Source organism: Ambystoma mexicanum, chromosome 5q (genome assembly GCF_040938575.1).
Source record: "Ambystoma mexicanum isolate Mex_15411 chromosome 5q, UKY_AmexF1_1, whole genome shotgun sequence".
NCBI lineage: Eukaryota > Metazoa > Chordata > Amphibia > Caudata > Ambystomatidae > Ambystoma > Ambystoma mexicanum.
The window spans coordinates 405022801-405166979 of NC_090933.1; the positions used below are offsets into that span (position 1 = coordinate 405022801).

Below are 144179 nucleotides of genomic sequence, written 5' to 3' on the forward strand. Positions count from 1 at the left end.
GGGTGCATGTATTTCAGGGGTGCGTGAGAAGTTCCACACGCGATTGGCCTGGGCGCGTGTATTTCAGGGGCTCGCGGGTGGTTTCACACGCGATCGGGCCTGGGGGAGCGTGTGCGTGTATTTCAGGGGTGCGCGAGAAGTTCCACACGTGATTGGCCTGGGCGCGTGTATTTCAGGGGCTCGAGGGTGGTTTCACACGCGATCGGGCCTGGGGGAGCGTGTGCGTGTATTTCAGGGATGCGCGAGAAGTTCCACTCGTGATTGGCCTGCGCGTGTGTATTTCAGGGGCTCGCGGGTGGTTTCACACGCGATCGGGCCTGGGGGAGCGTGTGCGTGTATTTCAGGGGTGCGCGAGAAGTTCCACACGCGATTGCCCTGGGCGCGTGTATTGCAGGGGTGCGCGGGAAGTTTCACACACGAATGGGCTGGGTGCGTGTATTTCAGGGGTGCGCGGGAAGTTTCACACACAATTTCATCAGGGTACGTGTATTACAGGGGTGCGCGGGGAGCACCACACGTGAATTGCACGTGTGGGTCCTCCCAGGTGTTCCCTCTACACCCTCCACGGCCCCTGCAGGTGGCTCACACCACAGGGGACTAGCCTGCATCCCTGGTCATGTCCCGCAGACAGCCCACCCAACATGGGCATGCCCCCCAGCAAAGGCACATATCTCCTTGCACTAATGATCACCAACTCATGTCCCCTTGAACCCCCACCCCCAGAATTGCGGGGCATCTGCCAGCAGGCCCTCACCCATGTCCCACTCATGTCCCCTTGCACCCCCACCCCACAGCAGTGCAGGGGCACCCTCCACCAGGCCCCCACCCATGTCTCCCACCACCCCCACCCCCAGCATTGCGGGGCACCTGCCAGCATGCCCCCACCCATGTCCAACTCATGTTCCCCACCACCCCCACCCCCCAGCATTGCGGGGCACCTGCCAGCAGGCCCCCACACATGTCCCCCAGCCAACATGTCATCACAATCTAGATCCCTGGCCCTTATGGTCAGCCTCCAAATGCAAAACACCCACTCGAGTATTGCATCCACCCACTTAGAAATGGCAATGACATGATAGAAACCCAATAGCAAGTCTGGAAATGAACACATGGCCCTCACATACACCCAATGGGTGTCAGTGAATCTCAAAACCCATATCATGATATGCATGATACCAATGGGATGATACTACACATTGAAGTTTGATGAAAAAAATGTATTAAAAACAGCATAAATGGAATTAAAAATAAACAAATGACAATGGGAATCAAAAACCAAAAGCAGCATGTCCGTAAAATAATGAAAAACGACAAATCATAATCCAAAGGAAAGGTGTCCAAAGTCACAGTTCAAGAAAGTAAATTCAAGGTAAAAACAAAACCGAAAACCATTGCTCCATGGGTAAATCCAAAAAAAAATAAAAAAAATCCAACAGTCAACTATATACAGATAAACAAACCAGGGTCCATGATCCCAACTGAAGAAATGAAACCTACATAAAAATACTACCTAATAAAATAAAACTATATACATAAATGTGGCCCATTGTCCAAAAGGTCCAAAATAAATAAAAAAGCAAAGGAAACCTACACTAACTACATAACTATTTACAAGGGCAGCGGGCTAGTCCGACGGCTCACTGGTTGTTATCATGGGCCAGGGCATCATCGAACTCCTGTTCAATGGCTTGGAGGCGGGCATGTTCCCTGGCCCCGAGGTCCCGCAGGGATAATGCAGTGTCCAGCTCCAACTCCCTGCGAAGACCCTCGAGGCACTCAGCCCGCCTCAGCGCCCTCCGCATGGAGTCCTCCGCCCTGACCATTGTGAGCCGTTCCTCCTATGCCCGCTGCCGCTCTGCACCTATCTGCTGGCCCAACCTCTCCCACGCGGAAGCCACTCCCATTCCAGGGTTCTCCTGCCCTCCGGCCGATGCCTGCACCCCTGATGTTGATGGCCCCGAGCCATGATGCCTCCCACGTCGAGCCTGCCGCTGCCTCCGACGCAACTGCCTGTGCCAGCACGACGGCATCCAGGCTGATGGAAACCACCGACGCCGTCGTGCACGTGCCCTGCCCGATGATGCCGTCACATCCTCCATCTGCTGGGGTCCAGTTGCTGGTGTGTCCACCCCTGCTGGACCTCCGACTCCCGACTGTGGCAGGGATGGGATCCCCACCGAGGTGGCTGCATTGGTCGGGGCAGGTCCACAGGGGGCCCTGGTGGCATCTGGGCCGGAAGACGGCATGGAGTACGACTGGCGCATAGCCTCCACAGAGGAGTAGAGGGTCGCCAGAGTGCCCGACACATGTACGAGACCCCCGACCATGACCGCTCCCAACTGGGCCACGTTGGCACAGTGCTCTTCGTGATGACGTGCGTGCTCCCCCCAGGAAGCACGCACCTCATCACGAATGACAGCCTTGCGCAACGCGACACCAATCAGGACCTTCTCCATACGGCCAGGGGTCCCCTCGTCCACAGGTGGAGGGGAGTCAGATGACATGGACATCCCCCCTACCTGCAGACGGGCCTGGGACGGGGCATCCCTGCTGGTGCATGGTGGTGCAGTCACAGTGTCAGGGACAGCGACATGCACAGGCACCTCCACGGCGACCTGTGCTGCCTCCTGCCCCTGCCCCTGGACTGCACCACTTGCACCAGCAGGGATGCCCCCACCAGGCCCCATGTGCGGCTCAGTAGCGGCCTCCTCCTCCTCTGTGGAAACCACCAACCTGGATGGCTCCACACCGTCTTCCGCCGTTGCAAGCCCCTGTGGGGGCTCACCCACCCCTTCCGCTGCAGCCGTGGGGGCATCCCCGGCACTTAGCTCCACAGCGCCGTCTCCGCCCTCTTCTTCACTTTGCGCTGTGTAGAGGGAGATATAGAACACAAGCATCAGGGTACTGTACAATGGTCCCCTAGACAGGAAGCAACAGCAGATGAGTGGCACTGTCAAAGATCACTTCCATCATGTCCCTCCACAACACATGGGTCAGTGCAGACAAAACACATGCAGTAACAGGCATGGCGCATGCTATGGACATAAGCAAACATGTCCAAGGGACTCTTGAAGCATACAATGTTGTTTTTGGACTCACATGCATCATGGGTCATGCCTATCACATGCACACACTTCACCTCAGTCACATCCATCTGGCCCCGTACACTCCAATCACAGTGGATACAAGGATGACTAGGCTGCATCAATGGATCTGTAAATTGTCACAGACATGTGTCATGCATCCATGGCATTCACAAGTCACAGACACGCAGGTCAGGCACACAGACATGGATACCATATATGTACCTGGCATCAGCACCCATCCCTCACCCCCACCCATGTCCAGGAACAGAGACTGCCATGCTCTCATGTGTGCAATCTGCATGGGGCTCCCCATGTCGCATTTAAACACATGCAACAACCGTGCAGTTCACACATTACTGGTCGCACATGCATTACCATGATGTCCCTGCACACATACATGCGTACATGGCCTATGTCACACATACAGGCAAGTATCAGACAACCAGCACACTGCAACATGCCCTGTCTCACACAGCAATGCTTGGCCACTTACCGCTCAACTCCAGACGGGTCTCCCTCTCAAGGACCTGGGCGTGGAGCGCTGGGTGTACGCGTTCCAGGACCCTCATCTGGATGGAACTCATGCGGCCCCGGCCCCCTTCCATGAGGCGCCGGGCCTTTATGAGGGTCCTGGACCTCAAGTCCTCCCAGCGCTTCTTGACCTTCTGGATGGTGCGGGTTGCCACCCCCTCCGCGTTGATCGCAACCACACAGTCGGCCCAGATCCTCTCCCGTCCTTCCTTGTTGGCACGGGACGATCCGAAGAGGGCATCATACTGCCCCAGGACTTGCTCCACCAGGACACCAACTTCGGTGGCAGTGAAGCTGGTGCCCCTCTGCCCCTCTGGCCGGGGGTTGCCACTGGTGCCAGATGTTGATGTGCCCGACATGGCAACCCCAGGGGCAGGAGTGGGTGGGCAACTGGGTCCTGGGGCTGGGCTGTGGAGCGATGTTATCCGAGTCGGGAGTCTTCTGTTCCAGCAGGGGTGGACACAGCAACTGGACCCCTGCGGATGGCTGATGTGCAGGCACCAAATGGCAGGGCACGGTGGCAGCAGGCAGGCAGGCAGCAGCAGATGGCACGTGGGATACTGCTCGGGGCATTGGGGGGGCAGTAATTCGGCCTTCTGGGCAGGAGCGTGGTCTTCCGTGTGTTTTCGCGTGGCCAGCTTGATACGGAGTGATTTTGCACGTGAAAATCCTGCACGTCAGCGTGAAATTCGAGGAAAGGGCCTTAGCGCGTAAGCGCGTCAGCACGCGTACGCGATTTCATTGGACCAAAGGCCCTTACAGCGTAAGCGCGTCTGTGGCGTTTCGCGCACGGGCGTTGCCCTGGCAGGGCTTGGAGATCTTGCGTGCCTTTACACTGCTCTGTACGTGCTTTTCGTGCGGTGCGTGTGTTTTCCATCCGTTGGGGTTCACACGCTATTACTTCACAGCAGGTGTTGGCTACGCGTTCTTCTACACGCAAGGCAGGCGGTGAGTGGTACCCCGCTCCCCCCCCAGGCCCGATCACGTGAAAAACTTCACGCGAACCCCTGGAATACACGTAGCACGCTCCCCCAGGCCCGATCGCGTGTGAAAACACCCGCAAGCCCCTGGAATACACGCACACGCTCCCCCAGGCCAGATCGCGTGTAAAACTTTGCGCGCACCTCTGAAATACCCGCACGCAGCCCAATCGCGTTTGAAATTTCACGCGCACCCCTGAAATGCCCGCGCGCAGCCCAATCGCGTGTGGAACTTCTCGCGCACCCCTAAAATGCCCGCACGCAGCCCAATCGCGTGTGGAACTTCTCGCGCACCTCTGAAATACACGCACACGCTCCCCCAGGCCAGATTGCGTGTAAAACTTCGCGCGCACCCCTGAAATACACGCGCCCAGGCCAATCGCGTGTGGAACTTCACGCGCACCCCTGTAATACACGCACACGCTCCCCCAGGCCAGATCGCGTGTAAAACTTTGCGCGCACCCCTGTAATACACGCGCCCAGGCCAATCGCGTGTGAGAAACTTCTCGCGCACCCTTGAAATACACGCGCCCAGGCCAATCGCGTGTGGAACTTCACGCGCACCCCTGTAATACACGCACACGCTCCCCCAGGCCAGATCGCGTGTAAAACTTCACGCACACCCCTGTGATACACGCGCCCAGGACAATCGCGTGTGAGAAACTTCTCGCGCACCACTGAAATACACGCGCCCAGGCCAATCGCGTGTGGAACTTCATGCGCACCCTTGTAATACATGCACACGCTCCCCCAGGCCCGATCGCGTGTGGGCCTTCTCACGCGTGTAGGACTTTGGCGCACATTTTTTTCCTGCGCAGGGACGCTACCGCCTGCTTTCATGTGGCGGACATGTATGGGCCTGTGCGCGTCTTTGGCCGTGCTCTGTTTTTCCCTATTCGATTCCATGAATATGTGTTGTAGGCGAGCGTGTGGGCGTGGCAACCCCAGGGGCAGGAGTGGGTGGGCAACTGGGTCCTGGGGCTGGGCTGTGGAGCGATGTTATCCGAGTCGGGAGTCTTCTGTTCCAGCAGGGGTGGACACAGCAACTGGACCCCTGCAGATGGCTGATGTGCAGGCACCAAATGGCAGGGCACGGTGGCAGCAGGCAGGCAGGCAAGCAGCAGCAGATGGCACGTGGGATACTGCTCGGGGTATTGGGGGGGCAGTAATTCGGCCTTCTGGGCAGGAGCGTGGTCTTCCGTGTGTTTTCGCGTGGCCAGCTTGATACGGAGTGATTTTGCACGTGAAAATCCTGCACGTCAACGTGAAATCCGAGGAAAGGGCCTTAGCGCGTAAGCGCGTCAGCACGCGTACGCGATTTCACTGGACCAAAGGTCCTTACAGCGTAAGCGCGTCTGTGGCGTTTCGCGCACGGGCGTTGCCCTGGCAGGGCTTGGAGATCCCGCGTGCCTTTACACTGCTCTGTACGTGCTTTTCGTGCGGTGCGTGTGTTTTCCATCCGTTGGGGTTCACACGCTATTACTTCACAGCAGGTGTTGGCTACGCGTTCTTCTACACGCAAGGCAGACGGTGAATGGTACCCTGCTCCCCACCAGGCCCGATCACGTGAAAAACTTTACGCGAACCCCTGGAATACACATAGCACGCTCCCCCAGGCCCGATCGCGTGTGAAAACACCCGCGAGCCCCTGGAATACACGCACACGCTCCCCCAGGCCAGATCGCGTGTAAAACTTTGCGCGCACCTCTGAAATACCCGCACGCAGCCCAATCGCGTGTGAAACTTCACGCGCACCCCTGAAATGCCCGCACGCAGCCCAATCGCGTGTGGAACTTCTCGCGCACCCCTAAAATGCCCGCACGCAGCCCAATCGCGTGTGGAACTTCTCGCGCACCTCTGAAATACACGCACACGCTCCCCCAGGCCAGATCGCGTGTAAAACTTCGCGTGCACCCCTGAAATACACGCGCCCAGGCCAATTGCGTGTGGAACTTCACGCGCATCCCTGTAATACACGCACACGCTCCCCCAGGCCAGATCGCGTGTAAAACTTCACGCGCACCCCTGTAATGCACGCGCCCAGGCCAATCGCGTGTGAGAAACTTCTCGCGCACCCTTGAAATACACGCGCCCAGGCCAATCGCGTGTGGAACTTCATGCGCACCCCTGTAATACACGCACATGCTCCCCCAGGCCAGATCGCGTGTAAATTTTCACGCGCACCCCTGTAATACACGCGCCCAGGCCAATCGCGTGTGAGAAACTTCTCGCGCACCCCTGAAATACACGCGCCCAGGCCAATTGCGTGTGGAACTTCACGCGCACCCTTGTAATACACGCACACGCTCCCCCAGGCCCGATCGCGTGTGGGCCTTCTCGCGCGTGTAGGACTTTGGCGCACATTTTTTTCCTGCGCAGGGACGCTACCGCCTGCTTTCATGTGGCGGACATGTATGGGCCTGTGCGCGTCTTTGGCCGTGCTCTGTTTTTCCCTATTCAATTCCATGAATATGTGTTGTAGGCGAGCGTGTGGGCGTTCTGCGCACTTGCCTCCTGTACTTCCTCCGTGACGCCCACATTTTCACGAGTTGTTCCCCATTCTGCGTGTGACGCCCCGTGTTACGCCTACTTTTGTTATGTGCGCCGCGCTATGTGCTGTGGCCTTATCGCACGGCGTTCGATGACCTGTGCGCCAGCGTGCGCCAGCGTGCCCCGTGCACTTTCTCAGCGCACATCCCACATTTCGCGCATGCACGGACTTCCATGAATTGATGTGCGATGTTTTCTGTGCAATAATCGCACTTGCACTGTGATTTTCGCTGTTTCTCTGCGAATCGCACATTTTCGCACGCGTGCACCGTTTTTTCGGCGCACGTTGATTCCATGAATCGGCCTGTATGTTTGTATATAGTTGCATGAAATAATGTATAACATCACAGAATTTTGAGTATTGGTCATACAGACAAAAAACACAAGAACATAGACAATAGGTCAATACAATTGCTTGTGCATTGAATGAAGCATGAATCATCTACTGTCAGTATATGCAGGGCATACTTATGTTGTCGCAGCCAGGTATTATATTTATTTGTCATCTTATGTTTAAGTATTACACTGCTATTACGGGGTAATCAAGCAAGTGAGCAGAGTTCCTTTCTCATTGCCCTCAAACTTATGAAGGGGCTACATTTCTTAGATTTAGGATTATATAGGGATTCAATCCATATAATACTTTCATATGTTTGACATGCCAGTCCTTCCTTCGGGTCAGTATCCTGGATTGCACAAGCAAGGGGATTATTAAACTTCCACACAGTTGTAATATTCAAGAATATACAATTTCTTACTTTATTAGAGTTCACTTCTTGCTTGAAGTATTCTTTATGGCGCACCTGGGTTTTGAGTTTCAAGTCTAGCCACAATCGCGAATGGTCGCTAGCTACTGTGTCTTGGACCAAGAGAGTTTTACAGTCGCAGAATACAAATTCAGAATATATAGTTCATAGTAGAGGAAATAGGCCCATTATTCCATGTGGGTTTAGGCGGAATATCACCTTTTAAGTTGCCATTAACCTCAATTAGGCCCCACTCAGTCAGCATATAAACCCATTCACGTTCCATGGCAGCCTTCATGCCAGTAGAAACAGACCCCACCAGACCTATATCTTCCAAACAGCAGCTTTAAAATCTCCACACACAATAATTCCTGTCACTCATGCAACTGTTCTCTTCCATAACCCTTTTAACTGTAGCTAACATTTCCCTGAGAGGGGTAACCAAGGGGTTCCAGTAAATGTTAATTAACAGTTTTAAATACTATTATCCCATTCCAATTCCAATTCTAATTTAATCACTTGAATGAAAGCATTTGGAGGTTTCAACTCCGTGGCACACATCCCCATCCCACAACGAACCCCCGCCAACAACCCAGCTGAGGGGCGTCCCCTATTATTGTTGTGAGCGGGATTAAGAAAAACAGAGAAGCCATCTAGGAGAGGATTCTGAAGCAGCCACATTTCTTGCAAAGCCAAACTACTGGCCACGGCTAAGACGACATTCGGTGGCTCAAACAGATTAGAATGGCCTTTTGCATTCCAAACTAGAATACAAATAGTATGTGTGGTAGAAGAAGATATCAGCTATTTATTAGTAATGGATTTTGTATTTAGGGTCTTTGCAAGCCATGACCAGTTATCCGCTTTCATCGATCTGGGGTAACTATCCTCATCACTCATTACTTTCCTTGGAGTGGGGTTGATCATAAAACAAGTCATTCTCAAATTTACCTTTGGGGTAGGACCTCATTACCACCTGCCAGAGGCTTGAAATCTTCTTTCCCTGCCTGCTTTTTGTTATAGGATAAATGATACCCCTGTCGTAGGAGTTACTCAGCAGTGGAATGGAATCTCTTTATCCATTAATATCGCACACATCCACTTGGGCCTGAATAGATATACCCTTGGCTCATTTCCAGTATATCATATCACAGATGTCATCATATCAATAGATGTGATATGACATAAACACATTTGTATTCAGACATTGTGTTTTTATATACATGACCTGCTTTGCCATAATGGGCAACACATATATCACGAGATGTAATATTGTCTATTATCTAGGCATGCATTACACATCTAGGTGCATCTCTGTTATTATTAATTCAACCCAGAGAAATCAAACAGTGTTGAATACGACATTCCGTATGCTGTACACAGACGGTCAGAGCTACTTCACATACCCAAACCTAAGTCTGTTCGCAGACATGATGAAAGATTAACATGGCAGATTTCGCTACACGCATAGTAGGTGCCTGACATCACGTTCCAACACAATGGGCACGACATAGACATGCTGCCTTGCTGTTCGGGGTCGGACCTATACACATGGATAATACAGATTTTCCACACATTCGTTACAGAAAGTCATGATTCTATTAAAGACTCGGAGGCGAAAGATTATGCTCTCACTTCTCTTTACTAACTCGAGCAGCAACAAATAAATAAACATGGAAAACCAAAAAACTACAAAGTCCAACGAAACCCAGTAATTTTGTAGTTCGTTTTCCATAGGATGAGTAAAACCATGTGATCCATTCTTCCAATCAGTGTCACTTCTCCCTTATAAGATCCCACAACTCTGAAGTCCTTCCTCTTTCTTTCGCTGCACCGACAAACTCGCGCCCCAACCGGTAGGCGACTTGCTTCAGCCAAACTTTTCAAGTTGTCGTTTTCTGTTCCGTTCCTGAAACAAACATAATTGTTAGAAATTCCTTCATAGACGGGTGGGCAATCGCATAGCAATATCATCAAAGACCAAGACAAATTTGCATATTTCCAACAAATTGCATTATTACAGCATGATAACATTACATATAACGTAGCGATTGAAATTGGGTGGAATAATCTTTCGCCTCCGAGTCTTTAATAGAATCATGACTTTCTGTAACGAATGTGTGGAAAATCTGTATTCTATGTCAAGACTCAGAGGCTCAGATTATGCTCGTTTAAAGCTTACCTACCACCAACGATGCTACTCGGTCCACTGGTCTAAAATAGAAACTCTTAAAGGTCTCCTCATTAGACCAGTCTGCCGCCTTTAGAACATCTTCCAAACGAGCTCCTGCCAAAAAGGCGGACGATGCCATTGCACCCCGTGTAGAGTGTGCCCCCGAACTGTTGTACGTCTATTCCTGCCTCGGCCATGCACCACTTGACCCATCTGGCCAAGGTGGCTGATGCTACTGCTCTAAAAGGTTTCCTAATTGCTATTAGTAGCTGGTTCACACCCGCGGGCCTTACTTCGTTTGCTTTCCGCTCGTACACTTTCAAACACCTAACTGGGCACAGCTTAGGCTTGTCTGGGAAGGCCATGTATTCTACAGACTTAATATTCGTCTTAGTTCTCCTTGTTATAAAAAATATTACCCCTGAGGGGGAAAAAGACTTTCTGTTTGTTTCTAACGCTCTCACGTCCGAGACTCTCTTACAGGAAATAAGACACAGAAGGGTAGTCAACTTAGCCCATAGTGCCTTCCGGGACAAGAATTCATTGTCCGGCCAACTCTGAAACATTCTTAAAACTATACTCACATCCCACAAACGAGTGTACTTGGGAGCTGGAGGTTTCATACACCTAATGCCTTTCAGAAGCCTACATACCAATGGATGCTCCCCTACCGGCTTGTTGTCTATATGCGTATGGCCTGCTGAAATCGCAGACCTATAATTATTAATGGTCCTGTAGGCCTTTGCCTGCGCTGCCTGTGCTGCTAAAAAATTCACTATGTGTATCACATGTGTATATACGGGATCAACTTGTCTCTCCAGACACCAATTACTCCATCTATGCCATGCCACTCTATATGCCTTGCCTGTCGATGGAGCCCCAGATTCTCTGATGAATTCCTGAGCTGTGCCTGAAAGTCCTGGCTTAGACCAGTTCTCCCTGAAATCGCCCAAGCCAGAAGACTTAGATTCCCTGACCTGACTAACGGATGGATCTCCCCTGCCGGATTCAGCAGGATATCCTCCCTGTCCGGCAGCCGAATAGGGGCTTCGAACGACAGTTCTAGAAGGTCCGGGAACCAAGCTTGGCCTCTCCAGTCTGGCGTTATCAGAATCACTGTTGCTAATTGACGTCTGACCTGTGCCACTGTGCGTGCTATCAAGGAGAAAGGGGGAAACCCGTATATCCTTGCTGGTCCCCAGACCTGGAGAAAAGCGTCCGTTGCTGTCGCTTCCGGGTCTGGTCTCCAACTGTAAAATCTGGGAAGCTTCCTGTTCAACCTGGAAGCAAAGAGATCCGTCTGACAAGGACCTCTGTGGCGCATTAATTCCTGGAAGACTGAGTCGTCCAGCTGCCAGTCGCTGGAGTCCTTCAGGTATCTTGAGTTCCAATCTGCTATCAGATTGAGTTCCCCCGGTAGATGTTCTGCTCTCACGCTTATCCCCTTTTGGAGACAGGTCTGCCAAAACTCCTTGGCCATCTCTGTCAGCTTCTGTGACCTTGTTCCGCCCAGTCGATTGATGTATCTGACTGCCGAAACGTTGTCCATTTTCAAAAGAATGGACGATTTTGTCGCTTTCTGTGTCCAGCACCGAATCGCGAAGGAACCCGCTAGAAGTTCCAGGCAATTGATGTGGAGACCCAGCTCCTCTCTCGACCATCTCCCCCCTGTCGACTGGTCTCCGCATCTGGCTCCCCATCCCCAGCGGCTGGCGTCGGACTCTATCACTAGGTCCGGGGATGAGCCAAATATCGCCCTGCCATTCCAGGCTTCCATGTGGCAGAACCACCATTCTAGTTCCAGTCTCGCTTCTTGTGATAGTTTCACTTTCTGTTTGTAAGAAAACCCTTTCCTGAGATGGTTGATCTTCAACCTCTGTAAGGCCCTGTAATGCAGAGGGCCTGGAAATATCGCCTGTATCGAAGATGACAGACGTCCTATAAGTCTCGCTATTTCCCTTAAAGAAACTTCCTGTTTCGCCAACATAGCCTTGATTTCCCTTTTGACTGAATTCACTTTGGTTAGGAGTAATTTGAGAGTGCCCTGGGATGTCTCTAAGTTGAACCCCAGGAATTCCAGATCCTGAGTCGGCTCTAGCTGTGACTTCTCCCAATTTATCAGGAACCCCAGCTGTTGTAATAACCCCGTGGTTAACAGGACCTGTCGAACTAAAACTCCTCTGTCCTGGCACATTAGACATATGTCGTCCAGGTAAATAATTAACCTGATCCCCTGCTCTCTCAGGTGTGTCACTATAGGTTTCAAGAGTTTGGTGAAACACCATGGCGCCGACGCTAGCCCGAAGGGGAGACATTTGAATTCCCACTTCTGTCCCTTCCAAAGGAACTGAAGAAGTTTTGTCTGCTCTGGCCAGATAGGAATCGTTAGATACGCATCCCTGAGGTCTATTCTCGCTAGCCAGTCTCCCTGTTGGAGAACATCCCTTAGAAGGTGGATGCCTTCCATTTTGAAATGCCTGTACACTAGAAAAAAATTCAAACCCCTCAGGTTTATCACTGGTCTGACCTTGTGTCTTTTCTTGACTAAAAACAGATTGCTTATGAACCCCCCTGGTTCTTCTGAGGCTGGACTGATTGCATTCTTTGCCCTTAGTAGATCCACCTCCCTGTCTAGCAGGACCTCGTCTTCTCTGCTGAAATTTATCTGTCTTGGCCGTACTATTTGATATGGCTCCCGCCAGAATTCTAACTGAAAACCTCTTACGGTCTGTCTTATCCAGGCGTCTGAAGACAACTCTTCCCATATTTCTACATATTGTTTCACTCTCCCCCCTACTGGAGGAATATTTGCATTTGAGCTTGCTAGCACTTTCACGTCTCTCACCTGGGGGACTCTGGTGGTGTTGCCTTCCGTTGTTCCTCCAACCCCTGCCTCTGCCTCTTCCCCTAGAAGGGAAGAAGGGGTTGGACCTTCGGTCGTCTTGTCTCCAATTTCTGTCCTTGTAGGAGCCTCTGTACTGGCCACGGCTGGACGAGCGACCCCTACCTCCTCCAGCCTTGTCGAAAACTCTTCGACCGAAAATTTTCTTCAGGGAAGATTGGGCCCTGTCCATTGAAACGTAGGTACTGGCGAATTTCGCCATGTCCTTGATAAACAAGTCTCCGAAGAGCTTGCCCTTCGCCGCTGTGGCCTGCTCGGAAGTCGCCATTTCCCCTAGTCTGGAGTCCAGTTTCATTAGGATCGACCTTCTCCTTTCGGTCGCCAACGCTGTATTTGCGTTGCCGAGCAGGCAGATAATTCTCTGAGCCCAGCCAGCTATAATGTCTGGATCCATCGGCTCCTTCTTGGCCTTCGCCTCCTCGGCCAGCTGCCAGATCTTGGTGACCGGCCCTAGCATGTCCAGCACCTTGTCTTGGCAGGACCGCCAGGATCTGTCGATGCCCCTCTTTACGTCCCTGCCGTACCGGCCCAGGAACGTCAGAATTCTTTCGTCAATTTCCGGGGTCTCTGCTACCCCGTCCGGGACTCTCGGCCTTGGACACTCGGCCTTCAATTTAGATCTGGCCTGTCTACTTAAAGGTGTCCGCAGGCGCCGTCTAAGGTATTCAGCGATCTTCTCCGGGGGGTCCCATTCATTGGACCTAGGGTGAATAAGCTCGTCGGGGTCGAACTCCTCTCTGAGAAGGTCTTCCTGTTCCCTCCTGCCTTTCTTCTTGGGTTGGCCTTCCTCCTCTCCCGGGGAGGACTGGTCTTCCGAGGAGGTGTAAAACTCAGATCTAGAGCTGCTCTTGCAGTAGTCGTCGTCCGACTCACTCGAGCTAGTGCTCCGTCTGTCGCGGGATCTCGCCTTCCTCTTCCCCGATCTGTGGGGAGAACCCGGGGGGGTCTGGGCGCTACGGGCCCTGCGGGTTTTGTGTTTACTTCCCCCTCTCTGTTTGCGAGCTTTGCCCTGGGACAAGGCCGCCAAGCTTCGCAAAATGCCCCTCTCTTCCCGGGGCCTTTCGGCACTCTGCAGCATCTGCACTGCTTCGCTCATACGGCGGCCGCTGACATGCGGGCCGTCAGAATCGTCGGTGTAATCGCTCATATCTTTACCGACTCTGTAATTACCAAGGTGCCTTGTGCAGTTTGCTTGGGCTGCCCCCGTCAATGTATGTATTGGTAACTAGGCGAGTCCTCGTTTAATATCAGTCTTACCTGGGACTGAGCCCGTCAAGCAGAGGCTGAAGCCTCTTGCACCTCCTCCCCAGTGGCAATATGGGGATTAATATGCCTGTGCTGGCTTTGCAGCGTACCTTCTCTGAGCAGGTTCCCTGCCTGCGATACCAGGTTTTAGCCACTAGGTGGCGTTCCCCACAGAGCCCACGAGTCGGTGTTTTCGTTACACGGCCGTACGCTCCACTCGACGGAGCTTATGAAGGCCAGAATATAGAGGGATCGTTAGATCTGAGGGCCAGCTGATGCAGAGGCGCTTTACTGTGTCCTGTCACGCAAGTTCGCAACGGCGCCGGAACTCCGAGGTCCCGTCGCGCCGTGCGAACTTCCGTGCCTGTAGTGCCTCCTAACGAGGAAAAAGAACGACGCCGGAACGAAGTCCCGTCGCGTCTCTTCTGCGGATATACTCCGCCAACGCCTGCGCGCTCGCCGTTAACCGCGCGGTCTACATTATAGTAAACATCCTTAAGCACATAGTCACACGCAATCATAAGAAGAATAAAAAAGTACTTAGCTCGGCTGCTCGAGCAGCAAAGAAAGAGGAAGGACTTCAGAGTTGTGGGATCTTATAAGGGAAAAGTGACACTGATTGGAAGAATGGATCACATGGTTTTACTCATCCTATGGAAAACGAACTACAAAATTACTGGGTTTCGTTGGACTTTGTAGTTTTTTGGTTTTCCATGTTTATTTGTTTATTTGTTGCTGCTCGAGTTAGTAAAGAGAAGTGAGAGCATAATCTGAGCCTCCGAGTCTTGACATAGAATCCACCATGGATAACAATGAGTTGAGGCGCTTCATTGCCCTGCCCCTTCAACCCCCTTGTGAGTTTGACATGTCTGTCTCTGCATACTTCAGTTTATTTATCCATTACAAGATGGCACACTGCCTAACTGTATGCTGATAGTCCCTTGTCGGTTTTTTATGGCACAAACGCTGGCAGTCCGTTGTTGATATCCAGGGTTGATTCCTGAATACACAGGTACCGCACGGACGGGGTTTTTGTAGCAGTGGAACGCTTCACCTCGAGCATTCTTTCAAGAGGTAAGCTAAAATGATCACGGACTACGAATAAACTGGAACAACAAAGCATACACACACGTGTCGTGTTTTGACCCGCTCTCCTTAACCCCATACAGGGTGAGCGACTTGGAGTGTAATACGCGAGTCCACAATTCATAACGACACAGGAGAGACTAGCTAAGATAGAATTCGGGAGATACACGGCAAGTAAGTGTTGGATACTTGACCCCACCAGTTTTTCAGATACATTAATAAGATAAGCAATACGGCATTCACTGATATTTTTCCATCACTTATAGACTTCATGATGCATCGTGGGAAATGTAGTGCTTAAAACATCCATGCAACAGATTTCCATTGTCTACAAGCCACCTGGGAATCTCCTATCTAGATCCATACAAGACGGCAAATATCTACCACTAATATAGAAAACTCTGACAAGAACTGAGTTAATGTCATACCATTATTTGATTCCAAACATGTATTAAATTACAGCCTGAACTACCCTGATGGACTGAACCGCCGCCATAATTAGATTGACTAGTGCAATCGCTTCGCCCTTCACACCCCAAGATATGCACATAAGTTTAGCAAGTTGGCTACTTCTTCCTTTATATATGACTATGATACGTATTGAGTAAATCTTATACTCGCTTCCCCCTTTTTATTCCCTCTGTAGGTGACAACACTGACACATAGGCGCCATGTTGACAGTGACACCTTATTCTAAACCAATTGCGTCCTGAAGACGGGTCCTGGGACACTATTGATGAGCTGTAAACTGCAACAGTGCTGTCCTCGGCCCCAGAAACACATCAAATTGTTGACGCCATTATACTATGTTTGTGTATAATTTTAACGTGATCACCACACACTATTACTAACATCACTTGAACCAGCGAATGCCGGTCAATTGTGAATGCATTTTTGTTGACAACAGCACAGAATGCGAATTGGTGTTCTCCTTTTCTTTCCGTTGTGGCAATGTACAATTGATGAACGCTGTTAATGTGTTTTTTTATGCATTTTAATGTTTTTGAAAATATGATTAAAATATGATGAAAGTACTACCTTGACTGTGGAGATAGATATAATCTAATGAAATTTCCGCTGTGAGGAAAATTTTCGAAAAGTAGCCCCTATGGTGTGATTGAGGTGGGTAGCTAGTGGTTAGTGTACTCTTTTGACACGGTTACTCAGCAGCAGAAAGCAGCATGTTAATCACACTTTTCAACCTAATATGAAGCATTACCCTGTATAGGGCATAATCATCCCAGAAGGTAGATTAGATCTGACTGCTATTGCTTGTTGACGTTGTTCCATAGTCACAAGGACCTCAGTCTCTTCAAGATGGTGCAGTTGAACTAAAAAAGGGGATTCAGAGTCAGGTTACTCACTAATCTAGGTGGCCTTCAGAACGACGTAGAACTCCTGTACCTTATAAATGCTTTAGATGTAGAGGTAGCCTTTACTGAATATACCGAAACTTTTTGTAGCAGTCTCTCAATTGATGAGTCGGTACTCGAGTTTACTTCCTCAACTTTGGCAACTGCTTTATTATTAGTCAGCTGAGGGTCACGTTAAATCTCTGCTCCACTAGCAGCTTCAATCGAAACTTGCTGAGACTTCTTTTTCTTCTTTTTCTTTTGTGGTTTAACAGTGGTACAAGGAAGATCAGTCTGTAATTCAGGAAGCGCTATTTGGCTCAAACATTTTCAAGAGCTTCTGTTGAAGTTGAGGCTTCTCAGCTTTTGGTTTTTAGATTTCTTGGGAGAGCCATCCCTTAAAGCTCTAGGTGCTTGCCTTTTCTTACGCTTATAAAAAATTGAATAATTCTCTTTTGAGTCTTCTGTGAGGTTTATAATCTTGTCTTGCGGTGCAGGATTTTTAGAAGGTTGAAGTTTTCTACATTGTTTCTCCTCTACCCGAGCATCATTGACAATTGCTTCTTCCAAGTGATTAGATGTTGCATGCAACTTGGGGGAGGACAGCTTATCCGCACACGTCCCACATTTAGGACTTTCGATGATAGCTGGACAACCATTTTTAGAACCCACCAAAAAGCCTTCAACAAATGGGATTTTTGAGTTTATTTGTATTAATAGATTCCTCTGATCTGTTATATTCTCATTGGTATTTAAATGCAATGTAACTAATGACTTTAGAACAAAGTCGAGAGCGGCAATAGACATCGCTCCAATTGGAGGTACAGCAGGGGCTCCATTCAATGCAGGCCAGAAACGGGACAGAAGATAGTCTGCAAAATCAGACGAGCTACCTTCATCCGAGGTTGGGAGATTTCCCCAGATGTTGTGAGTCTATGGGAGCTGGCATCTCTGACACTGCTTTGATCATTGGATTCGCCGTCATTCCTGTATCTCCTTGGCCTATATTCAGTAAAACTGAATCCAGAATGTTCACGTTAGTCTAATTGTTATACAAGCTCCCGGCAAGCTCGTATTGTGGCGGCAAGCAACCCACCAAAGTGGAACACGGGGTGCATAACACTTTTATTTGGAAAAAGGGAGCAATTTTGGCAAACAAAACTCCCTCCTGGACCACCGCAACCATATGCTTACTTCTTTCGTTGATTCTCTCATTGCCATTAGAGCCCGCTGGTAACGGTGTTGAAGAGAATCCTATAGCTTGCATGGTAGACTGATTGTTCATTTTATGACTGTAATACCGCAGAGCACATATGCGGGCTTCATTTATTCGGGGCAGTTACAACAAGCCAATATCGTAAAGCACTCACTGACCTATTGTTAGAATCAACTGAGGCAGTTCTTCGGCTACCTCAGCGGCTGCAGCAGACTGCACACTCCACGTGCCACGCTCTGCGCAGAGGCTCTCGACTTAAAGTGGTGCAGTCCAGTTCAATGTCCTCTGGGAAACACACGCCACAAGCATAAAATCGCCTTGTGCAGCAGACTGTACACTACACCCAGACTCCACACTAGATATTCTATCATAAATGGACTTGCTTATAGAATATATGCCAAACCCTCAGCCTCACACGCATTTGTTTTATGTAACAAACACGCAAACGTGGTACACCAAATCGTTTCGGCCTCTTGAGAGCTATTACATTATCACTCCCAAATGCATCATCAATGGCCTTCATCAGCACAAAAGATTTCACATAAATCAATTCCTTAATTAATGTTCTAATACATTCTTCTGTAACTTATTCCATGTGGTCTGTAGTCTGAGATTGAACTTCCCCCTTTGTAAATCTCCCAAAGCGATCCACTCAAACCACCATACGTCACCTCTCCTCAGTGCACTTTTCAAAAAATCCAAAAGCTGATTCCATTTGTTCATACTGTTTTGCTCACTCAACTAGTACACCTCTCTTGAGTACTGTAAATATAGGAGACACACGTACACAACACCAACAAAATAATTATAAGCAGGCACCTCACTGCACTCGCCATGCGCACATTGCACAGCACTGACTGCCCTCGTGCAGTACAGTAAGCAATGATGACTCAGTCAGCAAGAACAAAGGGGCAAAGCCTTAGCCTTGAACCCAGCTTGAGCTCCATGGCATTGCACCCAGAACCCTGCGCCCTGAGGGTCTGTGTTTTACAGCCCGAGCTACTGGATCTACTCCTGCCAATCTGACAGCACCGGGGAAGGCCATGAAGGCGCATCGTTCACATAGCTATACACACACATGGGCTGACACCATGTTCCGACGTGTCCTTTCATTTTGTGAAACGAACCACAACAGCCCGGCCACACAAAAACACTTGCAGGAAGTATAACATAAACAATAAAGAGTAGAATGTTCAGAAAGGGGCCAGCTTCACACAGCTTGTGGGTAATTGTCACTTCCCGAGCAGGGTGGTGACCGAATTCCCGCGTGGCAGCTTTCTGAGGAAAAGGAGGTGCGCGTGCTCTGTCAGAACGCAGCAGCAGCCATGAGGTACGTGATCTTAATTAACTGAAAGGAATTGCAGTCCATTTGAATGTCTTCCCTGGTGACGCCTTTCGTCCAGGAGCACTGTATGCACAACCTGCTGCAGACAGTAGCTATCACGCAGTGCTCTCCCATGGTGTGTTTGTCTGTATTCTATTTTAGATTAAGAGGGCCTAGGCTGTTGTTCTGGATATTATTTGCTGCCATAATTAATTTGGGCATGACGGTGTGTTTTAACATTATTGGTGACGTCACGCTGGAGGATGCGTAGATCGAGAGGGTTTTAAGCCTCGCAAGCAGGCTGTGTAAACTCCATGGGGTGTGTCATTCCCCGATTTAAAATGTTAGAAGTATTTAATCAGTGGACTGGGGCTAACAGCTCACGTAATAACACTCAAGTGATGATGGGCCCTTCAACTTGCATGTTCTTTCAGCTGGGATCAAGCTTTATGAGGGCCAGCCGAAATATATGTCTATAAATATAAAATGCAATAAATAGCTGCAAAAGCCAAAACTGTTGGCTTTGCCAATGCTTGTTGCGGATGGGTGTGGATTCCATATGCTCCGCCCATGATTCTGGTAACCAGTGTCTTATTTCTGCCTGGGGTATTTTTCCTGTGAGAATGTGTGTGTCTTTGATAATGTGTGATGTCAACCTACCCATCACGCACGTGCCATATTTACCGATTTTTTTTCAGTGATCATTGTTTCCGCGTGCAGTTTTACCTTTTTTTTACGGAATTTTGCATGAATTCTTACATCGTCGTCGTTGCTCACATTGCAGTCGGGTTTGGTGGATTTGCACGTGATAAAACTGCATAGGCACGGTTTCCAGGATTCGGTCAAACAGTGAATAAGTGCCTCTGTGTGGCTAGAACGAGCATCTGCTTCTACCTATATTTGCATTAATACGTTGCGACACGAGAAGCACATAGCCCCCAAGCTTTGGAATCACCGAGGCGGGTGAAAACACACGATTTTCTTTTTGGCGGGTGGGAGCCCATAGAAGGAAACGGGCAAATGAGGGACTTGGCTGGTGATTCAGCTGCTTTCAAGGCGGATGACACCCTCCAAAAGCGGGTGAGTTGAGAGCTATGGAAGCAGTTTGAAGACAACCAGCATCGGGGAAGGAATTGTGCGGAACACACGACGGAGCTGCGCTCAAGCACAAATTGTCTTGCAGTGCGCCTTCCATGTAGACTTGAGGGAGGCCCAACCCACCTCAAGTTGAGGAGCCTCTCTGCCCCTGACTGGCACTGTGCACTTGGAGTCACAATGCGAGCGGTGATATTCAACTTCACAACCTGCATCTGAAAGTCATCCTTCCCTAGGGTGACCAGTTTTAAAAAGTAAAACCCCGGGGCAGGACAACTAACTTAAAAGTAGGACTAACTCCCAAAAAGTGGCTGTCAAAGCACTACACTTCAGTAGTGCTTGGGGGAGAACTAGAAGGGAGTTTAATTCCGGCACAAATGAATCCTGGCAAAACCGGGACGTCTGGTCACCCTATCCTTCCCTCACCAGTACAGCCGAAACTCAATGCAGCAGTCCAAAGCTGTACTTGAGTCTCAGGCTTTCCACACATTTTACTGCCAAGGTGACTACTCTGACAGGAAATGAGCACCATAGCCAGTGTGCATTGCATGCTCAGAAGGAATGCGTGTTTCAATTACTACCACAGACATGTTTGATAAACGGGTGCTTATGTTTCCAAAATGCTCTTTGTTTATATGCAAAGCAGACAGCATTCTATAGTCTGGGCACCCACATTATTTGACACCTAGCTCCGCCCCCTCGGTCCTGTCTATGATAATCCTCTATCCCCCGCACCCCCCCCCACCTGTGCGTGAAGGGGGAGGGAGTTCCCCCAGTAAATGTTGTCCATTTCCAAAACTGACCAGCATAAATCTGGTTTTCGCATCTCCAGATTATTCTGTGAAGCAGGCACCCTGGGCACAACCAGTGAGGCCGGAGTAAGGCGCCCACTTTTCTCTTCACCCTTTGCCACGCACCTAGCCCATTAAGATTGCTGGAAAAGCCTGCAGAGCCGCAGAGAGACATCTGGGTTGGCTTTCTTCAGAGAATGCTTTTTAATTGAGTTTTTCACAGCTCTGCCTACAATGCCCTCGCTATCAGCTCTGCTTTACAAGATTTCTGTATTTCTACTTGTACAACATTAGTCACGGCAAACATAGGAAGTTAACAAAACAGAAAATATACATCCTTGGTTAATGCGTAACCTTGGCAAATATTTTCACTGCGTGTCAGTGCCAACCACAGATTTGTGCTCCAGAGATCCTGAGCGAGTTGCTTGGGATACACAATGGCAGGAGAATTTGAAAACATGCTTTTAACTGCCACTTACAGCGAGACAATGGGAGTGGCTTGAAACAGAGAACAATCCCTCAACTGCCGACTCCATAGAATGGGCAACATTGACCTCCCAGTCTGTGTGCACGAGGCAAAGAGGGTGGTCGCAGCTCGCGTCTCAGTTGGGGAACCGTGGGCAGTCATCCCTGAAGCGGGTCATTCGAAAACTAGTTGAGCGTTTGGCCACGTAGGCCAGCCGGAGGGAGCTAGTATTGAAAAGGAATGACCTTACAACTCGAATAGGGGCAGTGGTCCCACCAAAAGGCGTGCCTAGTGAACCTACCGCCCAGTGTCAGTAGTCTTACACAGTGCAGATATGCCGGTGCTTTGGAAAAGTGAAAGACAGGGTGGCTTCATGTTTGGCTTTCCCTGCCTAGTGAACCTACCGCCCAGTGTTAGTAGTCTTACACAGTGCAGATATGCCGGTGCTTTGGAAAAGTGAAAGACAGGGTGGCTTCATGTTTGGCTTTCCCTGTCAGGACAGAATGCTGACTCCAACACAAAACGTATGTGTAAGCACATCATTGTGCAAGGGTCTTCCATGCCACCATTTGTGCTATGTGTCTTATACATAGAAAGAGGTTGTCCGCCTTATGCTCTACCAGAAGCTTAGGTGTCCCTTTAAAATGAAGCGTTATTAAAAATAGCAAGGTTGTGTTGTGTTTACGCTGCCAAAAGTTTGTGAGCTGAGAGGTACGGTGAGGTACCAACCAGCAACAGCGCCAGCCGCTGCCACGTGCTGATAGGGTACAGCCATAAGCAGAAGACATCAACGCTGTGGAATGGAGTGTGTGGTCATAAGAAGGGTGTTGTTGCTGTTGAACATGGTAGAGGAACAGGTTCCAAAAGTATATGGTTTGCACAGCTCAACCGTGATGTCTCTACTGGACACCTTAAAGGGGACTTGGGAGTCCATTTGGGGCCTGAGAACATCTGTTCCCCAACAGGTGAAACTGATGTTTCGCATCCAAGCCAAAGCCTGACCGACCGTTGCCCAAACGGTGGGATAGGCCCTAAATACATTTCAGCCCTCCACGCGCCTTACCATCCCAAAACTTATATCCGCAGAGGATAACCGACTGATTACACCAGAATTCAAAAGGACCCATCATGGCGGCAGGACCTTCCAGGCAAAGGCCACCAAATACTGGAAGGAGCAGAGCCCGAGCAGGGGGATGTTCTTTCTCGGTCCTGGCCCCCACTCTGTGGAATTCTCTTCCAGCTTATCTCCAAGGTACTGTAGATCATGTCCGATTTCGTAAGCTTTTGAAAACCCATCTTCTTTAATTCGGGTTGTCTCTTAACGGCCTCCAAACTTGCCTGCACGCCTAGTGCCTTGATGCTTTTTGGCCTTAGATCACGCTCTATAAATTTTCTACCACACCAACACCCTAATCACACCTGTGAGAAGGGAAAAATGTGACATCAGATTCATAGCACTCTAAAAAGTCATTTGTTTAAAAGGCCTTGCCGACTAGGCTTTGTTTCCATGCTGGACCTTCCTACAATGTCATCCACACTTTAGCGATGCCATAACCAACCTCAGATAGACAGTCTGTTACCAACTACCTGACTGGCACTTCACTGTCAACCACTATCTACATCAAGCAGCACTAACCTAGTCCATGCCATGGCCGATCTACATCAAGCAGCACTTAACTAGTCATTGCCATGGCCGATCTACATCAAGCAGCACTTACCTAGTCCATTACCTAGTCCATGCCATGGGCAATCTACATCAAGCAGCACTTACCTAGTCCATGCCATGGGCAATCTACATCAAGCAGCACTTACCTAGTCATTGCTATGGCCGATCTACATCAAGCAGCACTTACATAGTCCATTACCTAGTCCATGCCATGGCCGATCTACATCAAGCAGCACTTAACTAGTCATTGCCATGGCCGATCTACATCAAGCAGCATTTACCTAGTCCATGCCATGGGCAATCTACATCAAGCAGCACTTACCTAGTCATTGCCATGGCCGATCTACATCAAGCAGCACTTACCTAGTCCATTACCTAGTCCATGCCATGGCCGATCTAAATCAAGCAGCACTTACCTAGTCATTGCCATGGCCGATCTACATTAAGCAGCACTTACCTAGTCCATGCCATGGCCGATCTACATCAAGCAGCACTTACCTAATCATTGCCATGGCCGATCTACATCAAGCAGCACTTCCATAGTCCATTACCTAGTCCATGCCATGGCCGATCTACATGAAGCGGCACTAACCTAGTCCATGCCATGGGCAATCTACATGAAGCGGTACTAACCTAGTCCATGCCATGGGCAATCTACATCAAGCAGCACTTACCTAGTCCATGACATGGCTGATCGACATCAAGCAGCACTAACCTAGTTCATGCCATGGCCTTCGTACATCGAGCAGCACTTATCTAGTCCATTCCATGGCCGATCTACATCAAGCAGCACTTACTTAATCCATGCCATGGCCGATCTACATCAAGCAGCACTTACCTAGTCCATTCCAAGGCCGATATACATCAAGTGGCACTAACCTACTCCATGCCATGGCCGATCTACATCAAGCAGCACTTCCCTAGTCCATGCCATGGCCGATCTATATCAAGCAGCACTTACTTAACCCATGCCATGGCCGATCTACATCAAGCAGCACTTACCTAGTCCATTCCAAGGCCGATATACATCAAGTGGCACTAACCTACTCCATGCCATGGCCGATCTACATCAAGCAGCACTTCCCTAGTCCATGCCATGGCCGATCTACATCAAGCAGCACTTACTTAATCCATGCCATGGCCGATCTACATCAAGCAGTACTTACCTAGTCCATTCCAAGGCCGATATACATCAAGTGGCATTAACCTACTCCATGCCATGGCTGATCTACATCAAGCTGCACCTACCTAGTCCATGCCATGGCCGATCTACATCAAGCAGCACTTTCTTAGTCCATGCCATGGCCGATCTACATCAAGCAGCACTTTCTTAGTCCATGCCATGGCCAATCTACATCAAACAGCAAAAAGTGGCATGTACTACACTGAAACAACTATTAGCCATCCACACCTCGTTCCATATGGAAGAAGGCCTCATGTGTCTATGCACAGACATTGCTGCTCATCCATGTCCACTGGCAGCCAGTGCAGGGAATGGATGACAGACACCATGCACACATTGCTGTGAGCCTGCGCGAGCCATGATTATCACCACCAATAGATGTACAGGCACCGCAGTGAAAGCCAGCAGACAGTGACGAGTACTGTGACACCAACATGTACAGCGCATGTAAACCACACAACCTCCTCCCCGAATGCAGATCATATGACACAAGTGTATACAGTAGCAATAATGCAGTGCCCATGGATGTAATACAACACATATATGAGCATGTCATGCAAAATTGTCAGCACATATGATATGCAAAAATGTCACTCACAAGTTGTGTCCACATAGGCATCCATGCGCCCCGCGCCTTATTTATTTATTTATTTATTTAGGCATATGGCGCCAAAACCTGCAGGCATAAACACAGAGGCCTTGCACCTGCGCACTGCTGATCAGTTCACTTGCAGCCTCTTCGAATTTAGTCAGCTCCTCCTCCTCTGGTGGCCCCCCTCCAGTGATCTGGGCCCAGGCCAGGTTGGCACTGAGCTTTTCCTCGGTCCTTCCAAGGAGGTCATCCATCTGCTTGTGAACCTCTTTAGCAGTGCGCCTCTCCAAACAACAGGCATTTATGCAGTCCGTGACCTCCTGCCACATCCTCATACTCTGTGCGGGAGTACGGGTGCTGGCAGCCGAGTGGTAGAGTCCCCATGGTGTTCCTGCGCATACGCTGTGAGGAATTCAAGCTCCTCATCGGTGAATCGCTTCTTCCTTGGTGGCCCCTTCTCCTTCACCTGTGCCTTATCATGTGTGGGAGTCTCTTCCTGCTCTGCAGGGCATTACCTCTTGGTCCTAGTGGCCCTTGGTGGTGTTGGGCCACCTGGAGGCCTAAGGACATGTCCTTGTTCAGGTTCCGGGTCACCGGTGGGCTGAGGCTCACCACGTCCTCCTCATGGGGCTGGGGCACGTGTGTCCTCACCACGTCCCCGTCCCCATTCTCTCCCTTTCCGAGCCTTCCCACTCATGGTACAGACAAAGTGAAAAGCACCCCCAAAGATAGATCACACCAAAATAAAAACAGGCTATGTGATGGACTACAAAGATGAATGGTGCTGCTACGGTCCAAGTCACCTAAAAAAAAAAAGCAGTACGCAATACGCAGAAAGCCTCCCAAAACCAAACAATGCCTATGCGATACTGTACAGGCAGCCCAAACACAAAAAATGTGGTACGCAATGTGTAGAAGGCCTCCAAAAGCAATAAAATGCATCCGTGATACTTTACGGGCACCCCAAATCCCAAAAGTGTGGTACGCAATATGTAGAAGGCCTCCAGAAGCAAAAGAAATGCATGCACAATATCTTACAGGCACCCCAAAAATGAAAAGAAATCAGTACACAATGTTCACAGGCACACCCAAAAGGAAATATGTGGTAGCATCACGTAAAGGCAACTGCTTGCAAAGCACCCCATAATATGTGTAAGTGATAGAAAATCCTCCATCTCCCCTTCTAGCGCACAACTGGTAATGCTCGTCGCACCTCTTAAATATCACTGTCATTGCTGTGTGTTGCGTAGGCATGCTGCGTGCAGTGCATACCACCTAACTTATGCGCTAAGGCCCCTTACTCTAATATCTGTTGCCTCCAATCCGACATACCATGACATGACCCTCCTCCTCCCTCTGTGCCGTTCCATTTTCCTCCTCCTGCCCTATACTGCCTCCCACCTCCCACCTCGCCATCTGCTGCTGCCTGTTCGGCTCCATAGCCCAGTTCCAGGACCCAGTTAGTCCGCCCACACCTGCCTCAGGGGTTGCCATGTGTGCACAATCATCCACCTCACCACGAACGGCACCCCTATGGCAGCGATGCAGAGGGCTGGCATATCTGGTGGATCGGGCCAGTGGAGTAACTTTGCTGAAAATGTTGGGGGGTGGGACATGACATCTGATGAAAAGATGCCCCAGCCAAATGAATGGAGACAAAATGGTGTGCCATGAAAGTTGGGGGGGACAAACACCCCCACTCCCCCTAAAATTACGTCCATGGATCGGGCCCTGGATAATTATGGTGCCCTCTTCAACTCAGTGACGCAGCTGGGACACAAAGGATATCACCAGATATGGGCGCACATCATGGCTGCCATCAACGCAGAGCGGGTGGCAGCCTGTTCGAAGAAGAACATGCAGAAGTGCTGGGAGGACTTCAAGACCCGGAACCATTCCAAGGTAGTAGCAGCCGTCGGGGTGGAGGTGCACCATGCGGGCTGCTACAAGATGCCATCTGTCCAGCTGCAGATCCTCGAGAGGTTCTACCCGGCCTTCCATGCCCAGATCGGTGAGTGGCAACGATGTCTGGAAGCTGCTGGTGAGTACCCATGTGGTGCACTGCTCTCCAGTGTATGTGTGTTGTGCATGGGCATGCATGAGTGCAGGCATGCACTTCTGTATGCAGCATGTGAGTTGCAGTGATCCACAGTGGAATGCAGCCTCCTGACAATGCTAGACATGTGTGATGGTAGACATATTGATTGGACATGCATTGGTATGGTCACTGTTGGTTCTTGGTGACTTGGGGCACTCGTGTACATGCAATGTGAGTTGATGGACAGTATGGATGCCAGATTATGATGTTGTAGGCATTTGAGGGGCATGCATGCAGGACAACTCTATGTGTTGTACATTTTCAAGTGAAGACATCCACACTCATCATCTGGAAGTGACTCACATGTATGGATATCGATAAATGTCATGTTGGTGTATTAACTTCTCAGGGACTGTGTTGTGATCTGTCGTCACACTGCATGTGAAGCCAGAGTTGACGTGTGATCATGCCATATGTTTGTGCTAGGGGCAACAGCATACACGCTTGTATCTCTGCAATGTATGCCTGCACGTGTTGCATGCATATAGGTCAAGCTGTCAGGGAGGCCTGTTGCTACATGTAATTGTGTGGACAGATGCTCAAGCAGGTGTCGTGAGACCTCTCCACCCGCTCTCATGGCCATGCTGTGCATAGTGAAGTCATGACTGACTTGTGCAATCCAGCATACAATTGGGTGTCTTGACACCAATATGTTTTCCCAGCAGTACCCTAGACCAACTATGCTTACATGCATTCAGTGTTTGGCCCCCTACCAAGGGAATCACTGCCCACCCCAGTGCCCTGAGTTCTGTCTCCCAGCGCCACACTGCAGGGGTGGTGGGCTTTGCCAGGGTGCCTGGTTCATGGTCCGTATGTGCCCATAGTGATCCTTTGAAATGCATGGTCAAGTGATGGTTTACATTAGGTATGCATGGTAGTCTCAGTGGGCTGGCCGTCTACAGAGGTCCAGATGTACTACATTCTGGTATGTACTCCAGTTGTGTACATGAGGAGGTATACAGGGTCGGACTGGGACAAGAAATAGGCCCGGACAACCAAAAAAAGAGTGTCCCACCTCGCACCTCAAAAAAAGTGGCCCTCAACCATCATCCGTGAATCGCGTCAATTCATGACTTTACAGAAAATGCTACTTATGGCGTGTTCATGTGCCTGTTACATTACAACACAACTCATAAAATAACATAACTTTGCATGCAGTTCTGTGACAGGGTCCACAGCTCCAAGGCCCACAGCTCCAAGGCCCAGGAGTGGCATGAACACGACCTTTCATCCCTTGACAAAACAGGAAGTGGCATCAGATATCATTGTTCCTAAGTACACTACTAAAAATATGGTTATGATCTCACTAATGTGATATACATTTCATACAAGAATGGATCACCATACCTACCATTAATATATGTGTATAGATCCATATTGAAAAATTACTGTGAATGCAAGGAGACGTTCAAGGCCAAATGATATGTTATTGTATAGCACTTACGCTTTAGTTCTTTTTTATAGAACAAATATGCATACAGTATCACCCAACCTGTGTTGGTACTCATTTATCAACCTCAGAAGGATGAAAGGCGGAGATGGTTTGAACCTGCAACCTGCAGATCACACACACATTGCAGCAGCGAGCGCTCAACCCACTGAGAAAACAAACTATTACTACAACTTGCGAAAAACAAAATACATTGGGCCTCATTACGACCCAGGCGGTAAGTTACCGCCTGGGTCGTACCTTTACCACCATGGCGTAAACTACGTTTACGCCATGGTGGTTGGCGGACTTACCGCCCCATTCCGAGGTAGGCGGGGCGGTAAGTCCCCAATCCCCATTTACCCTTCCCCATTTTTGCCCCATAGGGCATAATGGGAGTGGGGAAGGCGTTAATTACGCCACCGTAAATTACGGTGGCGTAATTAACAACAAGGTCCCTTAGCGCCATGGATTTTAACACCTGCTAAAAGCAGGTGTTAAATCCTCCATGGCGCTAAGGGACCTCGGAATCAGGCGGTAAGGGTCGGCGCTGTTTACGCTGCCGTAAACCCCTTACCGCCTGGGTTATAATGAGGCCCATAGTTACGGTTGCGGAGGGAGATCCCGCCTACCGTACCGTTGGGATCGCTTAGGGGTCTTCCCCGTGGGGTCCCAGGCAGTCACTCTATGCCTCCTGAGTGGAGCCTCAGAAGCGGACACAGAAATCATTCCTGGCCCAAGCTGCCTTGCAGGTGCGTGTCTGGGCCCACACGAGGGCGAGTCCCTGCCTACTAAAGACACTCGGATGTCCTCCCTCTAAACTGATCAGAAACCCTACTATGTTTGTGTGGCATTCTGGTACTCCTCCTAGCCCCTCGTTTACACACAGTAGGAACATGAAATGCCACGTTCCAGAATGTAAACAAACTTAACAGATGTTGGGGATCTATATGGACATCTTAGGGTCTGCATATGTCGCAATGTGATGCTGAGTTGCTAGATGAACCCATGTGACGGAGGTGAAGCCCACCCAGTCCTGTATTTTCCATTATATTCTATGACTTGCAGACTTGCAATTTTGATGAAAAAAAAGACGCACAATATGAAAATGCTAAAACAAGCACGTGGTTCTTCACTCGCCTGACATGGAGACAGGCAATTGAGAGCTCTGGCACAGTGTCCCTTAAATGCCACCCACTGCCTGGAACCAACGATTTGCCCTTTAACACCGGACGGGTTTCCGACTCCCCTGCGCCCGCAGGAGGAGGCACAGCATCCGGACGCACTGATGGATTGGGTCGCTTTTGGAATACGGTGCAGGTTAAAACCCGCTCGTTTTATGTCCCACATAACCTTTGCTCGCCTTCATTGGTGGCCTCTGCTACAACCTGCACTTATCATCGAGTCACAAAATGTACTTTCTTCCCTCTGAAGGTAGTGCTTTCTCACTATCTCAAAACAACTGTTCATGTTGTGAAGGTGATGACGGAAACAGCACGACAAAATGGAGGAGGCACCCCGATAACCGGGGCAGGGGCCTCCCCCCTCCTCTCTCCCCCGAGCAAGGGGGAGGGATAGGCTCAAAGTGTGCCAAGCGCTCAGAAAGCCAGCAAAGGGCCACAAAAGAAAGGGGTGGGCTAAGCCCCATATAAGCGGCGGGCGTCTGCTTATATGGGGCTTCAGCAGCTTCAGCAGAAGGGCGACTGCCGCTACTGCAAAAGACGATTTCGTTTTGGGATTTCGTTTCGAAGTGCTGCCGGATTTCGTGAAAAAGTAGCTAAGTGGGGAGCAGCCATCGCAAGGAACAAGGAAGAGCCGTGGTGCTGGTGCTCGGGACGCCGCACACAGCTTTGGAGAGGAAGAAGCTGTGAGGCGAGGAGCAGGAGCAGCGCGTTCTAGAAGGAAGCCACGCAGCCAGAATCAGCCATTGCCGCCAGAAGTCCGGAGGAAACAGGAAGCACGAGCAGCCCATTGGAGCCGGCGAGAAGATCAACAGGAGCCAGGGTACCGGAGTAAGGCTATGCTGAATCCGGGGAGGAGCTGGAAAGAACGGTACTGCGGCTGGCACAGTCGGCGGTTGGCAAGGAGCTCAGAGCAGTCCCGGAAAGGCTTCATTTTTATCGCGTAAGGCAAACATCTAAAACAAGTATTGAGCTGTGGGTGCCTGCCTGACCATACATCCAGGCCGCTCAGGAGTGAAACTTTAAAGAAAGGCGACATTATTAAGGGAGCGGACACGCCCGGGCCGCATTTGGGGGTGAAAAAGTAAAAGTGAAGCAACGGATCACATTGCAGATCACATTCACCAGGCAACGAAAAGCATTGCATAATTGAGTCGGACACGGGGGCAGGAAATTAGGAATAAGGAATAACACAACAGCATTCGGATCACAGATTACGCAGGGCCTGAAGGATACCGTGAGCTGTGCTAAGCGGGCTCCGGGGTGAAGAGCGCCTTAAGGCCATAAAACTGTGATCTGCCCTGAGGACCAAGGCGCCTGGGTGAAAACGTGCTGAAGGAGGAACAGTAGGCGAGGTGCTGGGGCGTAGGGGGAGCTGCGCAATGCGGGCTTGCCTGGGTAAAAAGCACCAAAGGACAGGTGATAAAACTTTGTCTACTTTTGGACTGTGCTGCGAGACCCCCAACCGGCCCATAGAGTCAGGGTTTGCTCAGAAGCACTTTAAGACAAGATAGCAGCACCTGTGAGATGGATGGGGGTGCAGATATATACTTCAACAACAATCAATAAGGACAACTCAACGGTTTGGCAAAGGGAGTCAGTTTAATGACAAGTACAAAAAACGGGGAGTCTCATGAATATCAGCGGATGCGTGATCCTCCTTCTTACTTCACAACTCCAATGAACTTCATAAAAATCATGACATTTATACTGAAAACTTGTCACCATTGACGTGTAACGCTCAAAAGTTGAAATGCAATTCTATTGGTTAGGGAAAGGTAACTTTAATATAGGTACTATATCTGTATATGGTAACGGAGTGAGGTGATTGGGTAAACACTGTCAGATGGGCATCTAAGCCCTTCCTTCAAAAATGACTACTGCAGATGTCACTAAAAGTACAACGTCCCATTGGTTCTACTAAATATAGGACCCTAGATTATTTGGTCCATTGTGATTGGGTTGGCACCAACCCCATGCACACTTTTCCACTTTGCTTAGCAGCACGCAGAATGGTCAGCCAGGTGCTGGGTGCCCCTTAGTTACCCGACCTTCCTCCAGTTATTGTTGCAATCAATCATCACTTTAGTAGCCATGTGTCAATTATTTCACTGTGGTTGGCCTTGAGACTGCATCTCCTGTCTGGAAAAAGTTCTGATATCGTCGTCTGGCCTGGTGCCATGCGTAGGTGTGAGCTCTGGCTTCTTCTTGCTCTGATTCGGACACCAGGGATTTGCCTCTTATCCACATAATTTGTGTATTTGATTTTCATTTTACCCACGACCTGTCTTTGTATTCTTATCTTGACCTTTCAGAAGCAGGATATTCTGTTAGTCTCTTCCACTGATATGACCTTGGATTTCCTGGCACGAGTTGCCTCTGCTGAGTTTTGTTTCAGCCGTCTCTTCTCGATTTTGCTAAATATGAAGCTTTTTCTCATGTGGCCTTTAGTAACCTGGGTTGATTTTGCTTCTTGTGTAAAGTGGAATTACACTTATATGACATACTTCCTTTGAGGTAGATTATGTATAGTGGCGCTTGGCGCACTATCCTTCTACCAAGCATAGCGAGCCACACGGTTTTCCAAGCATATGTACATGCGTAAACTGGTCGACTATCTTCATCTTGCTTACAGCTTAAGATATCTTACATTTTGACATTGTCCTTTCACTTTAGGTTCACAATATCCTTGTTCATTGCGTTTTCTTCTCTTTACGTCATTCTCTGGTCATCATTTCTTCTATATAGGAGTCAGTCCGGGTTCTCGTGACGTCACCATTCATCTTCCATTAAGACCTTTTTAGTTTCCTCAGGGACTGTACTCAGACGTTTGTTTTATTTGTTGATATGGTTTTCTTAATGGATACCTTACTGTCCATGGTTTTCTGGGTATTGGTACTTCAATAGGTGCTGTTCTTATGATAGGTACTGTAAAGAGCCCTACTGTGGCTCTCTGCTGGTTTATTTGCTCATCATACGTCACATATTTCGGTGTGAACGTTCCTGGTACTTCAAAATGGATGGTTGGAGTGCAGGCTTATTTGGGACCTCCTCTACACTCCCCCCTCTGGGCGATTCATCGACCACTTTCACCTCCTTCTTTGGATCCATCTTCTTTGGTTCCTCTGTATTCACCTTCACTTCATCGCCTGGGTCCATTCTTTCTTCATCTTCTGGGTCTATACATGATGGTCTGAAGAAATGTCTCTTTGGGGTCCATATCTTTATTACGCCTTTTAAAATTCCTGCTGTTCTTACATGTTCGTCTTTGTTCCACGTCATTAGTTGACACTGTCCATTTGGGCTGCAGTAAACCCATCTCCCTACATCATTTCTGTGCTTCCTGGGATAGAGAAACTTTGTTCCTTCTGGTGCGTGAATGCTGGCCTTCACAAAGTCTCTTATTTCTTCGTCAGTCAGGTCTTTGTGTTTCCATCCTGGCTTGACCTCAATCATGATCTTCATCCCTATGGTTTTCTTCGCAGTTTTCTGGCACTGATAGATTATTATCTTGATAAAACAGAATCGTAGTAATATCATCACTAGCAGGGCTCCTAGGAACTTGAATGCATCTGGCATCCATTGTGGAACCCATGAGAACAGTGATCCAAACCAACTGTCGTCGTCTACTTCGTCAGTTTCATCAATCATCTGATTCTGTAGTTTCGTCAGCATTCCTATGGCTTCCGTTAGAGTTCCATTCTCTTCATCGTGTGATGGTATGAAGGTGCAACATGATTCTCCAATTTTTGCACAAACTCCTCCATCTATAGCTGTGATCAAGTCAAGTACATATCTGTTCTGGAGAGTCATCAATTGGATTGCCCTTAACTCCTCCTTGATTGCGTTGAATGCCTTTTTGGTTGTGTTGATGGTCTGCTATAACTCCCATCAGGTTATCTGCAACTATTTAGTATTTGCTCCAACTTGAAATCTTGGCATGAAGATTGTTGCGAACACTGATGAGGTTAGGCTAAACAGCCTATGTTCATATGGGATTGCATGAAAAGCTTCTTCTGATTTGGCAGAAAAGTAATTCTCTCTCTTCATTCGATTCAGTAGTTCCACAGATCTCTTCTTTCTCAGGTGTGCATCTGCTTTTGGGAAACTGTCAATATTCAAGTCACTTTTCGGGATTACCAACGCTGGAACGTGGACATTCACTATGGTGCATATACCTCCCCAGTTTCTCGGCAGTCTGATGTATGCTTTGGATCCACATGCCCAATAATGATCCATAATTACTGCAGTTCCATGCACCATTCCTGGAGCATAAAAAACTTGTCCACAGTTCTGATTCTCTCCTATTTTTCGTGTGCCATTATTCCTGAAGCAGAATTCTGGGCTTTCCAGTGGCACAATCTGCAAGGGTCCTCCTCTGTCTTTGACCCATGTCAGCAGTTTTGCAAGCTTTGGCCATAATGGCTTGCATCGATTTCGCACTATGTTGATGGTATGCTCGTATTGACCTATGACCATCCATGCTCTGCATATCACTACTCCTTTCTCCCATCAGTCTGGTGAAAGCACTGTTCCCCAAATCTGCATTTGGCCTCTGTTCTTCCAACTTCGAGCCTCTTTTGGGGATTTTCCTTGGACATTTCGTTTCTGATTCAATTCTCTTCTGATTTCTGCTCCTTTAACTCCAGGCTTCTCGTATCTCATCACAATGTGTTTTGTTTTTCCATTGTTTCTTGTCTTTATGTCCTGGACATAATTGTCTTCATTTGGATCGGTTGCTTCAGTTTCCCATTTCATTGTGGCATCACTACCCATGAACTGGCCTCTGGTCTTGCACATTGCTACATACAAAAGACAGTGTGCTGTCTGGACATCAATGTTACACTCACCTGGTATCCACAGGGACGCCACCCAGCCGGGTTACTCGCTGGTATGCTTCTCAGCTTTGCCCTGATGTGGTCTGCGGGGAAGGTTCTGCCTTGTGGTAGAATTAGACGTGCTCTCCGTCCTGCCTTCTTTGCAGGGGCGCGTTGTCTTTCATGGGCGAGTGTGGTCCAGTTACTTCACTGACGCCGGCCCGTTTGATATTGTTCAGGTAGGTCTTATTGCTGTTCTTTAGATTTGTTGCTATCCTGCATGCCTTTCTTTGTTTAAAATGTCTCTTTTTTATCCCTTAGGTATGCAGAGCTTCAGCGCGGCGAACTGGCTTGGTTGAGCCCTACTTGTAAATGATGGCGCATTAAGAGCGCTATGATGCGGTAAGTAAGCGCATTGCGCAGCGCTGCGAAGTCTTGCCTTTGCTAACCTGTGTTTTCCTTCCTTGTAGGTTGCAGTGTTCTTCAGCATGAGTGGAATGTCCGGAGTGGTGCCAGCCATGAAGCGACCAGCCAGGTAAGCCTTTTGAGCAGTTCGTAATTTGTAAATGTCTCTACTGCTTTCTTTAATGTTGCCTCTATCTTCCTCTTTCAGGTCGTTCTGTCCGGGAGGCATGCAGATTCGAGGAAGCTGTTCTCAGTAGCTGCGAGTGTTTAAAGATGAAGACTGCAGGTAAGATGCTGCTGCTAATGATGTTCCTTTTGTCTCCTTGCATGTTCTGCTTCTCCGAGGTTCGAGGGAATAGCTGGACACGGCGAGCGTCACGTTGCAAGCTGCAAAGTAACGCGCAGCGTGTTGTCTTGCTCGGGTGTGGTTTAAATAGCCCCAACAAAATAGTCCAGGTAAAGTAGTCCCTAGGCTACCACACCCAAAACACTAGACTGCATAGCTTGGTTCTTAGGAACCAAGCTATGTGGATGACTCCATGTTGGCTGACGATACAATAAAGTAGTTCCCAAGCACATTGTTTTTCATGGTGCATGAGCCTGGCGCCATAGGCGTCAGGACTGGCCCCATGAGGGCTTTTGAAGAGGATGCCAGGCTCTAGAGGCCAGAGTCCTGACTCCACCTGGCCAATGGGTTTGCCAGAGGGGGTTTTGGGCGAGGGTCGTGACAATCAATTTCTACAGCTACGAAGATCTTAGACTTCCCCATGCTGTACGGTAGGAGTGCACAAACAAAGCATTTCCCTTCTGAACTTCGTCTTCCAACTTCTTTCATATGCTTCGTATCCCGGTCCATGGTGCAGGCCTCCTCATTTGTGCCATTTGAGTATAAAAAAGTCTGGCAGTTCTTTCCTTGTCCTCATGTATCCTTTTCTTTCTGGTTAGAAATGTCTGTATTCGCTCTGACATTGGTTCAGTATGTGGCTGTACTGCAGAACTTATACTTGTCCCTTCCACTGGAACATATATGCTTGACAATGTTGTCTCTGTGGATCGATTCTCTAACTTCTCTTGTCTCTTCAGGAGTTCAACTTCTTCCATTTCTCTTTTCACTTCGCTTGTAGTGGAATTTCTCATAGCTGGCAGTCTCTTCTTCTTCCATGCTTTAGTTTGTGGTCCTGCAGTTATTGACACTAGGCCTGGTGTGTGTGCATTCCATGTTTTCATGTGGTTGTCAGTACTCCTTTTCCATTCAGACTCTGTCGATCCTGTCTCCAGCTTTTCACTTTGCTTGTTACCACAAGTGTGTGTGTGTGTGTATCATTGCTAATCACATCCATCTCAAGTTCATTCATTCCACCATCAGATCTTCTAGGGACTGGAATGACTATGTAAGGTCTGGGTGCCTTCGTAGGCTTCATTCAGGCATCATTAGGTTGGTGTACTGGAATTGGAACGCTTTGTGCATCAATACAAAATGCAGTTCTGATCGTTAGTGATAGTAGGACAATGATAAAAATTATGCATAGATACATTATTCCCCTGTATGTCAATCGGCAGCATTTACTTCCAGAGAAATGTGAACGTATTTCCTCCTGCGGGAGGACGAGATTGCTACTCTGGATCCTCATCTTGATCATCCGTGAAATTGTGCTAACTTTTAATACAAATTCTAAACAATATTATCTCTGGATTCTTTTGGTTTCTGTTTGCGGGCTGTAGGGACTAAACAATTGTCTCTCTTTGAACACTGGATTGTCTATTATTTCTGGATACAGTTCTCTTTTTCTATGTGCATGTCAAAAACAGGAAAAAAACAGGAAATAATCCAGCAAGTCTTTCTATTGTGCATGTTCAAAATATACGAACTCCCAGTCTGTGCCTCTGATTTGCTTAAAATCTTCTCAAATAGTTCTGTTGATGGTTAGAAAGTTCCACTTGCATCACAATGCCTTGTAAGAGCATGCCCATCTGTGTAGAATTAGCTGGATCTCTGATGAATGTGAGGACGTCAACATCTACAGGTCTCCCCACAAGCTCTGGGAAATCCGTGATTAGGCAAAAGAAAATGTTACTTGCCAATCTGCTGTCTTCTGGTGACAGGGACATTTGTCCTGTCTTGCTGAGTTTCAGGACCATAGTCTTTCACTTCACTGCGAACAGTGTCTGCCACTTTCCGTGTGCGTGGAGAGCTATTTGCATAACAATACTGTTTAGGATTATGCTCAGACATTCTGTATTTGTTGGATCTCAAAGAAAAGTTAATACATCTGTGGTTCTCCCGACAAGATCTGGACAGTCTTCAATTAGGCGAAAGAACAATACGTTGATAAGCTCATTCGATTCCTTCTCCGCTTGGGACATTTGGTTTTTCCTCGCTGTGCTCAGGAAGTAGGAGGAACTGTTCGGCAATTACAGTAAGCAATCACCTTATAGTCTTTTCGTTTTCAGAATCTTGAAGAAAGTCAGTGACACTGGTGAGCCTCCCCACCAATGACGGGTACGATCTTAGCACTAGATCAAAGTATGTCACCACATCTTTGTTGATGTCGCTACTGTGGGACACCATAAGTGATTCTAAACAAGGTCTCTGTGTGGAAGGCATCTGGATACTGTATTTTCCTCCAATTTATGTGTCCTCAATCAAAATTTGACATGTTCTTTTCTAGTCAAAGCTTCAGTGTACCTCAGTCCACAGTTCAAAGTCAAACGACTATATTGTGGTTTATAAATGCAATTTTCTTCTTCACCATCCAACTAGGATGCACAGAGTGTCTGTTTTTATGTCCTTATCCTCTTTTCTGCTCAGGGGAAAGTCCAAAGTGAAACCACCATTTTTTGCACAAAAGTTTGTTGTCTTTACTTTGCTGCTGATCATGCGTCCTTCTTCCTCGTCATGGATCTCGTATGCACGTGCTGTGGTTCTTCCCCGTCGTCTGGAGTCTCTTCGCGTTGGGGTGCAGGCAGGGGGCCTTCTCCGATGTATGGTTTTATGTTACCCAAAAAGATCCAAGCTCTCCTTCCTTGTAGCTTTACAGCAGAAGGAGGGCAGTCTTCCACTGTGAAGGGACTGTTAAACTTTAGCTCGTCCCACTTTTTCCGTGTATGGTTCTTTACCAGGACGGTGTCTCCAGGGAACATGGATGGAACACAAAGTCCTTGAGCTGTGCCTGTAGTAATATCTCCTTCTGTGTTCCGTGCTGTCCTGCACCATTTTTGTCGTGCTGCAGCTGGCCTGAAATTACTGTAAGGCAAGATGTCATGCAATTCAAGTAATTTTGCATTTCACACCCTAAGATTTCTCCTGTTGGCTGTGCATCACATCTAGCTCTGTCTCGGGGTGTCAGTGGAGTGTGCATTCTTCTTCCTGTGGTTATTTTGTGCGGCGTAAGATGATGGTCTGAACCGGGTTGATTCCGGAGTGCATACAGTGCCAAAGGAAGGCAGTGCAACCATCCCTTTCTCAGAGTAAGCTTCAACTTGGCTATCCTCTCCTTTAAAAGGCCATTGAGCTTCTCACTTATCCCGTTATCTTATGGGTGAAATGCCGACGAGAACTTGTGCTTTATACCAAGCAACAAGCTAATCTGTTCAAAAACTTCATTTACAAAATGGGTCCCGTTATCTGATCTCATGACTTTACATACCCCCACCTGGAAAACACCTCCCTCACTAAAAATGTGGCCGCACAGGTAGAGTCCGGGTCTGTACATGGACCTGCCTCTATCCATCTAGAGAATGGACACACCACAACAATTAGGTATCTGTACCCGTTACATACTTGGATCATGTCGATGTAATCGACATGCAAGTACTGAAAAAGTCCATTTGGCCTTGGGATGACACCTCTCATTACTTTTAATTTGTGCCCAGATGTGAACTGTTGGCAGATTATACAGTTCACTATATAAAATGCAACATGCTTGGTTAAGTTCGGTGTAAACCAGTCTTCCGCGAGTGTTGCCGCTAGATTCTCTTTTGTCATGTGTGCTGGATAGTGTAACTGGTCCAGCACTAATTGTAACAGGGCTATAGGTATTACTGGTTTACCAGTGCTGTCTTGTCGCCACAAGCTTTCAGAGGAAGAACACCCTTGCCGTTTCCATAAGTATTTTTCCTCCTGTGGTGCCTCCCCTTGGAGTTCCATTAACTGTGTTTGTCCCAGATTGTTGTAGCTTTCAGGTGCACTCCGTGCAATGATCACTTTCTCATTTGTGTGAGTGACTTCCACCTCCATGATCGTCTCACTCCTGGATGCCATACGCTTGGCTTCTGTGTCTGCTGCTTGATTTCCACCTGAGATAAAATCTTTCCCCCTCGCGTGGGCGGCGCATTTCACGACCGCTATGCCACCTAGGATCTGTAGTGCTTTAATCAGCCTGTCCAATAAGGCTGCGTGCTATACTGGCGTGCCGTCCGCTTGGAGGGAGCCCCTCCTTTTCCAGCGTGCTATGCCTGTGTGCACTGTTGACGTCACATAGGCGGAGTCACTGTACACTGTTACTTCCTGACTGCATGATTCTCAATCGCGAGTATCAACACCAATAATTCTGCAGCCTGTGCTGAATAATGAGATGGTACTAAGTAGTACTCGAAATTCTCCATTTGCTGTGTGTTTCATCACAGCAACGCCTGTATATCTTTTCCCATCGTTTTGATCGATCCTAGAAGAGCCATCAATGAAGACAATTTCTCCTTCTGCCAATGCATTCTCTTTCACTCTGGGGATTTCATCATAGAATTCTTCATAATTCGCACAGTCATGTATTGGCTCTCCTTCAGTGACTCGCTCTGCTGTGAACATAGCTGGGTTCACTATTTTGCATCGGACTATCTTGATTGAGGGATTTGATATGATCACTTCATAAGCAGAAGCTCTCTGAGATGTCAGTGTGCCCATCGGTTTCTCTAGAATAGCAAATAGTGAGTGTTCAACGTACAATGTCATTGAGCATCCCATTACAATGGTTGTAGCTTTCTCTATGGCGAACACCGAGGCAGCTAAACTTTGTTCACAAGGGAAATGGCCTCTCATCACTGGGTACAAATTTCCACTATAATATGCCAGGAGCTTGTACCCCAATGTGGTTCTCTGTGTGAGCACTGCCGTCATAACGCTGCCATTCGTGTGTGAGAACAGGTAAAATCCCTCTGCATAATTGGGGATTCCTAAAACTGGTGCTGTGCAAATTGCTCTTTTGAGTTCAGCAAATCCTTCCTCCATGGTCTCATACCATTCAATCTTTTCCTTCGTCACTTCTGCCTTCTTTAGGGCCTGAAGCAAAGGCTTGGTGTAAGAGCTATAGTCGAAGACTCATGCCCTGACATAATTGCACAGGCCTAAGAAACTCTGCATCTGCTTTACTGTGTGTAGCTTGGCTGTGTTTAGTATGGCTTCAGCCCTTTCTGGGGTAACTCTTTTCCCTTCATGAGAGATCATCTGACCTATTTAGAGTACTTCTCATTGACAATATTGTAACTTCTCTTTGTCAACCTTATATCCTTTTTCAGCCTATATAGTCAATAGCTGAACAGAATCGTGTCTGCATTGCTCCTCTGCCGTGCTGCAAATTAAGATGTCATCCACATACTGCAAGACAACACTTTCTAATGCAATATTGCTTAGGTCCATCTGCAGGACTCTGTTAAAGATGGAAGGAGACACACAGTACCCCTGGGGTAGCCTCGTGCTTTTCAGACGCATCTGTCTGAACGTGAATGACATCAGATCTTGTGAGTCACAGTGCAACGGGATTGAGAAAAATGCATTTTTCAAGTCAATCACCGTAAAATATTTTGCATCAACAGGTATATAACATAGGATTGTAGCCGGGTTAGGGACTAAAGGGAACTCAGCTTCAACAGTATTGTTTATCGGCCTCAGATCTTGAATTAGCCTCCAAGACCCTCCCTTTGATAGGGTAAACTACAGTATTGCATGATGACTCTGACATCACTAAGATGCCCTGCTCCATCATAGCTGAAATTGTCTTTAAAATTCCTTCATCTGCCTCCCTGGACATGGGGCATTGTCATGCTTTTGGAAGAAATGCTCCTGGCTTCAGTTTAATTTTCACTTCTCTGATTCCTTTCAATAAACCTACGTCATAGGGGCCTGTGGTCCACACTGAGACAGGCACCTGGGCCATGTCATCCTCAAAATATTCGGGACGGTTCTGTGCTAACATCATTCTCTGAGGTACCTCTCTTCTGATCATTTTCACCCAAAAGGTGAGGTTCACCTCCACTGTTGTTTCTCCTCCGTCTGTTTGTTCATCAAACAGATCATCATCAGTGACGTCAGTCAATCGGTACCCTTCTTCAATGGTGATTACTTTGCACCATTGTCGGCCTTCATCATCATAACCATCGATTAAAACCACTTTTCCTCGCATCGCGGCTGTGTGTATTATTAAGGGAAATACTCATCCCCTTTCCTCGTGCATAGGTATTCTTGGCCTGAACAAAAATTCGTCTGGGGTCCTCATAGTTTTTTCAGCAAGGCCTGGCAGCCCTGCCATTAACACGCGTATTCCATATGCGAATATTTCTGGTTCTAATGGTATAGCCCTCATAGCTGTATGCCCTGCGTATGCTCTAATCTTTCCGCATAGGTTTGACTAGTGCATTCCTGGAGTTGAATATACTATGCCCTCTTCTGTGAACAAGATTGTCATATTTAACTTCGTCATTAGATCTGGACCCAAAATGTTTACTGGGGTTTGTCGTGAATATAATAGAGGCACATTCATTTCACATTCTCCTATAGAGACTGGAAGTGCGTTTGTAAAGGGAACACGGATTGTAGCTCCTGTGAACTCCGAGTATTTATAGCATCACCGGACAAGGAAAACTTGCCTTCACGTATACATGAACGTGTTGCAGCCGTGTCAACGAGGAAGGAATATTCTTTATCCCCTATAACGACATCCACCCTTGGTTCCCGGTGAGGGTCTGGTGTCACTGATAGGATAGAACACATCAGGGTTCCCAGTGAGCTGTCCTAGTCCATATATAATTTTGTCCCACCTTGTGCGAATGGACTGCCCCCATCACCATTGTCACTCCTCATTCCAGGGTTCGCAGTCTGTCCTGTGCTTACTGTCTGTGACAGTTGCATCAGTGACTGTTGGGACTGTCCTTGTGGAAAACTCACCGAATTCTGAGGTTGCAAGCCTTGTTGCGCTCCTGACGTTTGTTGTTGCGCTGTGTGATTTTGTGCAACTCCCTGCTGTTAAAACGCAGGTGGATTCACCGTACCTGCTCCTATTGGATCTATGTGATCACTGAGACCAGACATAATTGCGACGGCCGAAAATGCTGACGTTTTTTTAATTAAACCCTCTTCGCACCACATAGATATGCGGGGGTGGATGGAGCTCTGTCATGTGCAGTATTAACTGTGGCCACACCAGGGTAACCCGCCCACGTCCACACATCATCTGCTCTATCACCAAGTATGGTAATTAAGAGACCTTTGATATCCCCCAATAGCTAATGTGTTCCCTCCCGTTATTTTTTGTAGCTCATGTATCCATTTTTTCTGGCTCCCGATGTCAACATTAGAAGCTTATTTTTGAAGTTTTCTCGGTCCATGTGTGGCCATGGAATATACTGTGGTCTTGCTCCACCTTTCTCAAGCAATGGAAATTGGGACGCATAGTCCTCTCGTTCCTCTCTCATTGTTCTTCTGTCTATTGCAGGAGTAATATTCCTGCATCGCCGCCTACCAGGCAATGTCCTTAGCTGGCCCACATAGGGTGTTGGAGACACCCCCCATTGACCATGAGATACTTCTTAATGTCAGTCTGACTGTGTGGCTGACTCTGATGCCCTTGGTGCAGACTCACTAGAATCTAGCCATTTTATTCCTTTCCCTCCTGGGAATCGTTTTCATGTCTCCTCGCTTCCTCCTTTTCCTCATGTCCCTCTCTTTCGGTGTCAGACATTGTCTGCGCCCAACTTGTGCAATGTCTTGCATCATCTTTATTCCTACTTATTTCTAACCTGTCTAGGGACAGTTCTCTATCTCTGTCTATTTCCACTCCTTCAGGAGATGTCCTCAGCATCGTAAAGCTGAGTGCTCTCTAGGCGCTTGTCTTCCTCTTCCCCTTGGGGTACTTGTTCTAGCCCCATTTCGTCATATATCCTATCGATCGTTTCTCTGATGCTTTTGGTGTCGAAGTCATCCTCAATACTTGCCTTAGACGTGCCTGGTACCAAATCGCACTCAGGAAAGAATTCTTCTATGTCATCCCAGTCTACCACTGGATCAGGTTTTTTAACCTCCCTTTCCAGATATTCAAGATCGCGTGCTCTCTGTCTTCGCTTTCGTTCTACATCGTCATTGAATTCTCAGCGCTTCCTCGCTTCTTCTCTGACCCTATCTTCTTCCTCTTTTCTTTGTGTCTCTACGTTCATTTGCCCTTTGGATCTCTTCATCTCTTTATTATTTTCTCTCGTACCCTTTGTTCTTCTTCTATTCTTTGCTGCTCTTGTCTGTTTTGATCACTGGCTACTCTCTGTTTACGATCATGTTGCCTTTCTTGTTCTTCGCGATATAACTGTTCTCGTCTCTGCCTATTTTTCTTCTTTATTCTTTCGTCTCTCAATCCTTTTTCCTTTTCCTTCTCCCTTCTCTGTACATCGTCTAACTTCTCCTTTTGTTCCGAGTCATCAATGCCTTTGCCATCGAGTTTCAATAAAATCTGCCCTCCAATCCATTCGTTCTTTGCAAATGTTATCTCATCAGTTCTATCCTCGCTTCCTTTCCATCTTTTGCCTTCTCTCTCTGCCTCGAGAGATGTGCTTGCCTGTGTCTGGTCTCTTCTCTCGTCATCGTGTCTCTCCTTGTCCCTCGAGACTTTGGAGGTAATATCTCTATCTTTATCTTGATTTTCGTCACTACTGTGCATAGGTGACTCATATGCTGGGTTGCTATACCCCGTGGCTGCATTAAGTTCTTTGAGCGGGTATAAACCTCGCTCCTTATCATTTTCAATTTTCGTTTCAGATGGGGTCGGGTGGTGCTGAGGGCGTCTCACCCCCCTCTGTGCATACCTTAAGTATCCAGTCTAATGGCGGTTCCTCTTCCTTGTCTTGTTGATACATTTTCCACAACTCTAGACTAGCTAGGTGTTAGTCTAACTTTTTGACTGTGTCGTCATGTGTTGCAAAACAGCTTTAGATAATGACCTGCAGGGTGGCCAATTCATAAACATTTTGTGGGCGGTTCCTTTAACCCATTCCGCACTGTACTTTTTCAGTTTAGGTGAATGTTTCAGCAACTGTTTGCACAGGTGTGCTAATGGAGTTATGTCTCCCATGCTTAAATCTGTTCCCTTTCTCTTTATATAACACTTGTTAATGCTTTACGTGATTTAAACAATTCTAACAATATGAGCGAGCACCAATCACTGCAAGCTCCAATCCCGTTTTATTTCCAGAAAATTTTGTATCTTCTATTTTACTCAATAAACATCAATTCATATACTACAATATCTCAGTTATTTAATCGCGTAAATCTTATATCAGTTCCTCTAAGAATTTTTTTTGACTTATGATGTCACAACAAACAACATATAAAACAGACGTTGACAGACTAGACGAACTCCAGCTGGCCACATATACCCCTAACTCTAATATTTTTTACCTCGACATGGAGTTTAAACCCATCCCTTTCACAAAAAGCATCTTTAACCGCTGTGGTGACCTATTTGTTCCCCTTTATTTGGGACTCTGGATGCAGGTTTCTTCTAGCCGCTTATATTAAAAGCATAGGAATTAGGAGAATCCTATCACTTCTCGGGTATCTTCCCCGGTATCCTCTCTTTGTCTACTTAATTATTCTTCTCGGGTGTCTTCCCCGGTATCTTCTCTCTGTCTACTAAAATTATTCTTGAGTCATTATTTCCTTCCCCATGTATATATACATGTATCTCTACTTCTGACTATATTTTGTTTTCCCGCCTCCCTCTGTTACCTTTTCCCTTACTTGTTCTAAGGTATATGCTTTTTGCCAAAGCATTAGTCTTTTTTGCTCACTGTTCGCATGTTTACTCTCTGGATGCTCGGGATAACCGCCTCTGTCACCGCCTTCTCCGTCTTTTCTCCTGTTCAGCTGCCCACAGGAGTGGGAAGGGGTTATATGGGGAAGCACAGGTCCCTTCAGACCATTCTGCAGATTTAATTTTTACTCTACCACTGTCTACGGGGAGCTTCAGGGTCTACTCAGCCGAATGGCAAAGGACTTGTGATATTACTGAGGACCTAGAGTTACTTTATGTTGACGTTCAATGGGTGTCTTGTCTAATCGATAATCGATAACCAAATGATCTCTACTACCAAGTGTGCTCCGAGACCCCCAACCGGCCCATAGAGACAGGGTTTGCTCAGAAGCACTTTAAGACAAGATAGCAGCACCCGTGAGATGGATGGGGGTGCAGATATATACTGCAACACCAATCAATAATAACAACTCAACGGTTTGGCAAAGGGAGTCCATTTAATGACAAGTACAAAAAACGGGGAGTCTCATGAATATCAGCGGATGCGTGATCTTCCTTCTCGCTTCACAACTCACAACTCCAATGAATAAAGATCATGACATTTATAATGAAAACTCGTCATCACTGACGTGTAACGCTCAAAAGTTGACATACAATTCTGTTGGTTCTGGAAAGGTAAGTTTAATATAGGTACTATTTCTGTATATGGTAACAGAGTGAGGGGATTTGGTAAATACTTTCAGGTGGGCATCTTAGCCCTTCCTTCAAAAATGACTACTGCAGACGTCACTAAAAGAACGACGTCCCATTGGTTCTACTAACTATAGGACCCTAGATAATTTGGTCCATTGTGATTGGGTTGGCACCAATACTTTTCCACTTTGCTTAACAGCACGCAGATTGGTCCGCCAGGTGCTGGGTGCCCCTTAGTTACCCGCCAATCCTCCAGTTATTGTTATAATCAACCATTACTTTAGTAGCCATGTGTCAAATATTTCACTGTGGTTGGCCTCGAGACTGCATCTTGTGTCTGGAAAAGTTCTGATATCGTCATCTGGCCTGGTGCCATGCGTAGGTGTGAGCTCTTGCTTCTTCTTGCTCTGCTGGTCACGTGATTCGGGCACCATGAATTTGCCTTTTTTTCCACATAATTTGTGTATTTGATTTTTGTTTTACCCACCACCTGTCTTCGTCTTCTTATCTTGACCTTTCAGAAGCAGGATATTCTGTTCTTAGTTTTAATTAAATGTAGCTACTGTTCGTCTCTTCCACTGATACGACCACGGCTTTCCTGGCACGATTTGCCTTTGCTGAGTTTCGTTTCAGCCGTCTCGTCTCGATTTTGCTAAATATGAAGCTTTTTCTTGTGTGGCCTTTAGTAACCTGGGTTGATTCTGCTTCTTGTGCAAAGTGGAATTACACTTACATAACGTACTTCCTTTGAGGTAGATTATGTATAGTGGCACTTGCCGCACTATCCTTCAACTAAGCATAGCAAGCCGCACCGTTTTCTTAGCTTTCTTGCGATTCCAAGCATATGTACATGTGTAAATTGGTCGACTATCTTCATCTTGCTTGCAGCTTAAGATATCTTACATTTTGACATTGTCCTTTCACTTTAGGCTCACGATATCCTTGTTCATGGCGTTTTCGTCTCTTTATGTCATTCTCTGGTTGTCATTTCTTCTATATGAGTCAGTCCAGTTTCTCGTGACGTCACCATTCGTCTTCCATTAAGACCTTTTTAGTTTCCTCAGGGACTGTACTCAGACGATCTTCATTTCGTTTCATTTGTTGATACGGTTTCCTTAATGGATACCTTACTTTCCATGGTTTTCTTGGTATTGGTACTTCAATAGGTGCTGTTCTTCTGATAGGTACTGGACAGAGCCCTACTGTGGCTCTCTGCTGGTATATTTGCTCATTATACATCACATATTTTGGTGTGAATGTTCCTGGTACTTCAAAATGGACGGTTGGAGTGCAGGCTTATTTGGGACCTCCTCTACAGGACCTTTTGGCTGCCAGTTGGGCCCAGTTTGAGACTTTAAAGCCCAAGGGATTGAGCGGTGCTTGTGGTCACAGCTGCGAGCAGAGGGCATGGAGGCACAGGGTCAAGGTGGTAAAGGTTTTGTTTGCTCTAAAAAGGACCTGGAGGCCTTCCTAGCCATGGCGAGGATGGCTGCTGACAAACATGGCACAAGCTGGATGGAGATGATGGCCTCTCACCTGGGGGCGGAGGTGGCCGGACGCAGCCAAAGGCCGAATCACCTTTGATATTCCCATCCACATCCAACGACAGTGTTTTGCTGGAATTCCAGGCCCTGGAAGAGGGTGAAGAGGAAGAGGAAGAACAAAGCGAAGATGAAGAGCCAGTGGTAAAGAGGAAAAGGGTCATGACGGAGAAATCCAGGGCCAGCAAACTGCAGACTGAAGCTGCCAGGAGACACAAACCGGCTGGCGCTAAAGGAAAGGAGAGGGCGCAGGAGGTTGTAGCCGCACCGGCACCTGTACCTGCCGAGGCTCTGAGGAACCGTGACGGCACTCCCAATGCTCCTGTAGCCAACTTGGCGGTAGCAGCATAGGCCCCCACAACCTTGGAGATGGTAAAAGGTATGTTCATGCAGTGTATGCAAGCATGGGGAAATGGGGGGAGTGCTCAAATGGTATGCGTTAATATTAATGCATTTAACCAGTTGGGTAGGAATGCTGAAGCAGTTCATCACCAAGGGGACAACCCAGGGGCGAGGGACATGGGCGCCGGGGTTGGGCAAGGCTTTGTCGTGCCCAGGGCAGGGCAAGTTATAGGTCTGGGGCAGGTGGCACAGGTGGGGGCACCACCAGCAGGCCCACAGCTCGCAGGGCCAACTTGGTGGGGAGAAGGGGCAGCAGTGGCATGGGTAGGCCCGGGGGTGGATGACGGCCAGGGATGGCCAAAGGGGTTGGCGCCAACAGTCAACCCAGTTCAGGCGGGCTAGCGAGCAATGTTACGCTGAATGGGAGGCCTATGTCCGGCTTTGCCCCGGCGAGAGTTGCAGTGAATATGGCATGGGCATACAAGTAGAGAGTATGGCGAACATGTTTTGGGAAATCCTGGATCTGGTGGGAATGGAACCCGAAGGGGAAGGGTTAAGGGAGTTAACTGAGAGAGAGAGGGAGAAGAAAGAAAGAAAAAGGCCAAAGGTGGAGGCTACTATTCACAACTAGCTGAGGGCCTTTAGGATGTATACTACCATCATGCTAGAGAAATTCCCACAGGATGGGGTGGCAATGATTGCGTATGAGCAATACATTCACAATCTGTATCTAAAACATGGAGCCGATGCGTGGCTTAACTACGATAGGGGCTTTAGACGTAAGATGCAGGTGTGGCCAGCTATGACCTGGGATGAAGTGGATGTAGGCGGGTACATAGAAAAGATGGTACCTGCCAAGGAATCGAGGGAGAAGGTACAAGGAGAGAAGCTGCAATACGGGAAGAACAGAGGGTCTTATCCACACAGGGGCAGGGTGTCCTTTCGTGGGAATTCCTCCTGGAACAACCGTGCCAGCTTCCAGGGGGAGCAGCCTGAATGCTGGTTATTTGCTGAGGGGAACTGTAGCTACGGCAAGGCGGGTAGATTCAAGCACGCAAAGGGCAAAAGCTCAGGGGGCCGCAGCTCCTCATTTGGGGAAGGTAAGCAGCGAAGCAGTGCCAAACCTAAGGAGAAAACATAGCGTGATTAAAAGCCAGTTATCCACACCAGTACGACTGCGGGCCATGATTCCTTTTCTAAATGGGTATCATAACATTGGCGATGCAAAACTTCTCTGGGAAGGTTTTAGGTGGGGGTTTAGGATTCCTTTCACTGGGGCGAAGATGGCCAAAGAGGCCAACAATTTAAAGTCAGCATTGGTGATGCCGGAGGTATTGGCGCAAAAAAGTAGGTAAAGAAGTCAAACTGGGTAGGGTTGCGGGCCCTTTCGCCTTCCCTCCGTTGGAGAATTTTGTGGTATCACCTTTGGGAAAAAGGAGGAAGGGCAGTACAGGTTGATACAGCACCTTTCCTTCCCGGAAGGTGATTCCATGAAAGATGGCATAGCTGAGGAGCAGTGTAGGGTTCACTATGCATCATTTGAGGAGGCGGTGGAGTTGGTGAAAGCAACAGGGAGAGGTGCTCTGTTGGCAAAGGCTGACATACAGTCTGCATTCCGGTTGTTGCCAATCCACAAGGAGAGCTATCATTTACTGGGCTTCAAGGTGCAAGATGATTACTTCTTTGACAAATGTTTGCCAATGGGTTGTGCTATTTCGTGTGCATACTTTGAAAAATTCAGCAGCTTTCTGGAGTTTGCATTAAAGGAAAGGACCTCAGTGGGGGGGGATATTGCATTACCTTGATGATTTCTTGTTTATCAGTAAGGAGGGAACAGGTGAGTGTCAGGTGCTCATGAGATCATTTCAAAGTCTGATGGAGGAAAAGGGGGTACCACTGGCCGGGGGAAAGACGGTGGGCCCAGTTACAACACTGACTTTTCTGGGGATTGAGATCGATTCAGTCGCAGGGGAGTGCAGACTGCCCAGAGACAAAGTACTGAAATTGAAAGAAACGATCAGGGTGCTGAGGGATAAGGGTAAGGCCACCCTGAGGGAACTTCAATCACTACCGGGCAACCTTAATTTTGCGGGTAAAGTAATCCCGGCTGGGAAGGTGTTTGCAAGGAGCATTGAGCTTAAAACAGTGGGGCTACAGCACGCAGGACAACATGTCCACCTGGGGGCGGAGGTTAAGGAGGATCTCAAAATGTGGGATTCATTTCTGGATGACTTTAATGGAGTGTTATTATGGAGAGAGGAGCTGGACAGCGTCAAGGGGCTTAAGCTCTTCACTTATTCCTCAGGTTCACATGGTTTCGCTGCCATATTGGGGAGGGAGTGGTGCAGTCAGGCCTACTACAATAGGCAACAACTCCAGCAGCGTGATATCCCTCGTAATCTCTTTGCGCTGCCATACTGAAGGGATTACGAGGGATATCACGCTGCTGGAGTTGTTCCCTATTGTAGTGGCTTTTAAAATGTGGGCTCGACAATTGAAGGACAAGAAGGTTGTGATCTGGTCAAACAACTTGGCAGTGGTTCAGATTATCAATCAAGGGACGTCCAGTAATCACAGGGTGCTTAAGCTGCTTAGAGAGCTCACAAGGAGGCTGCTGAGGCTGAACACAGAGGTCAGGGCACGGCATATTCCTGGGGTACAAAACGTGGCTGCTGACTCTTTCTCTCGTTTGCAGTGGGCGAAGTTTTGGGGGAGCTGTCCGGAAGCAAGCATGATGATGACCTCTTTCAAAGCACAGTGGTGGGGCATAATTGGGGGGATCCGAGTTCCCTGATCTATACCGCTCAAGCACCTGGCAAAGCGAGGAGATACAAAGGGTGCTGGGAGCGGTTCTTGGCCTTTCAGAACGAGGCGCTGACAGAGACACATAGGGATTTGCCGGTACGGGCCTTTGTGGGATGGTGTTGGCGGTCTGGGAGGACCAGATCCTGGATGGCATATCACTTGGTGGCAATAGCGCACTACTACAAGTTGGGGGGCAAGCCAGATCCCACGAAAGGGCACTATGTAGCGATGGCAATGAAAGGTTGGGCCAAGCAGGCCGAGAGGAAGCCAGATGAAAGGTGGCCCATTGAAATGGTGAAACTCCACAGTATGATCGAATGCCTGGGAGGCGTTTGCCGGAATGGGTTCGAGAGAGTTCTGTTTACGGCGGCTTTCACATTAGCTTTCTTTGGGGCTTTCAGAGTGAGTGAGTTGGTACCGGAGAATAAGGACAGTAGGGGTTCTGGGTTCCTGAGGAGGTATGAGGTGCACTTAGAAGGAGGGAGGATGCGCTTCTTAATTAGGAAATCCAAGACAGATCAGAAGGGGAAAGGTAGGATGATTCCACTCGGCAGCACGCAGGGCAGCCGTGCCCAGTAGGGTGCGTTGCGGCTTATCTCCAGCAGAGACGGCCTACAGGCGAGGGGTCTCCTTTTTTCATGCCCAACGATGGGTCGGCCTTGAGCCGTTTCCAATTCAAGAGGGTCATGGACATGGTACTGGTGAAAATGGGGGTTACAGAGGGAGTGTTCGGGACTCATTCCTTTAGGATAGGGGCAGCCACCTCGGCAGCAGGGATGGGCCTGAGTGCGGCAGCTATCCAGCACATAAGGGGATGGAAATCGGGGTGTTTCATGAGGTACATCAGGCCTGAAAAAATGTAGTGCTAACAAACTTCCCTCTCATCTCCTCCCTGGTGGCTGCAGCACGAAGACGGAGGTGGTCCATCTGGGTGGTGGGGCATTCCTTTGTGTCGAGGGCTGGGGTGAGCTGGACGGCTGAGCAGGAGGAGTTGACCGCTGGCGAGTACCCTATATGGTGGCATGGGGTGCCAGGGAATAGATGGGCACAGCTGCAAGGGCACATGCGCAATTGCTGGGTAAGCAGCAAAAACCTAATGTGTTGATCATACATCTTGGGGGCAACGACTTAACAAGTTTGGAGATAGGGAGACTGATGAGGGAGATGATGATTTCCTTACAGGAGTTGGCAGCGCAGCTGGGAGAGACAGAGATTATATGGTCTGAAATCATTCCGAGGCAAGAATGGAGGGGTGCCGAGACTCACGCAGCAGTGGAAAAATCAAGGAGGAAACTGAATTGTGCAATGGCAAAATTCTGCAAGGGCAGAGGCTTTCATCAGGCACGGCTTGATTAACCTGAAGTCCCCGGAATACTATTGGAAGGATGGAGTGCATTTGTCTGCATCAGGGATGGATCTGTTTTTTTGCAATGTTTGCACTAAACTCTTAGAACTGTGAAGGAGGAAAGGGAGGAGCCGCGGTGGGCGGTAACCCACTTTCGCCGTGGCAGTGTCTTGGTGACCAACGACAAGAGACAGACTCCGAATGAGCCATTGCAAAGCCAGAAGGGTCTTCGCTCTTTCGGACCAGCGCCCCTTGGAAGCATAAGCTGCGGGGGCGTCTAGGGGTAGCAATGAGGGCTCAGTTTCCCCAAACAAACGTCGCTCTCTCAGCCCAGGAACACCTGCAGGGGCAGGCGGAGAGCAGACGCAAATGGTTGGGAGAGTTGTGCCTATTATGGACTGTGCTGGAAAAGGGGGAAGCAGGTTTTGGACACGGAGCAGTCGCCGCACCTTTAGAGATATTTTCACTATTGTTTGCTGTGTGTTATTATGTGTGAAAAATAAATCTGCTGCCTTTTTATGCCAAAAAGAAGACATGTCTCATTCTGCACCTTACTGATGGGGAAGGGAAGGGGCGAGAGAATGAGCAAAGGGGATGTATGTGGCATAATAATGGACAAATGCCCACGTTATGCTTCTGGCGCTTTCCCTTCTGTGGCTTCACCGAGAGGAATGAGCCCAGTGAAAAACGCCATGATCAGAGCAAGCCCCCTTACCCCCTTGCATCTGCAGTCGAGTAAAAAAGCTAGTGCCAGTCAGTGAGTGCTTAAAAGACTCCTAGGCGCTTTGAAAACTGGCTGACCCCGAGTTCCTCTAGCTAGAGATATACAACCGCTGTGATGAGGCTACATAATCCATACACTCCCAGAGTCCCAGCCATGCGAATAACCTGCTGAGGCTAACGTTTCCCTCACAATAAACCCTATGTCACTTGCGCCACGCTAACGTGTGTGCATGTGTGTGTGTGTGTGTGTGTGTGTAGTGTACACACACACCTCGGACCGCCATGCGAGAGAAGCCCCTAGATATGTCACCCAGAAATAACATTTCTGTTTATTTTAAAAGTGGGGCGGCTGTTCTATTTGAGATGACATTGCAGGGTAAACATCTGTTCTTTCTACAGTGTGCTTTTTTCCCCCACTGCAGGTGGCCCAAGATCACCTTGAGTTTCCCTTTTTCATCGAGTAAGTGCTAGTGCGTCCACAATTGCCATGGTGACAGTCGGTCTGGATTCCGGTTTGAACGGGGAGTCGAGGGGACCTTCCTTGGGTGGAGTGTATCAGGGATGATGCGAACTGTTTTTACTTCCCAAACAGAACAGCCCCCCTTCCCCTCATGACATGCAAGTATTATTATCAAGTTTACTTTCTCACCACTACAGGACTGTTTATAGCGTCCATGGTGAAAATGAAAAAATGCCATCCCGAAATAAATACGGGCCCCTCTGGTCATGGTTCTACAAGGAAAAAGAGCTGTATTCAGGAAGCCAGTCCAAATTAAATAAATAAATAGCTGGAATGCGGACGTGCACTTAATTATTAAAAAGTTGTTGGTCTAAAAACTTAGTGGCACAAATGAAGCAGTGACTTACTGTGGGCTCCGGGAGCGTGTAAGAGCGAGGCGCTGTCCCTCATGCAGGCCCAGGGACGGGTTCACACTAGGCCTCACCGGTAACCAGGTGGTCGTAGTGGCCTTGGCTGGATTCACTCCGTCGCACCTCTGCTGTGAAGAGCATGCTGTCCATGGCAAACCCTAACTATATCCGAGGCAAGCAAACGTGACCCAAAACCCCAGTGGGTACCGATGATGAAAGCAGCTAGTCACTGAAGCAACTTGTGGCACTGGAGGCGTGCAGCGGGGAGGCGAGCAGACTGAGAGTCTGTTATAAATCACTGGGAGGGAGGAACAGGCTGGGCTGAGGCAACCCAGGCCCCGCCCTGCCCTGCCGCTCACTCCCAGTGTTTTGCAACATTCTGCTGGCGCCATGGTGTCGCGGGCCACCGTCGGCCTGCTGCATTCATCAGAGAAAGGTAAAATTTGTTACCTTTCTCTGCATCCGCGGCGGGCTGGTGGAGCCGCAAAGGAACTGTACGTTTCTTACAGATCCTTTGCAACTTGAGGCCCTGGGGGCCGGTTCCTGAAGCACACGACTGGATCGTCCCGGGCATGAGCTTCAGGAACCGGCCCCCAGGGCCTTGTCATGATTTCGGCCTGGCCACGGGCCGATTGGCCACGGGGCCAATCCAACCCTGGAGGTATAACACTTTTGGACAGTCCTCCTCCTCTGCCACCCAGGGCACGCAGTCATATGTCAGCCTAGTCGCCTTACTGTGGCCTACTGTTGACAGTGTGTATCAGTCCTGTCTTCCCTCCACTTGTTTCCTGCTGACACACCCAGGCTCTGCACATCCCCAAGACGGATAGTGGCCATTCACCACGCAATGTGCCAACAGAGCTTTGCCTGCTGGGGACGATCTTCTGAGTGGGCAAGTACGTTTGTAACCCAGTAGGGTGCATGGCTTTCAGATGACCTTCAATGACTTACACTGTGACAGCAGGTGAGTCTGTCCATTTGGCTCCCTGCCATCCACCCGACCTGCTTTGCCAGCCATGGCCATTGAGACAGACATCTACGTACCACCTGCATTTGGACAGTGCAGAATAGAGGGTATGCCCCCGCAAGGAGTGCCACCTTGCAGGGTTTCTCTCCCCTCCAGGCCGTGTTGCGGTAGAGTAGTCCAGTAGTTCCCCAGTGGTCATGTGAGAGTACAGGGATGGTGGCATGGACTCAGGGCCTGGACTACACACAGTGGGTGTGTGCCCACATGGTTCATGCCCTTGCACAAAATAGCTGAGTTTGTCTGTCAACTCCAGTCCGGGGCGATGACAGTTCCATAGGGTGGAAGACAAGCCTTTACCACACGGGTGGTGTGGGCATGTGCAGCAGCTGCCCCCTTCTGACAATATTTATGCTTGGACCCAGGCTCCCTCTCCCACCCAAAATAATGGTAGCCCAGAGCATATCTTATGTAATTCAATTTAAAGTAACATTTTTAGATGAAATAATGGGGACAATTATTCAAATTCAAGGTGCGAGGGAGAAGAATTTGGTCCTGGCACATGGACCAAACGACGACTGAAAATAATCAAAGTTCCCAATATCAGGGAACTCCCGTCCCCTGCACACTATCACAGGCCTATCAAAAGCCAAGTACTTAGAAGTCAAGGATTATATATGTTTGTCAAATAACTTTGGTATAAATTGTATGTATGTGACCACTGCGACCCCCATAATTGCGACGGCCGAAAACGCTGACTTTAAAAAAAAATATATTTAACCCTCTTTACACCACATAGATATGCGGGGGAGACCCCTGCAATCCCCCGCCCCATATTACTATAATATCACATACCCCCCACACATATATATGTAGTGTAATGGGGGTATTAAAAAAAAAGTCAGATATTTCGGCCGTCGCAATTATGAGGGCGACATTTTGGCCCATTACCGTATAAATTCAAAGTAAAGCAGCATTTCCTCATGTATTCATTCAATATCAATTTATATATCACAGTGGACAATAGTATTTTAGTAAAACGTAACCTTTATTCTTATTGTGGCCCAACACGTTTTGAGAAATCTTCTCTTCATCAGGGGTCTTGATGCAATTTTTTAATCTACAAGTGATCAGAAACAAAATGATTCTTCTATGAGTATCGTTGTAAGCATTATCATACAATACACACCAAAGTAATCATAGATATAGCTAACTGTTGAAAAAATCCCAGTTACATGAGGTTAATATTTCTCACAATAAGAGTCTAAATGAAATTCTAACTCTCACTTCAAAAGAACACACATCGTTATACAGTCAGCCCCCTATATTTATGTAATTCTTCAAATTAATATGAATAAATATGTACCTTTAAGATGTCCATGATCCTGATGGACTCAATGTTCTACATAGTACAAAGTAAAATGTGTTTTTAGCGTACCATTCTGGCAACCTAAAGAAATTCTGTTAATATGATAAGGTGTAAGGACACTAAATTAATCGTGTATGCTCCCTAACTAATGAGTTATGAAAACCAATACATCTGTACTCACCTCACATCATGGAGGTGAGAATGTGAATTCCAAAATGAAAAGTTGAATCAATTGACGGTCTCTAGGGGACTCTGGGTAGACCAAGGGTCTATCTGTAAAATAAGACTTTCGCCATTGAGGTGTTCCGCTATGGGTCAAGTCAAAGTATTCACATACTTATTAAATAACACTCACCCCAACTGAGGTATATCTGGTATTCAGATAAAGATGTTCAGGGAATATCCCTCAGGGATGGCCCTTATGTTACAACTGAGGAGTGAAATACAGATATTCAAGGTAAAGTGTGTCCCAAGAGTCCTAACAAAGGGAAAAAAGAAAATGACAGGACACACCTGTGATTCCCACGAGGTCAAATGGTCTTGTATCAAGCTAAAGGCTTACCAATTATGTTTAGTAGTAGGTTCTAAAAACTGCTGCAATTGGCAGTAGTGTCAATCCTCGGCCGTCAGTATTCGATGTGCGACCAAAATGCCCACTTAAAGTATCAGCATATCTTATGAACGTAATGATGTCCTGCCGTGGTGACGGCCATGATGTCATAAATGTAAACAAAATGCCGGCTGCAAAAAGCGATCCAGCGAATCCTGGTAATTGTGGCCAAATGTCGCCAATGCATGGGGGGCATAGCCTGAGCTCACGCAGCGAGGACCCGTCTCATTTGAGCTCCTGCTTCAATGCTTTTGCGAGATCCTGTATTGAGCACTGTACTTCAAATTAGAGGAACCTACATATAAGCCAGGAGGGCTAATGAAGGAGAGTGTTGCCTGAGCATCTCTGTGGAAGAAAACAGACCCCGAAAAGTTGTGTACAGAGGCGCAAGGATACACAACTGCAGAGGCAACCCAAAAATGGCGGCTGTGAGGAAGCAGTGAAACCAGACCGCCGACACACGGCCACTGAGACCAAGACCTGGCATACTAGACCCTGTAGCGATGAGAGACGTAGCTGCTCGGCGGCCACTGCGACCTGACTGCCTGGCAGGAGCTCCGACTTGCAGCGCCACCCCCTGACTCGAAAAGTAGAAGAGGGACAAAACAAATAAATCCCCCAAGGAAAGTCGGTGAGCCCTGAAATAGCATCACGCCGTAGAGTACCAGCAGAAGGAGTGTACGCTCCTACGGGGAGCCTGAGAAGAGCCGGGAAGCTGTCGGAACGGGAGGGAGAGATCCCTAAACAGCAACACCAGCACGGCTCTGGGTACGGTGAGTGCATGCCCCCCCCCATCTTTGCATCAGGGGCTATACACACCACATTAAATGCTGGGGGTGGATCTAGAGGCAACCCCCTCCCACATTTAGCTGTGAAGCTGAAAGCACACCTCATGGGGGAAGACACTGAAACTGTAATGCCTCCAGCCCACCACTAGATGCAAGAGACAACAGGTGTTTTTGAAGCAGGCACTAAGGATGAACAGATAGCGAGGAGCGGGGCACCCTTAGAACACCAGCGACAGGGAAGGGCCAGTGGGGTGAACCTGCACACTTCCCCCGCACTCCTTAACACACTTGTGCTGCATACCAAAACACCATAAAGCTGGAGCAGATGTAGTAGAAAGGAGGCAACCACAGTAGCGCCCTGACGCCCTAGCAGCTGAGGGGGAAAAATCACTGTAAGAACTGTGGGCAGGAAGAGGACAAAGATCTGCAACTGAACTGAGGCCTGACACAAAGCGAAGGGAGGCGAAAGACGGGTCAGTAGACACAACTGAAATTATCACAGACCAAGGGCCACGTAGTCCCGGAGCTGTACCTGGGCATGTTGAGGAGGAGGAACTACATCACTACATCGCTGACAAAGCTGAACATGACTGGTGTAGATGTCGCCTTCGGATCCTGGACAGAAGCAAACAAAGGGAAAGCCAGACGAATCGTCATGGAGGCCTACGCCCCAGATGGAGGGAAACAGTCCAATACAGCAGGAGGTGAGGGAAACTGCTGCTGCAATACCACAAGTGACAGTATCCATGTCGGAAGCAGTTAGTTCTCAGCTCTGTTTTGGATTGTGAGCTTCGAACGTGGTGCGGCTTGACGTGCTCGTTCGTTTAGTTTTGGTGAGACCTGTGAGGTCCTTTCCTCTACAGCGTGGAGCGTGACGAAGAGAGTGCAGAGGAACTACGAGCAGCGTCGCAGCGTTGGAGAGATGCAGGAAGCGAAGCGAGTCAGCGCCTGCGTTTGATCTCGACCCGCCGCTCCTACTACCTGCTCGCCACCGATGCTGGCCGCGCTGCTGCCAGTTTCCCGCTGCCACCGCGACCCCCTGACTGGCCCTTCCAGTAACGGACTCCATTTGTTGCATGGAGGTAAAGCGCGGTAAAGAGCAGTAAAGTGCAGCCGTAAGAGGATTGGTACCCTCCTGAACTTGCCTTGCCTGATTTTGCCTGATATATTAATCAGTGGGGTGTCTGAATACTGGCACTGAGCGTGGAGGGTTAAAATTGCTGGTGTAAAGATACTGGCCGGGTCTACTTATCCTCAAATTATAGTTTAATGTGGGGCATTATCAGTTACTCATAAAGTCTTACATCACAACTGCTGTGGGGGGTCTAGTCTGCTTGTGCTGCAATTACATAATATATGTACAAGCTAGGGGAGACTGCGGGGGAATAAATTCTCCTTTGATCCCACTAGCTAACTCTAGAGCCCACTCTTTTTGAGTTATTATGCCGCCAAAAGTGAGCAGTGCTAAAACGTCTTACAATTTGAGGAAAGGTAAGACAAATAATCCAAAGATGCCCGTTAATAATCTGCCTGGAGGGGACAGTTCGAACTCCCCAGCCAAGACTAGAGGCACTATCCCGGCATTGTTTGAAAAAATTCCACAAGTACGTCCTACAGATCATACGGAGGAGACTCACCCTATAATCCACAATGGTAGCCGTCCCCTGGATCTGACGAATTTTGATGATATAGATAATTATTAATTACTCGATTTGTGTCTGTCCATACAGAAATCAATGGCCCCCCAACAATCTCTGAGGTGCTGGGAAACCCCAAGAAGGTGCCCACTCCGAGGGCAGCAAGTATGACAATCGAGGCTCAGGTACTGCAACCAGAAAATACCGCTCTGGGGTCTCTCTGCTCGGGCCGATTGTCGGAATCACCTAATCTTTTGATTGATATAGATCAGCCTGGAAAACATGACGCTGATCGATTTAACGAATGATCACTGTTGAATTCTGACGCGATTGCCGATCTGCAGGCGTCCTTAACTTCCTTGCAATTTGCGTTAAAAATCCTCCTAAAACTATGTGGGAAAATACATGTACATACAGTCTTGCAGCTAAATTTACCTGGTTCAGGTCCATCCCACAGAGTGGAGTCTGAAGGAATTAAGGAGCCTGATATATTGATAATTCCAACTAATACAGAGGGGGGAGAGCCCCCTCCAAAAGAAGATCATATTCACTTGACTAAAAAACAGCGCAGAATGGCTAAGCGAGCGGCTTTAAGAAACATTCCAGTGGAGATGGCCTCTCCACTTCCCAATACAGCGAATCCCCAGCAGAAATCTAAAAAAGCAAAAAAAAGGGCTCTGAAAAGAAAGAAACACCAAGGTAAGGGCCCGGGAACACTCACGAGCTGGATATTGCCGGAGAAGTCCAAAGAAATATCCGCAGTGAGTAATGACAGTCAAGACTCTATTCTTATAGACAGCCCGATTGCTATGGACAACCAATTTTCCACCCCGCAAAGGAATAGTCTAAACAGTACCTATGAAAGCATGAACTCGGAGAAGGCATGTCCAATCCCAGCCAGAGATGAAATTAAAGATGAAAATAGGATCTGCATCGTGAAGAACTTGAATCAAAAATGTGGAGGCAAGTGGTTACCACGAGAGGCTATGCTGGAAAAACTTCACCTAATACCTCAATTAAGAGTTATTAGGTCAGAGGACTTCTCATTTGTGGAACCACTGTGTAGCACCAATCCAAATGTAACAACACTCCATTGCACGGTTTTGGCTTCCGCACAGCTGATCCGTAAATATAGAGGCAACCTGGCACAGGTGGGGATGGGGGTGGATGTTAATCCTAACGATGAAGACCCATTGATTAAGGACAAATCTAAATCTACTAAAATTAATGACAAAATCAAACCCCCCCTTATTACCGGTAAGCAAATACAAATGAGTGATATTCAGAATACACTTAAGTGGTTAGCAGAAGCTTTGCCCATGGCTATAAACAAACCATGAACTTGCTCATTGTTGTCTTGGAACACGAGGGGTTTTAAACATTTTATTGCAACTAATGGGTCACTACCTTTCATTATGAACCATTCTTTTTTTATGTTACAAGAAACTTGGTTGATTGCTCCGATTGTGATAGACGGTTTTAAACTATACCACACTCCTGTTAAAAAAGGGCAAATGGGAAGACCATTTGGTGGATTGATGACTGGGGTGGCCAAGTTTATAACATCAAGAGAAATACCCACCGAACTAGAGGATAACATTAATGCGGTGGAGGTGGTCACATAAGGACCTCTGGGCTAAGCTATTGCTGGTTAACCTTTATAATCCCCATGATGCATCTGTGAGTGACCAAATTCAAGATAGATTACATGATTTGCTGAGTTATTGGAAGAGTGAATGTAAAAGCAATCTCATTGTCATTGCAGGAGATTTTAATTGCCTTATCAAGGGAGAAGGAGGTACGACCAATAATAAATTACTATACCCATACCCTCTTATGCAACATAACAGCGATGAGGAAGGAAAGAAATGGTTATGTTTCATGAAGAGTTGGGAGCTGGAATGTCTAAATGGAAGAACTATGAGCGACCGTCCAGGTCACTTCACATGGGGAGCGGGTATGGCGCATCGTACCCTGGACTACTGTTTTACTATTCCAGAGGTGGCACCCCTGGTTAATGATATGACAGTGATTGAGAATGATTGGAGTGATCACAAAGGTCTCAGTTTAACCCTGAATAGTTATATCAAATCACCCCCTAAAATGATGACGGGAAGCCTTCTTGTTAATCACTCAATTTCTCGACTAATTTGGTCAGAGAAAAACATTTCTAGAGCTTGCCGGGATTGTGGTGATTGGGATAATAATCATTATAATAGGTTTGTTAAATTATCTATGGAGGACCTGGAAGGGTGGATTTATAACTTCACTGGTCAATATAAAACCAAACAATCATTATTGGTTATTAGAAAACAGGGATCGACCGAGACCTTTGATAAGACAATAAGAGATGCTAAACGCACACTTAGAAGGAAGATACTGTCACGCTCACCTGATTCCCATGGAGGCGCTGGTCTGGCTTCGAGTGCTGATGCTTCTTCTATGGTGAAGCGCAGGACTCTGAAGATGGACTCACTGGCTCGCAGGAATATTCCCCTGTGCGTGAAAAGGGAGTATTACCTACTGACGGAATAATGCTCAAGCCTCCCACTCCCTTCCAACCCTCCACGATACCCTTCCTTGATTCCCCGTGAAGTCTCACCTTAGGGTTTGGAAGGATGAGTTCTCCATCCTACTTCTGATGCAGGGGCGCGTTGAAACCCAGTTACTTCACTGGATTGAGGTTTGATGGGAGTTCAATTAAGCTTGACTATTCATATAAGGCGCTGTAAGAGTTCTGTAGCAAGTTCAAAAGTTCAAGCTTAATAATAATGTTCATTGTCTTATTGCAGCAAACGCTAACGCTTATGTCTTTTTCCCCTTAGGGGCCGGGGTTCGGAATGCCCGAGATATGGCGCTGACCCGAAATGAAACGTGCAGTTCCAGTAAATGACAGGTAAGTTCTGGATGAGCGTTCGGGTAATGTCTTTGCATTCGCTCATTCAATGTCTTTGTCTTTTTTCCCCATAGGGGCCGGGGTCCGGAATGCCAGGAAGCGGCAGGACCCGAAATTAAATGGGAATGACCCAACAGGTAAGTCTTAGAAGGAAACTGAGCTTTTCCTATTCTCTTCCTTCTCTCGCCTTGTGTTCTTGTCTTTTTCTCTCTAGGCTCTGGGAAGTGGCTGCGGATCCGGACGATCGCTACTGAAGATGAGGTGCCCAGGAAAGGTGAGTGAAATGCAGCGCTGCAGCGATCGAAGCGAAATGCTTTTAAAATGATGTCTTCCCTTTCAGGATCGTCGGTGTGAATTCTCGTGATGCAGCTTTAGCAGGTAAGGTCTTCTTTCTCTCCCAATTCTCTCTTAGCAGGTGACCCAGGATGCTGACAGGCGTGGCTGAAGTCCAGATGCAGGAGCTGACACGGTGAGCGTCCAGCTGCGAGGAGCAGAACAACGCGAAGCGTGAGTTGCTGATCGGGCGTGGTTTAAATAGCCTTGGAAGAAGTTCCAGGTATCCTTCCACCGATCAGGTATGTATCCTTCCCCGACTACACCCAGGGGAAAGTAGTTCCACAGGTAAAGTAGTTCCATTCAGGCCTCAAGAGGGCCTGTATGTAGCAGCATGGTCTGCATCAGGTAAGTGCACCTTAAAACACTTGAACACATGTCTAGCTTTATTAGCCTGGCGCCTAAGGCGCCAGGACAAGGGTCCAACATGAGCCTGGCGCCTAAGGCGCCAGGACTGTGTCCAAAGGGCCCCAGCTTGGGCCCGCTGGCACTTCCCTGGGGGAAATGATGCCTGCCTCTGGGGTTGCTGGGTCGGACCTGGCTCCTTGGAGGTAGGCATCATGACAGATACGTAAAATCAGAGCTACCACAAAATCCATTATTACTATTCATGCCAGGATTAAAGAGATAGAAAATAGGTATAGATCATGGCTGAAACAATGGAAAAGTGTGAAAAAACTGGCATGTTGGCAAAATACTGTGAGGATTATTTGCTCAAGAAATTCCCGTAATATTTGGGCACTTCTGGGGGATGCGAGGGGAAACAGGGAAACTCTGCAAATAAACCCGATTGATGCAGAGGAATGGGTGAATTTCCTTGAGAAACGTAATGGGACTAGGGTTGCTAATTCCGAAATAACCGGAGTACCTATAATTGCTCCGATGCCCCTCCAGGTGAACTTGGAAGAGCTCATAGATAAGATCTCTAAACTCAAAGCCTCAAGGGCTCCTGGCCCGAATGGGCTTTCTAATCTGCTTATGAAGAAAAACCCAGTGTTCTGGGCTAACCTCTTAAAAATACTCTTTGAAAAAGTGCTTCAAGAGGGGAGAATACCAGAGACTTGGCAAAAAGCAATTCTGGTACCCGTATTTAAAAAAGGAAATAGATCCGATCCGGGAAACTACCGTCTGCTCTCGATGCTAGACTGTTCAGGTAAATTATTTGCATCTTTACTTTTACAGAGATTGCAGACCTGGGCAGAAAATTCTGGTATCCTAGACCGCTTTCAGAGTGGATTTAGAACGGGATATTCAACTACGCACAATTTATTAATTATGAATAGTCTAAGAAATAAAGCCCTATCCGCTAATAACCCTCCTTTGTATGCCTTATATATTGATTTTAAGGCGGCTTTTGACACAGTTAATAGAGAAAAATTGTGGATGAAGCTGAGGGGAATGGCATGCCCGGAAGGATTGATCCATTACCTACAACTCCTGCACCAGAATACTTCTGTTCAGTTGAGGCTTGATGGAGGTGGATCAATCACCAGGTCGATCAAACAAATCAGAGGGGTGAAGCAGGGATGGGTAACTGCACCCACACTGTATAATCTGTTTGTCTCTGATATCCCTGAACATTTACGCAACTGTCCCCCGAAAGTTGGTAGCCAACATTGTTTAGTTATGGCCTACGCGGACGACATGGTTCTTTTTGACCACACGTTCAGTGGAATCCTCTGCTCGGCTGAGAGGCTCTGGGAATATGCAAATGAGAATGAACTCACTATTAACCACACGAAAACAGACTTGATACTGTATAGTCATGGTAAGGTGAGCCGCCCGAGAATGACGTTGAGAGGAACTGAAATTCAATACACACAGTGCTACAAATACCTGGGAGTGGAATTTGATGCTAGTGGGAATTTTCAATCTTGTGTGCAAAACCGTAAAATAAAAGCGGCCCAATTAACCGCTCTGATCTCGCAACCAGAGTGGTTTTTCTATTTGGGCGGCTCGCCAACTCTACATCCAAAGTTGGGTCCCTATGGTGATATATGGACTGGAAGCCCTGGTCGATCTTAACCTTGATTGGCTCCAAATTCTGGAGGGTAAATTCTGGCGTAAGCTTTTAGGTTTACCACAGGGAATACAGATGGCGATACTGAGATTAGAATTAGGCCTACTCTCATTAAAAGCATTGGTCTTAAGGAAAAGAGCCGACCTTTTCATTAAGATGCATATGAACAATACCAATCAACTCTTGATGACCATGAAAGAGGACATAACTGGGAATAAACAGGTTAAGCTTGTGAGAGAAATGACCACTCTATTTGAGATGATCGAGTGGACACCCAACTGGGGTGATAACTTTGAATACTCGAAAGCTCAAATGGGGGAAAGACTAAACATTTGGGACTGGCAAAACAATTTTAAACATCTGGAAAACCTACACAGCTATGGGTTTATATCCCATTTACTTTACACCTATAGAAGGGCACAAAGATATTTGAACTTATGCCCTTCGGATCATTTAAGACGCTTTATACTACTCTTGCGTATTAATCACCTACCTGTCTTAACTGTGATAGGACCCGAACAGGCCATTCCCAAACACGAGCGATTCTGTAGGATGTGTAAAAATTAAATCTCACCCGAAACTGCGAGACACGTCCTTATGCTATGCCCCGGACTGAGTCTAACTTACATAAAACACTATAGTAGTTATGTCCATAATTTAGATCACATTAAGTCGAAAGACTTTTGGTATATGTGTATTAATACTTTGAATGCAAGTTTACATCTGGCTCTATATAGAGTATGGCATATGGTTAAAGGAAAACTTGAAGAATAGTTACTCCCCCACTTAAAGTTCGCTTAAGAATTACAGGTGATTGGTGATTGATGCTTAGTATCCGTTGCTTATGGGGACGGAGACTTTATGGCTTTGGGGGATAGCCAGTCTACAATAACAATTAAGGGAGGGACTGATTAGTGATCAATGGATTATGGATGGATTGATAAATTACATTCTCCTTGCACGGTTAAAAACATTTTCTTTTCTACTTATGGATTTTATTCAACACTGGTTTATGTAAAATTGAAGGTAGTGTACTCTTTTATATTGTATCTAATTGTATGAAAGTTGAACTGAGTATTTGATGAAGTTATATGAAAGAATAGATGAAGATGAAATGTGTGTTACTTGATAAATGCATATGATGAAGATATTTATTTTTATTTACTGTATTGTGTAATTTGATAACAATTTTATGAAATCATGTGTAAAGTTTTTGTTTAAAAAACTATATCACATTAAAAAATAAATAAATAAATAAATAAAATAAAATAAACAAGCGGCAGTACAGGATGGAGGCCCAATACTGGCGGCCATAGCCGAACTGAAACCAGCTCTTGAATACAAAATTGACCCAGTGATTGTGGATGGTGGGCTGCTCCGCCAGGATGTCCACGCAATGGCCGACTGCCTGGGCACGGCGGAACAACAAGTGCGAGACAACACAGGAAACATCGCCAGTGCTCCGGCCCAGGTGGCGGAACTGCGGGACAGGGTGAAGATCCTTGAACATCAGGCAAAAGATGCAGAAGGAATGGCCTGACGGAATAACATCAGGATAATGGTCTCCCCAAAGGGGCAGAGGGCCAAGACCCCACAAAATACGTCGAGAAAACGTCGAGGTTGGTCCAAGCACATTATACCAGGGATTCACAGTCGAAACAGCACATAGATCACTGGCGAAGAAACCACCACCAGATGCCCTCAACACCACTTATAGCGAAAGTCCCAAATTACAAAGATAGAGAACGGATTCTAAGTTTCTCAAGGGAAGGAGGGACCATCATGCGAGGATCCTCGAGGCTGGCTATTTACCCCAGCTACACCGCTCTGGTCCAGAGGCGAAGGCACTATTTGGACCAACCAAGGAAATACTGCATAGAGTGAACATACGCTACTTGCTGATTTATCCCGCTAAACTGAAGATTTTACATAAGGGGAGATCTCACTTCTTTGCGACTCCAATGGTGGAATAATCCTTGATGGCGACAGAAGGACTATCGCAACTCACGAATAGGAACAATAATGACTCATAGTAGGAGGGCTTCAATACGACTTGAAGGCGAAGCTACCTGGGCTCTCGTCTTCATGAGGGACTTACCCACATAAGCACCAGAGACATTTGGCGAACAAAAGCGGGAGCTCACGAGAATGGAATACAGAGCCGAAGGGGAAGCTTAGGCGACGGAGATACGGAGCAGGTACCACAGACAACGGTTGAAGTTCCAGATGCCAGTTCGAAGGCATCAAGCTGCTGCATGTGATCTGGGAGGGGGGGTGGGTGCGAGAGAAGCAGCTAGGCCTTAGTGGAGAATTTAACGCTGGCCCATTGTTTTGGTGTGTGGTGTGCTATCAAGTCGTCTTGTTGAGGATCATGGGAGGGGAGGTGGGCGAAATGAGTCAACAAGGGGTGGAGGTTATAGTGTGTCACTAGACAGGTTAGACCATGGAAAATGGAAAGCTGGTGGGCAATGCGCACAAATGGGCGAGGGGCACATCCTGTGCGTGAGGCGTGAGAAAATAGGGATGGGGAGAGAGACCGACAAAGAAGGTCGAGTAACAATGGGGTCTGGCCAGATGCGAGGCACACATCCAGAAACAGGGGTGAACATAATGACCTGGAACGTAAGGGGGTATAATAACTAAGTGAAAAGGCTACATATACACATATACCTAGTGAGAAAATGCATGCAGGTAGCAATACTGCAAGAAACACATTTAATGGCCCACAAACAAACTGCTATAGCTAGGAAATGGGGAGGAAAATTATAAGGGTCGCTTTTCTCCACGTACGCCAGGGAGTGCTCAGTTGGATCGCTCTGACGGCTCCCTTTCAACTGCTTAAAGTTCAATAGGATGACAAAGGCAGAATGTGGTGGTGCATGGATTGTGGAACGGCAGGGAGGTTTGTTTTGTTAACACATACACCCCAAACCATGACACCACGGCGTACTTCAAATCACTGTACCCGAGAATGTCTACATACAGAGAGGCTACAAGGGTATGGGGTGGAGACTTTAATTGTACTCTGAATCCCAAATTAGATAGGTCAGACACAAAATGTACTAAACCCGCACCACCAGCTCGAGCTCTAGGCTCCCTCTGGAGGGATTTGAGATTTGCAAACATGTGGAGGGAAACAAAAGGGGATACCCAAGATTACTCTTTCTTCTCAGCCCGACACGCAGTACACACAAGAATCCACTATCCTTTCACGGGAAAAGAAACCCAGGGAGAATTTACAAACATAGAATTCTGAGCCAGGACCCTCTCTGACCATGTGCTACTTATGGCGACATGGCTCAACACCACAGAGAGACCCAGGATACCTACCTGGCGGCTGAGGTCAGAAGTCCTGCAGGACGAGGTACTTCAGGAATACCGGAGGGTTAAGATAGGGGAGTACTTTGATACCAACACAGGCAGTGTAGAAAAGGAGAACACATTATGGGATGCATTCAAAGCTGTCATTAGAGGGGCGATGATAGGGAAAATGGGGGGCTCAAGAGGGAGATACATAGAGCCCTTGAAGACATTGCAAATAAAATAAAACTGGCAGAGAGTAAGGCACCCAACACACCCGGGGAAACGAGGGAATTGTTGGAGTTGCGGCAGAAATGTGCGAAGGAGTGGGACCTGCTAGGACAGCTAGACTATGCAACATACACCAAAAGGCTGCACGAAGAGGGAGACAAGCCTGGGAGACTGCTAGCATGGCTGTGCAGGTGAGAAGAACCTAGTTATATGATCATTGCTATAAGTGATTCAAATGGAGAGCTAACTAAGACCCAACAGGAGATCAATGCAGTGTTTCCAAGCTTTTTTGAGTCCCTATACTCCGCAGACATTGCTGAGGGAGACAATGATGCGACAGAGGTCATATCCCAAATTGACCTACCAAAACTGACAGTGGAGCAGTCGGACATGCTGGATGTGCCACTGTTGCCAGGGGAGATAGAGGAGGTGATAAGGGAACTCCCGACTGCCAAGGCACCAGGACCGGATGGGCTCCCAGGAGAGTTACTGGTTGGTTACTGACAACCTTGGCACACTTCAGGTTTGGCAAAAGTTTCTTGAAGTGGGTGAACTTAATATACACGGCCCCCATGGCAAGGGTCAGAATGACAAGACAGATCTCTAGGGCATGGAGGGTGGGCAGAGGCACCAGGTAGGGTTGCCCACTGTCACCAATGTTGTATATACTCGCATTGGAACTGCTGCCAGTGTTCCTAAGGAAAGAATATGCTGAAGCCGGTATCAGGATAAATGGGGCAATACATCTAGTCTCTCTATATGCAGATGATATGCTGCTGTATGTAAAACAGCCAGAAGACAATCTGCTGCACCTGTTAGACGTCATAGACCAATTTGGCACTTTCTCTGTCATCCGGGTGAACAGAGAGAAATCACGCCTGTTCCTGCTTGCGAGCCTCAGAGAATACAGCATAGCGCAGCTGCCGAACCTGGGCCTCAAACGGGAAACCGACACTTTTCAATACCTAGTTACATAGGTATCAACGTGTGGCATGACTCAGTGGATGCTCATGTAGATAACACACTGAGGGCCTTAAATGGGGTAAGCAACTCCATGTAATTCTGGAAAAGCTGCCACTAGGGGTACCAGGTAGAGCAGCCCTCCTAAAGAGACTACTCCCAAGACTTTTATACTACTTCATGAATATACCTTATAATATACCCACAACCTTTTTCTGCCAGTTGAATATGATGGTGAGAGAATTTATGTGGAGCAATGGGAGAAACAGGATTACACTGAACACACTGCAGAGAGACTACTCTGAGGGCAGGATGAGAGTGCCTGACTTCGAATGCTGCTACCTAGCAGGGCATTTACAATTCATAGTAAACTGGTTAAGAGATGACGCCGTGAAAGAAACCCGATTATTACAGCCTAGGATGAGACAACACTTTTTAAAGGAGGACCCACCCTAGAGAGTCCTTCTAAGCTGCAAGAACACAGTAGGGAAATATGGAACAGGGCCTGGAAGCACCTGGGAGTGACTGATCCCTGCTCTGACCATGTTCCCTTAAGCAGAGTCATAGGAGAACAACAGGGAGCGGTGGGACAATAGAGGAGACACTGGGAAAACAACAGGATAGCCACCATCGGAGACCTGCTACGAGAAGGGAAAATATTGAGATTCCAGACTCTAGTAGATGAGCATGGCATACATCAAGGCCAATTCTTACTATACCTGAACATGGTCAGGAGAATTAAAAAGAGATAGGCAGGCACTGAAGAAGTGGTGGAAACCAACTCAACGTAAGATATTATGTATGATATAGCAGAAGGGGGCATATAATCTCTAGAATATATGACTTGCTCCTGGCTGGCTGCACTAGACCACAGCTATGGGTGAGAGAGCAATGGGAGATGGGCGTAGGCAGATCCTTCACGGATCACTTCACGGATCGCACCTTGAAACACTTGTGTATAGGCACGTTACAAATGCCATATCATATCATATCATATAATAAGAGAGCGTTGCAATACATCAGGAGAGTCTCAAGGAATACCAGGTTTAGACTGACTCAACTATATGTCACACACAGGGCGTACATGACGCCACATAGACTATTCATATGGCTGGGAGACTGAACCACACCTGCCCGAGATGTGCACAAGAGAGGGCAGACATGATTCATATGTTCTGGACATGCCCAATAAATAGGAGGTTCTGGGGAAAGATCATGCAAAGAGTGAAAAGAGTAGATGCAAGACTGGCCCCCTGAATCCTGTTTGCTAGGGCTGTACCCGATGGCTAAGAGGGGCGACACACACCTCACCAAATTGAAAGACCTGATTTTTATACTAACAAAACGCAGGAGAGCCATGGCCTGGACAAAAAGCAGAGGGACCCAATTTGGAGGCCTGGTGGAGTGACCTGAAGAGATAGTCACAAGCAGAGATCCCGGCATGACTGGGAGCGTTGTGCAAAGGCTTGCATGAGGTTAGTGAGGGTGTAATAGTCTGGAATGCACTGATCCAGAATATGTTCAATGAGGAAAGTGAAAAGTTAAACCCACAGAGATATACTGAATGGGGGGGGGCGAAATGGAGAGGGAGGAAGTGTAAGATCACAGATGAGATGGGTACAAGGGAACAGGCAGCCTGCGCTGCAAAACAAGGAGGGGCCTCGAGAGGGGGTAAAAGCGGAATGTGATATAAACTCATGGGAAGCCCACATGCTTGTGAATATACATTTGTTATACCATGGAAAAATCTGTCTTTATGTTTGGTTGCTAGTATGTTGTACGGAACAAATAAAACAGATGAAAATAAAACGTCGCCAATGCGATGAAAGATAGATTTGTAATTAAGTCCTTTCTGTAAAGAGTCCAAAATTAAGGGCGCCTAATGCGCCTGTAAATGTGAGACCACCAGTGCCTGTTATTAAATTGCTAGTCTATCCTGTAAAAATGCGGTACTAGCAGTGGATGAAAGTGCGGTCAACTAAAGAAGATGTAGCTAATAGTCAACAATAGGGTGTTATACCCAAAATTTGCTATGGTGGTCTCTATACAAATAAGTATGGTGTACATTCCGTAAGACAAAAACATATAGGTCAATCCTTACATCACAATATTATCATGGTATGAGTCTTACTCTTAAGAGTGTACAATCTAGTAGTCTCTGCTTGTTGTAATCTTCTCAAAAATACAATAGATGGTGACCTCATCCCCTATAAAGGATGTCCATCCTGATGTTTATTAAACTCGTAATACATAAGATAAACAAGTAGGTACTGTTAAGCAGTGGCTAACTACCTCATAAGAGGGTACAATCTACCAGTTTGCACTAGACTCAATTGTGTATTCAGTGGTGACATAGTATAACCCATAGTGCAATTGTTATTGCTGAAGGGTATTACACCCTGGTTCGCAGGGCTAACTAATGGCTGTGTCCTCTTGTCTAAAGGTATGGACCTAAATACAATGCTTTGTTCATGCCAAGAGGGGCCACTGCATGAAGATGATAAATCCAATGCTGTTCACGTTGTGCAAGTTTCTTTGTCATGTCCCCTCCTCTTGGTAGTGGGCACACTAATTCTAGCACTACCCATCTGTAACGCTCACCTGGTATCCACGGGGACGTTACTCAGCCTGTTCTGACCTCCTACGACCTCAAACCCTTCCCTGGAGGCTATTCGGCTGGAGACTAGGCCTGAAACACAGGATTGGTAGAGTTTAACTCGCTATTGTCTCTGTGTGCTTGAACCCCTTCTTCCCCAGGGGCCAACCCTTCCCTTTGATCCACAGCTCACCTTGTTTTCTTGGATAGTGTGCTCTCTGTCCTGCTTTCAGCGCAGGGGCGCGTTGATTGATGCGGGCTCGTTGCTGCCTAGTTACTTCACTGGCAAGAGTCCGACAGGTAAGTATAATGAGTCTTTTGAACAGTTCTCTAACTTCGTTCCTTTCCTTCCTTAGATGATGGCCGGCGTCCGGGGATGGCGGCGTGCTGCTGAGATGAGTAGCGCTGAAGGTGAGTGAGAGCGCGATGCGCGATGCACCCCTTTCATATTTGCATTGAACTGAGTTCTTTTTCTGTGTCTTTTAGCTGCTGCAACGTTTTCAGCGTGCATGCCGGTTATGAAGAACAAATGCGGTGGGTAAGCGCGGTATGCGGCGCCTCTAGATTTTTCCACGCTAACCTGGAGTGTCTTTTCCCTCTTGCAGATGGATGAGAAGTTCCGGAGACAGAGTTCCCCCAGAGCAGCTGGGATTCAGGTAAGCGTTTGAAGCTCGTACAGTATTTAAAAATAAGCGAAGATTTGCAAAATGCTACTAATGCCTTTTTTCTGTTCTTTTCCCTTTTCCTTAGGAAGCGGCATGCCGGAATGGGAATGACACCGCCGAATATGCCCGCAGAACAGAAGGAGTGATGACTGATGGGCAGAAGCGCCGCAAGGTAAGGCTGTTCCTAACGGTATTATTGTTCTTGCAGGAGCTGAGCGCAGAAGAAAGATGCAGGCCTACTGGAGAGCGATCCGAACACGGTGAGTGTCACGGTGCAGGTGCAGAACACGCAAAGCATGTTTCTCAGCCTGGGTGTGGCTTAAATAGTCTCTGGGTATCACAAGTGTCTCTGGGCTGAACCACACCCAAAAGACTAGACCGCACATGCAGTTCTGGGAACTGAAATATGTGGGGGCATCCATCTTGTCCCCATCAATGCACTACAAGTCCAATCCCCAATGTTATCCTATGGGAGGGAGTGAGTCTGGTGCCACAAGCGCCAAGTCTGACTCCATGTGGGTCTTTGGCGTGATGGAGAGGCCCTTGAGGGCCATGTAGGTGATCGTGGCCTGGCTCCAGCCTGACATCTTGGAGGGCTGGGGACATGAGGGGCAGGAATCATGACAGCACTCCCCCCAAGGCCCCTTTCAAGGTGGCTCTTCTGTCTGGTCCTGGTTTGGTTGGATGGTTTTGATGAAATCGTCTAAGCAAGCGAGGTGCATGGATGTACTCACAAGGCTCCCATGTCCTGTCTTGTGGACCATACCCCTTCCAGTGTACTAAGTAGTATAATTTGGATCTGACGTACTTTGACTCTAGGATGTCCTGGACTTCGAATTCTGGCTTCCCGGTGACTACTACTGGCTGCGGTGGCGTTGCTACCCGGTCCCAGGTTGAACAGGTTTAAGGAGAGACAAGTGGAACACAGGATGAATCTGCATGTTTGACGGCAAAGCTAGTCTGACCGCCACAGGATTTATCATGGAGGTGACGGTGAATGGACCCAGGAATCTAGGACGGAAAGTTCAGGCTCCTTTAATGGACACATGTTTAGACGCCAGCCAGACTTTGTCTCCCACTTGGTAGTTGGGGGCCTTTGCTCAGTGTTGATCAGCAAACTTGTTTTGGCGATTCTTAGCTTGAAGTAGGTGTTCAGCTGCCCTTTTAAAGGTTTGAGAAATGGTTGTGTGCAAGGTTTTGACTGCTGGCATTTCCAGGGTTGTAGGAACGTCCAACTCAGATGTACGTGGGTGCCTGCCATACATGGTATAAAAGGATGTCTGCCTAGTGCTGGTGTGTAGGGAATTATTATAAGCATATTCAGCTATCCATAATAGGTCGAACCAGCTTCCTTCAGCTTGGTGTAACATGCAACGCAGATACTGCACAAGCGTCTGATTTGTCCTCTCAGTTTGACCATCCGTTTGGGGATGGTGACTGGTGGATAGCCGGATGTCGATCTGGGCCACACAGCAGCATTTTCTCCAGAAGTTAGATACGAATTGAGTACCTCGGTCTGAGACCAAAACTGAAGGAAACCCATGGAGCCGTACAATGCCTTCAGGAAATACCTTTGCCAGAGTGGAAGCATTTGGGAGCCCCTTAAGAGGATTGAAATGTGCCATTTTTGAAAATAGGTCCATGACCACAAGAATAGTGTTAAACCCTTGACTGGGTGGTAAGTCAGTAATAAAATCAAAGGACAACGTGTGCAAGGGTGCTGGGTGCTTGTGGGATTTCCAATGGTTGTATTAGTACAGCCGGTTTCTGCTTGGATGACTTGTTTTGAGCACACACTCCACAAGATAGGATGTATTGGATAATGTCTTTACGCCACGTGGGCCACCAATAATTTCGTTTTACCTTGGCTAGGGTTTTAGCGATTCCGGGGTGGCCCTCGATCAGGGAATCATGATAACCGGACATGACTTCTTCTCGTAGTTCTTGGTTTGGTAAGAATAAACGATTCCTGAAGTAGGGCAACTGATCTTTTATCATGTAATGTTCTCCTTATGCATTCCAGGCTTGTAATTGCTCCGGACTCATCAGGTTTTGGATTTCTTCATGTAATTCTTCTGAGTTATGGTTGCTGTGATTCCTAGGAGCTTGTCACTCGGGATGATTGCTATTGGGTCAGGGGTCTGATACCCTTGCTCTTCCACCCCCATACCGGAAAGGGCATCGGCCTTCCAGTTTTTCACCCCTGGTCGAAATGTAATCACAATTTCAGCAAAAAAAAGAGCCCAACGTAGTTGTCGTGAGCCTTGGGCCTTTGCCGTTTTTAGGTACTGGAGGTTCCAGTGGTCAGTTATTACGGTGATTGTGTGTCTGGCGCCCAGGAGGTAGTGCCGCTATGCCTTAAAGGCTGACTTAATGGCCAGGAGTTCTTTGTCTGTGATAGCGTAATTGAGTTCAGGGGGTGTAAATTTACACGACCAGAAGGCAACAGGGTGTAATTGGCCCGTTTCGGGGTCCTTTTGTGAGAGGACGACTCCCATAGCCATGCTTGAGGCGTCATTTTCCACCAGGTATGGGAGATCAGGGCGAGGATGGCGTAAAATTGGGGCAGATGTGAATCTTGCTTTGAGTTCCTGGAAAGCCTCCTCGGCTTCTGTTGTCCACTGGAACTTTTTGTTGCTTTTCCTTAGTAATGACGTGATGGGATGCACGATTTGCGAAAGTCCTGGAATGAACCGGCAGTAGAAGTTTGCAAACCCCAGCATACTTTGAACCCCCTTGAATGAATTTGGGGATGGCCAGTTCAGGATAGCATATACCTTGTGTACATCCATTCGGATTCCATTCGGGCTGAGAATAAAGCCCAGGAATTCCACCTCAGAGACATGGAATGAGCACTTTTCGAGCTTGGCGTAAAGCTGGTGTTGACGGAGTTTCTCCAATACGGATCGGACGTGTTTAACGTGGTCCTGCTTTGACGCAGAATATACTAGGATATCGTCGATGTACACTAGAGCACAGACAACAATCAATTCCCATAGGACATTGTTCATGAAGTATTGAAATGCAGCAGGCGCAAAGGCCAAAGGGCATTACTTGATATTCGTACAAGCCGTATTTGGTGCGAAAAGCGTTTTTCCATTCGTCCCCCTGTTTTACGCGAACAAGGTGATATGCCCCCCTCAGGTCTAGTTTTGTGTAGATTTGAGCATCTTTGACTTGATCAAACAATTCAGGGATCAGTGGCAGGGGGTAGCGATTTTTTATGGTAATCTGGTTCAGTGCGCGATAGTCGATGCACGTTCTCAAGTCCCTCTCCTTTTTCGGTACGAAGAATAGAGGACTGGCTGCTGGAGACTTCGAGGGACGGATGAACCTGTTGGCCAGGTATTGGTCAAGATAGGCCTTCAGGTGTTGGTTTTCTGGTTCCGTGAGTGCGTAAATTCACCCACAAGGGATTTGTGCACCGGGTATCAGGTCGATTTGGCAATCGTATGGTCTATGCGGTGGCAGGGTATTAGCCTGTTCTTTCTGAAATACATCTTGAAAGTCCTGGTATTCACTTGGTAGGGTGCTGATTGCCACAGTCGCAAGCGTGGAGGTTCTGGTGTCTATTGGTTGTTTCTCTTGGCGATAACATGTGTGGGCGCAAGTCTCGGGAAAGGCCAATTCTTTTGCTCGCCAATCGATTCGAGGATTGTGAGCTACCAACCATGGCATTCCCAAAATCAACCAGAACTGTGGTGCCTTAATGAGGTCGAAAACGATAGATTCTTGGTGTCCATCCTGGCACAGAAGGGTTAAAGCTGCAGTGCATTGGGATAATGGACCAGAAGCTATTTCCGTGCCGTCGACAGTGGTAACAGTGTCGGTGGTGGATTTAGGGCGTAACAGAAGCCCCATCTTTGCCGCAAGATCCTGGTCGATGTAATGTATGGCTCCACTGCCTATGTACGCTCTTACTGCGTGCATCCGAGATGGTTGTTGGTGATTGATCAAGACCACAGATAGTGCAAAGTGGGAGGTCTGTAGTTCACTTTCTTCGCTCGACAAGTGGACCCCTACACTTGCCGGGCTGGGGAGTTATCCGATTCCTTGATGCTATCTTCCTTGTCTGTGGCCCCTACCGTACTCCTCGGTGGCTTCACAGGGCACTCTTTAAGGAAATGACCTGACCTTCCACAGTACAGACATAACTGCTGCTGTCTCCTTTTATCCCTTTCCGCTTTAGTCAAGGGGGATCTGACCCCCCGATTTGCATTTGTTCTCCTGAAACTTCCATTGTTCGGGCAGTATTGTCCTTTGAACGCACATACATAGGGCGAGGGTCCGGTCTGGTTCGATCTGCTCTTCGGTCCTGCAACCTATGATCCAGTTGAACAACAAGGTCAATGAATTCTGAGCAGTCTTTCAGGGGGTTCACTACTTGTGCAAGAACATCCTTGAGCTCCCCCCGCAATCCCCGATGAAATAACGTGGTTCTCTTCTCCACTGGCCATTCTGCTTCAACTACAAGTCTATTGAACGTGGCTATGTATGTTAATAGGCGTAGGCGTACGCCCTTGGCGTAGGGACAGAAGTTTGTTGTCTAATGCCTGCCCATGAGTACGACGGGCGAACAGCTTTTCCATCTCCTGCTGAAAGCCCCTGAAGTCATGCAGCAAAGGATCGATCGTCTTGGGCCACAAAGGGTACAGACCAGTCCGCGACGCTACCACTCAGGTAGGATAGCACAAAAGCGACCCGTGATTGGTCATTCGGAAAGGCCCCTGGCCTACAAAGGAAGTGCAGGTGGCACTGGTTCATGAACGTTGCAAACCTCTTGGGATCCCCCGTAAACCGTTCGGGCGGGGCCAAGGGAACTGCCCCAGGAAGGGTTATCTGAACGGGAGTGGCTGATGGCGCTGGCATCGAGGGCACGCTTCCCGGCAATGGTGCATGCCCTGCTTCTGACTGGAGAAGTTGACGGCTTAAATTATCAGTGCGTTCTTTGGCTACTATCAGCTCTCTCCTCAGGGTGTTGGTCTCCTGCCTGGCTGCATGTACTTCGGAACGTAGCTGCCCCAACATGTGGGCTAACTGGTCGGTTTCTGATGTTTCCATGACGCCCAGGTGGATTTTGATGTGAGGCTTTGCGTTCTGTAACGCTCACCTGGTATCCACGGGGACGTCACTCAGCCTGTTCTGACCTCTTACGACCTCAAACCCCTCCCTGGAGACTATTCGACTGGAGACTGGGCCTGAAACACAGGATTGGTAGAGTTTAACACCCTGTTGTCTTGGGTGCTTGAACCCCTTCTTCCCCGGGTCCAACCCTTCCCTTTGATCCACAGCTCACCTTGTTTTCTTGGATAGTGTGCTCTCCGTCCTGCTTTCAGCGCAGGGGCGCGTTGATTGAAGCAGGCTAATTGCTGCCTAGTTACTTCACTGGCAAAAGTCTGCCAGGTAAGTATAATGAGTCTTTTGAACAGTTCTCTAACTTCGTTCCTTTCCTTCCTTAGATGATGGCCGGCGTCGGGGGATGGCGGCGTGCTGCTGAGATGAGTAGCGCTGAAGGTGAGTGAGAGCGCGATGTGCGATGCACCCCTTTCATATTTGCATTGAACTGAGTTATTTTTCTGTGTCTTTTAGCTGCTGCAACGTTTTCAGCATGGATGCCGGTTATGAAGAACAAATGCGGTGGGTAAGCGCGGTATGCGGCGCCTCTAGATTTTTCCACGCTAACCTAGAGTGTCTTTTCCCTCTTGCAGATGGATGAGAAGTTCCGGAGACAGAGTTCCCCCAGAGCAGCTGGGATTCAGGTAAGCGTTTGAAGCTCGTACAGTATTTAAAAATAAGCGAAGATTTGCAGAATGCTTACTAATGCCTTTTTTTCTGTTCTTTTCCCTTTTCCTTAGGAAGCGGCATGCCGGGATGGGCAGAAGCGCCGCAAGGTAAGGCTGTTCCTAACGGTGTTATTGTTCTTGCAGGAGATGAGCGCAGAAAAAAGATGCAGGCCTACTGGAGACCGATCCGAACACGTTGAGTGTCACGCTGCAGGTGCAGAAAACGAAAAGCAAGTTTCTCAGCCTGGGTGTGGCTTAAATAGTCTCTGGGTATCCTAGGTGTCTCTGGGCTGAACCACACCCAAAAGACTAGACCGCACATGCAGTTCTGGGAACCGAAATATGTGGGGGCATCCATCTTGTCCCCATCAATGCACTACAGGTCCAATCCCCAATGTTATCCTATGGGAGGGAGTGAGTCTAGTGCCACAAGAGCCAAGTCTGACTCCATGTGGGTCTTTGGAGGGATGGAGAGGCCCTTGAGGGCCATGTAGGTGATCATGGCCTGGCTCCAGCCTGACATCTTGGAGGGCTGGGGACATGAGGGCCAGGAATCATGACACTTTCTCATGTGTGCTATAGTGTGTGGTTGTCACGAAAGTGTCTATAAACAGGTGATTTGTCATTTGCCATTCTTATATTGGACTTGTGCTCTGTCCATCTGTCTTTTAGTTTCCGTATTGTCTGTCCCACATAGTACTTCCCGCAAGGGCATAGCAATGTAGAGATAACATTTTTGCTATTACATGTTGCAAAATCATGAAGTTTAATCTTTCTACCCGTATGGGGGTGTCTGATATAGTCCCAGTTAATATTGGATGAACAATGTTGGCAATTTAGGCAGGTATATGTGCCTGCTCTCTGTGTAGATTATTTATGTCGCTCTGATCTAACGAGAGAATCTCTCAACTATCTTCCCCTTTTATACGCCATCATAGGTGGATCTGGGAATAGGCGGTGTTGAATGGAATCAAGTTTTATTAGGTTCCAATTTTTTTTTATTATTCTACTGACCTGTTGGCTTTGTGACGATAACCGTAAAGTGTGTATCATCTGAGTTGTATCCCCTCTATGTCTCTGTATTAACAGATCTTCCCTTCTGTGTATTTATGTTCTTACAATCAGGGCTCAAGTCGAGGGTACACGCAGGTGGACAGAGTCCATCCACTTTTGGGTGGATTCAGTCCCCCCCAGCTAAAATGAGGAACATTGAAAGTCTTCTTTGAATTCATGAATTAAAGCCCACCTTGAGGATCAAACCGCAGTCAGCAGGTTTGCAAGCCAGACACTTCACCACCGCACAATATAACCTGATGAAAAATAGCAAACGACTAAAGTTGAAATGTCCCATTTTGGTTCTGCATGTTCCAGGGAAAACATTTGTATTGGTTCTTGTAGTTTAAAAGATGCACACCTTTTAATGTTCATCAGTATATCAAGAAAAAAAAACAGGACACACTTACTTATACATACTCTGTACAAAATACACAACATTACAGTCCAGTCAACTTGATTGGAATTGGATAATAGTAGGCATGTTTCTTCCCTTATGATAACTAGGGAATTCAAAACATGTGACCACAAAGAACATACAGTTCACAATTAACAGTGTTAGAGATGGACACTGGTACATGAAATCGGTAGTCGACACTACTGTGTTTCGGCCAAAGAGATCAGCCTTGTAATGAAGCTGGCGTGTAGTAGGCCTTCATCAGGATGGAAGAGAGAGGGTGTCCTGTTGATCTCTGTCAAAGGAATGACAAGAGATGACGTGATTCAGAAGGTATGTGGTTTCAAGATCAGTTTCCATTAATCACAGATGCTTATTCATGCTCTAAAGTAAAAAAATAGTGATAATAGCATTGTACATATCACTTGGCTTACCGTATGATGGATATTGCTACGGTGGGTGCTATTTCGCAAATCCCCTTGTCCAAGGTACAGGAGATTGTGACCACACAATTTGATGGAGTCACGGGTAAGACAAAGTGCCTATGGTTGGACAAAAGGATACCCAGAAGACTATTAGTCTAGTTGTGGGTCTATGTAATAAAAAACACGTGCCCACCCAATGGAATGGTACTCAAAAATGTTACGTGGTTCTTACCAAAAGTGCAATACACTTTGCTCGAGGTCACTGGCTCCTATTGGTGGAAATGAGGATCCTGTTGTGATGCAGGATCTAAATAACACAGGGCTGTGAATTGAAATGAGGGGAACAAATAATTAAAATCTCCTCTGGGTTAGTGTTAATAAGATCATGAGTGCCTATACACCGGCATGCATGAGGACCCATGAAGTGAAAGTGGGAAACTTGATGGTGAATCAGGGATTAGTCCAAAATAATTGTGGAAGTTATATGATGGGTACATTTGTTTATCTTAATAGATTCCCCTCAGAGTTTATATAACAGTGCATGTGTCCCCGGTTTGGGACAGGAGTGAGCTGTAAGCTCAATAGAACTAATGTGACCGTGGTCAACCCGCATGTGGGAAAAGACAGTGGGCGTTTGGAGCGTGGGCTGAATGCGTGGCTAGTGAAAATAGAGGGCGAACGTACACGCTTGTGTGGGCATTCAGAAATCTCTTACCGTTGAGAGCTGTCCAGGCTCTTATTAAGCCTGAGACAGAGAGTGTCTGCTGCTCAGCTGCTCAGTCGGTCACAGAGGTTTGTCTCTGTGCGTCCCGGTAGCAATGCCGTGCAGTGTTGCCTGGGGAACCCGGCTTAAACAGATACGGCAGCCATTTTGGAATTTGTTTGTGGCAATGACACTGATGTTGCCATGGTAACGTTCCATGGCGTTCTGCGCGAGTTCTGTAACTCGTGCAGAAGAGAAGCTCTGTTTCGTGCATTAACTAGGCAAAAATATGTATTTTAGTGGCAGACCCAATCCATAATGGGTGAATCAATGTATATAGACGTGTGGTTATGCTGTTGCTGATACAGCTCTGTTTATGTACGGCCTTGTGATCAAAACAACACAGCGTGCGTGATGTCAAACTGTGTATGCATGAATTAGAAGCACAATACATATACCTTCATAGATATCATATGTTAATCACCTAAAAAAAGTGTGTGCTAACCTTTGATTATTCAAAATGCATATACCTGTGGCTCTTATAGAAACAGGAAAAACCAGTGGTACCAGAGTGAATCGGACTTAGTGGTCTACAGGTATGCTGCTTGATTTAGGTGATGTATGGAGCCTATCTTGATCATCACTAGTTCCTGACAGTGCAGGCCACAGGGTAACAAAAAAAGAAAGATAGCAGCTCAGTCTTAATTGTGATACATGGGTTTGTGGTCTCTGCTCAAGGTGTTTTTAGGACACCCATCCAGGGATTGTTGTGAATGTTGTGAAGAAAGTTTAGACCCTGGCTATGGGTATTGACTGTGTTCTGGCAGACAGGATGATAGTTGTTAGCTGGTTATGGGTGCCAGAAGTATTTCCACTCTAAAGCGATGTTTAAGCCTTTCTTCACTGTGTTGAGTCTGTGCACCCAACGTTGTTCCAATTCAGTTAAAGCCTTATTGATGTCTCCACCTCATTTCTGTGGTCTTATCTGTTGAAGTGTTGACCATCTAAGGTTGTTGTTGGAATGTGCCATCTTTACATAATGTTTAACCATGGGCTTGTTGGGTATTTTGTTTTTGATACATGATCTATTTTCCGATATCCTCTGTTTGATGGCTCTGGTGGTTTTGCCAACATATAGAAGCTTTCACAGGCATTCTATAGTATATATGACACATTTGCTGTTGCAGTTGGCATGGGTTTTTAACTCCCATCGGAAGTTGTTGTGGATAAATATTTTGGCTTTTCAGTAAAGGCGCATGCGACACATTGTCCACATTTGTAATGGCCCTTCACCGGGGGCAGGTTCCACAAAGTGTTGGTTTCCATCGTGGGTTCAATGTACGTGTGTACCAAGGAATCCCTGAGGTTTCGGTTCTTTTTAAATGCGAAGACATGTTTTTTGTCTAAAGTGCCTTTATTCTTGATTAGGTGCTACTTTTAATCATATTACTGAGTGGGCTGAATGTGGTGATGCACACTATTCTGTCGAGGGGTGTCTTTATCTTTGGAGTCAAGCACACCTCTCTGTCCGTATTGGCTGCTCTTTTGCAGGCGTTTCTAATGAACTTCTCTGCTTAGGAGCCTGGTTTGCAGGTCATTGGCATGATGTTCATATTTGTTTCTGTCGGTGCAGTTCCTCCTGATTCTTAGAAATTGCCCATATGGTAAGTTATATTTTAGTCCTTGTGGGTGATAGCTTGAAAAATGTAGCAGGCTGTTTCGATCAGTGGGTTTCCGGTATAACTGAGTCTTGAAAGTGTCTCCTGACCTGTAGCTGTGCAGGTCTAAAAAATCAATGGCTGGTAATCCCACTGGATGGTGAAGCGGATATGACCGTTTCTTTCGTTAAGCCATTTGTGGAACAGAGTGAATTCTTCTTTGGTCCCTGCCCAGATAAGGAGTACATTGTCAATATATCGGCGCCAGAGTGCGATATTGGGTGTGTGAGGATTCATGCTGGAGGTGATGTAGTCCACCTCATATTGTGCCATTTATAAATTAGCAAAATCGGGGGCAAAAGAAGCCCCCATGCTTACTCCTTTGATTTGCTTATAGAGTTGTTCTTTGAAAAAGAAGAAATTCTCTGACATTGCCAATCTCGCGCACTCCAGAATAAAGTTGATCAGAGTGGATGTGGTGTCTGTTCTCTTGTCTTGGCATGTTCGTAGAGCTTCCAGACCTTCTTGCTGGGGAATAGAGGCATTGAGTGCTTCGACATCCATGGTGACTAGAATGCAGTTGCTTGGTAGTTTCACTTTGTCTAGAATCGTTATGTGTCGGTGGTGTCCTTGACATAGGGATCCATTAATCCCACAAAAGATTTTAAGAAAAAATCAATGCAGAGTGAGAGAGGTTCCAAAAGGCAGTTGCACGCAGATACTATGGGTCTTCCCGGTGGTTTAGTGGCGCTCTTATGTATCTTTGGGAGGATGTAAAAGGCTGATGTCCTTGGGTGTGGTTTGTTCAGGAAGTGATGTTCGTCTTCGTCTTCCTACACTGCACCATGATATCACAGAGGATGCAGATTTAGAAAATGATCTCCCCATTTTGCTCACTGTCCTCAAATAACTCCTCATCAGTCATTTCCTTCAATTGTACTGCCTGGTCTACACATAGTACTGTGCACCACTCGCACCCAACCTGGTCTGTTCCAATCAGGACTACTCTTTTGTCTGACAGTACTAGTCCTTGCAAATCTAATGACAATATTGTCCCCGCCACCACCTCGGGTGGCACCATGGGTCAGAAAATAAAATGTTGGGGGCTCTGCAACATTCTGCTGCTAGTACCTTGATGCCATAGAGAAATATGTCCGGGACCATCGGAACTCCACGGACTACTGACTCCCTTGCCATTGCATTGATTATTACCTTTGCTCAAGCTACATACATCCCTGATGTGGTACACACGACCCCTTTATCTGTTAATGATATAGTTACATTTAGTTTACTGAGGAGACCCCTACCTAACAAGTTGACAGGGGAACTCTTTGAATATAACAAGGGGGCTCGTATTTCCTTTCCTCACCCTTTTATATCCAGCTCCTCAGTGTATGGAACCATAGAAATAGCCCCAGAGAATGCCTGCGTGTCAAGAGTGTTACCTGATCATGGAAGGTTCCCCTCCATAGTGAATGATTTAGTCACACCTGAATCTACCATAAATATAAATTGCTTGTTTCCTATTTCTGCCTCCACCAAGGGCTCCTCTTCAGGGTGTGCGGTTGTCAATAGGATTGGACATTCGAATGCTCTCTGTGCTCTCTGTCGGCTGTCCTAATCAGAATATGTATTTGTCCCAGGGAATGAAAAAGGGCGGCCCCCACCATTGTCATTTCTTGGAAAGGGGCGCCCGTTCCCCCTGCCATCCTGCTAAACTGTGTTCACTCACCCTGCTGCGATTGTTGCCCACGTTGCCCTTGCCTATCAGCCCCATAAGGGAACTGATTTTGACTCCCTCAACCAAATTGCAGGTGTCCTTTTCCTTGAGGCCCTTGGAATCCCTGCCCTGGAGGTCCATAATTAAATCCCATCCCATGCCTGTTCTTGCATTTCCTTGTGAAATGCCCCCATGTCCAGCAATACCAGCACTGTGATGTTCCCAATCCTCCTCCCCAGAGCCCTATCCCCACAAAGCCTCCTGCTCCTGCTCCTCGAAATCACCCTCTTCCCTTTGGTGCTCCTTTATACTGTCACTGTGGGATGGGGTACTGTCCCCCCGCCCCATTGTCCCTGTCCTTCTTTGGCCAATAGTGCTGCAATTGTGGCATTCCCAATCTGTTGAGTATCTCCTGTTTTTTCCCCCTGAGCTGGTGCCATCACCGGTGCTTGGACAACAACCTTATTTAGTTTCTTTTCCACTTGTTTTGCCCCTTGTCAGTTTGCTGCTTCTGGGCGGTCTCCCTGTCCCACTCCTTGATTCTCTTACAAATGGTGGACTATTATACTTTGTATATCCACCCACCCTTTGGCTTCAACTCCCACAATTTTATCTAGTGCCTTCTGGACCTCTTTTGGCAATCCCCTCTTTACAATAAAATAGAAAAATGGTACCGAGTGGTCGCATTGCCCTCCTGTCTCAACTCTCCACATTTCCTGTGACTTAAGAATAAACCTAACTGGGTGCTCATCATAATCCATTGTGCACTGCATTAAAGACTGTAAGTCAGGGGTACAGGGGCATCTGGGTACATCTTTCGTAGGGCATCCCACACTCTTGCCCTTACTTCATTAAAGGCTGCTCCATCATGTTTGTTATTTGCAAGAATTGTCCCAGGGTACCCAGCCCTTACCCATATGTCCCCAGCCTGGTCTCCGACTATAGCGACCAGTAAACTCTTAAGGTCTCCTAGCGCTAGAGCTACCCCTGCTGTTTGTTTTTCAAATTCATAGATTCATTTACTGGCTCCAGCTATAAACTGGGGGAGAGCTTTAATCAAATGTTTTAGTACATTTGAGGCCATGGCACATACTGCCTTAGCCATGCTCCTTTATGTATAAGAGGCATCTGCATGTCTGTTTTGTTTTCAACCGCTTTTTTGTATTTTTCTGATCTTGTACTACCACCATTAAATCTGTCTATTGCCCCCCTCCTCTCCTCGATCTCTTTCTTGCCCTGCCTCTTCATTATTCTGCCACCTTGATCTTCCCATTAATTTTCCCTTGCTGGTTCGACTTCTTGTCCCAGGATCGTCCATACCCTCTCCCCATCATCTTTTTCAACACAAACATGTCTCATTTCCCCAGGGTTGAATCTAACTAAAAAATCTACTAACTTTCAATCCCCAATTTTCTGCACTGGTACCCTTATTTCTGGTGGTACCCTTATTTCTGGTGGTACTTCTCCAGGTTCTTTTAACCTGACCAACCTTTCCCGCAATGCTCTTAACTCGTTGTTTATATCTGCTTGTGAACCCCCTAAGTACACTAATGCTACGGGCATGCCAAGGCTTGTGGATGGGTTATATGGAGGTGGAGGTGCAAAAGCTCTTGAGTTCCCCCCCTAGTTGCTGATTCTGATAATCCTGTTGTCGACAATTTCTCTACCACTGGAGGCTTATAGACTGGATTTGTATACCCTACTGCAGGTTTAGGCGTTACAGGGTATATCCCCTTACAATGAATCTCTTTTTCATCTTCCTGATCTTCCATATCCTAGAATAATCACCAGAGATCTAAAATCTCTTTTCTTTTTTGCAACTTCTTTCCCATATATTTTTCTGCTAAAATGATGGACATTTTTTCTAGCGTGTTTCTGTTATGGGAGCCCTGCTCTTGCCAGGTGAAGGACATCCCCCTTCCTTTGTTTCCAACACCCATTGTTTATGATATTTTTCTATCCTGTCACAGTACAGTGGCAGGGCCCTATGCATGTGTTTTATTGGGGTTGCTTCCCCCATAATGTTGCGCGCATCCCTGATGCTTCACTTAGGCCTTACTACTATACTCCGCATGCTGCTGCTTGTTACACAAAAATGCAGATCAACCCATTTTCCCCCACCCCTTTTGTCCTACTTTCTCAAACACACACACCTCGACTCATCCACCTTCCTTCCTTTTTCACCACAAAAGACAAGAGAAAATATATATAAAATAATTGACTAAAATTCAGGCCCATTCCTTATACCGTGCCACTACGTATTCTTTCCTTATACCCTCGTAGTACCACCCTTTCAGCTTTTTTTACATGCTGAGGATCCCATTGCTTTTATTGTCATAAAAGAATTCCATGGTGCACTACCTTCTCAACCTATTATGGCTGAGGATCCCTTACCTCTCAGTCTTTATACGTTGAGGCTCCCTTTCTTCTCAGTCTTTATACGCTGAGGCTCCCTTTCTTCTCAGTCTTTACACGCTGAGACTCCCTTCCTCCAGTATAAAAAGTAGAAAAACAGAAATATGTGACAGTTTCAATACATAACCCACCTCCTATCCAATCTATACCTTAACACATCACCTAAAATCCTATCCAATCTATACCGTAACACATCACCACATGTCCTATTCAATTTATACCTTAACACATCACCAAAAGTCGTAATTCAATCTATGTTGTTGATCTCGTACTTCATTCATTCACACCAACATATACTGTCATACACACATGTCCCCTTCTTGTTATCCCTTACAAGAGTCTACTTACCTTTGGGTGTTCGCCTGAGTTTCCCTCTGTTATGGGGTCCCAATACTGCCCTGTCCTTCTCTGGAGCCTCGCCCCGCTTCAGTGAGCAGAGAGGATTTCTTTTAAAATGGCTCCTTCTAAAACCGTTCAGGAAACACATGTTTTTTTGATTTGGGGGACCGGTCGCTCTAGATGGGCATGACTCTTTCCTGGTGAAGTTGGCCTGGGGCCTTTCCGCAAAGTATGGGGCGGGACTGGGATCACATCGGGATAGTCACCACTTGTAAGGGTGTCCCTCATTACATTCACACCAGAATAAATACACCCCTCTAGGGAAATAAGGCAAAATAGCGTTCTTGCAAGGATAACAGGTTTAATCTTACAAAATGAGGATAGTACCAAAGGACTCTGCTGTCTGAACAATCTTCTCCTGTCCCTCTTCCGTTCCTTCCTGCCAAAGTAGTTTCAAGCAGGGGTTTATATAGGCCTGGCTTGCTGTGGTGGCGTCACTGGATATGGACCATGGCTTCATCCCAATCCGTCCTTTTTCCATTATAGGGATGCTCCAAAGCATTCTTTCTTTGTTGTCAGTGGTTTTGTCAGAGCATGCTGTTCTACATGTTGCTAGCTTATTCAAAAAAAACCTGCAGCTCTGCAGACTTTCACAATCCTTGAGGCCAATATTTGTATGTCTACAAACCTTTCCCAGTCATTCTCTCCATATTCCACTCATCCTCCACACTTTACTCTTCGAATTTGCCCCATTCTGCATTTTGTTGCACATAACATGTAATCCCTACTTTTAACCTGCATGGACCCTTGACGCACAGTAGACAGGTGGTGAATTGGTTTGTGCTATAAGTGCTAGCCTTAGTGACGAACACTGTATGAGCGCCTGTGGTCATTTTTTAGAATCCCACAGGGGGCATTCCTTCTGGGAAGGAGCTTGACTCCTCTATAGTACTAAGATTTTCCAATGCCCAGGATCTGACATTACAAATCTATCCAGCTAATAGTTAATTGTGACTTATATTCAGACAATATCTACCTTCTTTGATGCTTGCCCATGTCTGTCTATGTGATTATATTTGCATAAGAGAGCCTGCCCAGTGCCCCTCTCCCAGTCCATTATAGTGCCTTAAAGAGGTCTTGCCTAACTCTAAAGCGCTTGGGGGTTCTGGAGTACCCTGGTTCCTTCCAAAAAGGGGTGGGTGGTTGGGTATACAAAGGCAATTTAGCTGTGGGGTTATCATTTTGAATGCAAACATTTAGAATTTGACATTTTCGTCTTCAAAATGTAATCGAAATAATAACGTAAATCCTTTGAAATAAATGATTGTTGTGGTCCAGAAGATCAGCTTCCATTTCAGCCAGCTTTACAATGCTGAAAATGCAACAGGCCAAAGGGAAGAGAGCCTCAACTAGCCACTACCCCACCTGAAGACCTTAGTATCCACTGTTAGGCAGGCTACATGTGCAGTGCAATGACATCACAAATTACTACAACATTCACAGCAGAGCGATAGATGAGGCATTTTTCACACTCTCCCAGTGTCAGCAGCTGTCTAATAGCTGCTCTCTCAATGACCTTTTGAGTAGCATGGCACAGTCAATGCCTGAGTGAGATTCTCCCTCTGGTGTACATGCATGAGTTCAACCTGACCAACATGGCGAGGGCCATACTTTGACAGGTTATGCTGATGCATCACACCTGTTGAGGGACCCGATTTCAGATTTGCGTGGATATCCATGGGTAGTTGGATTTAAAGGCAACTTTGAGCATCTGCTTGATTGCTTTATGGACCCACATTTTCATGTTAAATTGGCCACTTTTCATCTGCCTGTCTGATGAGGAGGAGGTCTCCCAGCAAGCATCACAACGAGGAGGCACAGTGTAAATGTGCAAGGATGCTTTGCTGCAGCACTTGCACCATCAGATGGAGAAAGACCGCCAGAAGCAGAAGGAAAGCCAACCAGCCCAAATGTTGGCAAGTACAGAGGGAATGTCAAGGTCAAGTTTGACACAATCAATTGACAGAACGGTGGTCAGTCATAATATTGAAATAAAATGTCGAATTACATTAAATTCGAAAAAAAAGTCAAAAAATATATATCGAATTCTTTATTTATTTATTTATAATTTTTGGGGGGGTTCGGGTAAAAACAAAAAAAATGAGAAAAGGGGGTTTGGGGAGGAACCCCCCCATTTCGAATAAAAAACGTATTAAAAAAGAAATGTGATTTTCTTTTTCGACTTTTTTATTTTCGATTTTATGACTTTCGACATTTTTGGAGTCGATATTACGACTATAAACCTGACAGAACATCACTGAAACCTGTTGAGAGGTCTGTGAGCAGTGAAGGAACAGCCTACTTGGAGGGGAATCTGCGGGCCAGCCTCCTCAGTGATTTAGCCATCTTGTCTACAGACTGGTCATTGACAAGAACAAAGACCAGATCATCAGCTACACAGATGCTTGCTACATGTCTTCTGAGCACTTCAACTAGGGGAAGGGATAATGACCCATTATAGTGTTGGTATATCAAGCAGTCTCTCTGGCCAGCAGCACTTGTGTGAGTTGCTGTTGCAGTGCTAAGATGCCCGTCACATGTGTGCAGTCCGATGGGGCTTAATACGGCCAGTGGCATAACACAAACTGTGGGGCCTCCTGACAAGCCATGTTATGCCCCCCACCCCAGCACCTCAACGAAGCACAGGCTATGGTCCACTTTGGGCCAGCTAGGGCCACACTGAATGCACATGGTGATCATGCTGATGCAGGGGCACACCAGGCACTGCACTAGGTAAAACATGTATGTTTTTAATCAAACCTGAACTCTTTTACCTAACATCGAAACAAGAGGGTTGTTCCTGGCACCTGACATCCAAATGTACCACAGTAAGGAGCCAGGTCCTTGCTGACTGCACACATGCCTGCACCCACCATGTGAGAACACATATGTTGGCTTTGCCCTTAACACCAATAAAACAATGCAATGCCACTGCACAGAAACATTTCCTTGCTGGCTGCACAAAGGCCTTCCCCCAGGATGTAAGAACACATATGTTGGATTTGCCCTTAACACCAGTAAAAAATGCAATTACACAAAGAAACATGTTGTTGCTAGATGTACAAATGCTCCCTCTACCCAAGGTAAGAGCACACATCGTGTTGGCCTTGTCCTAAATGCGAGCAAAAAATTACATGATGCAATAAGAAGAGGTCGAAGCTGCTTGCCCCATTGTACTATGAACTCACTGACCACAACCCCACCTCAACGGAAGTACACTCATCACGTTGGCTTTGCCAACAGAGGCCAGTAAAACCCTAGTATGTCACTGTACGAAAAAAGCTGGGCCCCAGCCTCGCAAACACACATGCCTATTCAAACACCAATCACTCACCCAGAATATTCACTCTACACCTACACCCAGAACTACATGCACACCATTCATACTGAACTGAGAATTCTCATGCATACACTTACACAGACACACCCCTGCAAGCAGGCATGCATGCATACATAAACAGACACCCGCGCAGTCATGCAGACACACATAGAATAAGGCTTTCTCTTACCTGTTTCTCACGACCAGCTCTGGACTAGATGCTCCTCACCAGGCCTCAAGATCCTGCACTCCACACAGACAGGAACCAGGAAGCAAAGAGAGCTTCCTGGCTCCTGAAATACGCAGTGGAGCGCCTCCATCAGTGGAGTAACTTTTCTGAAAAGGTTTGGGGGGACATGACATCTGAAGAAAAGGTATCCCAGCCAAATGAATGGGGACAAAATGGTGTGCCATGAAAGTTGGGGGGGGACGAACACCCCTGTCCCCCCCTCCCCCCCTCTAAAATTACGCCCATGGCCTCCATCACGACCCATCGGCTCCACTGCTGCTCAGGCCTAGCCTCTGACATTAGAAATACTGTTCTTTCTAAATTTAGAGTGCTAAGGGCCGCCTCCCAGGACATGGAGCGGCAGGGGCTCCTGCACTGCGGGGCTTCAGGTCCCCCGGCTACACCAGTGCGAGTAGTGTGGGATATTGCCACTACCTGAAAGTGAAGCTTTCCAGTGTCGCATGATGAATATACATTATAAATATGAAAAGGAGGGAAGGAAAGGAAAGGAAAGGGTGGGGTTGTATGAATTACATTTCCTTCCTTCCGTGGGAAGAAGACAATGGTCAAACTAAAGTTGTCTTTTCTCGCGTATTGCTTTCTCTGAAGTCTGGACCCTAGTGGGTGAACAGAGTAATGCACTGAACTGCTATGGAATCCAGCACAATGTGCCATTGTGCGGCCTCCCTTCCAGGGATGAACTGTCCCGCTCTTCATAACAGAGCGTTGTGACAGCCTTGCTCCCGGCAGGAGGTACTCATCTCCGCTTCCCAGGCTCCCGCCGCTGCTGCTGCTGCTAGCTAAACCCACTGCTTTAACCAGGCGCCTGTGCGCAAGCGGTATGCTGCTTAAAACAGATTACATTTCCATCGCCGTCTCTCTTTGTTTGCCTTCATTAAAAACTTCCTTGATATGCCAACCCTGTCAGTGAGTCTTTTGAAGATGCGGAGCGTGTGTGCGCAGAAAGATTAGCCTGTTGATGTATCCTGCCTCCTGCAGGATCTACCTTGAGCCAGAAATAACAAGGAGCAGGAACCAGGCTGACTCAGGTATGTAGAAAATAGGAAGTACGCTTTATTGTCTTAGTTACAGGTTTAGTGTAGAAGTTAGGAGAGAGAGATCACTAGTAGCTTCTTCCCTGGTTCCCTGCCCAGCTCCAAGTCTTAACCGTCTCCCTTGGAATCCCCAGGTGCCCCAACACTCCAAGCTCCACTAGCATTCCATCACAGCTCTTACACTGACTCAGACCCCACTCATACATATGCAGGATATAACACATCCCCCTCCTTTTCAATCAAAAGAAAACACACAACTCACAACCATGCTAGGACCAAACAACCACAACATTTCTACTACTCCTTCCACCCTGGCCTGCCACACCAGGGTCTCAGTGCCGCCACCACCAAGCACTACCTTGCCACATGGACAAACAAAACAAAACTACAGACATCGACCCTCCTAAACTAAACACCTTCCGCCAAGACTGCCACTCTTGACCTCAAGTCTGCCACACTTGAGCACAACCCAAAACGCCCCAAAAATAGGCTAACTACCTTGCCAAGACTGTGTAGCCACGAATGTTGCAAACTTACACAGGGCCATCACAATAGTCCTAAACATGCCAACAAAGATCCCATTGCACTCTAACAAATATCCCAACAACATGCCTCATCCTTCTCTCCTAAAGAAAACATGAAAAAGGAATGAAAAACCTAGGAAAGAGACATACAACACAAGATCACAGAAAACACAACCACAAAAGGAAGGAATTGTGGCTTAAAAATTGCATAGCAAAAGCTATGAAAAAATGTTAACATGCACTTACTACCAAATGACAAAATTAGTAGTGCATTGCACATTCACCTTTGCAAAACCCAAAATTCAGATGTAAAAATTTTAACACTACCAGAAAAAAGAACAGTAGTGTAGTGCAATTTCAAAATTTTGCAACCCAAAAGCTCCGGCACACCACTGGGATGAAAAATCAAATGGTGTGACCTGGAATTTCTAAAAATATTTTGAAAAGTGTAATAAAAACTGAAATTAATCCAGTAACCCAAACCAGTGTACAATCCACAACTTATATACTAAACACTGGCCTAATACTGTGTGCCCTCCACTCCTATTCCATACCACTTGCAAACTGGCGTGCTAAAACAACAAAATCCTCCTCCCAAGTGCACCGCCTGGCATCACAGAACTAACTAGGGAAAACCCTAAACTCAACTAAAGGAAGTATGTTGCCGTGCGGTTACCTACAACGCAGACAACTAGTGTAGCCCCTATAATGTAAACATACACTATCTGAGAAAAAAAAATTCTCCTTTCACTTCCTTTTCCAAACGCACAACTGCGTTGTAACTCCACAAAACAACTCCGAAGAGGGCCCATGCCCTAAGGTCAACTACATTGGAACACCCTTCTGTGTCCAAACTCCTCAAAACAAAACTTTGGGGTTCCTCCTGAAGGTTTTATACTACTGCCAATACACCTGGCCAGGGTGTATAAGCCTAAACCCCATTTGCATGCATGCAACTCCCATTTATATATTCCTATTTTGCGCAACATACTCCGCATATAAACGTGTACTCTCCCACACGTCAACATCTACAACCGTACAACACCCTGTACACACACCACTACAAAACACACGTGCTACCTCTCACACATGTACTAGCACAAAATGCACTACAACTGCAGAACCTGCTGCCTCCTGTGCGCACTATTGTGTCACACACCCCATAAGCTTGCGCTCACATACGCAGACTTAATCCACAATCGTACAGAACTTCAACACATGCAAACGCAGATCAGACAATTAGAATTTCCAAATCTGCAATTCCCAAAAATTGTGCTTTTCCAAAATTTGCATTTCCCCAAAATGCAAATTACATAATGCATACGAAAGATCAAAGATTCGCCCAAAAAACCATATCATGTGCAATTTCTAACAAAAATCAAGCATTTCTGCATATTCTTTAAAATTCTTAATGCTAAACTTCAATTCTTGTTTCCCCACAAATTGCATTTCCCCAAAATGCACATCACATTAAGCATAAACATGCTCAATGCTTCCCCCAATGCTTACAAAAAAATCAAGCATTTATGCATAATTCTTCCATATTATTGTGCCATACGTCAATTCTACTTCCATTCTATACTTCAAAGTTCCTCCAGAAATGATGTGCAGTTCGTTTAAAAATAAAGCAAATTAAAACATCTCCAAAAAAAAAAACAGCGCCCCCAAATCCACTGTGCACACATGCAACTTCTGCCTGCCCATATATGCAACAATAAACACAACTTTACATTATTACTAGTGCATATATATAAATGACGTCTTCCGAAAAATAAACGTATAACCTGCATCTTGTCATTGTGTGCACTGAATGTGCTGCAACTTCAATTTAAAACCATTTCGAGTTCGCAAAAATGTATTACATTACATCTGCCAAGATAACTTTAACCTGAATACTGGCATCGTGGTCCGTAAATCAAAGTGCCATCTGTCTTCATGCACTGTCCACTGAAACTTCAAACTCCAAAACGGAGATGCCTTAAAAAACAGCTGTGCACTCCCCGTATCGAAATTACTCTGTTCAACCATGTTTGTTTGATTTAATTCAGCTGCGTGTTCCAAATTCCCATTTTCAACCGATACTTCACGGCTTCATATTTCATTTCACCTCTCTTCCGTCAAAGATTAATCTGCAGCTGCCGGTGTAATTTATTCACTCCAACATTCCGTAGTTCCATTATGAAATAATGCTCTTGAATTTCCGCAAACGTCATCACGTTTGTACACGCACAGACGTCCTTTCCTCTGTATTCCTCTGCAGGCTCCTGAGCTCCGAGGAAATAATGGTGAGGGGCTGCCTGCATGCGTTCCAGCTCAACGGCAGAGCTGGAACGCAGGGGTTCAACTGGGCGCGCGCCACCCAGGACCCCATACGACCCTCCAGGACTTACGAAAATGTGTACCACAACACTTTTCTTTTTTTTTTTTTTTTTTTTCTCAGCAGAAACTCTTTTGCTCCGGACTTGAAGTTCCACAGACCCTTTCTCCAGCAAAAGCGCAACGGCGCTCAGGCTCCAAAAGATGACAGCTGCTTACTGGTGGCACCTTCTCCCTGCCACACGGCCTCCTTCCAGCAAAGGCCCAATACTCCTCCAGCTGCTTTATCACTGACCACAGGCTTTTCCTCTAGCCTGACTGGTGCCTCCAATGAAATAGTCAGTCACCTCCATAGACAGCGCCAACTCCACATTTATTTCCAACAGCTCACCGACTTCAGAGCTGTTTGGCGCAGGTAAATTGGGCATCTCTCTCCCTCCAACCTTCACTCCAATGTTCGCTTCTTTAAATCCCATCCTCGTCGCCAAATGATGTATCCTGCCTCCTGCAGGATCTACCTTGAGCCAGAAATAACAAGGAGCAGGAACCAGGCTGACTCAGGTATGTAGAAAATAGGAAGTACGCTTTATTGTCTTAGTTACAGGTTTAGTGTAGAAGTTAGGAGAGAGAGATCACTAGTAGCTTCTTCCCTGGTTCCCTGCCCAGCTCCAAGTCTTAACCGTCTCCCTTGGAATCCCCAGGTGCCCCAACACTCCAAGCTCCACTAGCATTCCATCACAGCTCTTACACTGACTCAGACCCCACTCATACATATGCAGGATATAACACCTGTCCAATTCATAAAAGCAAAGGAAAGTGTTCAAAAAGAAACACATCAAAAGAAGAAGTTAGTGACAAATGTTTAGTTTTTCGAGGGCCGCGTCTTTGATCCTGCTTTTCTTTCCATGGAGCCGCTCGACGCGTGTGCCCCGCGGCCCGGCCTGAGACTCCTTCAGTTTGCAGAACGAGGAAGCGCCCATTTGATGCACACTGGCTTATTCTGTAGGACTACTCCCAACACCGAGGCCACTTGTCCCCCTTTTCAGTAGACGCAGCAGGAAGGGCTGCCTACAGGAAGCCGGGCCTGGACTCCAAGGGGAAGCCAGAGTGAGCAGACGCTGAGGTCGAGGACACTGGTTGTCAAACACTTCCGGGCCATGATCTGAAAGGACCAAGGGGCTTTTCTCTTGACCCTCCCTGACCTAGAGCATATGCAGGTCACGTCGAGTCATGTTATTGGGTTGTATACATGCTCTGCTGCCATTTGCATGGCCCTCTGGGCTTTGGTGCTGAGCAGGCAGACATGCTCTACACATCGCTTTGTCTTGTATAGTTTTTTTTTGTTTGTTGCTGGTGCATGCTTTTTATTGGGTGGCTTGTTTTTCTTTTTAATTCTTTTGATTGTTTTCAAATTCCAACACACCATATCCAAATCTTAGAGGCGATTTCAAATCCCAGTGATCTACGGAACATACCAACATGTCCCCAGATAACATGTGGACTCCCACAACCCTGTTTGAATCCCCTCCCCCATTACCACTGGCTCTTCCCATCTTCCCCCCTCCCAAGTTCCCATAACAGTTTGTCATATGCTTGCCTCTCGTTATTATCCACCATCCCAGCCTATATGGTCCAACTGTGTAACTGATATTTCCTACAGCAACCTGTGGTACAGGCACCAGATGCTATCCCCTTCAGGGGGGTGTTAGGTCCGCAGAGGAAACTAATTCGTTCAACATTTGTCCCCATTCCAACTCAGCAGCTCCTTCCTCTTCCGTGTTCCTCTGTTTCTTTAAGTGTTCAATTTCCACAAGTCCCCCCAGCTTTGTCTATCGTGAAGCCTTTGTCTTATCGGTGGGCAATTAGCACATTTCCAGGCAATTGCCACCTTGCGCTTGGCCAGAACCATCATGAATCGCGCCATTCTATTCCTTGTTCTATATCTCTTCTTCCTCAAAAGCAATCCCCGTAGGCAGGCCATTGGGGTGCGTGTATAGGTGCTACCCAATAAACAGTTGAGGCGCTTCATTACCCCTTCCCAATACCTGATTATAACTGGGCCTTCCCAAATCATATGCCAGAAACTTGAGGAACTCGCTCTGCAACGTGGGCATTCATGTGAAATTGAAGGGTATATCATGTGCAGCTTTGCTGGCATCATATACACTCTATGCAAATAATTAAACGGAATCAATTGAAACCTAGCGTTTCATGACACTTTTTTCACTTATTCTAATATTGAATCAATTTTTTGTCCGAGATTGAGAAGCCCATATCTGTTTCCCACTTACTCTTGATTACTGACTCTTTACTCGGTCTGGCATTTTTTAAACATTATGCAACGTAGAATTCTCTTCCTTCCTTCCCCCAACGTTAATAGTCCATTTATTACTGAACTCGTTTCGGTTCTTTTGGTATGCAATCCCACATTTCTGCCAATCTCTTAACTATCTTTGCATATGTGAGAAAGTGGTCACTTGAGACAACATATGTTAATCTCCATTGGTCAAACGTCATGAGTTTCCCTCCCACAAAGAAATCACCTAACATCCTACAGTTCCACCTCGCCAAAGCAGCCAAAACAATGCTCTGCAGAGCCGTCATTATCTTTGTGTCAAGACCCATCGGTAAGTCAGCCCCATACAACCCTTTAACCTTCAGTTTCATCAGAAACCTCCTCCATGTTTCCCGGACTACCCGGAAAACATTTGTGGTGCCTTGCCCTCCTATGGAGTTCCATAATAATTCGATTCCCTGTGTATGATCTGGGATGCCACCCAACAGCCCAATAATTTCTCCCTTGGGAGATGTATTCAACATGGCCACAGCGTGCATCTGTGCCGCCATGAAATAAAGGTCCAAGTCTGACAGGTTTAAACCCCCTTCTGCATATGGATGACGCAATGTCCCAATGCTCACCCTACATCGCTCCGTATTCCATAGAAATTCACCTAACTTCTCATCAAGGATTCTGAGGAATACCCTCACTATCATATACGGGATGTTTGCAAAGAAATACAGCAGCCTGGGAAGAACCACCATTTTGCATAAAGCCACTCTCCCCATCAATGAAAGTGGCAACACCTTCCAAAAATTAATGGCATCTCCTATCCTTGATAACGCTGTCCCGTGTTGTATACCAATGACTCTTCTACTTTGTGAAAGATCAGGATCCCCAAGTATTTAAAAGATTCCAGCTCCCACTTAATCCCCCATTCTGAGAGAACCTCACTCTGTTTAGTATGTAACCTCACTAGCGGGAACAGTATGGATTTCTCCCTATTAATTTAGAAACCCAACAGTTTCTCAAACTTCCCCAGGACCTCCAAAACAATCGACATGTTCTCCAACGGGTCATGTATACATAGTAAGGCATCATCCACATATAGCGAGATAGTATGTGTCATGCCCCCTGCTATAATACATGTTTTACCAATCTATGCTTGGAAATATCTGGCACGGTGCTCCAGTGCCAAGGAGAACAATATAGGTGACACTGGGCAACCCTGTCTTATGCCCCTTTCCAGCATCCCATGCAAAGATACCCAGGTCCCAGTTCTCACTCGTTCCATCAGGCCATTGTGCAGGAGTTTCAGCCACAGTATAATCCCTACCCCAAAGCCATATGCCTTCAAAACTTAAAATAGCCATTTCCATTCCAATGAATCGAACGTCTTGACCACTTCCAGGGAGGCAAGTGCCATCTCTTCCTTGGAATACTTCACTTGATCCATGACATGATGTAGTCGGCATAAATTCATCAGTGTGTTAAGTCCACCCACAAACCCACATTGATCTGAATGTGTCAGACCTGGTGCCACCCCAGCCAACCTTGTCGCTAACACTTTCCCCAGAATTTTAGTGTCCACATTTAACAAAAAAATTGGCCTATGTAAATCACATTGAGTAGGGTCTTTGTCTTTTTTCAGGAGGACTGTAATGGTTGCTTCCCTCATTGTCTCTGGAAGGATAGTAGGGCGGACCACCGGCAACCAAGCCAAAAAATGACAATCCTCTGAGGAAAAAGGCAAGGTGCACCTCTTGCAAGGATAACAAAGTTTTATTTTACAAAGAAAGAAAATAACATGTCAGTATGGGCCTTCTCTCCCGACTGCCATGGAACACACTGGTTAGTTCAAGGTAAAACACTTCAATTTAAGGGCAATTGTCGACACATATGCAAACAACATACATTACTAATTCCTGAGCTCATTGATCCTCCCCTATGTACATACCGCCAGGGGTGTTTCTAGGTCTGGAAAAGATCAGGGGCTAAGCTAATGTCGGGACTGGTGGGACTCAGGGCTAGCTATAAACTTTTGGTTGTAGCCCCTGAGCTTCGACCTGGGGCTACAACCAAAATACCCAGGGCTACACCCCCTCAGCCCCCCACTAGCAATGCCGCTGCATACCACCCTCTCCATTCGGGTTGCGAAGTGATTGGTCATTATTTTTAGTCAATCCCCTTCCATGTAGACTCTTGTCTTGTTACTGTTGGACCCCAGGAACGTGATACTTAAGAATGCTCTTCTCTTCACGAGCAAGTCACGTGATTCACACCTGGTAATCGTACATGAGCTCAGTGGATACTCTTGAGGTCAGATTAGCCCTCTGAAATGCAAGCTACTTCTTTGGATCCATGACACGTAGGTGCCCTCAACATGCCTCCCTGTCACTGACCTAGATTTGTTATCCTCACCCTGTGCACCTCACAGTACAAATCACAAGGCAGCCTGCTCTATGTTCCCCCTCCCCTGGACCTTTACCTGGGCAGTGCCAGGACCACACTAATCAGCACTGTGTGCAAGATTTAAGAGTTATAATGTTGGGCATGTGGTAGTTCAAACAGAGTGGCAAGTATCATGGGTGTAAAGACCGGAGGGGGGGTCTGCACTTCCGCTCTCTATATGGTAGAGGGGAGGCACAGAGACCCCTGCCAAGATTCTCTAGTATTGGTAGACATAGTCGAGCAATCAAGGCCTAGCTTCGCAGGAGGTGATGCAAGCTGGTTCTTAAGTACAGTGTAGTCCCCGAGCACCCACAAAGGAATGTCCACACACTGTATCGGTTACAACACAGTCTTTATATAATTAATATTTAAGGTCATATACACAATCACGATAACTCACTTGTACTCCGAAAATCAGCAATGGTAAATATGTACAATTCTAAAGTGGTACCACTAACGTTATTAGATCTTATTCAAGTGCATACGGTCAGCATGACACACAGATCAAAATAAACAGGAAACCAGCAGTAGAGAGAGGAAGGAAAGCAAGATGGTTGAGCAATTGGCAGAATACTGGCCCCATACCACTAGACACAGTTCTGTGTGGAGATCCCCCCACCTGGGCAACCTGTAGAAGAAAGATACAAGCCCAGTCCATATATTGTTCACACTTAGACTTTCCAATAGTTCTGCAACCCCAAAGTACCTGGCGTTGTAGCTTTCCTCGTCGGGGAAATCGACAACCCTTCTTGAGTGTCCTCCCTTTCAGGCAAGAGTCATGGGTCGTCGAACGTCCGATGGAGAACAGGTCGAGCTACGACGGTGAAGTGGCCGCTTCCTTTTGTAGCGGTGCTCGTTGATGGGGGAAGCGTAAACGTCCTGCAAGGAAGAGGCGTGCGGGGCACCTCAGTGTCGATAGTTCTGGACCGCAAACAGTTAAAGAACTGTGGCCCAACAAGGGTGTCGAGTCGTCGGCGTCTCTGTGGTCTTTGGGTGGCGGGAAACCCACCAGTGAATGCTCTTCGGCGCGTCGACAGTCAGGCCTTCTCCAGCAGGATACAGCGGCGACGATGCGGATGAAAGCGTCCTTGGATCAATGAGTTCTTAGGCAATGGGAGCGCGGCGGCTCCAGTCGGCGACGGTGGTCTGCAACAGTGGCGGACAACAGTCTGGGCGCTTCTCCTTGGAGTTCCGCAGCAGTCCCCGTATCGGGTCGGCAGCCTGTCGAAGGTCTGTCTACCAGGGAGCTTAGGCAAAGATCAGCTGTGCACGATGGTCCCTCGTAGCTCGGTAGGAGGGTGCCTTACCAGGTCCTCTCTGGGTCAGTTCTTGAAGCACAGCAGCTTTCCGATTGCGAAGGAGAGCAACAGCAATTCTTCTCGTCCAGCAGGGCTCAAGGTTAAGCTTCACTCCAGTTACTCGTCTTAGTGGACTTCAGCTTCTGAACACGATTCCTAGCAGTGAGAGGTCCCCAGGTATACTGTTGATCTCCCATTCATTCCGCTGGGTCACACTCAAGCATCCAATCACGACTATGGGCATTCATGCAGGAAGGCAGCCAATCAGGCACACGAGGTATTCAGGTCATTCACTTCTCTCCAGACACTCACAACAAGTTATGTGTATTGGGACAAGTACCGAGCCATTCAACACCCCAAGCTGCATTCATACCAGTTTCGGGCAGGGCTGTCTCAACCATTGTGTCAAACACCAGATACTAGACAGCCACAACATAGAATGTATATTCATCACACACTCCATTCACCCAGGTCCCACCCATAGGCGTACCCACAACATACGGTCATTGAGAAGGCTCCAGTCAGTCTGGTCGGCACTTCCCCACACTACCATATACGGACCTTCCACCCAACAGCCAGTCAGGGGGAAGGGGCAGAGGCAGGGCTTCCCAGGACTTCGGGATGATCAATGTAACCGGTGATGGAAGGCAAGAGGCCATGGGGGCCATTTTGTCTCCATCAGGAATCTACCGATTGCAATGACAGGGCCTGCGCATCCCAAAATGGAGCACGCTCAGGGCACCAGTCATTTCAGCATGGAGCTGCCACCAGCCCGTACCCTGCTCCGTGGGTCACACACAGGTGCCCAAAAACATACACTAAGGGCACAGGGTTGCACCCCTACCCACGGGTGCATAAGGCTATCCCATGGGTCTGTTCACCAAACCAAAAGAGAGAGAGCTGCACCGCCAGGAGTCCCACATGAACTCCTGCGCGGAAAACAGGACAGAACACACGATAAAAAGCAGTAAAGGACAAGGATACGGAGGCCCTGTCCCTCCGATGCATTTCCAGCATCACAATGGAGTCACCAGGACCCTAAATCTGAACAGGCTGTTTTTGCAGCACAGAACCTCTGCCCTGGCTCCCAGGAAAGATTTTGGGTGATTCTCTCTTATATGAAATGACTGAGGAAGAAATGACCGAACGTTATTTGTTCGAAAATAACATTCAGAATTTCCTCCTGCAGCCATTTCGGATAACCTGATCACAACCACCCCCTTACTTACTCCACGCCGTCTCCCTGCAACGCCTGTTTCCATTGACTTCCATAATCTCGAACCGGTGCCACAAGGTCCTTTTTTTAACTTTATACGAAAAGGTGCAGTGGAAACCCCTGCAAACCCCGCAGACATTATAGTGAACAAAGGTGCGGGGCACACACCCGCAGCCCCCGCTCCCCTTGTTCACTATAATGCCACCGAATGGGGCATTCGGTTGCATTTTTCAGCCATTAGAAATATTTGTACAGCTGAAATTCAGCCAAATCTCCCATTCAGACTTTTATTTTCAGTCTTTTTGGGTAATACCCCAGGAAATCGTTCTTCAGGGACAGTCACAGCCCTGTTCGCATTTGGCTATTCACATTCCTTTCTAGTTGCATAGGCCTGCCGCGTGAGACAGTGGGGTGGTCATATCTGCTTGGTGTGAAGGCCTTTTTATCTGCAGCGGGGCTGGTAGCAGGGATGGGAACGTGTATTGGTGCTGAAATGTCATAATGTGCTACTGCTAGAGCCTGACCATCCTAGGCCTCAATCTTAAAATGGTTACAGTTCAGTGCTTATTGTTGAAAAGCTAAAATGGCTCACCTACCCTTTATTACTGAAAACTATAATATTCACTAGCCCCTCCAGGGCATCCCCCTCCCCCTACAACCTCCCCTTCTACGTTACCATGTATCTTTATCTTCCTCATCCTGAACCGCTTTAGGGGCAGGGGACCTGGATATGCATCCCAACATTCACCCCTTTAGTTAATCCTACATTAACTAACTCTGCTGCCAACCTTGCTGCTTCTTAAGCCCTCCATGTTCCCTCCTTTGTTACCCATACTCTAAATACATCACACAAACTTTCCCAGCCTGGGCATATTTGTCAGTGGGACATGCAGGGTAAATACACCCACCATCACCTGATAAATCCACCCAATGTTTGGTGTGACTTTCTGGATCTGGTGGGGGTGTGGTCATGTCCATGGGGGATCAACTGATCTCTCAATCCTTACAAAAACAGGTTTGGTAGGATCATCTGTTTGAGCCTGCCCATCTTTTGTACCACGAGGTGCACTGCTTGCCCCAACTGAAGCCATCATCATTGCGCTATTTGGGAGTGTTTTCACGCAGCACCAAAGGATCATCTGGCACGTATAGAACATCACCAACAAGAGTACCATGATAGGGACTAAAATCTTGACCACTGCTCCCATCCATGATGGCGTCCAAGAGAACATTACATCGAACCAATTGTCTTCTTCAATTCCTCCTTCACTTTCCATGCCAGTCTTTAGTGTCTGTAGGGCCCCCTATGATGTGTGAGAGGGACCCCTTTTCTGCATTGTTGGGGGTATGCACGTGCTGCAAGACAGTCTGATTTTTGTACATCCCCCCTCCATAGCCGTTAATAGTTTCAACACATAATGGTTCTGGAGGGTCATCATCCTGATAGCCCGCATTATGCTCTTGATTGCATTCAATGCTTATTCCATATCATTCATCAACTGGATCATTTCCCATCGTAGGATCTGGAGCCATTTCGAATTTGTTGCAGTCTGGACCACAGGTGACAGGATACATGCAAAGAAGACTTCCGTCTTGCTGAACAGCCGATAATTGTCTGATATTTCTCTCAGTAGCTTGGAGGAATCTTCAGATAGATAATTCAATCTCCTCTTTTGCCTTTGCTTTGACCTCTTCTTCCTCCTTCTCTGCAGGGACTAAGGTGGAGCGAGCACATTGAGAGATTGTGACATTTTTCTTTAAATGTTGTCAAACTAGGTCTTAGTCCCATCGGTGTGGTAGATAGCAATACAGTGTCATCGGCATGAAGGAGTGCTGGGAACCTGTCCGGCCCCAACTTTGGAGCATCTGTACTGGCAGCCATTAACTCCTCTATTATTGCATTTATATGCAAGTAGAACAAAAAGGGGGCTAGCACGCACACCTGCTTAACCCTCCTTTCTACTGCAAAGTACTCTGTGGTCGCCTCATCCAAACCCCATCTCACAGAAGCACTATTGTTACAGTATAAGGATTGAATATTAAATATAAGTAATTCTGGAATGCCTTTGTCTCTCAGTATTGCCCTGAGTTTATCACAGAAACACTATCAAAGGCTGTGCGAAGGTCCACAAAGACCGCATAAATCCTAGCGTGCTGGATTGTGATCCATTTTACCAGGATTGCATTTAATCTGAGGCATGGGTCCACGGTGCTAATACCAGGGCGGAATCCCGCCTGGAGATTTTTCAGAACATTCTTCTCAATAGCCCATTCTTGTAAACGTGTGTTTAAAGTTTTAACAAAAATGTTTCTGGGAGCATCCAATAATGAGATGGGTCTATAGTTACCCGGCTTTCTAAAGTCCCCCTTTTCGAAAATTGGCACAATAGTCGCACTACGACAAGAGATTGGAACATCCCCCGTTTTTGCCACATAATCAAACACATGTTTTAACAGAGGGACCCAAAAAGTTATTTCATCTTGGAATAAATCAATTGGTAGGCAATCCAGGCCCGGAGCCTTCCCCCTACCCAGTCCAGTGATTGCATCAGTTACCTCGTTCAATGAGAACATTTCAGCCGTACTTCTATCTACTGTCATTTCATCACTTTCCCTCAGTGATTCGTGGACACCACAGGCTTTAACATAGAGTGTACTAAAATAGCTAAAACACTCACTTGGGGGCATATGGCTCATCAGCTGAATACCCATTTCCCCTTCATCCCGACTTGCTGACTTCCAAAAGTTCACCTGATCTTCTTTCTTGCAATAATTCAGCAGATCTTCCGATTTTTTCTCATTAAATTCTGCCTTTTTTGTGGCAACCAGCTTCTTGTAGGATTCCCTTAATTTCTTCAAATATGGTTTGTTTAACAGAGTAGTTTTCTTAAGGTAGGTTAATAAAAGTGCTTGTCACTGAGGTTGGAGCAGTCTGTGCAGGAAGCTCTCCACCTAGCGTTTTCTGGCTCCATTTTGTATCCATTTTGCTTTCTACTGCCTTGCTACAGAGTGTGGGAGGACCATAAAGACTGCTGGGAGCCGCGGAGCGGCCTCAGAGCTTGTCGCTGAGGTTGGAGCAGTCTGTGCAGGAAGCTCTCCACCTAGCATTTTCTGGCTCCATTTTGTATCTAGACTGCTTTCTACTGCCTTGCTACAGAGTGTGGGAGGACAATAAAGACTGCTTGGAGCCGCAGAGCGTCCGTGGAGCTTGTCGCTGAGGTTGGAGCAGTCTGTGCAGTCCGTGCCAGGCCACACAGCCTAGACATGCTACAACCGGCGACTTTAAACAACTCCCAAGCTACAATGACAACAACGGAACTTCAACAAATGGAAGGTGAGACAGACAAATGTTGTCTGAGAAGCTCGAAGGCATCGCTGTCCGCTCACCTAGAGGGCCAGCTAGAGGGAGAAAACGACTTTTATCAGCACCTTCAAGTTTATCTGTCACAGGTCATCAACGTAAGGGGGAACTGCAGCCCCCAGGACTTTCAAAAACAACATCTCTCATTACGGCACAGATAAATGGTGCAAGGTTGGAAGCCCTGGAACAAAGTGAAACTAAGGCGCGGCAGCAACAACATGCAAGGGAAGTGACCGTGGATTTCGAGTGCCTACCGGAGCAGTTGGCGGTTAGATCCTCCCCGTCGGCGACCGGAGGGGCGACGATGGGGAGTGATCCCGCGGCTGGGACGCCCGTGGCACTTGAAATCTCTGTGGACAAAGGACTTGGGCGAAACAGTGCCCCCCATGAAGACACCAGTGCTATTATCAACAAACGACGCGCCTACAGAAGAACAAGTGGAAAGAATCACGGGGTCTAGTGAAAAGGAGGCACTCCAACTTACCCTTCAGGCGGTCCCAATTGCCGAGGTGGGGGACCACTTGCCTTTGCTGCAGTGCACTAGTGGAGGGGCAGTGGAGCTGGGGTTGAGCGAGGCTCCGCTGATCCGGGCCCAGAGGGGGAGCCGGGGAGGGCGGAGCGGAGCCTCCGTCCACGAGGAATGGGTGAGTTGCTGCTCCAGACTCGAGGGTTCTGTATGACAGCGAGTCGGAGGACGGCATAGGAGACACTCTGGACACCAGCGCCGGTTCGCAGGGCTCGCCTTTGAAGGAAGGGGCTGCGAATATAGAACGATCGAAGGACAAATGCACCCCTGCCAAGAAAGCCGCAGCGCCCGTTAAAGCAATTCAGGTGGAAAAACAAGAAGGCTCCAAACCCCATTCAAGCACTCGGATGCCAGGGCGTATGAACTCTGCCCATAGACGTATGAATAAATATAATAAGCCGCAATTATCATCAATCAAAAAGTTCTTTCAAAAGACAGCACTCCGCATCCCTGCAAATTACGTGTCAAACAACCATGGAAAAAGAAGTCACAACCATTTGGAAGAACTCTCGAATGCGGAGATCCTTGAAGCTTAAAAAGAACCAACTCCAGCATCAAAAGTGAGTAAAGCGGGGCCAGCCGCAAGGTGGTAATCAACCTGCTGTAGATCAAATGGCTAACCCTTTGGTGTCAGAGACGGAATCTCCAGCAAAACAACAAGAGGCAAACAATAAAAATAAAATACATCCTATGGAATGCTTATCCCCCCTCAGAAAGATTTGGAAGAGAAAACAATAAATAATTACACGAGCCCAAATAACTAGCCTCCGACTAATACCATACCACTTGAGGCCAATAAGGACAGTCCCATGCAGAGCTCGCCAGAAGGAGATGGTGGTGCTTCTGACATCGCAAACCACAAAAAAGGGGTTGCTAAGGAGGATACAGTTGCTCGTAAACAAATCCTTATTGAACACCATCTACCAAGGGGGGAGCCCCCAAATCGGAGTGAAACTGTAACCCCAAAACAACAAGGAAAGGACAAACCAGAAGAGGATCCTCTAGGGAAATCACGTAAAAATGTACCAATCACATCAAAATCCTATTCACCGACAAGAGCAAACACCCATGAAGCATTTCTAAATTTATCGAATAGGCACCAGAGCTACGGTGATCACCGGCCTATGACGCCAAAAGACACTCCAACAAAAAGACATGACATGACCACTGTTATTTCAGCGCTCACGATTGCTCTGCTCCCATTGTGCAAACTTTATGAAACCATCAACGACACCATGAAAGATCAGGCGGCACTAATAGCAATGATGCATACAAAACTTATATTTCTAGAAGGGTATATAAGTGCCGCAGAACAAAATAAACAAAGAATGGCCAAAGACAAATCTCTGATCGAACCTGCAGGTGGGGCAGAGGGTAACCAAACCAGAACTACGAATGGCAACACAGTGAATAAACCACAAAAAATGGGATTGATGGCTAAGTCAACGCAAACGGAACACATACAGCAAAAAAACGCATTGAGTAAGGATCAAAACGGCAGCAACTTCAGCATTTTTAACTCCCACAGCAAGAAGGAGGGAGGAAAAGTCAATCTACTGGAGGACTTCTTCTTTAAAGCAACTTCCCCAACAAAAAAAAAGAAGGGCCAAACTCGCCGAGAACCCAGAAGGCCGGAAGAACCGACCCCAAGGTCCAGACGAATGAGGTAGAAACGAAAATACAGTGGCAAAGGGACAAAGTAAAACAAAAAATTGGACACGACTCAAAAAGAAGTGCTATTGAAACTAACCAAAAGGGCAGAGTCCAGTCCCGGGGGCGCAGCAAATTCCACTACAAAGACAACGGAAATAGTGGAGAAAGAAAGGGAAACCAAGAATGGAAGGTCACTTCACACCGTGGGTACGAGGAGAAATGATTACGAACCAAGTTCACACCCTCTTTCTGCCAATTCGCCCAAAACAATAAATGACTTTTTAGCGGACAAGTCCGCCATGGATCTGTCGCTATACGAAGATAGCGACGAAGAAGAAAGTCAAAGAGGAGCTCAGAAGGAGAAAGATTTAAAGAGAAATTATGTGGAAGACAGAAAGTGCAGAGAACCTTCAAGTGAAAAACAACTCAAGGATCCAGGCTCTGCAAAAAGCACCAAGAACAGTACCAAAGCAAAGGCAAATAGCGATGGGAAAGAACATGTAAATAGTAGATTAAAAGTAGCAGACAGGGTGGCACACGAGCCTCAAGTAAGAACCGACAAACATCGAGAGGTTGAAAGGAGGGAGAAAGCAGACACCCGAAGGAGACATCCATCGAAGGAAAGAGGGAGACCTTCCAAACACAACAGGAAAGAAAAACCCCAAAGCCTTGTAATCTTGAAATTAGAACAATCTAATACAAATTGGGAAAATATGGTCCTGAACAGGAGGACTGTAAGGAACATCTTCAGCTCGACCACGTTATTAAAAAGCTTGAGGGCAGAAGATTACGTAAGGGTGGAACCTTATCATAGAGGAGAAACGGCAAAGGCATATATCCAATAAAGGCCACGACCATGCCCCTGTCAATCAGCAAGGCGATTACATAACTTTCTAAAGACGGTTTCCTCCTATCAATACGGGATGAATCAGAAATCAACTTAGCTAGTGAGGTGGATGATCCAAAGCTTTCAAGCAGAACCATATCACCTCGCTACAAATCGAAAACGGAGGAACTTTATAATTCCCGCAGATTACCAAGGCATATGATAAAGCCGCAAGCCTATACCGCTAAAGCGACTAACCCATCGGAGTCAAGCAGGCAAGGTGCCAAAGAGAGAAGAAACAGTTTTGGCCCACCTCAAGATCTCACAACCCCAAAAACAGGCAGGGGATTTGATAATAGAGAAGAAAGAACCCCGGTAACAGTAAAAACTGCCAAGGTACGATACAGCCAATTAACACCTAGTATCAAGAACCAGCAAACATTGAAAACAGGAACAGCACTCCCTCAGATGAAGCGAGTAGAGCGCTCGCTTTGACACCCGTGCAGAGCCTGCTATCGCAGGTTCGAATCCCGGCAGGGCCAAACTCAGCCTTTCATCCTTCCGAGGTCGATAAATGAGCACCACACACCGTGGGTAATAATAAGCAGCGCTCAGATACCTGAGGGTTCGTAGCGCTATATAAATGCCAAATTATTTTATTTTATTATTAATTATGGGCGTGGCTACCAAAAACCATATCGACATATGCCAGGAAATAGCAGCCAGTCACCCTCGGGAAGGATCCTCGAGTGACGTGTATGCAAAAGAAGCAATTATCATAATACGTTGACCATGGGATCCTGGAACACGCAAGGCCATCAACACCTACTAGAAAAAGGCGATGTAAATTTGGGCAATTTTGACATCTTAGCCCTACAAGAAACATGGCTGTTGGAAAAACCCCATCTAGATGGCTTCTCGATTGAATTCTCCCCCGCAAAGAAAAGTGAACTGGGTCGCCCGTCATCAGGGATTCTCCTAGCGGTGAGATCAGGTAGCGGCGTCAGCATTAAAAACACGCTGTCATCATCTATACACCACTTAGCAATACTAACAAAGTGGACAATCTCAAACCAATATACCGAGTGTACAGTAGAGTTATCAGTAGCAATAATCGCCGTATACTGGAACCCAAAGAGCATCTCAGATGAGGATTTTTTGAGGAGCATAAGAAACATATTGGACCAACTACTAATAGAACTAAAAGTAACGCATGTCACAATATGCGGAGACCTAAATGCAAGATGCTCCTTAAAAGGGGCCACTGGACAAAAACCAACTACTCCAGCAGAAAAAAGGGGTGAGAAATGGCTCGATTTAATGACCTCACAAGGATGCCACAATTTTGACAAGGCCTTTCCGAAGCAAGATCGGGTCCCGACATGGGAAAGAGACACCTCCAGTGCGACCATTGATTTTATCTTTGCTACAGACAACATCTTGAGCCTTGCCACAACATTCGATATTGTGAAAACAAAAGCGAGTGATCACAATCTGCTTAAAGCCACATGGGAAATGGGGAAATAGGAGCAACTCCTCTGCGAATACCATCTCAAACTAAATGGTCAAGGGAATCGACTTAAATTGACAGCGGAGAGAATAAAATCACTGAATCAAATTTATCGTAAAGAAGGACAATGTAAAGACACATCGACAGTCAAAATCCCTGATTATCAACCTCTACTCAGCCCTTTCAAAATAAAAATGAAAAAGAAAAATGTGGTCGGGAAAGACATGCAAAGCCATCAATACGACAAAATCTTAGTGAGAAGAAGAGCCTTAGTAAGAAGCCTAACAAAAAAGGCAAATAAAAGCAACATGGAAGTGGACATAAAGAATGCACAGAAGGCGAGAAATGATTTTCGAAAGTGGCTGAGACAGCACTGAATCTCCCTGTACCAAAAAGACGCAGAGGAGATGCTAAAGAAATTAGGAAGCAAAAACACAGGAGACTTTTGGTCCCTTATCAAACAATCAGGGGCGCACCCTATGCCGTCGCAGGCAAATTGTGTGAGTGAAGAAGCGTGGGTAGCACATTTCTCAGTCCTATTTCAAGAGCCGGACGCAAAAATGATAAGAGAGGAAACAGCACAACATCAGGAATGGCACAACTTCTCAGATGAGGATGACATCAAAGGCATCATAAGGAAACTAAAAACCTTGCGCGCACCAGGCCCAGATGGTATTCCTAACATTGACCTTAAATCCTTCGCGGAAGAGTGGGCGCTGTTCATTAGCAAAGTCTTCGAAAACTGTGCCACAACTAAAACAGTGCCGGTATCATGGACGTCATTGGTGGCAGTACCCATCTTTAAAAAGGGGAGTAGAACTGATCCGGCCAATTACAGACCGTATAGCATTCTGGGCTGTATAGGCAAAGTTTTTGGCATGCTTCTACTCAAGATTTTCCAAGCCTGGTTAAAGTCTGCTCCATTGCACGATCCCTATCAAGTTGGCTTCCAAAAAAACGCGGGTGCATCAATTAACATCATGATTCTCAGCCTTCTGAAAAGCAAAGCGCTAGAGAGATCTTCCAACATCTATCTAGCCTTTATTGACCTCACCCAGGCTTTCGACAAGGTGGATCGAGCTTTATTGTGGAACAAACTCGAAGCAGCAAATTGTCCGAATAACATCTTGGCCCCGATAACAGCACTCTATTCCAATACATCGATGAGAGTAAAATTAAATGGTAAGGGCCTGCTATCGACTAGTATTCCAAACACGAGGGCCGTTAAACAGGGATGCCCTCTGGCGCCAGCTTTGTTCACGGCATTCATTAGAGACTACAAAGAATCAACGGAATTGGTCAGGGCTTTCCCGCCAAAGGTTGGGTCTGGACTGCATTACCCTGATCGATCAGACTCCAATAGGCCTCAAACGCCAAATGACTAATCTGGTCGAGTACATCAACAAAAATAAACTTCTAATCAACATTGAAAAAACGAAAATAGTGATTTTGGGCAAAAAGAAAAAGTGTGAAACAATATCATCCTGGTCGTTGGATAACATGCAGGTAGAAGTAGTCCCAAAATTCAAATATCTGGGTGTCATGCTGGACAACACCAAACAGGAGACAAGCATGCAAAACTTCATCTGGTCCAAAGTCCGTACAATGACCACACAGGCAAGAATGTTGGACAATAAGTTTGGGCGTTTCTCGCCGCTACCAGTATTGAAATATTACAAGGCAAAGGTCATCCCGTGCCTGACATATTGAGTTGAAGCCATGCCTCTGCTGCCGGTAAAGATTCGGCCAAAGATTGAAGCCTTTATTTGGAGATTGTTGTTGTCAGTTCCAAACTCTACTTCACTACAGGCAATAAGAAAAGAACTGGGATTGATCTCATTAAAAGCCGTAGTGGAAACCAACACTTTGTCCCCATACAGAAAAATCCTCCTACCAGAATCACCAACCCTATACAATTTGATGGCGATGGAAATCAAAGCAGGCAACTCTAAAACTCTGACAACATGGCTGGACAAAAAAACATGGGTGGACAAAAAGAAGGCTCAACTAACTTCAATCGCTTGCTCGCAAGAGGAGCTGTTGATCAATCCTCTTAGAGTAAAGAGAAAACTGGAGGAACTGGACTGGATTGCTACCTTAGAGATGGTTCAAAAGAACAAACTCTTAAACCATCTACCTCCTCTACAGAGAAAGTATAACGATCTGGCCGAAATCTACAAATAATTCCCTAGCAAGCCTCTGAGACAGCTCTTTATGAAAGCAAGGCTAAATTCGTTGCCAACCAACAAAATGTTGTTCATCAGAGGAAACAGTCCATCAAATTCATATAGACTAATTTCCTGCATGGCGTTGAGAACCCTGAGAAAGGCTCATTTGTCAACTGTTCTGGAGGCCTCAATTTTGTGGGAAGAGGAGACTTGGTGGCAACGGCTAATTAGCGGACAGAAAACATCCTGGGCAATTGTCACGGCAAAGATTTTGCAACAGGCTTTCATCTTGATAAAACAAAGTAAAGAAGAAGAAGTGAAATCTAAACCATACAAGTGCTCCTCTCTACGGCTCTCGTGACGAAAACAGAAGAAATAGACTTTGACAATTTTGTTAAAACCAATGAATTTTTGGTAAATACAATAAAAAAATAAAAATATTAAAAAACAAAAAAAAGTAAATTTGCCTCTTGGCAATTACTATCAAACCATCCTTTATTAGCTAATGCCTGTTTCCTACTTGTCCCTGTTTGTTTGGTAAAGAAGTGGGACAATATCATTGTCAGATCATTGTATACATCTCCAACATTTGTGGCCGACCCATCACTTAGACATATACCCTCAATGATTCCTACAATACTTGCATAGATACTTGGGTTAACTATGCACAGATGTAGTGTGGACCATGTCAGAGCTTTTTTAGAATTCCCTGTTACCACAATGGAGTTCCTACCCCTCTGGCCCCCTAGGTTAATGCTGCTCTTAAGTCCAAGGGTCATTGAGCAACTCAGGGGATCGTGATCACTGTCACTACATTTGACCACTTCCATACTGCTAATACTAGCCTAGTCAGCCATACTTACTGTTACATAATCAATCCAAGACCTTCCCTGGTAACCTACATAGGTATGACTTGCAGGCTTATATGGGGGGACTGTCCCATTGCATGCAACCAATCCAAACTCAAGCATCAACCTTGCTACTTCCGCTGCAGTAGCGTCTGTTCGAATTGGTTTTGCTGACTCTAGTGAGGGTATCCCAAATGTAGCATCTTGGGCATCCCAAAGGCCATCCAGAAGTGCCAGTGGTTCATATTGAATGTTAAAGTCCCCTATTGCCATAAATACTGGGGTAAAGGTGGCCTGTGCCTGGAACGTTTTAATTAGCTAACTCATACACTTCAAACTAACCAAACTATTCAATCTGCCCACTCTATTATACATTTTAAATAGCAGAAAATGATTCCCATCCCTGATAGTCCACTTAAATGCATGGGTGGCTGCCTGGGTGTGCCTGTATGGTGAAAGGGTACACACTAAAATGTATGGGTGGCTGGGTGTGCATGTGTGTGTATGGTGAATGGTGTGTGTGCTTGTGTTCAGGGGCACAACAAAACCTAAATTTCAGGGGTGCGGGTGTGTGTGCTGACCCTTCACATGTTGGGAGAGGTGCTAACTTCATGGGTGGTGGTGGAGGGGCAAACTTATTTGTGTGGGGCATCTAACTTCTTTATACATTCTAATGAGACAATTCTAGTGCATCTTCAAAGTTACAACTGTTAACTCTCTCATTTAAGCCTGAAAGAACCCACTCATGGACCACTGTGAGAATAAACGGTCTCCTGTCCCCCCTCTACCCTTCCAATCGCTTCCCTGGCATGCAAGTACTAAACCCACATCAAGATTTTAATTGCCTACAGAATTATGCATTTGAATGCAGGTACTAACAGTGAAATGCTTTACGTTAGTAACTGCTGGGCCTTTGTTAAGAACGAAACCCAGGAGTTGTTTAACATATGTGTCCTGTTCTGTCCGGCAACAGCTCTGTAGGTCAGCCAGGTCGAGTCAACATAGCCCAAAATGTCAAGGGGGGTCTTGTTCTGAAGCTCAGTCAGCTCAATGGTGTTGTGCCACTACTTGTGCTTAATCTCTTGGTTACTTATTGGTAATCTTCATTATTCATAGCCCTATTCTTCCGCGTCCCAGTACTTGTGTATGAGGCCCTTTGACTCATACACAAGTACAGAGATGAGGTAGAGGGACATGGAGGTAATGCCTGGCTTAGTTACCTGTAATCTTCATTACTCCTAGTCCCACTATTCCTCATCCTACTACTAACCTATGAGGTAAGGAGCCTCATACGAAAGCACTGGGACAAGGAAAAAGGATGCAGAGGCAATTCTGGGCAGATAAGCTGATTCTGGGAGTTGGGCAGGTGGTAAGAGGGAGAGGGGATGTGTGAGGGGGTGGGTGGGACTGGAGTTGTGCTATAAATCGTAATGGTCATCCATGTCCAGGCTAAGCAGGCATGATGTGTGGTATTAGTGGCTAGAGTGGCATTTTGGTGCAGCCAGTGTAGCCATTTTTTAGTTTGGCTTGACTTTTTTTTTTAACTGGGCATCTCTGATAAAGCAGTCCTGCTAAGTGTAATTACCTGGCTAGACTGGCATTTGGGTGCTGCCACTCTAGCCGTTTCTTACTGCAGCATTGTATATTTTTCTGGGTATCTCTGATTAAAAAAACATGATAAGTGTTGTTGCTTGAACTAGTATTTTGGTGTAACCAGCCTATGTAAGTCTAAGTGTGGCCTGGAAAGCTTTACTGTAATATATGATTACGTGTCTAGACCAGTCTACATTGTGCAGCCAGTTGGGCATGTTTCAATTGTGGCATAGCATTTTTAATAGCAAAGTATTATATTAATTAAAGCATTCATGTTCCTGTGCACTGTTGGTGACTTGTATGTATTGGATTTTTGGATTGGTGTTACCCTACAAAACAATTGCAAACGCTGTGGCCTTTTAGCCAATTTTTTGCAGAAAGTGTGCTGTATAATGCATTAAAACACATATTTATATCTTTCTCCTAGTGCACTGAGTGGCGTACCCCTGCAACAGCACGTTTGTTCGTATTGCGCAAGCGTGGTAATCTAGGCTGGCCCAGAGTGTGGCTCGACCAGTGATTTGGTGCCGAATTGTGTGGGGGCAGGTCCTCCTCAGCATGGCTCGCAGGGGGGGGGCTACATTTTGTGTTACGCCAATGGCCAGGTGACCACTGTTTTGCTGGTGTAACACCCTCATTATCTTCACAAGCTCACCTTACAGGTGCAGCACTAATTGGCCAAGAAGCAGAGCAGTGAGAGACGGACATTACAGGCAGAGGCGTTGCTAGGGGGGGAGGGGTTAAGGGGCTATAGCCCCAGGTCTTTTGGTTCTAGCCCAGATAGAATCTCAGGGGCAACAACCAAAAGGCTAGCGAGCCCCGAGTCCTGACAGTCCCGGCATTAGCATAGCCCCAGACCTAGCAACCCCGCTGATTACTTGTATGTCGTACTGCATGCAGCAGCCTGTACCGTTGCTTGCCCGCATGCAGCTGACCCTGTTGGCTGATGGTACCACTGGATTCCGCTGTGACAATTCCATGTGCTGAAGGATATTGGGTCATTTCTGATCACTAAACAATAGCCTTGCTTCCTTGTGGAATCTCCCCATGAGTTGACAGCAGTAGGTGGTGTTTCTCAGGCAAGGTCACTTAAAGCTGCTTGCCTGCTGATGGAAAGGGGACATCACAGCAGCTTACTGTGCCCAGGCATGTTATGGGCTGTTTTATTGCTCACACAGGACATTTCAGGATTCATTTTTTATTTTTCTGACCCTCAGTACATATGCATAATGGATTTCCAGAAGCCTAATCAACAAATGTTACTGTTGTAAATCGGGTGCATTTTACTCATGTGTAAATTGAACATAGAAGGATGGGTCCAAAGCGTTCCCATCTGGCCCCTCCCTGTTTACTCAAAAATGATCAAAATGAAAAGTCAAACCTTTGATGAACCAATGTTTGCTCATTTATGTACAGACACATTTTGGCTTCAAGCACAAAACACCCAGACTCGCTTATGGTGGAAAAGGTTGCTTTAATGTGACAGACCATAGCTTACAAATAACTGCTTACCTGGCTCCCCTGGCCTTACAGACTAACAAAATATTTAAACAACCAATTATTAACTCAACACTTACATTTTCTTTCAACAAATAAATAATTAAATAGTCCCCCTTCCTCCCTAACTATCCCTTGGTCCCTACCGTCTCCTTAAACCTCTCAAGGCGTCCCGCTTTCTCCCCGGGGCCATGCCCCTCCAGGTTCAATGCCTGTTCCCTGGGGTAGCCCATTTGTGCAAACAGTACCACCCCATCCTTTCTCGCGCTATTCCCCCATTGTGCTTCCTTCCCCCCACATCTAAAGGGGCCATGCCTCCGGCAACAGAAAAACCCTCCACTGAGGTGTTCTTTCTGCCCCACCCCTACCCTTTTCTCCCTACTTCCAACTCCCTACCATGTCTCCCACCAGCAAGGTCAAATCAGCCAAATAGTAACTATTCCCGAAAACTAACAAGTGAACACCATCATCTCTGAAGATCATGAAACCTTCATAATCTGTTTCTTTATGTTCCAAACCCTTTACCGCAGCCGATGCACAACATTTTTCCACCTCACTATTTATTCCCTTCCTAGCCAGCTCTATTGCTCCCTCACTTCTCGCTCCCCTCCAAACTCTCAGCGGCAACAACTTAGGCCAAACTACACATGTTTCGGGCCACATTTCCTTGACGCATACCAAATCCCTCTTCATTTTTCTAAGAAGAGCCACACTTGTATCTCTTACCAGATAATTTTCCCCTGCATGAGTGATCACTCCATCTGGAGACCCATAGTGCTCCTTCAACCCCACCAACATAGTCAGCAGCTGATCCCAGCGAAGCCCCCTTTAACCAGACCATCTTACCAATGCCATCTTGTAGCTGCAACCCAATTGCCTGCCAAAAACCCTTTTCTCTGCCTCCTTCCCTGCCCACTTAACAATAGAATGGTCCATGATCCAAATCTGCGCAATCTCCCCAGGCCTCCGAGCAGCATCTGAAAAAGAAATTACAATATCACTTACAAATCACAACCATCCCACCAACATTAGACACTCCTAGGATCCTACAAAACAGCTTTAAACATCCCCTTTTCCCAGATCCCTGACATACCCCTTGTATCTCCCATACTTCCACCGCCCCAAACTTTTCACCTTCTCCTCTGACAAGCCCAACCTGTTACCTTCAGGTGCTGCTCCCATCCTGAAAGAATGAGTTCCAAACTCCTCCGCCTTTTCCCCAACCGCTATCAAAAACTTTCGTAGCATCCCCAAAACTTGCACCGCTGAAACTGCCGCCTCATCCTCATGTTGAAAAACCAAACCCGTCCTCCCTCTGGACCGCTCCTTCCATACCAAACCTGTCCGAACCGGGCACAAATCCTTGCTCCCTCGACCCAGCAGAACCCAAGAGCCCTTTCCTTTTTGATCTGTCTTAGACCTCTTGGTCTTGATGTCCAACCCTAACTCGGTAAAATGGACATCTTCTCAATGCAGGCCACTTACTCCACTTTTTCCCCCCACCAGCTCGGAAACCCTAAAGGCCCCAAAGAATAGCCATGTAAAGCAGGTCGCAAACAATTCTCCTTCCCAGGTCGACCAGCAAACCCCTCCCACAGCCCGGCACAACCTTGTTAGCAGTTCCGCCGATACCTGTCTCCTCGTCTTCTTCCCTTTTATGTTTCCTTGCCCATCCCTCCAGCATCCTGGCCGCCATTTCTCCACCACTCGGCTGAAAACCCCAAAACCACTTCCCATAGAAAGCTATCCCTGCCAATTTCCCCATTATTGTTGCCCTAGACCAACCCCTATCCATACACCTCAAGAGGAAATTAGTGACATCATCCCTTCTCCGATCTTCCGCATCCTCCCTACCCTTCCAACTACAAGCTCCCCCTCCTATTAAATCCTCCCAAGCTCTCCTGTATGCCTCTCTAGATGCCTTAGCCAGCAAACCCTCCACCAATGCAAGCGCTCTTAGCTTCCTATCTTTCACAGCTCCTCCGGAATCCGCTGCCTTTCCTGTTCCACCTCTGGAGCCAATTCATGGAATCTCTGCCATTGAAAACGAGATAATGCATCAGCGACGCCATTATCCTTCCCCAGCACATGTGTTGTCTTAAATACAACATTCAATTCCATGGAACGTAGAACGAACTCTCTCATCAGTCTCGCCACCCTATGATCCCTTGCTGACTGTCTGTTCACCACATGAACTACGCATTTGTTGCCAGTGTTGAAATTCACTTACTTGTTTTGCAACTCCTTTCCCCACAACTGCAATTCACCCAGCAAAGGAAAAAATTCCATGAATGCAATGCTCCTTCCCTCCTTCAACTAAAGCGATGGCCACTTCTGCGCACACCACTTTCCTTCCCAAAAAACACCAAAACCTCCCGCACCTGCTGCATCTGAAATAATCTCCACCTCCCAAGACACCGGATCTCCCTACAACCACATGGACACTCTGTTAAAACTCTCCAAAAAACGCAGCCAAATCCTGCAATCTTCCCGAATTGCACCTGATACTCTTACCCGATGATGTGGGCATTTTGCTCCCGCCATAGACCGCGCCATGTTTCTACAAAAGGTCCTCCCTGGGGCCACCACCTTGCATGCAAAATTCAAATGCCCCACCAATCTCTGCATTTCGACTAGCATCATCTTCTTGGCCCCCACCGCTTTCTCCAGCAATCCTACCAGTTTGCTCACCTTATCGTGCGGCAAGCGTGAGGTCATGGCCACCAAGTCCAATTCAATCCCTAGAAAAGTCAACACCACTGCCGGCCCTTCTGTTTTTTCTTCTGCTAAAGGAACACCCAACTCCCCCATCAAGTCTTGAAACATCCTTAGCATCTCCTCGCACTCCCTCTCTCTGTCTGCCCCGCTAACAAACAGAAAATCATCTAGGTAATGCAATACACCTTTGCAACCGGAACTGTATGAAAAAACCCATTGTAAGAAGGAACTGAAATGCACAAACAAGGCGCAGGAAAATGCGCAACCTATTGGCAAAGCTTTGTCGATGTAGATGCGGTCCTCAAATTGCAATCCCAACAGCCAAAAATCCCCCGGGTGCCCCGGCAACAACCTGAAATCCGCCTTAATGTCACACTTGGCCATGAAGGCCCCACACCAAGCTTTCCTCACTAATTCCACCGTCTGGTCCACACTCGCGTATACTACGCCGCACTCCTCCGGAGCAATGAAATCATTGACAGACATTCCTTCGGACCATGACAAATGATGTATCAATCTAAATTCTCCCAGAGCTTTCTTAGGTACAACACCCAGTGGGGATACCACTAAATCACCCGCCAGATCATCAAATGGCCCCACTATTCTCCCTGCTGCTATTTCCTTGTCCAATTTCTGTCTTACCACCTCCACATTTTCTTTGGCAGACTTCAAATTTTCCGCCCACCGACGCACCCTGGGCCGCTGGTAACCCAGCCTGAAACCATGACATCCACTGCACCCATAAATCCATATCTATTTCCCCCCAAACAGCCTGACTGTCTTCTGCCATCCTTGCTTTAAATTCTTCATCGTAACGCACCCACGCAAAGCCAACAAAACTTGTAAATGCCTTTCTAATCACATCCATATATTTTAACAAATCCACACATCGCTCTGGAAATTTCTCGCAAATAAACAATGGCGTAAATAATAAATGCTGACGTCCAATTTTCAATTGTCACTGGGACCCTTGGGCGCGATGACAATTCTCTCTCCTCTTCTTTAGAACCCTCCTTTGCTCTAACCTCCCTATGAAGCAGCTTAAAAACATCCACAAATTCCCCTGCCTGAATCTTCTCCTTAGTTAGTGTCATCAAATGTGCTCCAAAGGGTTTTGTGATGCCCATATATGGTAGCTTTTTTTCTTTTCCTTTCACTTCAACCTCCTTTTCTTTTAAAACCTGTGCCTCGACCACGAGTGGCTCAAACAACTTATCCTTCTGTACTTCCACCGAGCCATTTTCTTTTTCTCCCATCAATGTTCCCATAGCCTGCACACCCATCTCTCTCCTTGCCCCTTGCAACCCAGCACCTTCATTTCTTGCCCCCATTCTCATGTCCCCCCTTTTCCATGCAGTTGCCCAGTCCCTTTCCCTTCTCACCTCTTTCCGACCTGCCATCGCCTGTCTGCGGCCTGGCCTCCACTCCGATGCTCCTCATCGCCTTCCTTACCGTGCCCCTGCTGCAGGGACAAAACATGGCAGCTGTCTCACTCAGCCAATTATTCCCCCGACCATTTGCCCCCCAACTTCCCTGCTCCTGTCTTTCAAAATTCCCTCTAAAATCCCTTGTCACCCTCCCCCTCCTTCTTCCTGCCCTATATCCTCCATCCTCCCACTGCTCCACATATTCATCCCTCCTATCTTCATTACCCCTGAAATACCATTGTTGGTGCAAGCTCATGCTCGGGTTGAGTAAATCCTCTTCTTGTGAGCCCGGGGCGTCCGCCTGCCACTCCTTTGACGTTTTCTCAGCAGGGCCGCAGAAACCCCTTCCTGGTCCTCTTCTCTCGGGCGAGGTGTACTCTCCTCCACCCTGCTGTCTTCGTCGCTAGGGGCCATACTGCGCCCTCTAGACCGTCCTTGCGCCGTTCGAGGAGGGGCCGTTCTTAAACTCTCTCCATATTCTTCACCTAAAAAGGGTGGGGGCTGCTCCGTGCCCTCCACCCGAACTCCTCCTAGCTCGGGGGCCGTTCCGCGCCCCTCCCTAACCTCACTAATTGCTGGGGACCGCTCCCTCCTTCTCCCCCTTACACTCTTCTGCATGTACTTACTGCCCTTGCCCCTGTGTCATGACATCCCTCTCTGCCCCCTTCCCCGCCAACTTCATGCTCCGACCTACCTACACCTTTCAAGGAACTCCTGACCTCCCCTGCATCCTCCCGATCATTCTCTCTCACCACCATATCCTGCTCCTCACCCAAATACATTTCCCCCCTGGATGCCCTCCTGTCAATCTCCCTTCTCATCTTCCTCCCCCTGGATTCACCCACTTCTATCCTGCCAGCCGCAGGGTTACAAGCTACCACTGCTGCGACAGCCCCATATGCTGCTGCCCTCTGCTGCTGTCACGATGCCCGCTCCCGGGGAGCCGGCTCAGGCCCTGCGTCCCCGAAAGCGGACATCAAGTCCCCGGGGAAGGTCCCAGCAACCCCTTATAAGGGCCCTTTGGACAGCGTCCTGGCGCCTATGGCGCCAGGCTCATAGAAAACGTCAGTCCTGGCGCCATAGGCGCCAGGCTCATTATGAAAGTGTTTGGGTGCCCTTTCCTGATGCAGACCATGCTGCAGAACCCCGGCCTCCTTGAGGCCTGAAAGGAACTACTTTACCTGTGGGACACATTTATCACCCGGGCGTGGTCGGGGAAGGATACATACCTGATTGGAGGAAGGACACATTCTAGGAACTTCTTCCAAGGCTATTTAAACCACACCCGATCAGCCACACGTGCTTCGCGTTGTTCTGCATCTAGCAGCTGGACGCTCACCGTGTCTGCTCCTGCATCTTGACTTCTGCCACACCTGCCAGCATCCTGAATCACCTGCAAAGGAAGGGAACAAGAGAACAGAAGAAGGAAAAGGCCTCACCTGCTAAATCTGCATCCCAGAGACATTTTGCCGACAATCCTGAAAAGGAAGACATTTATTTTTAAAAGCACATCGCATCGATCGCTGCAGCGCCGCATTCTACTCACCTTTACAGGGCGCCTCCATGTTCAGCAGCGACCATCCGGATTCGCAGTCGCGCCCCCGCGCCTAGGGAGAAAAAGACAAGAACAAAGGTGAGAGAAAGAAGGGAAAAGGGAAGCTAAAACTCCATGTCAAGACTTACCTGTTGGGTCATTCCCTTTTCATTTCGGGTCCGCGCCGCATCCAGGCATTTTCGGACCCCGGCCCCTAACGGGAAAAAGACATCAGCGTTAATGAGTGAATGAAAAGACATTACCAAAACACTCATTAAAGACTTACCTGATTTCCACAAGAATTTCACCGCTCACCTCGGGTCGGTTCCTGTTCCCCGGCATTCCGTACCCCGGCCCCTATGGGGAAAAAGACTCTATCATTAGAACATTAATGCATGGACACAAGGGGAACCACTTACAGAAAAACTTACCTGGAAGCCAAGCAAGTTTGGTTCTCACCCATCTGAAAATCCAGTGACGTAACTGGATGCCAACGCGCCCCTGCATCAGAAGCAGGATGGAGAGCTCGTCCTTCCAGACCCTAAGGTGAGACGCTACGGGGAAGCACAGAAGGGTTTTGAGGAGGGTGAGAGGGGTAAGTGGGAGGCCGATTGCATTACCCCGCAGACAGTTAACCCCCTATTCTCACCTACAGAAGGATACTTCTGCGAGTCAGACAAGCCAGATCTGGGGCCCGGTCCAGTCCGTCTTCCGAACCCTGCGCATCACCTTAGACGAGGTCACAGCAGCGCGAACCAGGCCAGTGCCCCCGTGGGAGTCAGGTGAGCGTTACAGCTGCGGCCTCCACCCTCTATCTTCCCCTTCCCCCGTAACCTCAATCACAGCCCCCTCCAGCTGGGCCTTGGAGGCCCTACTAATAATTTCCAAAGCCTCCCAGAGGGCCTTAGCATCCACCAGGCCCTTCTTCTTAACACCCTGACCCACCATTGTACTTAAGCAGTGCAACTGCGCACTTGAGCACTGCCCTGCTGCACTACCTAGCTAGCCCAGAGGCTTTCCCCTAAGTAAAAGAAGATGTATACACCAAAACAAACTAGAATAGCTCCCTAATATAAAAGCCCAAAACCTAATCCCAAATAAACACATACACTACAAATGGAGAGTGTACTTCCAAAATTAGTAATTAATTAACTAGGAAGGCCCAGAGGAGAAAAGAAAATTCGAACCGTTATGGAAACACTAACAAATAGGAGCTATATATGCTTATTCCTGATAGCAGGAATTAAATTAATAAAACTTTTTTTTATATATATATCTTGCCCCCAATACCAGAGGCAACTGAAAGAGGGGACCACGGGCTTATAAGCCCATAAAAATAACCCCAGACCACCTAACTGACAAACCACCACACAGAGCAAATTACAGAACTAAATAACGTGCTTTAACAGAACAGAAAGCTCCGGCGTGTGGCCCCTTTAAGAGAATGAAACGCCACCTCTGGCGCTCATACGCCTCCGCACACAATGCGATAGAGGCCGGCAACTCTGCTCACATGCCGACGCCTGCTTGAGAAGCAGCTCCCCGGGGAAGAGCACGCCCGAACCTGCGCCCCCGCCCCCAACCACATAACAAACCTGAAGATGAGAGGGGAAAACAGCACGCGGCGGCGCCGACCAGCAGCAAAATCTGCTCGAGTAGAAAACACACCGGACACCCTAGCCCCACGAACGAGGTGCAAACAAAAGCAGCGCTGGCAGCAAGTAAGGGGGAGGTGCCTTATCTACGGCACCTCCAACTATTTTCAACTTTTTTTTTTTTTATAATAACTAAACCTAAAATGCCCCCAACTACCAACTACACTACCCTAGCCACCTCACCTCAATTCCACTACACTGCGTAGCCTCAAAGGGAAAGGCTCTGGAGCAGGCGACCTGTCAGACACACGTCCCAACCGTCACCTGCTCCAGAACCTTTCTCTGACCTGGCCTGTGCAGCGCCAAAATAACCCCGGGGCCCGATATTTAATCTGCCATTATTTAGGCCTCTTCAGTTTCAGTGACATTGCTCAGACGCTGCTGATGTTACGTTCGTGAGTAGGCGTCTCTCACATTATTGCATTATGTTCCTCTTAACCTGAGGCCGCATTGGCATCGCAGACGCCCCAAATAAAAAGTCCTACCATTCTGTAAAGATGGTATTGCTGTTTGCTGGTGTCGAGATGCAGACTGACTACATTATCATTCACAGCTGCACCCATCGTCGTGTCCTTACTACAGTAATACCATGACAGGCCCAATGGCAGCCCACCGCACTCAAGAATCACACTTGTGACAAAGGAAGCACAGAAATCCAAGCGAAACATCACACTCAAGGCTTCTGCTGGCATTGCCCAGATAAACACAGGCCAATCGGGCTGGATCCATCTCTCATTGTTTAAAGGAATTCTGCCTTATTTTGATATTTCATTTTACTTTGTGTTTCACATTCCTCTTCTCAGAGTGATATGAAAGAGCAGTGGTGGGAAGATGAATGAACTAAGATTCTGAAACAGAGGGATCTGATCAGAAACAATGGATGAATTTACTCAGCTGCGCGGGACCGTGCTTTGAACCGCCGTCCCTTCTGCAAGTGCCATTGCCGAGGCAGAGAATCTCTTAGAAAAACGATTACAAGCCATGAAAAAATACTGAAAGCAAAGCACGCATTTGCCAAAGACAATATCCTATTCCTCTGGCCTGTGTGGAAGTGTTGTTCTTTCTGAGGCTGGTTCCTGCTGCGTCACCCCTTCACTGATGAGTTCCCTGCCATTTTCTCAATTCTTAACATAAACATATGAAGATAGCCAGTTGGCTCCTTTGGCATGCGCGGTGCACGTAATCTTTACGTAATGAGTGGGAGTAGCAAAGGCAAGGGAGTTGTTTCTATGGAGATAACTGATGGGGATTTCTCGGTCCTCACTACAAACCTATCAAATGGGGCTGTATATGAATAGCTTTTCAAGACATTAATCTTAGTTCCATAGGGATGTCCAAACTATAGCCCCACTCCAAAACACCACAGCACATGCACCAGTGAAGACATCACACAGCAAAGTGCACTGGAGAGTGATGCATACAAGTTCAAATGCCCCAAAAACGTGGTTACAAGCTTAGTAAATATTAAAAACGTGATTATAAGAAGAAGCACAAACAAGTAGCAGAAAGGCATCCACAGATCGCCAACGCCGTGATTTTGATACATATTTGCATTCAGTGGCCGGTCAGGAAAACTCAAGCCCATGCGCATCTCGGGACCATCTTCTCCTGGTTCCTGAAGTCTGTTGTGGAGCTTTCTTTTTTTTATTTTGTGTATATAGTTTATTAAAAACATTAACACAATATTTTAGATAATCTCGAAAATTGCAAGAAATCATCCTATTTCTGTGTAAATGATTGGAGCTGTAAAAGATGCTACACATTTGGAATATATGTTTGTTTTGATACAATAGCACTATAACAACTCCAGTGATTCTCTTTGCATATCATAAACAGTCTTGTCATTTGGATATCCGTCCAATTTAATGATAGAGATTTTAACACACACTGCTCTCTTCTCTTCATTCAATAGAAATATTTCCTGGGAAGAAAGAACCCAGGGCATAGTTCATGGAACGCTTAGTGCGGCGCAAAGTGGCTTTACACCGTCAACAAACAGGTTGAACCTGGCCTAATTCACATAGCAGTGAAAAGTGTATTTTAGCTGAGCAAAGTCACTTCGCACTGCAGAAGTACTCTTTGCATCGCGCTAAATGGGCTTAAATCACAAAAGAAGCAGAAACTGCATGCAATCAGAGCAGACATAAGATTCAATGAGAGAACCTGGTAAAATTTGGAAAAAGCAGATACTTTTCTCTTGCCAGGAGATTTTACAAAAAATAATGTTGCTTGCTTTATTGTCTGTGACACGATACTTCAGATGCAAATCACAATTGAAAATGAACACACTATTTTGTAGTTAAGAACAATGTTATCTGTTTTATCATTTATAGATGCTATAGTTTTATTACGTACACAAAATTCACACTAAAACATAAGACACTATTTTGACAACCATCAGGACATAGTGACGCGCAATACTTCTAATACGTGATTTTCTTTCCAATGCTCGATTTCTTCAAGTACCCCACTACATGAGTAGTTCCTATGCGAGAATGATCAGCTCAAATGTTGAAATTCCACCTTGGAACCCCTGTGCTAGATTCCTAATGGTCAAGACACAATAATGGTTCACGTTATGTAGAGAAAAGTACATCCTATCACTGTTTGTCCGGGCCGGCCTTTGCAGTCTACCCTACCAGGTAGAGAGCCTCTGTGGGCAACCTCCCAGGCAGTTATATGTGATTTTACTGACCCCAATTTGAGAGTGGTACATTTCATCGCTCATCGCGGCCATAATACCGAAAAACACTGAATTAAAAAAAAATGTGTTGGGGAGGGAGGTCCCCCTTAACCTCCTGTTTTGACGCCCTTATAACGCCACCCGAACCCATCCGGACTCATTTTAAACCCTTACTGCACTACCCCATCATGTTTTTCAGTGATATGTACTTCGATGAAATATACCACTCTGTTGTGTATTCGGTAAAATGAATAGATACCCTCCCTGGGGGGAGTGCGCCATCCACAAAGTCTACCCAACTTTAAACCAGCTTGAAACTGGTCTCCCATTGAGTGGATTTCACCCTTCGCCACCAGGTTTGTAGTACCAGGTGAGCATTCCCGGGCTGTGGTGGAATGGAGGAGGGGTGTTTTCGAGGCCATGTTAATGTCGCTGCCCCCTCTTTTTTATTTTGCTGCCGATCGACCCCCACCCCACTTGTGCTGCCCGGTGTATATATATTGAGCAATAATGGACTGCAGAACTGAAAGCCCTGACTTCATCGCCAATCAGCTCAAAAGATCCCCTTTTCAAACGAGGGCCATTGTGTTTAATGCTTCTTTTCCTCAATTTAGTTTTTCCTCTTTTCATTTTGAAAGTGATAGCAATGCTCACAGCCCTCAACCATTCATTACAGCATGCAGTTAAATCCGAGAATAGCACACATTGAGCCTGGTCCATTCCATGCACTAGCGAATCCTGTTCTGCTATCAATCCAGGGATGGAATACCCACAAGAGGTTGTGTAGACTGGGTGATAGTCCTCGCTCTAGGTTCAGGCTCAGTGTCATGGGTGATAGTCCTCTCTCTAGGTTCAGGCTCAGTGTCATGGGTGATAGTCCTCACTCTAGGTTCAGGCTCAGTGCGTACTTGACGATAATGACCTTCAAAGCACTCTTTAATCATATCATAAATAATTGTTACACTGCAGTGAGCCAATACCAATGCAAAGTGTTCTTTAAGAGCTATGATTTATTTCGTGAAGATATGGTGGTAATGGTAAAAGCAAGTAGCATTTGAAATAACTTATTTGAAAATATAAGCCAATTGCAGGTTGGGGTTGCATGAGATGGATCTGCAATTGTTTATTTTAATTTTTTGCATTTGTATAGCGCACATAAATCCTCAGGCATCAGGGCGCTTATGGAAAGCAGTTACTTGTGTCCCGCGAGCAAGAAGAGAATAACCTGTACATAGAAAGTACTTCATGGAGTGAGTATGGGTTATTGACCTATGCAATGCTTTATAGGTACCTTGTGCAGTCAAGTCACCCTGCACCCCCAGTATGGCCTCCATCCACAAGGTCAAAGAGTTCACCTAGCATCTAGTGCTTTAAATGTTGAACCTGGGACTTAAAGAGATACGGTCGTACGTAGTCAGAATGGCAGCGGCACTTGGTTATTTAGAATTGTTTTGACACCCCTGAAAATAGTCTAATGAAAGGGTCTCATTACATGTATAAGGGCTCATTATTACAGATAGCGCAATCCCTTCAGGTGTTATCAGCACCACAGGATCGGTCTACAGATGTGTGGGAAAGCCTTGGCAGCAACGCTAATTCCATACCACAGAGTCAGCGCGAAGAGGCCATTACCATGTGGTAATTCCTACACGTTTTGGTGGAGTTAGCATTACTGCTAAAAAAAATAAAGAACAGGAACTACCAAACGGTAATACTGCCCATTTGGGCTTACTGCACAAAAACACCCAGACTCGCTTGTAGTGGAAAAGGTTGCTTTAATGTGACAGGCCAAAGCTCACAAATAACCGCTAACCTGGCCCCCTGGCCTTATAGACTAACACAGCATGTTTTAACAACCAATTTAATAATTCAACACTTTCATTTCCCCCAACAAATAAATAATTAATTAGTTCCACTTCCTCCCTACCTATCCCTTGGTCCCTACGGTCTCCTTACCATCTTCTCAAGGCATCCCGCTTTCTCCCCCGGGGCCAGGCCCCTCCATCTTCAATACGTGTTCCCCCGGGGTAGCCCGTTTGAGCAAACAGCACCACCCCCATCATTTCCCGTGCTATTCCCCCATTGTGCTTCACTCCCCCCTCATCTAAAGGTGCCATGCCCCCGGAAACAGAAAAACCCTCCACAGATGTGTTCTTTTTGCCCCACCCCCACCAACCTCCTTCTACTTCCAACTCCTTATTATCTCTTGCACCCGCAAAGTCAAATCCGAAAGGTAATAACTGTTCCCATAAACTGATCTTGAAACCCTCATAAACTATTTCTTTGTGCTCCAAAACCTTCTCCGCCGCCAAGGCACACAATTTCACCATCTTTCTATTTATTCCCTTCCTCGCCCGCTCTATTGCTCCCTCACTTCTCGCTCCCCTCCAAACTCCCCTCCGTGTCCCTTACTAGGTCATTCTCCCCTGCATCACCCCCTCTGAAGACCCATAGCGCTCCTTCATCCCCGCCAACATAGACAGCAGCTGATCCCAGCAAAGCCACCCTAAACCTGACCACCTTACCAGTGCCACTTTGTAGCTGCACCCCAAATGTGTGCCAAAAACCCTTTTCTCCGCCTCCTTCCCCGCCCACTTAAGAATAGAGTGGCCCACAATCCAAACCTGCGGCATCTTCCCCGGCCTCCGCGCAGCATCTGAAAAAGAAATTACAATGTCACTTTCCAGTCACGACCCCCCACCACATTCAGCCCTCTCCTGCCCCGACATTATTTCAAACAGCCCCTTTACCCAAGTCCCTAATATACCCTTTGTACTTCCTGGACCTCCACCGTCCCAAACCTTTCACCTTATCCTCAGATAAACCCAACCGACTACCTTCAGATGCTGCCCCATCCTAAATGAATGAGTTCCAAACTCCTCCGCCTTTTCCCCAACCGCTACCAGCACCTTCCGTAGCACCCCCAAGACTTGCGCTGCTGATACTGCCGTCCCATCCTCATGCCGAAAAAAAAAACCTGTCCTTCCCCCACATAGTTCCTTCCACGCCAAACCCGTCCTCACAGGGCACAAATCCTACTACCCCAACCCAGCAACACCCAACAGCCCTTTCCTTTTTTATCAGTTTTTGACCTCTTAATCCTGATGTCCAGTCCCAACTCTGAAAAATAAATATCTTCCCAATGCAGGCCACTTACTCCCCTCTTTCCTCCCACCAGTTTAGAAACCCTAAAGGCCCCAAAGAACAACCATGTAAAGCAAGTTGCAAACATCACTCCCTCCCGAGCCGACCAGCAGACCCCCTCCACAGCCCGAAACAACTTGACCAATAGAGCCGCCGATACCGGCCTCCTACTGTCCTTACCCCTCTTACTCTCCCTTGCCCATTCCTCTAACATTCTGCTCGCCATTTCTCCACTGCTCGGCTGGAAACCCCAAAACCATTTCCCAAAGAAAGAGATCCCTGCCATTTTTCCCGCTATAGTTGCCTTAGACCAACCCTTATCCATGCAACTCAAGAGAAAGTTAACTACATCATCCCTTCTCTGCTCTTCTGCATCCCCCCTGCCCTTCCAACCACGAGCTCCCCCTTTTGTGAAATCCTCCCATGCTCTCCTGTATGCCTCCCTAGATACCGGGGCAAGCAAACACTCCACCAAAGAAAGCGCCCTCAGCTTCCTATCTTACACAGCTCCTCTGGAATCCACTGCCCCTCCTGTTCCGCTCCTGGAGCCAATCCACAAAATCTCGGCCATTGAAAATGAGATAATGCATCAGCGGTGCCATTATCCTTCCCCGGCACATGTGTTGCCCTAAACCCCACATTCCATTCCATGCCACGCAGAACGAACTCTCTCATTAATCTCGCCACCCTCTGATCCCTTGCCGACTGCCTGTTCACTTTCCTGTTCTGCAACACCTTCCCCCACAACTCCATCACAACCAACAAAGGGAAACATTCTAGAAATGCTAAGCTTCTCCCTTCCTTCAACCAAAGCGATGGCCACTTCTCAGAACACCATTTTCCTCCCCTAAATACTCCAACCCCCCCGCACCTGCTGCATCTGAGAATATCCGCACTTCCCATGACACCAAGTCCTCTTGCAGCCACATGGACCCCCTGTTAAAACTCTCCAAAAAACGCAACCAAATCCTATAGTCTTGCCGAACTGCCCCTGACACCCTTACCTGATGGTGTGGGCATTTGCTCCCGCCATGGACCGTGCCATGTTCCTACAAAGAGTCCGCCCTGGGGCCACCACCTTGCATGCAAAATTAAAATTTAAATGCCCCACCATCCTCTGCATTTCCACTAGCGTCATCTTCCGAGCCCCCACTCTTTCTCTAGAAAACCTACCAGTCTGCTCTCCTTGTCGTGCGGCAAGCATGAGGTCATGGCCACTGAGTCCAATTATATCCCTTAAAAGGTCAACACCACTGCCGATCCCTCTGTTTTGTCTTCTGCCAATGGCACCCCCAACTCTCCCATCAGGTCCTTAACCATCCCTAGCATCTTCCCGCACTTCTTCTCTGTCCGTCCCACTAATGAACAGAAAATCATCTAGGTAATGCAATACCCCTTCCAATCCAGAACTTTATGAAAAAAACCACTGCAAAAATGAACTGAAACGTTCGAACAAGGCCCAAGAAATTGCACACCCCATCAGCAAGGCCTTGTCAATGTAGATGCGGCCCTCAAATTGCATTCCCAGCAGCCAAAAATCCTCCGGGTGCCCCGGCAACAACCTGAAAGCCGCCTTAATGTCACACTTGGCCATGAAGGCCCCACACCCCGCTTTCCTCACCAAACCCACCGCCTGATCCACACTTGCGTATACAACCCCACACTCCTCCGGAGCAATAAAATCATTGACTGACATGCCCTCTGGCCCTGACAAATGGTGTATCAACCTAAATTCCCCCGTGACCTTCTTGGGTACAACACCCAGAGGTGATACTACTAAATCCCCTGGCAGATCAGCAAATGGCCCTACAACCCTACCCGCTGCTATCTCCTTGCCAAAATTCTCTCTTACCACTTCCACATTTTCCCTGGCTGACTTCAAATTGTCCGCCCAAAGACACACCCTTGACCCCTGGTAATCCAGCCTGAAACCATAACGAAAACCATCTCCCAAGATCTCTTCCCCCTCCCTGTCCGGATAAAATTCAAGCCACTTCTCCAACACCTCCAATTTAATTGGAGTAAAAGCCTTTCCCACAACTCCCCTGCCTGCTCCTCGCCCTCTCCCCATGTCTCCATGCTGGAAACAAGCCAAGGCTTGTTCTTCCTTCTCCCCAACCAAGGCTCCAATAGCCTGTACACCAATCTCTCTCCTCACCCCTTGCAACCCTGCCCCTTCCCTTCTTGGCCCCATCCTCGTGTCCCCCCACTGCTATGCCTCTGACCAGTCCCCTTCCCACTCACCTCTTTCTGCCTTGCCATCGCCGTCTGCAGCCTGGCCTCCACTCCGATGCTCCTCATCTTCCTTACTGTGCACCTGCTGCAGGGACAAAACATGTCAGCACTCTCACCCAGCCAGTTATCCCCTCGACCTCTTGCCCCCCAGCCACCTTGCTCCTGTCTTTCCTGTTCCCATTTTAGGCCCCTTCTCGCCCTCCCCCTCCTCCTTACAGCACTGTACCCTTCATCCTCCCACTGCCCCACATATTCTTCCATCCCTTCATCATCACCCATGTAATACCATTGCTGTTGCGAGCACATGCTCAGGCCGGGCAGGTCCTCCTCTTGTGAGCCAGGGGTGTCCACCCTGCCACTCCGTCGGCGACTTCTCGGCCGGGTGGAAGAAACCCCTACCTGGTCCTCTTCTCTCGGGCGAGGGGGTCCTCTCCTCCACCCTGTGGTCTTCCTCGCTAGGTGCCGTGCTGTGCCCTCTATGATATGATATGATATGGCATTTATAATGCGCCTATACACAAGTGTTTCAAGGCACGACGAGGCAAGGGGGGGGAACAAAGGGAGGACAGACAACGTTCCTACTAGGCAAGGTGTCATTCAGATTGCGCAAGTGCATGGGAAGAGGGGAAAGGAAAAGTGCGAGGGGGAAGGGAGAGGGGAAAGTGCAGTACATGGGAAGAGGAATAAATAAGATAAATAAAACACATAAAACAGGCAAGTGCAAGGAAGTGCGGACAAAGTGCTGGAAAGGGGACTGAAGGGATACAGAAAACGGTCCCCAAGTGCAGAGGTTGCCAGGGAGGCAGTGCAGGTGGGCAGTGGACAGGGCCTGGGCCAGAGATCAGAAAGGGTGGCCAAGTAACCAGTGCAATTTCAGTCAGGAATTCAGCAAGGGAGGGGAGGAGAGAAAGCAGAATCGAAGGGGAAGGTTTTGAGGTGTTTCCGGAACCGGAGGTGGTTCTCCTCGAGTTTCAGGGAGGCAGGAAGGCTGTTCCAGAGACAGGCCCCTGCCGAAGAGAGTGATCTTCCACCAACTTGTTGCTTGGAGAAGCGAGTGACCCTGAGGGAGTTGGAGGCAGATGAGCGAAGAGCTCGAGAAGGAAGATATTTAGGAAGAGAGAGTTGATGGTATTGCTTCTGCAGACCCCAGAAGGCCTTGTGTACAATGCAGAGGGTTTTGAATTTAATCCTCGCAGCCACTGGGAGCCAGTGCAGAGATTTCAGTCCTAGAGAGATACGATCCCTGGGCTTGAAGCCAAGGACAAGTCTCGCAGTCCTGTTCTGGATAAATTGCAGAGGGCGGAGAGTGCAGGCAGGAAGATTTAGCTAGAGGCTGTTACAGTAGTCCAGCTTGGAGAGGACCATGGCTCTGGAGACAGTGAGCTTCTCTAGGAAAGGAAGAATACCTCTAAGGAGGTGCAGCTGGTAGTGTGACCTCTTAGATACGTCAGAGATGTGAGGGGAGTAGGAGAGTGCAGAGTCGAAGATGACCCCGAGGTTTTTTGCCTTGCAGGTGGGAGAGGGAGGAGGGCCAAGAGAGGCCGGCCAGAGAGCTGCAGGGAAGGAGGGAGTGGGTGTACCGATGAGTAGAATCTCAGTCTTACTGGCATTAAGGCCAAGGTTGTTGGCGGCACTCCAATCCTTGATGGCAGACAGTCAGAGATGAGGGAAGGAGAGGAGGAGGAGGAGGCCGAGGGTAGCCTGAAAATGAGCTGGGTATCATCTGCATAGCACTGAAAGTTGGAACAGAGAGCGGTGATGCGGGAGGCAAGGAGTGCCAGGTATTGGTTGAACAGCCAGGGAGAGAGGTTAGATCCCTGGGGGACACCACAGGTAAAGAAAAAGATGTCGGAATGTCGGAGAGGAAGGACCCAAGTTGGACCTGGAGGGTCGGTCGGAGAGGAAAGAAGTCAGCCACGCCAGAGCATGACCAGTGATACCCAGGTTGTCATGGAGACGGTTGAGCAGGATGGCATGGTTGACAATGTCAAAGGCAGAAGAGAGATGAAGCAAGATAAGAACGCAATGGGTGTTAGAGTCGAGGATGGAGAGCAGGTCTTCACGGATGTTCAGGAGAGCAGTTTCCGTGCTTCTGGAAGCTCTGAAGCCAGACTGATGGTCATGAAGACAACCAACAGATTCAGTGTGGAGATTGAGTTGGGAGATGGCCAGTTTCTCCAGGAGCATGCCCAGGAAGGGAGTTATGGAGATTGGGCGATAGTTAGCCAGGCAGGAGGGGTCGGCAGAGGGTTTCTTAAGAAGAGGGTCACAAGGGAGTGCTTCAGGGGGGAAGGGAAGACTCCAGTGGCGAAGGAGTGATTGCAGAAATCCGCCAGGGCAGGAGCCAGGGAGTCGATGTGATCCTTGAAAGTTTTAGAGGAACATGGGTGAACCTGTTTCGACAAGCCTTTCATAGATCGGACTTGTCTAGAAACCTCGGCTGGAGAGAAAAAGGGAAAGGTAGAGAAGGGGGGAGGAGGGGTGGCAGCAGAAGGGCCAGAGGAAGAACAGGGAATAGCGGGAGGGGGGTGAGAGGAGGAGAGTGAGGACAGGATGTCCTGAGTTTTAGAAATGAAGTGAGAGGCCAATGCCGTGCAGAGGGCCTGGGAAGGGACAGGAGAGGTAGAGACTGCAGCAGGATTGGCCAGTTCCTTGCAGATTTTAGAGAGTTCAGCCGAGTTGTTAGATGCCGCAGAGACGCAGGCTTGGATATGAGCTCTCTTCTTGGTGAGGACGGAGAGCTGGTATTGCCTTTGCAGCAGGCCGCAGGCCAGTTTGTCAGAGGATGAACTTGAAGCACGCCATTTCCTCTCGGCATGATTCTCATGACAGGGGCAAGGATGTCAAGAGTATCAGGTATAGCAGAGTGGAGAGTGGAGAGGGCTGTGTCAGGGTGAGAGTCAGCCAGGGGGGGAGGAGGAGGTCAGAAGGTGGCAGCGAAAGCCTCAACTGACACGCTCTTCATGGGTCGGGTGACCGAGAAGGTGGGTGGCAGTGACAGAGGTGGCTTGGCCTGCGGGGTAGGGAGGGTGAGGTGGGAGGATAGGAGAAAGTGGTCACTCCAGACTCCAGGAGAGAGGAGTGGAGAGAGGGATAGAGAGGGGAAGGTCTGAAAGAGATCAGAACATCGAGAGTGTGCCCTGCAGAGTGAGTCGGGCCAGAGGGGAGAATAGTGAGTGAGAGAGAGGCGCAGAGGTCGCGAAAGAGTTCAGAGGGGGGACAGGAGGCATCCAGGCAGATGTTGAAGTCTCCGAGAAGGAGGAGTTGAGTGGTTGAGGCCAGGAGTGAGGAGGAGAGGTCCGCCCACTCAGAGAGGAAGGAAGAAACCTGACCAGGTGGCTGATAGATAGTAGCAACAGTAAGGGAATGGCTAGGAGAGAGAGAGAGCCTGCAGACGAGACATTCAGAAGAGGAGTAGGCCTGTGTAGAAATGATAGAGGCAGGAATCCACTCAGGGAAGATAAGGGCTACGCCCCCACCAGATCAGTTGGGCCTGGGCACGGAGAGGATCTTGTAGCCATCAGGTAGGAGCGTGTCAAAGCTGGTGACAGAGCTGGCCATAAACCATGTCTCAGTGAGACCGAGGACATCGAGGTCAAGTTCTTCAAGAAGGCGGCAGATATCAGAGGAGTGTTCGACAGCGGAGCAGGAGTTAAGAGTGGCAATGTCGAGAAGGTTTCCCTCCTTGAAGGACTTCCGGGGAGGTGTACAGATCAGAGGTATGCCCCGAGGAGGTGTAGAAAGCACCCGAGAGGGGACAGAGAGGGAGGGGGAAGGCAAGGTAGCCAAGGAAAGGGGGAGGGGACAGCAGGAGAAGAAAAGACGTTGATGATGCACAGAAAGCGTGGAAAGCGTCTATCAAAGAGATGAAGGTTGGCCTGAGGGCCTTGGACCAAGATGGTTCCATTAGAGTAGACATTAATGACGACCTTAGAGGAAAGGAAGGAGGCCAGGAGGGCATCCCAACGGGTACCACCATTAATGGGAGAAGAGGAGAAAGGTGAGGGAGCAGAGACCATATGTGGGGTCCATAGATCTGGAGAAAGAACGACAAAGAGGATGTCGGTGAGAGTTTTCTTGGAGGAGGCACTGATGTAGGTGTCAGCGATAGGGAGGCCTGGGTTGGAGACCAGGATGTCCTTTTTAAACTTTTTCCTACCAGACTTAGTGAGGAGAGCAGGATAGTCAATAGTGAAACAGTTTGAAAAGATGGGGGAGACAGAGAGCACTATAGAGTAGGTGGGAGAGGAGGGTGTCCAAGGGGTAGGCAGACAAGACAGCGAGAGGCAAGTGAGCAGGAGAGTGGCACAGGACGACGGTACTTATGCGGCGAGCGCAGAGAGGCACAGGACATTCTAAGACAGGAAAGAAGACAAATCTAAATTTGAGAATCCTAAAGAGGGAGAAAAAGGCCTAGGTTTCACAGAGCAACTTTAAATATGGTGACAGTGCATAGTTGAAACAGTGGATCACAGCTGAGTTAGTTGGTCAAACCAGATGGACACAGTGGACAGGGGGCCCAGACCAATGAGCAGGGTGGCAACAGGCAACAGGCGTCCTCTGCGGACACCTGCAGACACCACCAGGAGCCGCCTGTCAGGGAGCCGCCCTTTGCCTAAGGGGCCCTTAGCCGAGGGGGCTGCCGGGCAGGGGGGCTGCCCAGGAGGGACAGTTTAAACCAGAGAAAGCTTCCAATAGGAGGGGAGGAAGGGGAGGAAGGGCAGGGAGGGGAAGGAGAGGAGGGGGGGTGGGCGGTCAGGTAGGCGGGAGGGAGGTAGGACCAGGAAGTGGCTGCAGGGGGGAGGGGGAGTGGAGAAACAACACGCTCAGAGCGCAGGCCTTGAAGACTGTCCTCGCGAAGTTCGCGGAGGGGCTGTTTTTAAACCCTCTCCATATTCCACCTCTGCAATAGCAGGGGCTGTTCTGTGCCCTCTGCCTGAAATCCTCCTAGCCGGGGGAGCCGTTCCGCGCCCCTTCCTAACCTCACTAATAGAAGGGGACCGCTCTCTCCTCCTCCCACCCGCACTCTTCTGCAGGTATTTACCTCCCCTGCCCCTCTGTCCTGTCGCCCCTCTCTGCACCCCGTCACCGCCACCTTCACGCCCCACCCGACCTACACCTTTTTGGACACTCCTAACGTCCCCTTCATCCACCTGGTCATTATCCCCCAAACCCCTTTCTGACCCCTCACCCAACTGCACTCCCCCTCTGGACGCTCTCCTGTCAATCTCCCTCCTCATCTTCCTACCCCTATACTCCCAGACCTCCCGCCTACCTGCCGCGGGACTGCAAGCCACCACTGCCGTGAGAGCCCCATCTGCCGCTGCTCTCCGCTGCGGCCTACCTCCACCTTCCTCCCCTTCACCAGTAACCTCACCCACCGTCCCCTCAAGCTGGATGGCCTGCTAATGAACTCCAAGGCTTCCCTCAGGGCCTTGGCATCCACCAGTCCCTTCTTCTTCGCCCCCTGTCCCACCATGACGAACCAATATCAATATAGCTGGGCATCAAACTAATGCCCCTTGATGCTCTAACCTAAATGCCCTGGCCTGAGCCAAAACCTGCCCGGGGAAAATATGCGAGGGAGAGAGGTGGGGTACCACTTAACTGGTATACCCTACTACAGAAACCTGGGTACTAAATATAAAATTAATGTTTTCCTTACTGTATTATCCTATTATTTATTTATTTACTTCGAACCCCCACTTTAAACCAAACACCAGAACAGCAGTGCAGGCAAAATCCTCTTTACCACCGAAATCAGGTCCTAAAACCTAACTGCAGGTTGATAATCTGTATAAGTTCTTTCTTCTGTTTCTTTTTTAATTGCCCCCCACTGGTAAACCCACCACGTTGCAATTGCGGGAGGTCAAACACCAAAGGAAGGGAGTGCCAAGCCGTGGCACTTCCTTCCCTGAAATTACACGTGCAGCCCTTTAAGGGCTCTGCACTGCCCCCTGGCGGCTGCCGTGTGTCACTGCGTGTCAGAGATACACAAATATTAATGGCTCTGGCGCCGCCTCGCAATGCCTGCCCAATGCTACCCTACGCCCCCGACAGTCCCTTAACAGGGACACCCACCCCACAGCTTTGCCCAACAAATGAGGGGGCAAACCAGCACAGAAACTGTCGGCAGCGTGCAGCACAATTGGCGCGACCCCGATGGGCTGCCTCCTTGAACGCATGGACACCGTTGGCCAGATAAACTACCCAGTTGGCGCCCAAACTACTTTCCGGCCGCTGGCCCACTAACAATTGGGCGTAAATTCAACCTCCGGCCCCCCCACCATCCCTGAAGCACTGTGCACCAAACGTTCTTGGAACAGCCCCTCACCCCCAAGAAAACCCGGCAATGTTGCAGCCCTCCCTTGCACACCGCATACCCGCACAGCCCGGCGGCTGCACCCAAGGTAAGAGAGGTGTCCTTATTTACGGTACACCTATAATGAGAAACTGTAAATATTTCTTTTTTTTTTTAACCCTTTCCTGACTAAACCTGACCGCCCCCAGCTATTCTCCACCACTAAAAATCCCCACCTCACCTTGCTAACCGCTAACCGGAAGCCCACGCAGGGAAGGCTCGGGAGCAGGTGACCAGGACAAACGCTCGTCCTAACAGTCGCCTGCTCCCAAACCTTCCCTGCCCCCTTAAATGCCCCAGGGGGCGCGCTGCACGCAGGCCATCTCGTTGACCTGTGCAGCGCCCAAAATAACCCCCCTATTATTGTAGGATTACCCATCGGAAAGGCATAGGGAGGTTTTGCCGTTGTAGATTACATCAAATTCGAATTTATTCAATTTCTTTCAACTAATTTTATCCCAAATATATGTGGGGAGTGGATTTAGGCAAATAACTAATGTGTGGGGGTGGTTATGGGGAGGAGGGAATTCTGGGGGTGTCGCCCCACCCATATTTGCGCCAAAATCTACCACACACACAAAACATTTCATGGTCCTCTTTTCGACGAAATCACATAGAACCATCAGAAATACTGACATCACAGAAAGGGGAGCCAGAAGCCATATTTTCAAGAAGAAATAATCAAAATCACCCATTGCCGCGTGGGAAAATGTTAAGCCCAAAATCTTGGAAATGAGACTGCAGATAATGAAGTTCATGGAGGTGAGCTCCAGGGATTGGTTGATGATTTGGTAGGGCATCTGAGGAACCATCCAGCGCACACAACCACAGAACCAATCATTAATGCAAGGCAAACATGAGGTCTGATATACCGGACAAGGTGGCGGCAGTGGGCATGGTGCTCTGGGGAATCAAGGATGTCAAAAAGATACAGATTTATCTCAAGGGCAGGGCGCGCCCCCTTATGGCACAACATCTAAGGAAGACTGGTGCTGCAGGTGGAGGCTCTACGGAGAACCTGATCCTGCAGACATGTGAGGAAAAGGTGAATAGCATCCTCAACATAAATGTATTTATTTAGGTAGATGATTCCTATAGCACAAACCTAGCTAGAAACCAATGGAGCACTGTACAAAAATAGGGAGTGGAATGTAGTCGGGGGTAGGCGAGATCGCCTTGTCAGTCTACAGTCTTCATTTCTCAGTGAAGTGTTCCTTGAAGAGCAGCGTTTTCAGATCTTTGCTTAATCGCAGGAGGGAGGGATCTAGCCTGATGTTAGCAGGAAGGGTGTTCCAGAGAGTGTGACCGCAGCAGGAGAACGCTTGCTTTCTGGGCTTTTCCTTCTTGTACGTTTTGGATTCCATTCTGGCAATATCCTGGCACTTGCTGTTGTGTTGACCCCCTGGGATAATGGTAGGTATGATGGTGTCTTGTACACAAGAGTTTTGTAGGTGATTCAGGCTGTCTTGAATGTGATATTACCTTGGAGGAGTAACTAGTGCAGTTTCTCTGCTCTTTCTCATGCCACACCCTGGTGCTGGTCTCTTTCTTTCTCTCCAATCTGGGGCTCTTCTGTTCCTTCCCCACTCTGGGGTTTGCCTCTTTCTTGCTTCCCACTTCGGGGTGGCTCTGCTCTCTCCCCACTCTGGGGTTTCTCTGTGCCTTAGCCCCCTCTCTGGAGCTGTTCTGTTCTTCCCGCTTTCCGGGGTTCCTCGCTCTCTTGCTTCCCACTCTCGGACTGTTCATTTTCTCCCTGCCCCGGGGCTGTTTTCCCCCCACTTTGGGGCTCTTGGTGACTGGCCCTCCCTGGGATAGGTCTGTAGTCCATCCAGCTCCCCTCTTGCTGTGGAGCCTCTTACGTGACTTGTCAAATGGACCCCGCAACTACTGGTGATGACTCTTCATTTCCTGCTCACTCAATGAGGGGCTCTCTACAATGCTTCTCTTCAGGAAGTTGCCTCAGTCTTCTGAGGTACTCCATTCCCGAGGCCACACTGGAGAGTCCCTGCTGTTCGTCCATGGGATCTGGCTGCACTCACATCTTGCACATGGCCGGCCGGGCACCACATCTGGCATTCTCTCCCTCGTACTGGCCACACCTCCCTCTATGTGTTGCGAAGCAACGGAACTCTGAATACTTTGCAGAATCACCCTCCTCATTGGCTCCTTCAATTACACTTGCCCTTGAGGCTGATCCCGCAGTCCCTCTTCTGTCATCTGTGCATACTGGCTAAAATTTGAGTCAGCCATTGAAAAAGGGGCTAGAGGATTCTCATACTCCTTATCTCCTACATAGCCCATAAAGATGTAGTGTCTGGGGGAGGGAGGAATGGAAAGGCTACCTAAGTCCCTCTCTAGAGTTTTCTGACCCCTAACGGGGTGTCACCACCAAAGGGATCTTGCTTACCCTGTCTTCTAGGGGTGGCTCCCCCTAGTCCCAAAGGGGGTGGCTCCCCCTTGGGGAGAGGTGACGAACTCCCTGGATTTGTCACAATACCTTGCATTAATGAAATGATGATAGGGTGGAGGAGAGGAGTGAGAGCCTTTCATGTGATATTCTTCACGATGGAGGTTGGGATGACAAGGTCCTCATAGAAGGAGCCCATGAGTGATGCAAGAACATTTTCACTAATTCCAATGCTAAGGTCTAGAATTCGAACCTTGTCAATGGGAAGCAGTGGGAAACCTAAGAACAATACAACCAGTGAGAGGGGAGGGAGGAGGGAAGGGAGGGGGAATGGGCCAATGTTGAAGTCCCGAAGTTTATCTTTAAAGAAATGCCAATAAAAACATATTTAAAAAAAAAAAAAGTATGGTCTTCTGGGCCTTTTCGGAAGGTCAAGAGGGAGGTTTCTTTCCTAAGTTCGAGTGGTAGGGAGTTCCAGGATTTTGGTGCTAGCAGCCTCCTGCTTTGACTCTGTTAAAGGCGGGGATCGTGAGTTGGTGTGAGTATAGGTTGCGTTTGGGTCTGAGAGTGGGAGCTTAGTATATTCTTTCGGTAAAATAGGGGGTGCTGACTGCGATATGTATTTGTGTGTGATTGCGAGTGCCTTGAACAGAATTCGCTCTTTGATAGGGAGCCAGTGGGCGTCTTGACTTGCCTGAGAAATATGCTCTCTCTTGGGGATGCTGAGGGCGGCTCTGAGAGCATTGTTTTGTGTTATTTGAAGTCTTTTAATGTTTAATGTTTTTGGAGGATGTACCTAGGAGGAGGTAGTAGTGGCCAATGTACCTTTTCCAAATATCCCTTCAGACCCCAACCTAACGGCTGCACATCCAAGCAGTTCCAATGGAAGACAGAGCATCAGGCCCCCATCTGACATATGTCCAGCATCTGTATGATGTACAGAGGTCATGTCCCCATGTGGTGACCATATGCCCATAACCTCTACCAAAGACAAGGCTTACCCTTCGGGGAATTAGTAGACCAGGTGGGACCCAAAAAGATAAGAAACCTTCCCCACTACTGAGTCACAGAGAGAGATAATAAAACCCCTTGTGTGTGATTGCGAGTGCCTTGAACAGAATTCGCTCTTTGATAGGGAGCCAGTGGGCGTCTTGTCTTGCCTGAGAAATATGCTCTCTCTTGGGGATGCTGAGGGCGGCTCTTAGAGCATTGTTTTGTGTTATTTGAAGTCTTTTAATGTTTAATGTTTTTGGAGGATGTACCTAGGAGGAGGTAGTAGTGGCCAATGTACCTTTTCCAAATATCCCTTCAGACCCCAACCTAACGGCTGCACATCCAAGCAGTTCCAATGGAAGACAGAGCATCAGGCCCCCATCTGACATATGTCCAGCATCTGTATGATGTACAGAGGTCATGTCCCCATGTGGTGACCATATGCCCATAACCTCTACCAAAGACAAGGCTTACCCTTCGGGGAATTAGTAGACCAGGTGGGACCCAAAAAGATAAGAAACCTTCCCCACTACTGAGCCACAGAGAGAGATAATAAAACCCCATGGAATAGTAACTAGTGTGGAAGGTCAGAAAGCGAAACGGCTTTCTGGGAGGCTGCAAACAAAGAAATAATAATGAAAGCAGGGTCAAGCATAAGCACGCTTGATTCCCTAGCCCACCCTAGGACTTAGCTTACCTAATCAAGGGTTAAACTATGAACAGGATGTCCCAAAAGAAAAAGTTCCAGAGAGTTCCAAACCAAGACAGTCTAATAAGAGTTTTTGGATAAAGATGATTCCATCAAAATTCCCAAACCAAGGGGTGATCCAATGCAATCCAAGAAACAAAGTCAAAGTCCAAAATCCAAGCGGTCCAAAAATATTACAAAAAGCACAATCCAAAAACAATCCATTAGAGGGAAAGCAGGGGTCAAAAACCAGAAGAGCAGAACACAGAGTCATGTACAAAATCGTACGCAAGACCCACTCACTGCATGTAAACAGCTGAGAAGCACCAACCCCTGTGTCTTGCTAGCTTTTGAAGCGTCCTTTGCCTCCAACACGTTAAGTGTCGAGATCTGCATCACATGACCATGCGTTGGTCTCTGTGCCGAGAAGTATACGTTGAGGCGGCGCACAGGGGATTCTGTGTTGTGTAGTCCCTGTTGTCTGCACGTCTCTTCGAGACACAAGGAAAGCGCCAAGAACCATGGGCGATCTTGACAACCAACACCAATTGCCCAGAGGCTTATGTACATGCAAAATAACATGTATCATGGCTCACCCCAAAAACGAATAGCATCTTTTCCAACTGGTGACCACATTACATTGAGCAGCTGTACTGGGAAGAACATCACACATTACCCAAGTGAATTTGTCCAACCGTATGCATAACTAAAAATATATGCACCAGAGAGCTGGAATGTCCATACAAGCAAGTTGTTAAAAAAACACTGCCAACCAAGGCAAGGACAACTTTTATCAACTGAGGTCCAGATTTACAGTCCAAGATGGCCATATCCCATGTGTACAGACTTAACCCAATAAGAAGCGTGCAGCCACCAAAAGGTTATATGTCTGTAATACAGAGAAATGCGATAGTCTACCGTGCAAGTGACATCATGTTACTTCTCTCCCAATAGGCACTGAAGACAGTCATGGAAAGGATGATAGTGGCAGCACATCTGGCCCTTTAGCTCCAACAACCAGACCTCAGCCAACACCCCAACCACCACTACCACTGGTAGCAAGATGGGGTTCTGATGGACAAAGTTCTGTGACTGGTAAGCCAAAAAAGGATATACTTGTGGCAGGGAACCACATCTCAGTGTCCAAGGAGACAGCAGTACCTACCACCATGAAGACACCTACTACCACCATGACAATTAGATTGCCATCTACAGCAGTGCCCACAACCACCACTGAATCTAAGGAGCCTGTTGTTCATGTCTAAATAGAGATACCAACTGCCAGCATGGCTCCCACAGAACCTTCTGCAGCAGTGCCCGCATCCACCTCTGCATTCGAGGATCTGCACGGAACTGACAAATCCTGGAAGCCATGTTTAGATGGTTAAAGGTGATTAGTGTATGTGGCAAGTAACCGCTTTGTAATCTAAAACATTTCAAACTGCCACAAGGGAATTGCTACTGTTTCACTTATTACATAAGTGCACCCCATAAGATCTCTTGAGCCAACATACATTCATATTTATTTTTTATTTTTTATTGTTTTTTGCAAATAAGCCTTTAACAAAAATACATTTTTAAAAAAGAAATATTAATTTATGTTGACTCAAGAGGTCTTATGGGGGGCACTTATGAAATAATAATAATATTACATAAGTAAAACATACACATTCATATCAAATTCATTCATATTGGTCTTTCTATTCACTTACTAGCTGTTACATCCCAATCAAATTATTCATTTGAGAGATAGCGAGCACTGATCTGCTCAACCAATCTGGAGGCATACATAAAATCATAATCAGGTCTCATGAAACATGAGCAAATGCATTCATGAGTCCTTTCATATTGCTGCGTGGGTCAAATTCAAACTATAAAGGGATCTGGATAGTGTCTTCTCAATAGTTACAATGATATCACTGTGTCCTCCTAAAGTTCACATGGTTCAGGGAACTTCCCCATCACTCACAGACTTACGGTACCCTCTCTGGCATTCTTCCTGCTTGTCTTTTGTTGTTGGTGGGATATAACCAACTCGGATGTGTCTTGCAGTACCTGCCGATGCCACTGCTTCTCTGCCATGAGCTGCTGGTAAAACTAGACATTCTCTTCAATGTTCAGCTATAGCCATCAGAGTTTTCTCCACCCAGTTTCCACAGGTGGGCATAAGAGGGTTCCATCACCTCCCTACTAGGGTCCTCACTTCCCTCTTCACCACCTCTCTATACCTGCTGTGGTCTGCCTCTCCTTATTTAGAAAAGAAGGGGCACCTGGCTACTCCCTGATCACTCCAGGTCCTTCAGAATGTGTATAGACAATTGAACAGGGCGACCCCGGTTGTACTACAGAACACACTGACAATTTGATAGTGTTTATAACAAAACGTTCATCTGGTGTATTAATACAAGAAAAATTACAAGTGTTACATACAGGATAACATAGGTAAATGAACCCAACACATTCCCAACAAAAACGTACACAACAACTTGAAAAAACTATTGTTACACCTTTTAACGGTCTAATGATTGACAATATACAGACCCTTATATCCCAAGGGAGGTATTCTTGAACAATATTAAATTAAACATCAAATATATGGTGCCCAGTGGGTGTGGCAAACACAAATATACATAAAGAGTCAACACAATAGTGTTTTGGCCTGTTGCAATTTCTCTAGGTGGTTTATGGAACAGCTAAATGGTCTGAGTAGATGATCGGGCAGTTAGAAGGAGGCAAGGTTCTAAATCGATTTTATATAATTCTTTGGTATTAACAATTTATGGCTGTAAGGCTGGGTTGTGTTCCTTAAGCAGACCCATAAAACTGAATGGATGTTGAAAAAGAAAAAAGTATTAGGCAACACAATGGGCATTTAATTGAGTCGCATATACATATTTTCCTCTAAATGAAAATGTTAAAAGAGTATACTTTTCTTAGGGAACACAATATTGTAAAATTGTATATCATATATCAGACTATGCACTTTAGTTTATGAATTGTCTTGTGCAGGTTTTTGTGTATATTGACTTTTCTCTCGCTTTTTTTCCTGTTTCAAGTTTTTATTGATTACATCAAAACATGAAGCAAAAAAATAAAGGAAACAATTTTGTTAATTTTATTTTAATTTCATTTGGTTTAATCAAACCATTGCAATAACAACAATTACAGAATTTAAAGTAAAATGAAGGAAAAATAATACAAGTCATTACAGACCATAGACATCCTTAAAATGCAAATATTCTCTAAAACAAATATTAATAAATTACAAAATTCACTACTAAGAATTAAAAAATTACACATTTTTAAAAACTTACAGCAAGAGGTAGTGCATATGATTTCAATTCTAACATTTTACCCCATACAATTCCAGTCTCTACAATAGCCAGATCTGTAACAAATTTCCCAAAATATAAACTCTGTAAACGTGAATGGGCAGGACATACCAATAACACATGATATACATTTTCCATAATATACACATCATTACAATATCTACAATGTGCA

General features: G+C 47.4%; 1 long non-coding RNA gene across 1 annotated transcript; it reads right to left on the reverse strand.

Moving 5' to 3' along the window:
- Positions 1 to 9490: 9490 nt before the first annotated feature.
- Positions 9491 to 93683, reverse strand: LOC138497425 (uncharacterized). The gene is made up of 3 exons (XR_011278579.1): positions 93178 to 93683; positions 55251 to 55324; positions 9491 to 9802 (listed from the first exon to the last, which is right to left on the reverse strand). It is a non-coding gene; the product is annotated as an uncharacterized lncRNA (long non-coding RNA).
- Positions 93684 to 144179: the final 50496 nt, after the last annotated feature.